This window comes from Ischnura elegans, chromosome 10, assembly GCF_921293095.1.
Source record: "Ischnura elegans chromosome 10, ioIscEleg1.1, whole genome shotgun sequence".
NCBI lineage: Eukaryota > Metazoa > Arthropoda > Insecta > Odonata > Coenagrionidae > Ischnura > Ischnura elegans.
In genome coordinates this window covers 90880103-90994739 of record NC_060255.1, presented here as the reverse complement: position 1 = coordinate 90994739, position 114637 = coordinate 90880103, and the positions used below count along the sequence as shown (strand labels likewise).

The 114637-nt window shown below is 37.9% G+C and overlaps 4 protein-coding genes and 1 long non-coding RNA gene across 7 annotated transcripts; 4 read left to right on the top strand and 1 right to left on the bottom strand.

Annotated features, from left to right (window-relative positions):
* Positions 1-4340: 4340 nt before the first annotated feature.
* On the top strand, positions 4341-36370 carry LOC124166610 (RNA polymerase-associated protein RTF1 homolog). The gene is made up of 15 exons (XM_046544206.1): positions 4341-4523; positions 4658-4907; positions 7201-7507; positions 8103-8302; positions 12090-12170; positions 12278-12285; positions 12341-12549; positions 14270-14453; positions 21459-21541; positions 21700-21895; positions 26027-26121; positions 28694-28856; positions 32109-32267; positions 34429-34612; positions 35999-36370. Exons 1-15 carry the CDS (start codon positions 4446-4448, stop codon positions 36103-36105), a joined length of 2304 nt encoding a protein of 767 aa, XP_046400162.1. The 5' UTR covers positions 4341-4445; the 3' UTR covers positions 36106-36370.
* Positions 14468-17492, top strand: LOC124166611. Its single transcript, XR_006866465.1, has 2 exons — positions 14468-17064; positions 17240-17492. It is a non-coding gene; the product is annotated as an uncharacterized LOC124166611 (long non-coding RNA).
* A 962-nt stretch (positions 36371-37332) lies between the features above and the next one.
* Positions 37333-62696, top strand: LOC124166609 (cofilin/actin-depolymerizing factor homolog). Of its 2 annotated transcripts, XM_046544204.1 has the most exons (6): positions 37405-37510; positions 39317-39429; positions 52415-52538; positions 55838-55956; positions 57535-57666; positions 59500-62696. In XM_046544204.1, exons 2-6 carry the CDS (start codon positions 39424-39426, stop codon positions 59566-59568), a joined length of 450 nt encoding a protein of 149 aa, XP_046400160.1. In that variant the 5' UTR covers positions 37405-37510; positions 39317-39423; the 3' UTR covers positions 59569-62696. The 2 variants fall into 2 exon arrangements, with proteins under 2 accessions (XP_046400161.1, XP_046400160.1); XM_046544205.1 differs by lacking the exon at positions 39317-39429 and having other exon boundaries at positions 37333-37510.
* Positions 62697-67585: 4889 nt separating this feature from the next.
* LOC124167277 (MOB kinase activator-like 3) lies at positions 67586-78355 on the bottom strand. Its single transcript, XM_046545191.1, has 5 exons — positions 77799-78355; positions 77499-77649; positions 77102-77329; positions 73358-73473; positions 67586-72403 (listed from the first exon to the last, which is right to left on the bottom strand). The coding sequence occupies exons 1-5, from the start codon at positions 77880-77882 to the stop codon at positions 72089-72091; spliced, it is 894 nt and encodes a 297-aa protein (XP_046401147.1). The 5' UTR covers positions 77883-78355; the 3' UTR covers positions 67586-72088.
* Positions 78356-78460: 105 nt separating this feature from the next.
* On the top strand, positions 78461-83962 carry LOC124167278 (60S ribosomal protein L32). 2 transcript variants are annotated; one of them, XM_046545192.1, is made up of 4 exons: positions 78461-78581; positions 78762-78872; positions 78955-79107; positions 83756-83962. In XM_046545192.1, the coding sequence occupies exons 2-4, from the start codon at positions 78780-78782 to the stop codon at positions 83912-83914; spliced, it is 405 nt and encodes a 134-aa protein (XP_046401148.1). In that variant the 5' UTR covers positions 78461-78581; positions 78762-78779; the 3' UTR covers positions 83915-83962. The 2 variants fall into 2 exon arrangements, with proteins under 2 accessions (XP_046401148.1, XP_046401149.1); XM_046545193.1 differs by having other exon boundaries at positions 78481-78575.
* Positions 83963-114637: the final 30675 nt, after the last annotated feature.

Sequence of the window (114637 nt, the reverse complement as noted above, 5' to 3'; positions counted from 1 at the left end):
TTACTGTTAGGTATACTCTCATAATGAACAAAATGGCCACAACTAATGATTACGACATAAAGAGGTTCACTACAAAGAGGTTTGTCTATAAATTTACATGTAAATCAGACGGGACCATAGGGGTGGTATGATATGTGGAGGTTTATGATGTAAAGAGGTTCACTACATAGAGGTTTTACTGTATCCACTGAAAAAAATTTTGGTTTCTATGTCTGTAACAGAGTCCTCTCTGGCTAATGAAGTATGGACAAAAATAATTTATTCTCTTTGTATTGATATGAAGACAGCCAGGATTTATAATAGCCCCTGCAAATCCTCTGCCCTCGGTTATATAATTAGTGGGAGTTTTAGGATACCCACTAATAATCATGCTCAATTCTGTGAAGCATATTCAACATTAAATATACCAACCCCTGGATTTTAAAGGGCGTATCCTCCAACTATGCCCATGTTCTTTAATGATAATTTTTAACCTTAACTTCATTTTCTTAGTGGGATATATTTTCTGCAAAAATGGCTGTAATATTTTTCATGAGATAGCATACATAAGTTGTAAACATGGGAAGAGATATTCTTTATATTCAAGCATATAATCATAGAGTAAGTATATACTTTCTCTATGATATAAGAATATACTTACTCTATGATATAATCCACAAAGATCCTTACCTCAGATGAGAGTTCAAGCGTCTTTTTCAAGTTCAAGTCAAGAGGGGATTCCTCTCCTATCACAAACTATTACCAAGTCAAAGTGCACCTACTCCAATGCTTCGACCAGGAGGTTGGGTTGAACAGGTGAGGATAGAGCTCACCCCAGAATAAGTTTATAACAATGTGTGGTTTCGACAAACCCAAGTTAAGGGTCAATTTTTTTCATTGAACTAACTTTTACAAGCCTGATTTTTTTACTCGGAGGGAGGAATGCGTACCCAGTGAGAAATGGGTGGTGGAACCCACGTGGAAATTATGTGGAAATGTAACGTGGATACCACGTGTTTTTGGTCGTGGAATCAACGTGGAATTCACATGGAAATTTGGTGGAAAAATTAAAACAGCAGTAGGTGCTGCCCTGAAACATTTTTATACATTACCATGGCAATGCATAAGAATGTAAAAATGTTCCAAAATAAAAATTTGAAACAGGTTTATACAATTTTTTCATAGGGGATACAATCATTTTCTGCTCCACCATCAGGCTGTCAGTTGAAAAATAAACATATCTAATACAGAAATATTACATTCATGTCATTTATCCTGAATTTTCCCTGTGGGTCCAGTTTGAATATGATTATCTAGAAAATATCTTCTCAAGACATCTTGTAGATATCAGAAAAGGGAACATTCAGAAGCCTACAAAATGTCTGGAAGCTATTACAAAATATTTTATGGATATTTTATGCTATGATGATCCTTTATCTCATCTATGAAATATTGTTAATTTAAAAATGTATGAGATGAACCAAAGCATTGCAATGCACATTTGCTTTCATCATGAAGAACTATCTGCACATGGTTAGGGAAGAATTTAAATTTACTGCTTATTCAGTGGTGGCATTTTGTTTGGAATTGTATAAGGAAGGACATTAGCTGCTAGGTATTCGATTTAGATATAGAGTGGTCGAGGTTTTAATGGTTTCAGGACAGCACCTACTGCTGTTTTAATTTTTCCACCAAAGTTCCATGTGGGTTCCACGACCAAAAACACGTGGTATCCACGTTACATTTCCACCATAATTTCCACGTGGATTCCACCACCCATTTCTCACTGGGTAATGAGGGTTCATTTAGAGGGGGTACTCATAGGACTACATATCTCATTAGGTTAGGGTAAAGGTCTAAATGAAAATTAGAAATATGTAAATCTCCAGGGGCGGATCCAGGATTTCTTTCTGGGAGGGGCACAAGCAAGGCCGCATCCAGGATTTTGTTCAGGGGAGGGCACAAGGATACCTCGTCAAACAAAACGAACGAAATGATAATGGGACCGTATTAAAAATCTAGCATATTTTTAAGGGTCTGGGGGGGGCACATGCCCCCGTGCCCACCCCCCCCCCCCCCCGGATCCGCCTATGATTATCTCCGTTTTTCTTATATCTTTTTCGATGATATTGTATTTAAAGGAACCATTACTGAAGATGAAGATGACTCAGACATTGTGCCAAACGAAGAACCAAGATTAAGCCCTCAAGAGACACTTTCATTAAAAGAAAAGTGTCATAATTCAATGAAAAGTGCAGATTTCAACAGCGAGAAAATCAATGAACTGTTTACAGAAATAAAATATGTGTTGAAAACTGAAATCGCAAAAAAAAAGTGCAAGGACCTAAAGCAAACTTCTTTACGACAGTTTTTTTTCGTCTCAAAGTGATGTTTTCTCCTCAATACTGTGATGTATGTTTAAAGTCATTATTCATAAGAGTGGACGTTATTAATAAATATGTATTTGATTTATGATATAGTTCCTGCGGCTTTGACACTGTTTGTTTTACTTCTCATAGGCTCCAAAGTGAGATTTAACTTCCTTGGCCAGAGTGACAAATATTTTTCTCAAAATTCAGCTTAATACAGCTATATATGTTATGGTATATGCGTATAATATTTAAATTTATATAGTACACATTATAAAAAACAAAGAGGTAATCATCTCTACTGTAGATTATTGCTGTTAATGCAAATGTTCTTGCGCGATATACTACATTACTTTGTAGTGAGAAAATATTTAATATTAATTAAATTACTAAATGTGTAAAATTTATCAGCAATTAAAAACTATCACTGAATAAAACGTGATTTATGTTGCTTAAAGTAAAGCGTGAACTCAGAAGTTACCTATCTTTTTTAAATCTGCTCCCTTGAAATTATGCAGTCAGAAACACACCCGCACCCCCTTTGAACGACCACCCCTCTTAACGACCATTTTTCAGTGGAACCGTCAGTGGTCGCTTAATACAGGTTTCACTGTATTTTCAAACCACAAATAAGCATCGATGCTCGTTTTAACCTAATCCATAATATATATGCAAACTACGGATTTAAAAACTGGATACTTGATGCTGTCACGTCACCCTGAAATCTACCCATCAATTGATGAGACCATCGCTATCGCCATAAATCTTGTATAAAGTCTTTAAAGAATTATTCTTTGATTTACAGAGCTAGGTGGGAGGAAATGACACAAGCACTCACCTCCTCATGGCAGTAACATCCCCACTGGCGGCAGAAAAAAGCAAGTTGACGACACTGAGTCCTTTTGTCTCATAGCGGTGACGTCTTGGGTCCTGCTTGTTGGTGGCGTGCATCAGATTATCATAACGGTGGAAGGTAAACTCCCTTACTATCTCCTACAAGGAAGAATTCATTCACTTATTGGCTTCTTAACAAAAGTTATAGGCATCCATCTATTTTTAAAGGGCAGTGCTCATTACTTTCTGCATCATCTGATCCATTACAAGCAAATGCATAACAAAACAATGATTGCCTAAATAGTCAATGAACTCTGCATCTCTCACGCCTCATCCTAAACAAATTCCTCATATTTCAAACCTTACCCAACTGCACATAATACACTAATTCCCATATTCATCATATTGGTTACAGAAGACTTAAAGGACTTGGTCCATCACTCCCAAAAAATTGGTATTTATGGAGCAAATTAGACCGCATATCATAACTCATAAGCAAAACCAAGGTGGTGGTGATATGATGTGGCTATATGGCAAAGTGATATGGATGCAAATTTTTTTTTCCTTCGCAGTATAATGGATACAAAATTAATCCACAGTGTAAAGGGGAAGAGCTACTGTAGGTTTGGAAGGGTTTATTGTTTTTGCTACTCTTAGGCCAGCACCAACGCGCAAAAACTGATAATTTTAAGAAAAAACATTCTATTAAGTGTCAATTTTACCACTTTTTATATGAAATGAATGAGAGAGAGCAGTGCAACCTTTACAAATGACAAAGTTACTTCCAGTGTTATTTTTTAACGTCACAAATTTTCAAATGTATTCCATGAGGAAACACAACAATGTCACGTCAAAATTGAAAGACTGAGGAAAGAATTTGAACACAGATTTCACACTGTTATATTACTCAAGACGAATTTTTTTTAATTCAAACTCCATCAAATCATGAAAACTTGTCATGTATAATGCCATTTATTCTAATACGATATATTTTGGACGAAGGACTAATAATTAAAACCAATCTAAAAGAATGAACAGCTCCACGGGTTTGAAAATTATCAAACAAAAGTGTCTTGGCTGTTTAAAAGTTTTCCCTCCACAAATTGGTATGCTCGAACTTTGCTCGAATCGAAATAATTGAAGAGCGCAATCCGGTTTGTGAGTCAACGGAAGATGTCACTGCCGTAGTCAAGCTGTAAAGCGTATTTTGGTTTTTGTGAATTGAGGTTTGTTTCTGTCTCTTTTGGGAAGGAAAATTAAGAAATGGTGAAGAGGAAGAACCAGGTATTGATAGACAGCGATAGTGACGGTAGCGCAGACAGCGGATCGGATCTAGATACGGTGAGGAAATAGTTTATTGTTAACTTAGGAATGCTGTTTTGGAAATGACAAGATGCATACAGTCTTGACTTATGGCCAAGTCTCTGAGATGCCGACGCGCAGTTAAGAATTAACAACCTTTTTTGCTGTCGCAGGAGCTTCTTTCCCTTGCCAAGAAGAAAAAGCAGAAGCAGGAAGCGCCGGTTCAAGAGAAAAAGAAGGAAGAAAGTGGATTTTCCGATTCGGATACATCGGATTCAGACGATGACTGGGACGCCCGGGGCAAAGCTAAGAAGAAAAAGAAACCTAAGCCTGCGAAAAAAGCCGGAAAAAGAACTGTGACAAAGTCATCTGGTAGTAGTGACAGCGAGAGTGAAGATGATCAACATTCGGAACCCGAAGAAGGTATCATGCTTTGTTCTTTTTGTTTGAGTCACCGGGTAGTCGTCGTGGAAGTCTTTCTCAATAAAAATATGTACCGGGAACGATTTACGCATTAAAGCAGTGTTATTTTGGAGAATATTATAAAATCTTTGTTCAGAACAGTTGAGCATTTGATCGGCATATATTTGTGAAAAACTGCTAACTGAGCGAAAAGCGGTTTTCTCTTTTCCGTTTCGTTGCGCATTCTTTCCATTTTCACTGCACATGGTGCGATCCCAGAAAAATCCCAGATTCAGTCTTCGTAGTCATCTTTGATTACAGATTTATTCTTGCGATTGTTTTAATAACCAGCTGTAAAATAACTGCCATCGAGGTACTATGTGGTCACAAATGGCTCTACATTTCACCATTCAAACCACTTACAATTTGTGGATCTGAATGTGATATTTTACGCTTAGAAATCCTCTTGCTTGTTAATCCTATTATGGGCTCTGCAATCGTTCTGAGGCTATACTCTGTTGCGGTATGGCTTTTATCACATTCAATTGGATCTATCCTTAATTCGATCCTTCTCATTCTTAATTAATAAGGGAAGTCACTTTTGTAAGACCTACCAGTTGTTTTTAATTACTTTTTTGACGTATTCCTCTCATACTGTTTTTTCTCGTATTTTTGTCATCCATGTAATTAATTGGTCTCTAAGGTTTTCAATATTGATATCTAATTTATTTGAGTCATTTCATTTGTGCACAGTGAAGTGCGAATGGAATAATTGATGTGCCATAAATTTAGTGTTATCTGAGAATTATTCCTGTCAGGGATAATTCATTACCTGAAAGCATCAGAAGTGTTTGATTAAACATTTGAGGGCAGCATTTTATGTGTCAAGAATTTGTTGTTTTGTATGCTGAGGTTTTTGGAAGCATTGGTGATCTGAAATTTGAACAAGTAGGTACTTAGTGAAAAAAATTTATGGGTACATATGACTGCTTGTATAGTATTATTTTTAGATTAACATTTATCCTTAAGCTAGGGCTAATTAGTGCTGCCTAACAGATAGGTATGCTTTTATGGAATATTCAAAGAATATTTCTGCTTAGGTGCATGTATTTTACCATTATATCTAATACAAGCTTCTACATAATTTTTCTTGGCACAAGTTTCCTTGGTGGTACATGTAATAAAATGCGTCTCATTTAGCGAGTTGTGTATTAACAAACAGATTTTTTCTACTTATGCATATAATATGTAGGTACTAAATCAAATGGCTTCTCATTTTGATTACTATAATATGAAATAATGTTGTAATGTCCCATAAAATTTTTATTTCCATGCTAAGGTTTCTTCTATTTGGCCTTCATTTTCATTATGGAAAGAAATCAAGGCGACAGTCACTTTTAAAAGTGACATCTAAAAGTTTTTTGGGCTTCTTTGATTTGGGCATATGTAACTCATAGCTAAGTACAATATCTTAGTGTTATCTTGAGCTATAAGTTTCTCTTGACTGTGGTAGTAAGTCTTGTACGAAGGTAGAACTTACCATTGGCCCATATGGCTGGACGTGCAAGGACAATTTTGAATATGAATGTCATCAATAAATCAATCCTGGTAGAGGGACTCGTTTCATATTGGTCATTGTTTAGGAGTCTCATAAACGTATGTACAATATTTCTATGTGCGTGTACCTATTTGAGTTCTTACAACTGCTGGAGATGTAGAAATTTGGAAGAAAATGTATCATTATGAGAAGGTTTTGCATTGAGAGATGTTTGTTTTGGCTTCATTTCATGCATCACTATATCAGAGATGTTTTTAGTTCTTATGTCTTCATCGTTGTATCTTTAACCTTGCCAACACTGCATAAAATTCACTCTCTCAGTGATTCAACCCAGAATTTGGTTATAATAGAACCTGAAATTTACCACGAAGAATAAAAAAATTGAGCATTAACACTTGATGTATTTAAATAATTATTTTTGATTTTACTCTTTCCCGGCGAACAGAGTAAACTAACTTTTCTCAGGTTTCCACACCGTTAAGATTTTCTAAAAGCACCGACGTTTCGGATTCCGACTCCAAATTGAAACCTGAAATGTTGGCATTCTTAGAATATCTTGCCTGTGCGGAAACCCGAGAAAAGTGTAATTAAGTAATAATTGTTTGTATGGTAATTTATTTGCTGATTAATTTTCCAATATTTCATGTTGGAGATTTGCTTTCTTGGTAATAAGTGATATTTTGAAATAAATTTCTTTCATTCTTATCGGCATTCTTATCATTGTTTTGAGTTGATGTTTGCGCTTTATCTCTTCAGGTGAAGTCTCAGATTCGGATCACAGTGGAGGGGGGTCAGGCAGTGAGCAGAAGGATGTCAGTGGTGAAGCTAAAGTGGAAACTAAGGCTGCCAAGTCTTCTTCGTCATCATCATCCTCCTCCTCTTCGTCTTCATCGTCATCCTCGTCGGAGGAAGATAGTCTCAGTCAAGAAGAGTTCAACGATGGCTATGATGAAAACCTGATGGGAGATGAGGAGGACCAGGCTAGACTGGCACGCATGACGGAAAAAGAGCGTGAGCAGGAGATTTTCAAGAGAATTGAACAGCGAGAAGTAATGAAGACGAGGTGAGTTGGCATGAAATCTTAAATACGAGACCAGGCCTTGGCTTCATCTAGTGTAAATTAACAATCTCTCAATAAAAATACTTGAATAGATAAGGGCATGATGATGTTTTGCTTAGAGAATTTGTCCCAATAGATTTTAGGGAGTTGAGACTCCTAGCAAGGTTTGCAGATGGATGATCCATATTTTTTTATTTATTTTGGCACTTTACTAATATATGAGGAGAGTTTTTACAGCATCTAATATTTCTTGTAATGCTTAATTTTCTTGAAATTGAAAATGTCTTTTTATGAAAGTTTTTTTTTTTAAGGAGCCTTTTTTTCCCCAGTGGATCTTGTTTGAAACGGAATAAATTTCATTAATTACGTGGAATCATTTTACAATTTGTAAAATACAGTATTTACCATATATATTTGCATGATTGTGGTCTTGGTCATCCTGAAATGTTTTTTAGAGAAATATTTTATCATTCCTTATCTTCTTCTATTCTCATATTATCTTCATCTGTTCTCTAAACCTTTCCGTAAATATCAAGAAATTGTAATAATAACTTGTTCATTTTAATCTTTAACTTTTATGTAATTTTTGTGATTTTAGGTTTGAAATTGAGAAGAAATTGCGACTGGCCAAAAAGCAGGAGATCAAGAAGAAGCGAGAGACAGAAAAGATGAAGTCTGATGCCAAAGAGAGGAGCAAGGAGAGAAAGAAGACAGTGGAGGAGAATCGGGGTCGGGTGGACAAGAAAGCGCTTGCGATGAATGCGCTTAAAGCACGAAGGGAAGAGAGAAGGGAAAGAGGTCAGATTACTTCTATTTTGTTCATGCATCATATTTTCTATAGTATATGGCCAGAGTAGAAGGCCTTAGCCAGGATTTTTTTTTCTTGGGAATTTGTGTCATTTGGGGAGAGTTCACTGAGGACAGCCGTGCATAAGTTTTGGAGGGGGTTTGAATCCTTTGTTCTCCTCTGGTGGTTGTGATTTGCCTGAATGAGCATTTTTGTTTCCTAGCCCATGTAAAATTATCCTTTCAAATTGTTGGTCTGCGTTGTATATGTTTGCGTCCCTAAGATAGGGTGGAATGGGCACAGATTAAAGGCTTTTTCTTCCCTCAAGCTGGTCACCATTACTATAAAACTCTATATTGTATATGGTATTGTGTCATGGATGACTTTAACCTTTTATCCATACTCTTCTAAATCTCCAGTGCACTAGATGTTCGACTAGATTGTACGCTGTTTAGTTAAATAACCTCTTTCAAGAGTTATTCATCTGTAAGTCCTCAAATGCGCCCCCCTTAATTTCTCCCATTTTCTACCTTTTCTGGTGTTTGGAAAAAGCCATGGGACTTCCAATCCCTGGTGCTATCATAGACAATGATATCATGAAACAGCCATTTTCCCACCATCTTAAGAGCCATCACTGAAGCGGGTGTAAGTGATGGAAAAAATGATCGAGTAAATATTCAATGTTCATTTTTAAATTGTTGTTGTAGGTCAATTTTCAATAGTCAATTCAAGCTCATTGTGCTGATGTCACAGTTGTCCTCCTCGTGTTAAAGTTCAATTTCCTAATTAATCCCTCCCTTTCTTTTACATGGCCATTAAAATAGGGGCTATGTACATACTCACTTTTTGTGGCCTTTCCTTCCCTCCCCAGACTCTCCCTTGCTCCTCTCTGATCCTCCAGTATTTAAGAAGTTGAATTATGATACAACAGTATCGAAATCATGCTCTGTTTTAGTAAACATTCAGTATTTTCCACAGAGAAAAAAATGATTCCCCTTGACTGGGTTTTAATACATGGATATCCTGATTTACAGGCAAGTGCTTTAGCCAGTTAAGCTACTGAGACATCATTCCCCTCTGTAGAAATTTGTTGTGGCCTTTCCTTTCCCATGCCCTCCTTTATTACTTCACCCTAACCTTCTGTGATGATATAGTATTAAAGAAGATGCATTGTAAGCATTTGTAACCCAATAAGAATATAACTGTATGAAAACCCTGGGGGGTGTTAAAGCTTGAATGGTCAAGGCTAATGATTTTTTTTCTCTGTGGAAATTTTGAATGGTTTGTGCATTGCGGGTAACCCAATAAGCATTGTATGAAACAAGTGGCTTTTACAGTGTCATACACACGGGTGTAAAGTTAAATACACAAACGGTTAAGTTTGACATGAAATAATATTTGGCTTAGCCTGGATTCGAACCCCGATCTTCCAATTGCCAGTCAGGTGTGTTAGCCAGTTACACCACCAAGCCATTTTCTCAGAGTGAACTTTGGGATGGATTTTACCAAACATATGGCGGAGGTTGTGCTTACTAAGCCACTGTTGGAGTGTCTAACTAACAAGCCTGACTGAGAGATCCGGGTCTGAACCACGGCTAACAAGGGGAGCCAACATACCTTGCTCCACCTTTTTTGATGCCGTATTTTTTATGGCATTGGGAATGGCAAACTCATCTCAGAACTGGTTGTGTTTCTATTGAATGGGCTTTAGTTTGGTTGTTATTATTAATTCACATTAGGTACTATTAACGTGCGCTATATAATTCCATAATAGCTCCCTTTTCGTCAGATGAGTTAGTTAGTGTAGTGGTTGGCAATGACCGCAGGGACCAGGGTTTATGGCTCGGGGTGACATTATGTTTTATTTTCTTCATTTTCATCGCACGGCAACAAGGTAAAATTTAATTTTAATTGCAGTGAGAATAGGAAAGAGAGGAGTTTTTTTATCATCGTTATGCCATTTAGGTTTTTAAGCAGTGTTATTTCGAACGCGAAGATAGGAAGACTGCATTTGATAAGTATATATTTTAACTTTCTGTAGAATTCCTCTGTTCACCAGAAAAAATCCAATATGTATTCATAAAACATGTCATGAACACACTAGAACTTAAACAGGAGTATGCAAAGCTGACTTGAGTTCGCTAAACACAAAGGCCTGTTGAAGGAAGGAATGCTGTAATATAGGCATATCTTTGGTGAACCCTGAATAATGTCTCCAAAGCTTCCCCCCTCGACAACATACCGAAAGATCAAAGGGGAGGAATAACAGTGGCTTTTTTTTCCTTGAAGAAATGAAATTTGTAGGTTGTCCTCTTGTTATCAGGAAGGATTTGGAAGGAAAGATTTTGGGAAGCGGCGAGCAGAAGACACATTTGGTGTAATTGTTGACTTTAAATAATCTACTTTTATTTCATCCTATTTTTTAATGGAAATAATATTTCTGAATGATTCTCTTATTATCTAGGGACTTTATGAGCAAACTCCCTTTGCAATAATGAGTATTAAGTGTTGGAGAGTTATAATAATTTATATTGGTTTTGTGTTTTTCTGTATTAAATCTGCATGCATATTGCTGCCCACCGTGAGCCCTAATGCCGTGTGCTCTCGCAAGAAAACCTTTTCATTTTTAATTTGGAAGTTCATCAGTATAAGCATTAACAAATACTTAACATTGTTATTTCGAATGGGAAGATAGGAAGACTACACTAGACAGGGAAATTTCAACTTTCTGCACACACCAACCCTTTCTAGTGTATTCTTCATAACTCCGAGTTCGAATTGATACTTCTTAAATACCTAAATTCCATTATGATGATAGAAAATTCCTCTCCTGCCTATGCCGGCTGCAATTAAAATAAAAGAATACTGTGTCGTCGCACGACGACAATAAAACATTGAGCCGCAAACACTGGCCCCTGCGGTGGGAAGAAACGACACTAACCAGTACACCAACAGACCCATCTATTGCAGGGGGAGTTATTTAGGAATTATATATGGCATGATAAAGTACCGCATGCAAATTAATTAAATACAGCCAAACTAAGGCCCATTCAATGGCACCACTACCAATTCCTAGATGCATTTGGCATGCCGAATGCTATAAAAAAAATATGGCCTTGAAAAAGTCAGTGCAAGGTACATACACCCTTCTCGTAAGTCAAATATTTTTTCATGGCAAACTTCACTGTTGGTGTATTGGACTCAGTAAGATTATCAACGTGGCTAGCCCCAGTGTATGTACTTAAATTTTTCAGCGAAAGATCCACAGAGAAAAAATCATTCGCCTTGACCGGGATTCGAACCCGGATCCCCCGATTTCCGGTCGAGTGGTTCAGCCAGTTAAGCTACCGAGGCGTCATTCTTCCCTGTGGATATTTTCGGACACTACCGGACAAGGTGTTGCTGGACTGCAGAGCATATGATGCCACAAGCAGTCCAAATCGTGCGCACAGCGCCACAGCCGGAGAGCAGGCCTGGACATAGAACACAAAGAGGTGTTCGCTCTAGACTAGTCTAGTCCGGTAGTATCCGAAAATATCCACAAGGAAGAATGACGCCTCGGTAGCTTAACAGGCTAAAAAGCACTCGACCGGAAATCAGGGGATCCGGGTTCGAATCCTGGTCAAGGCGAATGATTTTTTCTCTGTGGATCTTTTGCACGATTGTGCATTGCGGGTGACTCCCGTAAAAGTTATCACCGCAGCTAGTCCCGGTATACTTTGAACTAATAAATTTTTCAGTGTGGAATGCGTAAAGTGACTTTTATTTCCCTTTCACTGTTTGTTTTTGGGATTGCAGAGGAAAAGGAGAAACAGCAGCAGCAGAAGATAGAGCAGGAGAAGCGGAAGGAGGAGGAGGGGGAGGAGGACGAGAAGGAGGGTGGGGAGGACATGGAGGAGGACGAGGAGGAGCGGAGTGGGGGGGCAACCAGGGGCGGAGAGGGGGCGGAAGAGGGGGAGGACGGGGGGGAGGGGGAAGATGAAGAGGGGGGCAAGTCGTCGTCGGCACAGGAGGATCGCAGGGAGAAGGACCACGAGGCGGAGAAGAAGCGCAGGACAAAGCTCAAGGCGTCGGACATCTACTCTGATGACAGTGGGTCTGAGAGCTCGGACGGGACGGCGAAGAAGCCGAGCAGTAGGGAGGTGACCAAGAGCACCTCTGGTGACTCGAGTGCGAACCGAAGGAGACGAAGTAGCAGCAGCAGCAGTAGTAGTAGTGGGGGCTCCCGAAGTTCGAGTGATTCTGAGTCAGATAAAAGGTTAGGGGAACACTTTTATTCACACCTTATTGTTTGCATGTCCATAAAATCAGAAGAACTAAGCATGATCATGGGCGTACCCAGCGGGGGGCACAAGGGGGCAGCTGACCCTCTAGAAGTAAAAATAAATTTATTTCAAATTGAAATTATGGAACAAATTTCCTTTACATCCAAGAAAAGTGGTATTAGTATAAAACGTAATCAAAATAAAAATATTTTTTTTCCGAGCAAATATTTTAAAAACCAATAAAGCAGGTGTTTTAAGGATCTTGAAATTTTGGTTTCATAGCCTTTTCTGTGTTACAACTTGAACCTCCACGGCTAGCCCCCCTCTATACCCTTTTTCTGAACTGACGGCGGCTGAACTTGAGCGTGCTCGAAACCCACCCACTCTTCTAGCCAATCACAGAAGAGCGACAGGAGAAAGTGTGTGGGAGCCTGTAGTCTCTCTCCGAACTCCGTGCAGTGCAGATCGCTCTCCAGCTAGCATTGTTACCTAATTAAATCGCTCAGCGTTTGTCCGAGAATCTTCAGCTGCCCCCAAAAGTACCGTTATTCCCAAGGCTGGCAATGCCGGTCGGACGGATGGAGGGGAACGGAGAGGTGGAAGGGGCAGCACTTCTGATTGGCTACTTGCTATTTTCCACCCAGCCGCCGTCAGTTCGGAAAAAGGGTATAGTTTTGATCCTGAGTACACCCTTGAGCATGATGGAGTGGAATTTTTCCATGTAGAAAGAAAGAAACGCATGCAATTTTCTATGTGTAATCAAGAAAATTGCTTGTGTTTCTTTTTTCAATTTACGTATCCAGTCTATTTTACTTTTCTATGTGCAGAAGCTCCTCATCAAAATATTTTTGTCACCTGTATAAAATATGTGTGGCAATACGTGTGATTTATTCCCTTGTGATTAATTGTAGATTGTTGGTGCTTTATGCTCTTAATTCCAGTGCTACTCAGTGTTAGGCCATGGCATAAGTGTCACACAATCGCTGCACTTCATTTTGGCACCCGATTTTTTATTTAAATTCTCATTTGGTTTTTTTAGGCCTCTATCTAAGAATCTCTGAGAAGAAAGTTAACAATTTTAGTGACTCAGTTTAGGTATTTAAGTTTTTGCCATCTGGGTTTTTGATCCTCGGTTTGGAATCCCATAACAAAATCCCTGTGCACTCACCTACCTTTTGTATCTATGATTTTGTGTGTGAGATGTGTTGAATTTCCATTATTTCCAGATAGAGGTATGGATACCTCAGTAGCTCAATTAGTTGAAGTGCTTGTCATAAAGTTGTGTTATCCTGCATTGTGACTGTGGAAACGTGTTGTATCACACAAATATATTCTAGGCACCCTACCAGTTTCAGCTCCTTCAGGCCATTTACTACGGTGCAGTTTTTCTAATTATTTTTATTGTTGTTATTATTGTACACTAAAAATGGCCTTCAGAGGCTAAAACTAGCTGTGTCTTAAGTAAATTTGTGAATTACAATACTGTGATTTCATTGACATTATGTCATCACAATTCAATGAGTAACTGCATCAAAAATTGATTTTATACTTGTAGGTGACTCAGTCACTCAAATTCACGGATGGATAGTCTGCAATTCTAAAATTATAAAAATGTCATAGTCCCTCTTCAAGTTTTTGTTACCTATCACAGTTCCTTGTTCTGATTCCTATTCTTGTTGAAAATTGTAATCATTTCTTTTTATGCTGTTAAAGGTCTGTAGCCAGTGTCAAAAAGAAGGTGCAGTATGTGACGAAAAAGGAAGACTTGAATAAGATTCGCCTCTCAAGACACAAACTGGAGCGATTTGTGCACCTTCCATTTTTCTCAAGAGTAGTAATTGGCTGCTTTGTAAGGATTGGAATTGGAAACAACACTAATGGGAAGCCTGTGTATAGGGTAGGTATAAATGGCTCACTCAAACATAAGCTGGATCTATTCACTAATATTAAAACATGCTGTAACAGTGCATGTTCTGAGGGGATGAATGATTGGTCATAATTATAGAGTGAGATTTATGTTTCTCACATTCATTTCAAGTACAGTGGCCTCTCTTTGTTAACCCATTCGGGTAAAGAGCCGGCGAATCGCTGGTTGCGTAAAAGGCATATTTTTCTTGCTGTGGCATGAGACCTAAATGACCTAAAGCTATTCTTTTTTTAAGTAGATGTTTATGTATATATTACCACATTTTTTATACGGGTGTCAAATATTTTATTAATACTAAAAGTTAAGCTGTGTCTGTGATTGATGAGGAAACGTACTTTTTTTCGTGACCTACCACCACATCATTTTTGCATTTTCTTGCCGAAGTTGGTATTACTTTGTTGCTTACTATGGTATGTTGTGTGTTCTTTACATATATGCCTTTGTTTTATTTCATACATTTTGTTTTTCTTTGTAACACCTTATTTTGTGAGTGAGCGATCTCCTATCGCTTTGGTGAGCCGGAGTCACCGCTAAACCGCGGATGAATCACGCGGGAGTAGAGCCTATGTAATCAAGTCTCTGTGAATGAAAGCTAAAGCTGGTGATAAGGATATAGTAATTCATCCTATGCGATTAGCTACAAAGTTATAAGACATCTGATCTCCCGTTACTTCCGTGAGCCGGAGTCAGCGCAAAACTGCCGATGATGCACTCGGGAGTAGAGACTATGTTACCAAATAGGAGTGTATGAAAGCAAAGTGCTGGGGATGAAGATAGTGCATTACTTCGTAAACAATTTCTGCAAACAAATAGAATGCGCATTCTACTGAACCACACTACACTACTCAGTTCTTCAGAGATATTTCTGTGGTTTGGACTCACTTAAACCCTTGAAAATGAATAAGGCACGTGGATTATTGGCTGATCGAGATGTGGAGGATCTTCTTCTCGAAAGTGACGAGAGTGACGATAATATTTCTGGTTCTATGGAAGAAGAGTCAAGCAGTGAATGTGAAAGTGAAGATGAGGAGACGTGGTCCGCAGAGCTGAATTTGATGAATGACAATGAAGAATGGAAGTGGTCCAAAAATAGAAGGGGTGTGAGTAATTTCGAATTTACGGCTTCACCTGGGGTGAAATCAACTGTTCTGAGAAAACTGGGATGTGAACCGAGTGAGGTAGATTTTTTTTCTCGATACTTAAGAAGTTGATTTTTGGAATTCAGTGTGTTTGGAAACTAACAGATATGTGGATTACTATTTGAAGTCTCCATCAACTCGCTAAAGTACTTTGACAAAGGAATGGTTCAACACTAGTGCCGACAAATTACAATCCTATTTTGCATTGTGTGTACTGATGGCACAAGTAAGAAACAACAAAACAAAAAAATATTGGAGTCTACGAGTAGTTACGGAAACACCATTTTTTTTAGCAAAGTGATGCCATATAGACGATTTCTACTTCTTTCAAAATTTCTACATTTCGTCGACAATGAAAATTTAGATGAAAATAACAAACTGCAAAAAGTTTCTCCTGTGATTGACTATATGAACAGAAAATTTTCAACAATGTATGGCCAACAGTAAAATCTTGCGGTAGATGAGAGTTTGATGAAATTCCGCGGAAGGTTATCTTATGTGCAGTATAATCCCAGTACACGTGCGCGATTTGGAGTGAAGTTTTATAAAATCTGCGAAAGTGCTTCTGTTTACAGCATGCAATTTTCCATCTATACCGGAGCAAATCCAGCCAGAGCTAATGGAGTACCATGTAGTGAAGCCATAGTCCTCGAACTAATGAAGCCCTATTATCAAATGGGGTACACAGTAGCTTTGGACAATTGATATACATCACTCTTTCATAAATTGATAAATTAAAAAATAAACGCGGTTGGAACGATAAGAATGAATAGGAAGAATATGCCGAATGAGTTCAAATCAATACATTTGAAGAAAGGGGAAATGGAAGTGCTGTACTGCAAAGGAATTGCCGCTTATAAGTGAAAGGACAAAAAAGAGGTGCATATTTTGTCCACGTACCATAAACAACCAAAAATGGTAAAGGTGTCGCTGAAAACTAAAGAGGCTATTGTAAAACCTCGGGTAGTTATCGACTACAATAAGCAGATGAACGCCGTAGACCAGTAGGATCAGCAGTTGGCCTCATTCTCCATCATGCGCCGATATGCAAAAGGTTATCGCAAAATATTTTTCTACGCAATGGACATGGCGTTGTATAATTCATATGTGTTATTTCAAAAAGTGAGAGGCAAAAAACTGCTATTCGATGATTTTAGGGAAAATGTAGTGGAGCAAATCCTAGAGCGAATAAATGTGCCGGAATACAGGCGGTGAGGTCGACGAACATCTGGCCCATCACCGATCAGATTTCGGGCAGCAAACTGGGCTCATTTTCCCAATCGCATTCCTCCCAATCCCATGAAAAAGAATCCATCCAGGATCTGTGAACTTTGTAAGCAGCTGAAGACGAAGAGTGAGAGTAGGTGGGAATGCGAAAAATGCAAAGTCGCATTACACCTTCCAGACTGCTTCAAAAAATATCATTCAAAATAGACATCGAGGTAAGAAATAAAATTACAAGTAAAACATTTTGCTTTTATATAATTATTACAATATCTTTGAAACATATATTTTACATACGTATAATCGCAATAATAAATAAGTAGCGATTTTTAGCTTGAGATGAACGAGAAAACGGCAATGCTAATATATTACATTTCCACCACTCGTTTTCAGGTTGCCTCAACACTGAAATTGCAATAAAGGAAAAATATAAATTTGTATCAATATGAAAACTTCAAGGAGTAACTTCCGCATCATAACGATGAAGATAAAATTGAAGAAATATTTTATGTTTTGATGAAAAAAATTAAGGCATTGTTAATCAAAAGTTGCATTTAAAAAATTTGTTTATAACTAATGCAAAAATATTATGTTTTGCAACATATAACTACATTGATTCCACTACAAATAAAGAAATAAATCTTGTGATTGAATTTCATTCTGATAAGTGCTCGCATTCCTGAGTTATAAGATGATATATAAATTAAAATTTAAAGAAGATTAAATTGGAACTTAAGCCCTGAAAATCCGTGAAAAATTAAGATGCGAATGCGTTATAACCAATGTTATTTAGGAGGGAAGTCATGTTCGCCACTAGAGAGTATAATATAGCCAGGGGCACAGCTAGGAATTAAGGCTGGGGGGGGGGGGGGGGTTTTAGGTGCAAGTAATGTCAGGGTGTGTGGGGGGTATGGTATACCCATCAGGATATGCGGTAGGTGCGAGATTAATAAATTGCGGAATTTTAACACATTGCGTACTGGGGTAAGCTAATGTTTAGAATATAACTTTACCCAGTCAAACGTTATGATGCATCAATTCATTATGAATAACGAACAACAACTGAAAATGTACTAACGAATACGTATTGTACGTTTTAAAATTGTTTAGGTTGACGCGCCTAAATGACGAGAATCTTCGTCATCCGTCCGAAATGTTTGGGAAAAAAATGACGAGAATTCTCGCCTTGCGTACAGATAAATAGTTGAAAATTTTGAGTTTTACGGCTTTCTGAGAGATATTTTATTAATCCTTAAACTATTCTTTTAGTAATATCAATCAAATTAAGTAAAATGGATTAAAATTAAAAATTGCTCTGGAGGGGGGGTTTACCCAAACCCCCCCCCCCCCCCTTGCTGCGCCACTGAATATAGCATATGATAAATGAAATGGTATTATGCAATTTCAATTTTTACAATATTACAATCCTCGTTTCCAGTCCCTGTGGTCAGTAGAAGAACATTATTAAAAAGTTCAGCGGATCATTTCAACTGCACTCATGGGTGCTTACCGTTATAATTTATTAAAAAAATAGCTTTCTCCCTTTCAGAGAATCAATTATGGTTCTTTTGTCTGAAGGAACTATTGGTTAACCTGCTACCTCTTATTGCGGAATAGATGTCTGTTGAGTTGTGGCTGCCTGTTCAGCACTGCATGTAATAGTGAGGCTGTGTACAGAAAGATTTTAACCTTCAATGACGTCATAAAGATAGCTGCACTGCTGCTGCTGAGGACCTAACTCAAGGGCTTTAGGGCAAACATTAGCTTTGTCATTTGTGTAACAACAACATCTTGGTAATAAAAAGAATTCGACAGGTGATGAATTCAGCGGGGCAAAAGTAGGTAAACTGAAAAATGAAATGAAACTGAAAAAATGTTTGAATGAAAATAGTCAAATATTTTCTCTCGAATGGAGAGGTGCTAATAACATCGCTAACATACTATTCTGCAGGGCAAGTATCTATCCGTAAGCGTGCATCTGAGTGGTCCTGTCTGCCATTTTTGCTGCTAAATGATTCAAAATCCCCTGTGCGGCACCCATTCAACTTTTTCCATTCAGGAGGTCTCAGAATATGCAGTGAGGTGGTCTGCTGCCATCGTGAGTGAGAGCTTTGAGTGCTCACTCGATCTGAATGTGTCCAAGGTGTTTTTATTGACATTGCGCGAATTCGTGCCGACTGAAACAGTTTTCGGAATCTGTAACTACCAAACAGCCAATGAGGTGCTCCTGCTACAAAATTAAAAGTACTTCAGTCACATCATAGCTCAAAACTGACCTTATTTTTAGTTATGGTGCCGTACGTTAGTTAACATAATTTTGATGTTTATTTTTAAAAATTTTGGATGTGGACGAAAGGGCTTCTGAAAATAACTTCGGAGATTTTGTGACTTGGTTTAGAATTTTGTCATCAAAACTGGACGTATCTAATGATGATGATCTCTTAGAGTGCAAACATTACGTGGATACATATAGAGGACAATGCTGGGGGGAGGATCAGCCAAGGAAGCTGCAAATATGAAAATGAAGGAGCTGGTAATCCTCTATGAGGGTAGCCTTTTAAGTGTCGGGAATGAAGAAAACTATAAGAGGTACAATAACAAATTTTTTAAATTTGTTTTTCAAAGTACTCTCCACGATAGTCAATGCTCTTTTGCATTCGATGAAACCAGTCGTTATAACATTTATTTCATTCCGAAGTAGGGGTAGTCAAAATGGCTGTTTTGTAGGCATCAACCGCTTCTTCAGACGTCTAGAAGCGTGTTCCTTGTAGCATATTCTTGATTCTGGGAAATGCGAAAAAATCATTGGGGCTTAAGTCCAGGCAGTATGGAGGATGATCAAGAATTTCAATGTTTTGCTGTTCCAAAAATGACTTTGTGACTCGAGCGGTGTGTGAGCTTGCATTGTCATGATGGAGGGTAATGCATTGATTTGGGTTATCTTTCTGAAGTTCGGCGATCACTTCCGGCAAGCAAATGGTCGTATACCATTGAGCATTAACTGTTCTTTGATTTTCAAGAGCAATTGTCGCTACATGCCCTGATTTGGCTATGCGCGATGAGACCATTTTCTTGGAAATGATGCAAGGGTGAACAACTTTAGTCGGTTTGAGCTCACTTTGGAAGACCCATACTGAAGATTGGTGTTTTGATTCAGGCTTGTAGCTATAGATCTTTATTTATCACCTCTTACAATGTTGTGAATGTGCTTTGATGCTCCTGAGTTGAATCGTTGTAGAGTATTTTGACACCATTTGACTCGAGCTGCTTTCTGTTCCTCTGTGAGGAAATGCGATATCCAGTGGGAAACCAATTTTTTAACTCCTAACTCTTCATGTAAGATCTTTTGAACTGAGGTCCCTGAAATTTCCAATGATGCCTGAATCTCATGGTATGTAACATGACGATCTTCCATTATCATGTTAAGTACAGCATCCACGTTTTCTTGAGTGACGGCGGTTTTTGGTCACCCTTCACACGGTTCGTCACTGAGGCTAGATGTCATCGCTGAAACTCTGCATACCAGCGATAAATGGTTGTCTTTGATGGTCCTTCTTCACCAAAACCTACAAAAAGTTCAGCAACGTATTCTTGCTGGGTGAGGCTTCATCGAAATTTAAAGAAAATTATGCTGCGGTACTGTTCATGACTTAATTCCATATCTTACAGCGACTTGGGAACTTTGACGCGCCACCGTTTTAAAACTATATGGCCAATATTATTTAAACTTTGTATGGGCATTAACCAACTTAAAAAGTTGTTTATAAATACCATTTATAGTTGCTAGGTGATAAGGAGCATTCTATTGCCTTTAATTAAAAGGCTACCCTAAGAAAAACAATGCCATGCTCGCTACATAGCTTTCAGATGAGCTATAACTTTGAAGGTGATATCAATTTTCATTTTGCAAATATTGAAGCCATAGTGGAAGAGGCAGTGGAGCCAAGCAAGTTCAAGACAATGTTGAGACTTCTTTGAATGCCAAAGTTTCAAATCAGAGTCAAATACATATATGTGTCATTGGGATAATTGAAAATTTTTATTTGCCAAATTATGTTCTTCTTTAAATGTAAAATATCCGTCTATTACTTCTAATAAATAATGAACTGCTAAATTGGACGATTCAAGCCTACCGACGAGTTTGCATTTTGTAGTCGCACAACCTTCTTTCAAGGATTGTGTTATTGTTTGCAACTGTTTGCCATCTTCAATCCCGTGTTCAACCTCCTCCCATATGTCATTTAACTTCTTTGTTCTTTTGTTAGTGTCTGACCACCATGTAGCTCTACCTGCTTTCCTTAGTTGGTATGAACTGGGGAATGGTCTTGGTTTCTTATATATGTGCACAATTCAATTGTAAATCATAAATACCTATCCAAGGCTATTCTAGAACATGGTTATTTTAATATTAAAGAGTGAAAAAACAAGAAAAGGAGGTGAGGCAGGTATTTCACTATTGTTTGTAAAAGAAATGTTATTTCATAGTTGTTTATGACAAATTTCTTATTATTTGGTCCCATCATCTTCATATTAACGAGAGTCCACGGTAATGGTTTTTATATATAAATTTCTCTTTCTTTCCCCATTGTTAATTTTATTATTCTCTCCCCAGGTGGCTGAAATATCAGACGTCTGTGAAACAGCAAAGATATATCAGCTTGGTACTACAAGAACAAATAAGGGTTTGAGATTAAGGTAAGTAGCTTATGAACTTGGTGAATGATATTTTGTCTCAGCTTATGGTTTCAATAATATGATACCTATCAATATCGACTGTATTTCACCTTTCATTTACCAGTGGTGATTTCTCCATTTTATCTTTCCATGCATACAAAATTGTGGTAATTTTACAGGCATGGTTTGCAGGAGAGGGTATTTAGGTTAGAATATGTAAGTAATCAGGAATTCACTGACAGTGAGTTCTTGAAATGGCGAGAGGCATGTGCTCTTCAAGGGATATCATTGCCTACACACGACGAGTTGGATCAAAAAATGAAAGACATTCAAGAGGCGATGCATTATGAATTTAAAGAGGAAGACATTGAAAAGGTAATTCTTTACTCATTTTTTCCTCTTGATTTAATCTACTTTCATGTCACAGGTAATCCCCAACTTACAAACAGGATATAATCCAAATACTCTTTTTTAAATACTGGTAACTTTGAATGGTCGTGAGAAAAATTTCATAAGCTACTGACCACCAATATTGTTCAGTTTGAAGTGTGCTTAGGAAGTCAGGATTAAACTCTCACAATGTTCATGTATTTGCACTTAACTGCTTTGCTAGTCAGGAGAAAATGTGTTATCTAATTACTATGAATGTTAGAAATAACCTTTAATTGTGAGTGCTTTCATAATGACTCTGCTTATGTTTTCATCTCACTGACTCTGTTGCTTGTGACCTCATAACATCTGTCAATTTAGAAGAGCATGTTTTTGCTACCAAAAATGTATATTCATGTTAAATGATTTCTTAACTATCTTTTGCTTAATTCATGTGCCCTGTTACTTCCACATTAAGTATCTAAAGGCCTGTTTACATGATACATAAACACGTACAAGTTTATGTCTGTTTGCTAGAATGATTTTTGTGGAACGGAACATGTACGAATGCATGAACCAAATTAGAACAGGTTCTATTTTCTATGCATGCATTCACACAAGTTTGGTGGCTATACGGTGCATTTTGACGTTCATTCTCGCGTACATAACATTAACCCGTACGTGTTAATGTACCGTGTAAACAGGCCTTTAAAGCTGGAAGTGAATTCGTTCCATTTTTTTTTCTTTTTTAAGCAATGGAAGAAGTTCTGTCTTTAAACTTCATCACATTTTCCATTCTAAAATTTAACATTAATTATTACGGACTAAGTTATAGCTAATGCCCAAATTTGTGTAGTTAGTGATCCTCTGTACACTTATGCTTTTTCATCAGCTCCATGTATTCTTGATTTTTTCCGTTGTCGTTTTCTCATTTCATCTTTGTATGCTGTTATGTGGTCATTTACTGCAGAGAGAGAGCAGTTGGTGGAGGACATGTGTTTTAGTTTGCCTGCGACTCAAAAAGATGATCTCTCTGGTGCCATAATGTTAAGGCATCCAGTTATTGAACAATGGGTATTTTATTATCGTTTTAGGTTTTGATGCGAATATTTAATGTAATTGGTTTTGCTCTACCCAACAAATTATGATTTTTTGGCTTTCCATAATTTCAAAACTTTTGAAGCAAAGATTCTTAGCGAGGCATTAGCCAATTTAAGAAAAACCTATGTGTGTACCTAGTGACTGAAGTTGCATATTGCTCATTATCATTATGCTCTGGGGAAAAATTGGCAAAACAAGTTAACCTAGTGTCTAACTCACGTTATCATATTGATGACCGTTTTCTTCTCTGTGCTTAAACCAATCTGAGGTTTTATTCAACATTATACCTTAGTAAATTTATTTGTAATTACTTCTCATTTGTTAATGTTTGATCTATCATATTATATAATCGTGGAATTATTCACCCTGTATGCTTTGTTGATGTGCATAGTTTAACTTTCCGTCGGACTCAATGGATTTGACATTCACAGTGCGAATGTTTTTTTCATTTCTCTGTGCGCACGAGGCGGCAAAGACCCTTGGCACTCAAAGTAGCTGTTTTTTTGATATGCTCTATTCTTGCATCCATGCCGAAAGATTATTTAGCATGGTTAAACAAAACAATGACACAATAAAGGAAAATAAAAGCATTATTAGCTAAATAAGTTATCAAAATAAAAAATGCTGGTCTTGTAGAATTCACATGCTAAAATACATTATATGTATATCATAATACTTAATTGCCTAAAGAGCATGTTAGATCGCATCTTGTTTGTTCGTTCCCGGGCCTTAAGGCGATGTGTAAAGGGGTATATGCATAGCAAATACGACATCATTTAAGTGTTCGTTTACGCTAATAATGGTACTTTAAAATTTAAAGGTGTACCACTGAGCCATGTTGAGAGTAAATAATGCTTTTTCACATCTGTGCCTGTCAGGCACATTGCGCCTGACGGAAGGTTAAAGAAAGGGGTGTATTGTTCCACTTTATATTCCTTTGTACTTTGGTTTTAAACCTATGTTGTTACTATCAGGTACAGATCTCTCATCTGACACTTAATCCAAGACAAGACAGGAAAGATTTTTTGGTGGGATAGGGTGGGAGAGAATGGTGGAGGAAAGAATTAATAACTACGTATGCGGAAATGGTTCAGTTACTTTGTGTTGAGTGTTGTGGTGATTTGCGTTAAACTGCCCACAATGTTGTTTTTTTTTTTGGTATTTGCCATTTGACAGATGCCAAGCACGGAAACATATTTGTTTAGGTGTGGAGATTTTAGAGCTTTACTATTTGTCTCTCATGATCAATCATTCTCTCTGTCGAATAGGGTAGTTTCCTTCATCAAAGAAAATGAAAGGCATTGATTGCGATTCGTTACCCACCATTAGGGTATTCATTATATATGTATTATTTGCTTTTAGAAATCATAGTCTAGACAAATGTTAATGGTCAATTTTAACTTCATTTGTAAAAGGCCAGATTGGCAGCCATGCGATGCTGCTCCATGTGACGTCACAGGGACCTATTTTCTATACGAGTAGATAGGAGTTTTACATAGTCTGAGATTACCAATGCATGCATGAGGCACTGAGCTCAGGGAAACATCTCTTAATATTCACCTATTAATATTGCCTATGGTGGGAAAGTTTCCTTAGTTCGATAGGGTATTAATAATCCTTATTTAATACCTGCTAGCAGGATACTCTGCTACATGCTAGCAGCCTGCATCCTATCGGGGCTCATAAGCCTCACACCAAGGTGGCCTCATACGGTGGCAGCCGGAACCAGAGTGACGTCACACGGCTTTTCTCAGCATTCGTACTTAGCTGTCGCATTTACGCACTCATAAAAATTTTCTCTTTTAATTTAATCGCGAAAAACAGATATGTATTGTTATTTAAAAATCTAAAAGCATGAAATAGGTATTCCAGGAGTAATAATCTTTCGATTTAGGCAATTAAAAAAATAGGAAACCACCCTCTTAAGGGTTATTTGGGCTTGAAAATTATTTAATATTAATAATGTTTGGAAGGAAATTTCTTAGTTTTTCTACAAAAACATATTAATAATTAATAATTTATATATGGTCTGCAGTGCAAAGTGGTGGAAATCCCTTGTCTTGTTTTTTTATTACAATGCACAATTTTTTTCAATGAATTTTCTGTTCACAATGCCTTTCGTTGTACTATACTATCGGTATACAGTAATGATACATATTATAAAACGAAGCATATTATGAGCTAATAAATTCAGGGGAAAAAATGTGCTGTGTCTTAATTGAACAATATTTGTTAGATACTATGATGTCCTGCCAGTATCATTCCCCTAGTGAGCATAAGAATGGAGTTAGTACAATTGAGTCCTAGTTCCTGTATCTCACTATCATGTTTTGCCGTGGGTTTCCAAGAGTTAAATGGTTAAAAGTCATATTCATCTTCAAAAATTACACTGAGAAAATGTCATTTGCCTCAAGTAGGATTTGGACATAGATATGTTCCCTGATTTTGCACAGATGCACTTAATAATTAAAATGCTGGAGCATCTTCTACTGTGGAAATTTCTCCCTGGATGTGCACTCGCATAAAACTTCATGAAGTTTTACTATGGAAAAATCTTTAGTACATAATTCCATAAAACTTGTCCATCATACAAAAAATGAATATTGTTAGTAATACATATTGGTTTGCAAATGGGAATGACTGGATGTTTAATAATTCCTTACATGCCTACAATGATGTACACTTAATGAAATTAGATGGTTAGCTTCCACTGTGAGCTAATGGAAGAAATTCTTCGTGCGTTCTCCATGAGGTTGTCTATGGCCAACTTTTGGGTACTCAGCATGGCACTCTGTTGAGTGGATCATCTGCCTTGAAGAGTACCACAATTTTGGACGCAGACAAGTAAGCTTAGTGGGGAACCTCAAGAGCAAGAGACTCAGGTAGTTACTTAATGCTTCATTGAAAAGAAAAGGACACATACATCTTAATTGAGAAATGCGAAAAATAAAATTTATGTGGACCTAACTTGTAAGTGCTACCTCATGCCTATCTTGTATAATTAGAACTATAACCAATTTTCTTGTCCTGTTGTAGATTGTAAGGGAGAAAGAGAGGTTTAAGACAAATCCTTACAACTATGCAATGAAGAAGACTCAGCTTATGAAGGACAGAGATATGGCTGTCCAAAGGTATGGCATTATTATTTTTGTAACATGAAATTGTAGCTAGTTGAAATGGGTCTTTTGCTTGAGTATTTGTACTATCCGGGATTTCATTGGAGGAAGCAGTTGGTGATTGCTTGCTATTTCTGCATAAATAAACTGATGTCTCAGTGTTGAATTTTTCAATTTTAGGCAATTACTCATTGAGAAGAACGAGACTCCCGTTAGACCAAAAATTTAAATTGTATCAGGTGTAAGGCAAGGATTTCTTAAAAAAATCTTAATGGCCTACATTTTCAAGAAATATAAAATTCTAATAGTATTTGTAGCCAAATTACATTTGAAAACATTCCCTGCTTTTTTTTCTAAAACTTCTCCTGATATGTGTGGCTAAATGTGAAAAGAGAGCTAATAGTTTTCTAAGTTACTTGGGCACACTTTACATCATGATTCTTTTAATGTGTGTTTAGAAGATAATGTCTTTTTCTGTTATTTCTGCTGTGAAAAGTGCTCTCAAACAAAAAAATTTGCTTTTATAATGGCTTGCACACCTTCTTTTTTGTAATGATTTGTCATGGGCGATGATGTCTTGGAATTGACTTAATGCAATGAAATGTAAAAACTTTATAATTCCACATAAATTTAATATTGTAGGTTTCAACGGATTCGATGTTTCTGATGATGGATCACCAGATGTTGAGGTGCCACATCGAAACCCAGGTCATACTGTATTAATTTATGTGAAATGGGTTACTTTCCTTCATCAAAGAAAACGAAAGGCATTGATTGCGATTCGTTACGCAACATTAATGTATTCATAATATACAAATTATTTGGTTTTAGAAATCCCAGTTTAGACGAATGTTAATGTTCAATTTTAACCTTATTTGAAAAAGGCCAGATTGGTGTCCATGCGATGCAACTCCACGTGACGTTAAGTTGGAAAGTTTCCTTCGTTTGATAGGGTATTAATAATTCTTCTTTAAGCCAAGTGCTACCTGCTAGCAGCCTGCATCGTAGCTACGCTCATAGCCTTGCATCAAAGTGGCCTCACACGGTGGCAGCTGGAACCAGAATGACGTCACATGGGCTTTTCCCAGCATTCATACTAAGCCGTCTCGTTTTTGCGAGCTTGAAAATTTTCACTTTTCATTTAATCGCAAAAAATAGATATGATCATTTAAAAATCTAAAAGCGTGCAATACATACTCCAGGAGTAATAATCTTTTGATTTAGGCAATAAAAAAATAAAGGAAACCACCCTTTTCTAAAGTTTTTACATTTCATTATCTTTGCACACCTGTGCATTCCATTTCTCATTTCATAGAGGTGTAGCTTCTATAATTTATCATCTTGTAACTGGCCTCGGTGGCTGTGGGGTAAAGTTCTTGCCTCTTCCAAACTGAAGGTCGTAGGTCCTTTCTGTGCTGTTTTTGGGGATAATGGAGATGATTAAAAATAAATAAAAAATATATAAACTCCTTAACCATTCTAATCCTAATCCATAAAACTTGATATAATATAAGAGAAAAATTTTTTTTTTGTTCTGTCTTTATTATTTTTTTTTTTTTTTTAGTTTTTCCATTCTAATGCTGAGTCTTTAGTTGCTTGTCTATCTCAAATGGCATTGTTTGTTATCTTTCTCTGTTGTTATTTTGGATTATGTTGAAAATTCTTTAATTTTGGGGCTTTTGTTTTGTGATACTCTCAGCCAATCAACTCGTGAAATTTGTAAATAAGCTAAGTTTTAAGACTAGCCCTCTGCCTCTTATCATTAGCTTAGTTTAATGAATTCTCTTATGACTTAACTTTGAATTTTAAGTTTAACTGGTGGTGGATATGTATGTAATTTACAGCATAAGCATTTGTAAATTTTTCATATTATCTGTCTGTTGTCAGCCAAGGTATCTTACTATTCCAGCAAAATTTTAGCTGGCCTTGAAAATCCTTGTACCAGGTTTAGTTAGGTATTGCAAAAATTTCATGCACTGGTTATTTAGGAAAGCTCTTTCCTTACATCTTGCCTTAAAATTATATTTAACTAATAAATCCCTAGTGATAATAATTAGAATTTTCCCATGTGCATTGAATTTATACAGCGTTTTGAATGTTCAGCTTTTATTTAATTAGAATTTGATATCCACATTGTTGTCAATAACTGTTTGATAGTTAGAATAACATTAGAAGTACTTTAGAATGTGGGACTTTTCACTCGTGAGCATCTTTTAACTCTATTGATGAGAGTGAATATATTAACTTTGAAGAAGTGTTGTAAAAAATGTAATTTATGTAGGCATGGGAGAATGAAATTTTGGGATAGAACTGCTTTTGAATTGTTTTTATGTGGCTTCTGCAGTGTACATAACATGCTTCTGTAAAACAACATGTTTTGCCTGTTATATTTGTTCTTAAAGTAGTTTGTTGTATTTGTTTCAGTTTGTATAAAAACTTCTATTTTATCGTTAGTAATTGTAAATGTAACAATAATTATGTTTTATTGTTATTATTTCTGCATTAATTCAGCACCAGTTTATGTTTTAAATAATTTTAGTTGTACTCCTATTTCTGGATGAGGTATTAACGCTTTTCAAAATTTCAGGGGGGATGAGGAAGAGGCAACCAGAATTGCGCAAAGGTTAATGGAGTTGGAGGAGCGGGCTGAGGAACTTGATAAAATGCGTACTTCCACAATTTCCAGTATTAGCTACATTAATGACCGAAATAGAAAGAAAAATGTTGAGGAGGCTGAAAAGGCAATTATGGTAAGTTGTATTGCTCTTCTAAAATGTATATTCATGGTATGTGGTATAAGTGACCATTTCAGTCAACTCATTGCATGATGGGTTATTTATATTCGGGAATGAGGCTTCTTCAATACATGAAAATTACCAGTGCCACGTGTATTGTTGGATTGGAATCATTCTGTGATGGAAAGACTAATTTTCTGTTATATAATGTAATAGAAAGTTTCAGTGATGATCTATTTCTGGTGGTGTTTGGTAGCCTGGTGTAAGGAATTGGCCAAGTATCTAATTATGTGAAATGATACTTCTTCCTGATATTTTTCATTGATGATAATGAATATGCTGCTGGGTTTTTATTACAATGTTTAATACATATATCTAATTGAAGAAGACCTCATGAATAAAGTTGGGGTTTTTGCTCCTTAACTTGTAACTACAAGGGAGGTTTTTTTTTCAACCTCTGATCGCTCATCAAAAACACCATACAAGGGACAGGTGGATACTGCTTAGGTAGGGCGATTGCACATCCCCTCCGTACCACACCCTCAAGTAATTTCTGATCATAAGTTGCTATTTCAAGGTTAGTAGCAATCGCATTAACAACACTGCCTCAATTGATTCTCCCGCCAAGTGTGCACTGCGGAGAGACAGCCAGAAAACTCGTCGAATGGCTTCAACATTGACATGTCTTCACCTTTATGCCGATAAAAGAGAATTTTTAAAATGCACTATGGCTAGAGTGTGAAAGTGTTAAACATTATATCCATTCCCATTCAAAATAAAATAAGAAACATGCTGACCTCTGTAAGTGTTCTGATCCATGACAATGCCCATCATCTCAGCGCTTATGCAGCCTGAACTGCACCTTTAACAATTTCAATTGGACACTTCCTATCACCCGCCATGCAATGTTGACATAGCGGTGTGTGACTTCCATCTTAATACTGAAATGAAGAACTGGCTAGGAGGGAAGCGTTTTCAAATGGGTGATTAGCTTCAGGGCAAAGGCAAAATTCGTAGAAAGTCATTGGTGGCAACATCCTATGAAGAAGGTATAGTAAAGCTTGTCTACAGACTCAACCAATTCCTCAATTGCCGAGGTGATTATGTCGAAAGGATACCATAAGTGTGCTCAACATTTAAGCCTTGAAATAAATTTTAATCTATCACTTCGTCTTCTATTCATGACCCATCAAGGTTGGAAAAAAAAACGTTCCTCGTATATTACGACTAAATGTTAAGTGGGTGGAATTTTTTTCACTTGTAATCAAAAGTGTTAAAAAGGTTCTTTATAAAAATCTCTTAGCTTAACTTCTTGCTCAATGATAGATGGGGAAACCATGTCTAGCCTAGACAGAGATACCCTGCGGAAGAAATGACCTAATCATCATAGTCTTTACATACCTCTATGGCAACAGGCACACCTTTTTACATTTCATTGTGCAATATACAAGGTTATAACTGAAATTTAAAAGCTTTATCTTAATAGTTTATAAAAAAATTCACATTCTAGTGGGCTATGCTTGGCACTGATGAGGATAATACCGATCAATTATCCTGACTTGCAGTTGGTTCAGAGTGTTGGCTATTGCATCAGAATTTGTTTGTACTCAAACATTTTCATTCTGAAATTTTTTGTGGGAATGAAATATTTCAAGTAATCCAAATTCTGATCACAGTCGTGACACACAATGTTAAAAAGTGTAGACAGCGTAGCGTAGCGGACGACGCGGCTGGGGCCACTACAGCGCATTCTGCGGGCGTTTTCCGTAAACTAGCACCCTCCCCTACCGTACCCCCTCCCCTCCAGTCCCCATTCCACTTTTATTCTTGCTTTGCGTGTTGCATGCGGTAGGGATACTATGCGGGATATCATTTAAATAAAATCACAACATGTGCAAAGCAAATGCCTATTTATTTTAAAAAGTTCACATAAAAAGTCACTCACCTGCCAAATACAATGATTTGAGTAAATAAATAAACACAATACACAGGATGGCGAAAGCCTGACAAGAATCTCTCTATAAGCCTCACTTGTGTACGCATAAGTCCTCGTACCCACACACACAGCGAACTATAATTCCTTAGTGTCATCACAAATTACGGGATAAGAACACCACAAAGAAAATTCCTTTACCAGTGGCCACTTCACTGCACTGAATATGAGATTGTTGAAAAACAAAAATTCGTAAGCAAAATCAAGATCACCATACAAGCGTTAATGGGCTGAATATACGTGACTTTTTCGAAAATATAACGTTGTCAACCACTTCACACACCACACGCAGGCTTGAAAACTTGATGTAGAGAGAATTAAGTTAAAATATAATCAACAACTATATACAAACAACGCCTAAAAACCGTACATCGCGAGAACACAAGATCTAACCGGTCCACAGTAAGTAGATGTTTTCCTAACGATCAAAACTTTCGAAATGAGTAGACGAAATTTCATTGGCCGATTCATGATTGGTCAATGGGTGAGACAGAGGAAGCACACATATTTCATATTTCCTATTTATTATTAAAGATACCAACTGAGCGACATTACACAAGTTATGAAATAATTTTTTACGCAATAATATTTATTAATCAAAACTATCTTACGAAACGATAGCGTTAGTTCAGGAAAACGCCCGTCAGACTGTTGTGTCGCACGCTGTCAACAGTTCGCCCGCCCTGTGCCAAAGCCCTGATTCTGATCCCATAGCCAACCACTTTGAATGAACTGCTCTTGATGACAACCAATTGTACCTAATAATGCTCATTAGTTTCAGGCGCTCCCTCTGATGAAAAGTAAAAGAAATAATGCTGTACAAAACTTTTCCTTTTTTATATATGTATATTTCGTTAAGGGTTGAGAGAGTCAAATTATTTTTCTAATGACTGACATCGTTGCAGGCAGAAACTTGACAAGCCCATGTAAGAAGTGAAAATACCTCATGCATACATAGGTATTACTTTTTCATTTGCCATTTCAATTGCATTTGTTTTCCCAATTTCCTTTACAATATTTACCTCTCCAATTAGTAAAAATTTCATAACTCAACTCAATTCAATAAGGTGCAGCTTTCCTCTATCTATGAATTATTTCGATCGTAGGCGTTGAGAAAAGTTTGTACCTGATTCAAAATAATTAGAAACCTTTTCATATCATAATACAATTGGAATTTAAAAAAATTGTTTCCTTATCCTTTTGTATCTCTTCTGATAAAGCTTAGGCTTATTATACTTATGCTAAAAGTGAGATTTCATTATTTTAATCTACAGGAAGAAGTAAGAGCAAATAAGGGAAAGAAAATTGACGATCCATTCACTAGGAGAAGCACTAAGCCTCGAATGGTGTTTAAAGTTCATGGAGATGAAAATGAAGAAGCTGCTAATGCAGTTGCTGCAAACAACAGTGCCAGTGGAAATGCAAGTTTGCAGGTAAGCAACTTTGGTATTAGTTTTTGTATTTTTTTTTGTCAAGAGTGAATTAGCTATCTATCAAGGTTAATTATAATGGGATATTCCCTTTAAAAACATGCAGTAGACTTGTTATAGCAAACAATGTTACAGTATAATGTAAAATTTTAGGTTTTCCCGGCGTATAGATTGATGAAAAATTTCTCTGGATTCCCACCGGGTGTGGTATTGGGTTAATTCTCCCAACGTTTCAATGGCTGAGTCTGCCATCGTCTTCAGGGGTTTACTCTTAATGGTTCTTTTTATGGTACTTATTTATTTATTTATACATATCCCTGGTTGCCGTTATTGTGTTCGGATGTAACGATTAATTATGGCATTCCAGGCACTGCTCAGTTCGAAGCTTTTATCTTTGTTTAAGCTCTTCTCCTCAAGGCTAATAGCAATTGCCTCCTTTACAATATATAATTATTTATGCATTTATTCTGTTACTTTAAGCATGCTTCCCAGACTCATTGAGAGCTTTCTTTGCCAGTTCGCGATCTTTTTAAACATGGATGTACTCGTATTATTAATGCTCCATGGAAGGCCTGCTTTCGAAAACCACACATCTTGGCTGTGCGATCATGGATACAGAAAAGTGGTTTGCACGAATGCTTCAAAACCACAGCTCGATGTTGGAAACTACACTGTCAGGCACCACGCCAGGTAGCTGCGTTTCGCACAAATTGCCCAGGTTGCAACTGCTGTGCGGCATGTATCAAGGAGAGCAGTCGCACACTGCGAGACTTGGAAAACAGGAACATGGTGCTTCCATGTATGCAGCTAGCACGTGATCGTTTCCGTTATACGAAGGGGATTATAACGGAAATAATAAGCCTATTGTATCCTAGCATTAATGCTGTAAATCCGATGATTTTGCGTCCGATTTTTTTGTAAAGATCGCAGAAAAAATTGAGCTAGATAGAAAATCATGCACGGATAATCCGCAACCAGGATAAACCCCAACCGGATGATCGCGAGTCTGCTATATATGTAAAAAAATAAGTATCCTGAGCCTCAGTCTCAGCGGTACCAAATTAATGTTCTTATTATGAATTTCACAGCAAACAATTGATGTTTCACAAAATTAAGAGCTAGGTTTTTGGCTCCCTATGGATTAGGATTGAAAAGGAGAGGAAGTGCCCAAGGTCTTAGGGGTGAATTATAAAATGAAAATCAGGATGGGCCATTACATACTTCTTTCGGATGTATTCGAAATGATTTGACACAGCTGAAGTGTAATAGCCAAGGACAATGTGGGTTACTTACTCTTCATTCTCCCAGAATGAACTGTAAGTAACCCAAAAAGACTAGAGATGGAAGGGAATTCCCCTTGGCTAGATGAGCCCCTGTTATTGAGATTAATTATTGTATATGTATTTGCAATCAAGACAAAGGGTACAATGTTTATGCATGGGTAATAAATTATCTCTAGGAAGTTTCCTACTCTCGGATTGCTATCAATGAATTTTTCTTTATCCCCGGGCCCATTATTTTTTCTGGTAATTGGGTCTTAATCGGTCACTTTTTTCATTTTGAGGGAGCGGGATCTTTCTCTTGGTTTCTTCTTTCTTTAGTTTCAGTTTTACTGGTTCTCTGTCGTATAAGCCACTGCTGTTATTCCCTTCATTTAGTTGAAACATGTCCATGCTTCAAGTAATTTCCACATGGCGTAGCTTTCTACATCCTAAATATCAATTCCTGCTCTGTAAAAATGTGTAACACTGCTCTCAGTGTATGGCTGATATGGCAAAACATTCTATAATTCATGATGATGTGCTGAAAATTAGGTCTGTAATAAATGATAAAAGAATCTAACCTACTCTTGAGATTAAAGATTGGACATTAGATCATTCTTAGAACTACTTGAGCAAATCCTCATGTGTCTCTAACTACACCATTTAATGGGTATTCTGTGCTTGGAAGTACATGGGGCCAGGAAGAATTATTCTTTCTTGGTGGCCTGGAAGTAGAAATCATCACAGAGAACATCAGTTTATAGGAAGGTTTCAAGTTATACTCAAATTGGTTAAATTTTCATGTTACATTTTATTCCTTTTCTATGTCTTACGTAAAAGAGTCAAGAAATTGTGATGGGTACGAGAATGTTATCTACATTTTAAATGCATTATCACTTCAGGGAGACAGTGATGGAAAAGGATCAAATGCTTCTCCAGCTATTGGTGATATATCTCTTGAAAGTAATGGTGACCGCAGTAAAGACAAAAGGGATTCCTCTGGAAGTGGTGTAAGGAATAAAACAGATGATCTCTTCTCTGCCCACGACTTTGATATAAAAATTGACTTAGAAGTACCTTTACCAAGTAAGTATATTTAATTGCAACAACATTCCTATCGCTTGATGTTGTTTTCTTGACCACTTTATTACATGTATATTTATTTTCAGTTTGGTCTGTAAATAAGAGTCAGTTTGGTCTGAAAATACTTACCGAACTCTGATAATAGATGAAGGGATAAAAAAGCAAATATTCCTAAGATTTTTTTAGTATGCATTTCAAGTTGTGTAACTATTTATTGTATACATCTCAATTGATATTCATGGTAGCAAAATTTGTGAATCTGCGTGCTTGTAAAATCCAATTTTAAATGAATAGACTTTTATAAAAAACAATAAAATGGGAAATTTTGTGTTTTCATAATTTTTCCTGGGGTTTCAAACAATTTTGGAGGGAGTCGTCATAAAACTTTTTGTCACATTTCTTCTTGTTCACTCCATGCATTTTTATGAGTGAATGGTCGTAACTGGGCTTTTTAGTATATAGATAGGTACCCCCATAAGAAAGGTGTGTTGTCCTGTGTAAAATTTTCTGCGGGGAGTGCCCCAACTTGTCTCTTTTTGGGAATAGCCATGCATTTACATCTTTTTAATACATTTGGTAACATTAATTCTTTTATTTTTCATTGGTATTGCTACAGTTATAGCAGGGGCCAATTCAGGTTATTGTTTTGTGGGTGTTCTCTGGGCACCATGGGGTTATGCAATATCTATCAACGATTATGCTTCTGCTTAATTTACTTTTAGATATTCTCCGATCATCTCTTAAAATTGTTCTCCGAGCTACTTGCATTAGAGAGCCACCACAATGATTACCTACCATATTTTCTATTTTTAAAGGGATTGTAGGAACCCTTTGTGGCCTTTTTCAGGGATAGCTTCAGTAATAAGGATTCGCCTCCAAGGGCTTTTTTCATCGCCGACCAAGTTCCTTTTTATGTTCCTGAAAACCTTTATGCAATCACACTGGGTTGTAGCCAGAAATGTTTCAGGGGGATTATTTATTGGGAGGAATTGCATTTTTGGCTGTAAATTGGTGGACTCACACTTAAGACTGTGTCTTACAAACATTTGTTGGGGTTGAACTCAACAGCCATGAGTATTACAAATAAGGTTTTATCCAGTCTGCCACCAATTGTGCTGTCAACCACTGAATTTAAATTGTTTCAACTAGCATCGCTACAAATTTCTCGGAGAAGTGAGCAATAATTAGGGCTGCAAACCGAAGTTTACATTTACTATGATATGGTGATATCTTGTTATGGTTTCACTCTAATATCATGTTTGACTTATTTAAGTTCATCCATCTCATGTATTCAATTTGTTTAAAGAGCAAATGAGAGTTTTCTAGAAAATAGGACAAAAATTGCACGGACTTACAGAGTGAGAGATCTAATCCTGGTGTTTCTTTCAGATAACCCTGTCAGTGTTACTCCCAAGCCTATGAATCCAGTGAAAGACACAGGCCCTAGAAGATCATTGAATCTGGAAGATTATAAAAAAAAGAGAGGTCTTATTTGATTTTCCTGCATATAATTATGTTCACATTAGATCTTCATCGGTACGATGTATGTAATATACATCTTCATTTCATGTGAAATTTCGCGTTTGTGAATTTTCTTCCACTTCATTTATTGTACAGTCATTTGTCACCTGCTAAACTTAATGAAATACTCACATTTGGAGTTTTCTTGTGGAGTGCAGGAATTATGTATTCCATGTTTTCTATCATTGTGTGATTTTTTAAATAAATGCTCTAGGCTAATTACAACTGCCCATGGGCTTACGAGGTTGTTTTATTTTACCATAATAACTGATTTATCTCGCATTTCCACCTGTTAGCATTGTCCTCCGCAATTAGACATATACGGATCTAGTATGTGTCCTTCGCTTAATTATAAATATACCGGCCTCCCTCCTAAGAATTTGTCAAGATTCATTTCTTCAAGCCGAACATGACCACCATAAGAAATAAACATTTCATGGGAGGAAAATGTAGTGCTTAGTTTTCACACGAGAAACTACGTAGATGACATTCGTTAAACCCTCGGGTGCTCAAACCCACATTAAGAAGGATCCATTTCAAGATGCTGAATCCTACCGATAATATACCGGTACGCCCAACACGCACTCATGATAAATTTCATAAATGTGTGGCGGAGTTGAAATAATTCTTCAAATCCTTACACTGGTCACTCCATTCATCCCAGCACAAAACCAATAAAATATTGGTGTCGGTACGCCAGTAGTTTTCGAAGAATCACAACTCCTAGAGATCTCTCCTCCGTGATTCACAAAAATCATTTACGCAAAAATAAGATCCATCACTACTGCATACCATAAAAGGCAATATCCCTCGGGGCTTGGAGTTGATTGGCTCTTGGATTGCTCATCGGCAATGGAAATTAAAACTTAAAATATTGCTTCAACATCTGAATCGAGGGGTAAATAATTTTTTAGCTTATTTATTTGTAAATATATGTAATTTTTCAGATGGAACTTGTGAGAGGAAATGGTAACTAAACGATCCTATACGACGTGGAATGAAAATTACAACAAATTAGTTCCACCCGATGGAACAAAAAACTTTATTATTTCTCTTTAAGATCGTGATTCAGGAAGTTATATTTTTAGCCACTGTTACGATTAATGAACACTGCTTTGCAATGACAGAGATAAATTCTTAAAATTCAACTTTGAAGGAAATTCGTAGCTCATTGGAAAATTGCCGGCACTCATCTGTTCGCTGAGTTTCGACCAATAGCTGAGTACGTTACATCATGCTTCAGCTGTGCGCATTAATACAAAAATCTCCGTTTCCCCCCTTCACAGTAGTGAAACACCCTACTCACCGCAGGAATAAGTGCTGTTTGTGAAGGAAAGTGGTGTAAGGAATACAACAAAGGCACTAAGCTCAGGGGATATGGTCAGTGAAACTCTTTTATCTTTCACCTATTAACTCTTCTTGTTATTTTTTTCATTCTGATAAAATTTATATTGGTTAATTTGAGTGTTTTGTGATCCCTCCGGCGATGAACGTTGCCGGCAGCCGCCATTTTATCAAACCTTATAAATTGTGCCAAATGTAAACATGAATTTTGATTATTATTAAGAGTATTAGACAACCTCAACTGCCTCAGTGCATCGTCATCGGTCACATGGAGTGGCAGTGATTGGAGAACGTGTATTAGTTGTGGTTAACTTATGTACTACCGAATGTTCATAAGTATCCGGTTTCCTCGTATTAAGTGGTTATGATGATCCGCAGTCCTATTAAGAAGTGCTGTGGTCACGTTTTGGCTCATTTCACGTACCCTTAGTGCCTCCCACGTTTGGAAGTGCCTTATTCATCAAGACAACCGAATCCGGCATTGGATGCTGTATGTTGTTTTCATCAGTGTACACCCGTCAGTATATCTACTATCGTTATAGCATTGTGTTAAAGAGTTGGAGATGTGATGTATCTGAGTAATGGTTATTTAATCTCAATATTTGATGTCCTCGTCAGGTGACTTCGCAAATGTGAGCAGGGGTGGGGCAGGCAGGATATGACGTCATATTAGGCACCCTCGATGGAGTTTAAAACTGCAACTTTCCACCAACTGTCGGTGTTCTAAACGGAGCTTTCATTGTGCTTTATTTTAGTTTAATTTCGCCTGTAGAATCTTGCTTTCTTGTTCATTCTTTATTGAGTCGATCCAGTATTTAATATTTTCTCGCTAAATTCCAGCATAAGTTCTTGCTTTTTGTTACAGGTATTCGGTTCATTATGAGTTAACTTATCCCTTATTTGCGTTTAATCATCCGTGTTTATTTCAATTTGTCACGTTGGGAGTTGCTCTTTATTAATAAAGTTGGCGGAGTAACGTCATCGTGTGCGGCGAGAGAGTCAAGATGCTGGGCGTATATTTCGTGTGACAGGCCACGTATTTCAGCGATTATTTGCTGTCAGGGTGGCATGATGCTTTCGCTTCCCTCAATATTTGCAAGCCACGTAGTCTACAATTTTCATGTCGGAGGAACTGGGAACAGCGATGTGGCGTTGAATCAACCGACGCTTTAATTTCGCGCAGTCAATCGGAGTTTGCGACCAAAGGCTGTGCCGTTTAGATCAATACGGCGTCCAACACGGACTTGCCGATTAATTTTGCTATTGCTTGTAATTGCTACAGTGTTTTCAAGTTTAATCGTTTGAAAGCATTTGGTTCCTTGAATGGTTGTATAGGGTCGGCGTTTTTGTAGGGAGTGGACTGTACCAAAATAGCATTAGGTGGTCTCCCAACTCGCGTCACTTTCCCCGTCCCACGGAATACGCTATAAGCGCTCCCGTCTAGAATGACTGCCCGCATTGCCTATATGGCGGACTTGCTTGCGGCATCATCATGCTTCGACATTAATGGAATTAAGCACATTTTCGCAGCCTGTGGCGTTTTCCTCTCTTGGCTAGACATTTTTGCGGCGACAGTTAAAATATTATCTGTGGCTTATTTAGTACGCGTTCGGCATTGCTTTGTAACTGCACCCTTCTATGGCTCAGCAGCCTAGTTACGCCCTAGTTCTCAAAAGGGCAAATGCCATAGTTAATTCTCCGATTTTCAATTTTTTTAAAGAATCTACCTATCATTCCCAGTACACGGTGCCATATGGCTTAACGAAATATTTTTTGGCACACTGTTTGAGTAACCGTAAATAAGTGTCTTTTCGTATACATTTCGGTTGATTTTCCTTGCAGCTGGCGGCAAATGTGTGGACGACTCGTTTTATATGATGAAGTTTGGATGCGTGCCACTTGAGGATAGAACCGCTTCTTTTATAAGCTTCTTCGAAACGCATTGAGCAATGCCGGTAACTGGCAAAAAAATGCATGGTTTGTTTTTGTTTGATTTCCGTGCTCCGTTTTATCCCCATGTAAATTTTTATTTAGGTAGATTGTGTGTACTCATAACTTTTCGTTAAGTGTCATTAGCTCGTCCGGAAAACTTTGTGGGAATGAGGCACGGGTTTGGAGTCGATAATTGGCCTTTGCTCGTTCGCTTACCCGAGTTGACCACATTTTTAATTAATTTCCCCAATTGAGGTACCCTATTGAAGAGGCATGCTTTACATTATGGCATGTAATTTTGGGTGTAATAAAGTAAGGGTTGTTGACTCCGAGGCATGGTCCACGCGCATGCTCCGACCGGCTGCCCCCCACCAAATAACGCTTTCGTCGACGAATAGGAGGGGGTGGTGAGTGAGCGTATTTCAATGAGCCGGGTGTGTTTGTGTGTGTATGTTAGGAGTGAAAGTGACTGGGGGTTTTCTCGCTCCTTTGACTATATTTGGTAATGCCTTGTCTGCCATAATGCGGTGTCAAGGTGGTCGTAAAAACCAGAGGCTGAGCAGACGTAGAATCCTAGCCCTATAAATGCTTTCTTGTTCTTGATATGAGTGATGGATCCGCGTTCGTTAATTCTTTCCATCGAGATTAGATTTCTTCATCTCACTGTACAACTTGAGTGCGATCTTGCGATATAATTATTGGGAAAGTGCTCAAAACTCGCGTTGATGAATCACCGATGGCAATTTCCACCATGGGGTGAGAGCTATAAGTCACGCAGCTGTGAATTCATGCCCCCTGAAGAATTCAATGCTAATGTTCGTCTGGGACGCGTCAGACATTCTAAGTAAGGACGTTGTCGCTGTTGCATTCCATTATAATAGCTTATTATGTCGATTCCGGGGTATTTCGAGTATAGGTGTCTATCTAAGGTGCAGAGGCATGTATTACCCCCATTAAGTATTCATGGTGTCCGGCTTGGCAGCTACCCCGAAATCATCGTGTGGGTAGGTTTAAAATGACTCGAGTAATCGGGAAGATGGGCCTAGGCGTCGCCTCATCTCCGATAGATTCTATTTATTCATTCATGACTGTGGAAACAGTTTTCGGCGTCGTCTAGTGTTGTTCTTCAAGTTTGTCAACTTGGAGTAAAACTGGAGTTTGAAGTGTATTATTAAATTACATAATATTAACTGTAAAACTTAATTAATGAAGTACATAATTAACATTTGTTATAATGATTATTTATTATCATCGGCTAACGCGTTAGCTGGTTTTACGTTCTCATCAATCTCAAGAACGTTCACTAAGATGCCGTTTTGGCGGTATAATTTACCCTATATCCTCAACGCAAGTGGATATGCTTAGAAATACACTTGAGTGCAGCGGCCGCAAGGACCTTAGCGATATCATTTGTCATGTACTTATTCAGGTCTCTGGATTGTTTGGCGGAGGTTGTCTCCCCCGATATACACCATCTGTTTCACATTTGTTTTGAGAACCATGGTGGAGCACGTGCACTGTTAGCGTGACTTTAATCAAGTATGTACTAGGAGCTGCCGAATCAATATATTTTAACTTGATACAAACCAGTTCATTATAAACGAAATCCCATTACAATCACAACATCATAATTAAACGTTCAACCAGGAAGAATTGACTTAATAAAGTAAAAGCCACTGTTCAATTGGTTTATCAAGTAATTAATATAACATTTCTAAATACATCTACATAATACCCTGCGAGCCACCTCTAGGGTGTTTGGCAGGGGGGAAATACTCATTGGGCGTGATATTTCTAGTGACCTGTGCTCCTCTGACTCATTTCGTGAATGAGGGGCGTGGCTGCTGGAGTACACCTTTTTTGTTAGCATGAATGTATGATGAAAATCAGGCAAGTTCCTGTTACTATATAGATCTAGCGATGCCCTAATGGCCGCGAAGGTAATTGATATACTCCAGCGGCAGATGTAAGTCGTTACCGGCGCGTTCATACTATGTCGTCATAATTTCGGGTTTTGAGGAGTTAGCTATAATACTTGGAACATGTTAATCACATTTATTGCTCATGTCGAGTTCACGGCTTCGAGCTCGTTATCCCTCCGAGAGTCGCAATGGGTTGACGGCCCTCTCTTCGTGAGAAGGTAAATTGTGATGGCTAAATTACGATTTTTTTACGAGAATGTAATTAATGGAGGCTCCTAGCTTTTATCTCTTGATACTGTCGTATCTCCCAGCACTTCCGTACCGTCTAGTATTGGAAATTTAGGTGACACATCTCGAGAGATTGATTGCGGAAACGAAGGAAATCCATTTCTGTACAGATCAGTCTTATCATTTTACGAGTTTATTTAAATCTATAATTGCTCGCCTTAAATGCAATCGGGGTCCATTTATGCTATGCCCTGCTTGTCCCCTTTGAGTAGAAAATCAACTACACAACTCCACAATCGACTAATGCAAAGAATCGTGATTCTTTTGCGATCACATCGTTCCCGCGATTCGAGAAATTTACATCTCTAATTTTATTTCCACATTTTTATATTAATAATCGAAGTATCGTCTGGCAGAATGTTCTCGGCGATATCCGTAAATATTTCTTATCGTCTATGTTTAAAAGATCGAAGCGGCAATAAGGCAGTAGCGTGCTCACTTAAACTTTTTGGTGTCGTGAAAAATTTAGTTTCTATTGCCCTGATGAGGATTTTGGGGAAATAAAAGTTTGTTCACTATATTATATTCGCTTTCCCTTGCTTCAGAAGTGAGGGCTAAACCTTTATCGGATGGATTTTTGTGCATGTTTGAAATTCCCGCTTTTTCATAATTTTGATTAATACTAAAAATCATTTCAGACGACATGGCATTATCCTTTTGTAAATTTTGTTTTGCTTGCCCTGATTCATTCGTGAACGTGTTTTTTGATGTGGGGATGGATGCAAGTGGCTCTAGATTTACCTGAGTTGAACACAACCAATTATTCTGTCTGTTTCCTGTGTACTCGCTCACGTCGCAGGAAAATTCTCTCGCACTGGAATTCGGAGATTCGGTCATCGATAGCGCCAGCAAGTGACTCACTCCACAATGACTGTGCGGGTTCTCAGGAAAACGGCAGATAGAGCCTTGCATTAAGCCGGTTGCTGATAATAGTTGCTTTAAGCAGACACTTGCCTTTTTTTTAAACTGACTTATGTTACGCTGAATGTACTGTTCCCTAGTTTTTCCTCTAATTTTTTGCCTGCTCCAGCTTCATTGGAGTAGTATTAAGTGGCTTATGGACCTAAATATATACTTAATTCTGAAGTATGCCTAAGGAATTTAAGATTCTCTATTTTTCCTTCATTTAATCGATCGTAATATGTAACCCCCTGCCAAGCACCCTAGAGGTGGCTCGCGAGGTATTATGTAGATGTACTAGTATTCTTGATAGTAACGCTTAGTCATGCGTTTGTTCTCTAGTTTAATATTAAAACGGAACCAAGTAAAAAAAGTTCCCAACTTCAGCGTAAAAAATGTACAATTCAGAATCATTGTAGTAGCTATGTCTGTTTTCGCCCGCTAAGAAATTATATAAGCAGTCGTAATTCCCTAATTGAAAGAAATAAGCGGTACGGCTATAGATATACTTGATATTTACTTTTATAAAAAAAGGAAAGGTCGACTTTCCGGTCAACAGCTCTGATGGAGAAATATTAAATTGCATATAGTTGTGATTAAATAACCATGTCTGTGTTTAGACTTAATTACTTATATTTCCTCATTTCCTTAAGTTCATTAGCTGCGACTGGTAGGACGATTTTTCTTCAATGGTTACATGTGTTAAAGCCTCCGTCGTTTAAGAATTTTCGGAAGACGTCTAAGCACCCATGGGTTCGACTCGCTTATGAGCAAAGGTGCACTGTTCAAGCACTGGAGAGACGACCAAAAAGAAAGATGACCCCGTTCAATCGGCAGGCAGTTTCCTTACCGTAGATGGAGGTATGCCCTATCCAGTCGGAATGAAGTGCTCAACACAACCTCATTGCTCCGAATATCCCACTTCCCTTCAGCGGGCTGTAGAACTCGTTTCCCGTTGATTGATAATTCTTACTCCGAGCTGGAGCTGCTTTCATTTCTTTGATCGATGAGTCCTCTTCGGCATATGACAAATTATCACCTAATTTTTAATAGTATTCTACCAATTAAGGTAGGTTTCCATGGAGTATGCAAGAATTGATCTGGGAGCCTCCCTTTCCTTCCAGCACTGCCTTCTCTAACTCACAGTAAGGCCTACTCTCTTTCAATATATCTAAATTAGTGGTCGAATATTTTTTGACTTGATTTCCAGTCTATGGTCAGCGTAAGACCTCTGAAATCACTTCGTCGCCTTTTTCGGGAACTCTTATTAGCATCACCCCGCTCTGTGGCCATTGTGATATTTTTGTTTATCCCTCACCTCTCTGACATGCAAAGTTGTAATGTATACGCATTAAGAAATTCTAGTAGATACATCTGTTATAGTAATAATTGGTGAATTTATTTTGTTAGAATTTACTGGTTTTTTCCTTTAGAATGTTAAACTTGAAAATAATTTGTTAGACGATATTGTAATAGTTATGAACCAAGGACCCCTTTAGTTGGGGGACAATACGCATCCGTTTCGATAAGTAGTTGCCCCCGGTTTGCTCTTTTTTTCTCGTCGTTTGCTGCCATTTCTGTCTTAATTTTCAATGATTACTGGTGACTTTTGTTTTTGGATTGTAAAATTACGAACATCATGTGGTAAAGAATCCTGACAGCCTTCCTGCTTCTCTTACGCGTCAGTGCTATCGTGTTATCGCCTGGTAGCCATTAAATGTTAACTTCACCGCATCCTTGTTGGTTAGGCCGAGTTTATTTCCCGCAGTTTCCTTCCTTCCTTTCAGGCTTCAGACTACGTTCAGTGGTTTCTTTCTGCTCTTATTGACTAACAGCACATGCCAACCCATTGAATTTTGGTTAATCTGAGGTCTACTCAGCTAATGACCGAGCTGTCGTTGAGTGATTTATGAAATGAACTCTCAATTTTATAAATCACTGAAGAGGGTATGCAATAACATGTTGGTGCAGGAGTTTTCGTAAATTTGGAATTAAGCCTCGAAACTTATCATTTGACTGTGCTATCTAGTTCTTACTAAAGCAAATGAAGCGCGCCAGCCCAGACCTCCGGAAGTTGGTTCACTTAGGCGGCGGAGTTCCGTTACCGATATTCCTGATAGGCGTTCAAACATGACGCATATATGACCTCCACTCGTTCGCCTTTCTACCGTTCGCCGGTGCATGCCAACGGAGCAAAAGAATGCGGCCATTTCAAACCGCATTCGCTATTTATTAGCCCTCTTCTTCCTCTTTCGTTGGATTCAAATAGAAGTTGTCGCAGTAGAATTACGCTCTAGAAAATGTAGTCACCTGGAAAAATATATTGAGTATCCTGACCCGAGCATGGAGAAATGTATTTCGACTGAAGGATCCCGATTTCAAATCTTGAGTCAAGCATTCGGTCATCAGTAGGCGAATATCCCTGAAGTGCCCCTCACAAAATAACTTACCTCCTACCTTGTATGCGTGTCATTAGCTTAGTAAAGGTGAGCTATACCCTCACCTCCCCAAACCGATCTTCGTTTTGAAACACTGATTCAAGGTAGATCTGTGTGGTAAGTGGCCTGAATTTGGTTTTTAACATGGAAGGACATCATATACAAAGTTGATTTTTCGGAACAATGTAACCGAATATTTGAGTGGCGAAAAAGTTTGAATTGAGTAATGGGAGACCTTCGTAACTCGCCGTCCATGAAGTCTGTGATAGATCTCCATTTGGATGGCTAATCTTGCCACAAATGTCTTTGTAACCACAAGCCTACGTAACACTTGCCTGTGAGCCACTGGTACTCCAGCGTTATGAGGTCGTAGCGCGTTTAGTTCCACTTTTCCTAGTGAAGCATAAGTTAGTTGTCGTTTTGTCATGCTTTCCGTTACATATGAGATAATTGAACTTACGTAATGGTGTTTCGTCGACTATTTTCCTGAGCTAGCAAATCTTGTTGGAATTAGGGGATGTATCACGTATTCAGACACATTGTAATCAAGCCCCTTTTTACCCTACGCTTAAGGTTATTCGGCATTAGGATGCATGTTACCTAGCCTTGATTTAGCCTTTTTAAACGAAGCTCTTGAAATTCATGGGTTTTCATACACCAGCATAATATTCGAATACTCTCTCTACTTTTATACCTGTCAAAGGCCTGAATAACTTTTTGTAGCGGCGACTTACCAATGTGGTTCGTGCCTAAATTTGGACTTATTATGGCTGTGATGATGTAATAAAGAGGAAGATTTCGCTCGTATAAATGAAATTTCTCATTTGGAAGTTCATTAAGTATGACTTATCACTCCAAAATCAAATGGAAAGGGTAGAGAAAAGTTATTTTATATTCCAGTTAAAAATGCTTTCCCTCACTTGACGTTGAAAATGGTTCGTATATGCCGGGGAGGGATTTAGACGCTAAGTACTTTTTCGCTATTGGCTGTGAAATATAATGTATCTCGTGGAAAATAATTGTTTTTTGTCTACTTTTGTCGTCGCTTGTGGACTTGGCTTGGTTCAATGGTATTCCTTTCACCGCTTGTATTTAATGGATCTATTTGTGGATTGCTGCGCGTGTATTTCGCGAAGTATGTTATGATGAGTTACGGTTTCGGGAGTTCCTCCGTATTTTGCTCGTAATTGGGTTGTACTACAGTTAATTGACTTAGTGAGAATATTTTTCTGGCATGGTCCTGATTGAGTATCCTCAAACTCTTCGACTTTGATACGTCACGCCCGCCAAAATTTCCCGGCGAGGCCACATAACATTCGTAATGATTACGGCCCCATTTGCCCTAGTCGTAACGTTAAGTATTGGATTGAAATAGTGCCTTTGCATTAGCAATTTAAAAACGCGCTTGTCTCGGAGTGGACGCCGAATTAATTCCATTGTATTGAGTGTTTTTTCCCGCGTCAACGTAATTTCTCATGGAAATGAAGACATGTCTTGTGCGCGGAATTCTGTGAAGAGAATTTCTGCACTTAAACGTGTCGCGGTTTTTTTTATACAAGGCAACGTCTCGGGTGCCGTCGGTAAGGATACGGCTAGACACCCCGCTGCGTGTCGCTAACCCGCGGCGATGAAACTAGACGATCGGCCTTCTTTCATGTACTCGGCAAGCAGCTTCCTTGACGGAAGTCGAGGTCGTCCTTGATACGCAAGGTTGCCCTGTCGTACGCATCCAATGTTCTTAGTCATCTTTAGGCGAAAGATTCAAGTCGCCACCGGCTCATTATTTCGAAGTATTCATTCTCATATGCAAGACTCCTCTTATACGCTAGAAGCTTGTTTGCCACCTCGTTATCTTACTTTTTCGAAAAGGAAAGTGTTTTTCATTTTGAAATCATTGATTTTTTTATGTCATTTGCATTTTTTTCAAAATGCAATCTCGAGGGATGTATTTCCTTCAAATTTACCTAAATCACATTCTTAATTTAGCAATTCTTATCTCGTGGACTCCAGTGCTTTCTGCTTGTGAGTCATTGTTATATTAAATGAATTGATGATTGTTCATTTGAAGCCCTCCATTGTGAGCATCTTATAAATTGGTATATTATTATGTACTTTCATTTGTGTGAGCTGCACATGGCATGAGATGAATTATTCTGGAGTTTCCCATTAGATACGGCTGCAGAGGATCTGACCCAGCTGTAAACCTGTGAGGAAAATATCTTATTTGATCGCTGGGAAAGATCTTTATGAACACATCATTTGTGTGCGTTCAGTGCAATGCTATTACATTTTTATTATGGCTAAGCATAGTTAAGTTAACTATTTGTTGCTGTGCAACAGGTGTGAAATACTGATTTAATGCTAGGGGAAAGATGAACTCACCCTCCCCCCCCCCCCCCCAAGTCCCCATTGTGCTACAGACCATAGAGACCAGGCAGACCTTAGCATCAACGAACCACGTCAAAGTGTTCTACAATAACTGTGAACCCTCATTATTCCCATCTCGTACAGTAAGATCATTAAAATGGACGTCATGTAATATAGTTAATGAAGCTCTTGAAATATTCTTTTTAATGTATAAATTGATTATCGCTTGAACTCTTTCTTGAAAACTGAGAGCCACATACAATATTATACTCAGATTTGTTAAATCTTGACGTTAATGTGAAAAGTATAGGTATTAATCTTTGTAAAAGAGGGCCGAGACACTGCAAGAGTTACAGGATTAATTAGTGAAAATTTCTTTCATTGTTTCTTTATACATCCATTTCCTGTACTTATTCTGGCACTACTATTCTCTTTCCTTTTTGAAATTCTTTTACAAAAAGGGTGTTAAACCCACATGTTGCCCGCCGGTTAATTTCTTGAGGCCCCTAAAGGCTAAAGGAAATATAGAATTGTGGACCACAATATAATATATATCGAAACACTCGTCAAAGATGAAAAATATAAAAAATCACATTGATTGATTGAACTTTTTAACCAATCAAGATTATTGCACATTGAATTAAAAAAAATGTAATGTTAAAGTAACATGGAGCATTGTGGCCCTCCTGAAAATGTGAAATTGATTTTTGGCCTTTTCATTAAATCAATGTTGAAGACCCCTGTTGGGAAACTGGGTGGTTGGTGTTTTTTTTAATAAAGTTAGAAACACATGGGGAAAAGTGCAGGTATTAGTAAGGAATGAGTTAAATAAGTAATTAATTTAAAAAAATTCTTTAGCTAATTAAACTCATAAAAAATTTCTATGATTATGAATACTTTCCATTATTTTCTCATTAAGTAATTAATAAAGTAGACTGGGGAAATGAATGAAATGTCCTCAAGTGCCAATTTTTTACTCTCGTAAGGCCAAAATACTCGTGCAGATCCCTGTTTTGTACCTTGGTGTTACTATTTCGTTATGTCAATGTAAAAAATTGTTTCTTGATTTTGTAAAAAAAATTTGATAGTTTTTCGAGAAAAATAATCCATCCATTCAAATTTTATAAATCAAGTATTGCATAATGCTCAGTCATCTTTTAGGAAGATAGTCAATATATTGAAAAGTTGAAGTTCCCGAGAATAAGTTACCGGTGCTTCACTAATTTAGCAATGCAATTGTTACTTATCTTACACTTCAAGCTCTGAATCTCTCAAGCTCTTAAATTGGTTCATGGTAAGAAACCAAAATTGCTAACGGACAAAATTGGAAATAATGTATTCAAAGGAGCACTAAGGGTGCGATTGCAGTTCCCATGAATTAATGGCTGCTTTCGTGAAAAAAACAATGTGAAACTTTGGCTTTTGCAGTTTCATTAATATTAATTTTCGTGTGTTTGATAAAATTATAACCTCCATCACAGCAAAAATTTTCCCTCGTAATCCCTGATTCACTGATTATTTAAAGTAATTGTATATGGCAGATTAACTTGTTCTACTCAGCCTTTGCTTGCAGTGAAATCTTCATTTGCTACAAGTTTTCCTACTATCAATTCTTTCTGCAATCTTCTTGCCTGGACTCTTTAGATGAGTCTTTATCTCATTCTTTAATAGTTCATATCTACATACTACCCAGCAAACTGCCTCAATAGGCGTGTGTCAAGGGTAGGTAGGATACTAGTTGTTAACACATAAAAAGGAAATGCTCAATATGAGTTCTGCAAAACTTAAACCCTTTCCACTCAACTAGTTCATTCCCCTGTATTCATTTTTGGTCAATTTTTGTGTTGGAAGTATCCTGTGAAAAAGGATTTATGCTGAAATTGTCACAAGCCAGTATCAACCTGTGTTGGAACTCTTTTAATTGCTGAACTAAGTGACAGAGTAAGACTCAAAATTTTTCGAAATTATTGAGTTCAATTGTATTGATTGATGATGCATTTCTACGGCCTTTGTGTTAATGGTCTCTTACTTTTGTAAGTTTCTATTAACTATTCAGTCAGAATATCAGCATAGAGTAAGTCTTAAAAGTTGCAATTTGAGAAGTTATGGCCTTTGAAGAAGCTAGCAATGCCAGAATACTATAGCATGTGTCGGTAATAACCATAGCCTTGGATCACCTCAGCATACCTTTATATAGCTATATATGAAGAACTTATGTTGAGAAACACTTAGGATGGGAAAGAGCATTGAGAAGGTATAATACCAACTTGATTAAATAGTATTAGGTGCGCAACTAAGTTCCCACTGTTTGTTAACAGATGACTCTAGCAGTGATTGCAGGTCGATTTCGACTTATCGGAAACATCATGAACCAAGCTTAGACGTTTGATAAACAAACCGCTTCACAACAATGGTGAGTTTGTGTTGGCATCAAATCCTTATTGTTGCCTGAAAATGTCTGAGTTATTGCCAAGTGACCATCATTTGTGGGAAGAGTTGATTTTCTTCTTTAAATCGAATGAAACTGGTCGAAGCGCATCGAGGGCTCCAAAAAGTTTTTGGAGATGCTGTTATAAGTTAAAGAACGTGCCATCGCTTCAAAGACTGTCATTGTAACGTTGACGACATTCGGCATAAAGGAAGACAAAAGCTTTTGAAGACTCTGAAATGTAAGCATTGCTCTATGAAGATCCATGCCAAACTCAAGAAGAGCTTGCTTCAGCATTAGGAGTTATTCGCCTAGCCATTTCCAAGTGGTTGCATGTGATAGGAATGATTCAAAAGTAAGGGTTCCTTATGATTTGAAGCCAAGGGATGATGAGCTGTGTTTTGTCACCTATGAAAAACAGCTCCATCATCAAGAAAATGAGAAAGGTTTTCTTCATTGCATCATGACTAGTGATGAAAAATGGATTTATTACAGAAACTTAAAGAGAAGAAAGTCTTCGGGACTGCGTAGTCATAGCTCTATGTCATCGGCTCAGCCGATATTCACACTGCGAAGGTTATGCTGTGTGTTTATACCATTTTTCCGAACTGACGGCGGCTGGGTGGAAAAAGATGAGAAGCGCTGCCCCTTCCACCTCTCCGTTCCCCTCCATCCCCTTCCCTTTCCCCTCTGCCCGGCCGACCGGCGTTGCCATCCTTGGGAATAACGGTACTTTCGGGGGCGACAGAACGAGCGCTGTACGATCTCCAAAGATTCGGCTTGGCAACACTGCTAGCTGGAGAGCGATGTGCACTGCTCGGAGTTCGCAGAGAGACTGCGAGCTCTATCACACTTTCTCCTGTCGCTCTTCTGTGATTGGCTGGAAGAGTGGGTGGGTTTCGAGCACACTCGAGGTCAGCCGCCGTCAGTTCAGAAAAATGGTATAGTGGGACCAGGTCGGTATTATTTGCTATGAACTGTTGAAACGAAACAAAAGCATTACTGGGGAATGTAATGGACTCTAATTGATATGGTTGAGCTGAGTACCATGCGAAAAATGGCCACAATACGAGCAGAGGCATGACAAAGTGATTCCACAGCATGACAACGTGATTCCACAGCATGACAACGCTCGACCTCATGTTGCCAAACGCGGTAAAACCTATCTGGAAAAACTCAAATGGGAAGTCTTAAACCACCCGCTATATTTATCAGATTTTGTGCTGTCCGATTATCCCTTGTTCAGTTTGATAGCACATGGACAGGCTGATTAGCAGTTTCACTCACATGAAGACTTAAAAAAATGGCTTGATTAGTGGATAGCCTCATAAGGTGAACTCCTTTTCCTGTAACGGTATTCAAGCTCTGCTAGAAAGATTGGAAAAATTTGTAGCTAGCTATAGAAAACTTGAAAATAATTCATTTGTAGCTATTTAAAAAAATAAAGTTGTGATTTCATTAATAAAACGGCGAGAACTTAGTTGCACACCTAATAATATATTATTATAACTGTTGTTTTCAATCAGTTTCATCTACTAAATGTTTTTCTATTTGTAGTTGTGAAACTCATTTAATTTGAAACATAATTTTGACTTTATTAGTGTCTTGTTTTGGGCTAGTCAAGCCTCGTGATGGTTCCAGGTCTCAAGTATAAATATTTGATCGCCTGTTGCTATTTTATTTTGAACAATTTCTCTAACCTGTCTATACTCAAGGAATGTAGATTATTGCTACTCATTTTTATGGTCTTGAAAGATGTTCTTCAGTCTCGTTTAAGAATGGTGAAACAAATACTAGTATACCTATCTTCTTATGCTGATGGCCCAAGTATTTGATGAGTTATTACATTATTCACTTAAATCAGTCATGCAATTGTTGACACTGTTGGAATCAGTGGCATTTATAGTGTGATCTTGGTGAATGTGCAAGATTCTTTTTCTAATAAGAAGTTTTCTCCTCTTGGCATGCGGAGCATTTAATATTATGTGTACCTAGTAGGCAGTGGTGGTGGATACTAATCGATCACTGGTTCACTGAACTGGTATAGTGTAAGCATTGATTCAACACTCACTCATTTTTTAAGTTCTACTTCTCTGTACGGTAGTTCTTCGTGAGCTTTTCTGTAAATTCAAAAATTGCTCAAATTTAGACATCTATCATCTTTTAAACAATTTAGGTATGACCCTCATTAAAATGCTAGTGGCAAATTTTATGGATCAAACCACGTTTTTTTAATCACATGCCACTGCTGACATTGAGAGTGGTAGCTAGGCGATTCAAGTTTGCACCAATTTAGTGTTTCCTACAGTTAACCTTTTCAAGATTTCATTTGAAAAGTGTTTCATGTGTGACATTGAGGTTTGAGGAATGTTCATCCCGTCTGCTCTGTAACGAAATGAATTTAAACTCTGGTTTGCCTGGATGAAACTGTTTGATTGGTCCCACTGTATTTTGCATCTAGTTCTGTCACCCTATGACATTTGTCTTTTGGCATTTTACTCCTGAATTAATCTGCATTACACTGTTGTTGTATGTCTGCCAATTAAAGAACTGGTTATTTGTTGATTTTGTCCAAACCTTGTACCGTTGTAATTTACATTGTAACATATTTATAAAATAATTGTACTCTATGTATCGTAGCTAATACTTATAATTTTTTCCATAGGCTTCGGGAGTAACAGTGTCTGATGTGTGCAAGACCACATATGAAGAGATAAAGAAGGACAAGAAGCATCGATATGTGATATTCTTCATTAGGGATGAAAAACAGATTGATGTTGAAGTTATAGGTGAGATCAAAGATTCTTCCTATAGAACTTTTATTTGGCAGCCGTCGTTCGGGTGAAACATAGTGTTGTTGACTGTTGATGATAAAAATTATTTTTGTGGAGCCAGATGTAATTTCATAGGCTGTCTAAACAAGTGCATTGATCCATTTTCTAATTATGATGGTCAATTCTGTTATCTGCCTTATGATTTTCTAACTTTCAATTCTCGCAAATTGATGTGATATTTGTGTGGGGCATTGTTTCTTTGGTCATTGTCTTGTCATTGAAGTATTCAGTCTAAATATTGCATTGGTGTTGCATTTCAGAAGAGGAAATCATAATAAAACTGAAATTTGGGCACTTTGTTACAGGGTTTCTGGTGTCTCATTGCCTTTAAGCCTAATTTACCACTTCTTTAATGGAGATGGGTTGTTTGAACAAACATTTGAAAGAAACATGAGACTTGTATATAGTGATAATATATTGAAATTATTAGCCCTTTGATATCTCTCATTCATTGCACCAAAAGACCCCAATTTTGTATTGTGCGCTTACATATTATATATTTAGTCCATTTTAGTTGTGTTAGTTATTTTGTTATGGCATTTGTCGTCACTAAGCTTAGATTTAATCATTTAGAGCTAACTGTGGAATGTTTTACTTCGATTGTGTGCCCTTTATAAATATCTTTTGCAAGCTTAAACTTTGATTGTGTAAGTTTTATGGATTTTTTTTCATTTGCTGACTTATTGCCATAAAGTAGAAATTTGGATTGGGTTATTGAACTGCCCACTTCTTTAAAATTGATGAATGTCAGTATCGGGTAATTTCCTCGAGGCATCATTGCCGATATTTAGCAGTGCATTGAAGTGCAACTACCATCTGTAATTCTTGAAGAAACTTCATTACTTCAAAAATAGAGTCATGCAGCGGAGTTTAATGGAAAATTCTGTGCAGTGATTGAACCATTTGAATCCCTTGCCACTGGCAATGTCCTTATGTTTGGCTGACAAAAGTAAAATTGCGCATTAATTCTAAATTGCTAGAGATTTTGGCTCTTTGTTATTAGTTATGGTTGTTTACCCTTCGGATTCAAATGTATCTGCTGCCAATGCTCAGCTCGTAGTTCTGACCCCGTGTGCGTAGCTAAGAAAATGCTTCATATAGCCTTCTTTTGTACCTCATGAACTTGGGAGTGTAAGTAGTGAATCTTCCCATGTTACATTTACTTCTTGATGAAAAGTGTATAATTTTTAAAGTAATTTATCGGTTTTTTCTTTGATTTCTATGGAAGAAAATTACCAGTTTTTGTGAGAAGCAGGAAAAAATATTAAAGACTGTTGTTATCTAGTTAATATATAGAAACAAAATTTAATAAATGGTCAGTCTATAAAAAATAGAAATTCATCACCGAGATCTTTGTTGCTGACTCCTTTCACTCATTGCTGTTCCTCCAGATTTTGGTGTCTTTGGACTGTCTGTTGTCCTTATCAATTAAAGTTTTCAGAAAAATGACATCATGACAATATCTTTTCAATGCCCACAACATTTGAGGATTCCCTTCCAATTCTAGGCTACAATATTTCCTGGTGTTCTTCTGGAATGGAATAGATTTATTTTGGAAACCATATAAATACTCCACTATTTTTAGGTTATTTGTATTTTTTGTCAAGCAATTTTGGTATAATTCTTCCCTTCTATTTTTTTAACTAAACCATTTTGCATGTAGGGTTGGTACATCTGGCACTTGGTTAGTACCTTGGTTATTTAAAAAAAAACAATATGATACTGTAATGGAAGGTAAAGGTTTTATTATGATGTAAATTTTCATTTTCTGTCAAAGGTAGTATTTCATTTGTTTTTGTTCATGTTTCAAAAATTTCAGTTCAAGTTTGTTTGATTTGAGTGAGATCTTGCAATTGAACATTCAAATTTGGTAATTGGGGATTGTGTGCCAGACTGCCATACATAATGGTAACATTTTTTTGGAACTGCTTTCTCATCCCTCCAATTGTATACTCAAATTTACATCATTCAAGCTTTTCAAAATGGAACAAAAAGAAGCTGATGGCAATTATTAAGGTGTTCTCCAGCCTCAAAGTGTTGGCCTTGAGTTAAGTCATTAGAAAGGTTGAATAGTTTGTGCAGTGTGTCAAAATTTGTTACCCATGAGGGATATTAGGGCCATCAGGGAAAGGTCAGAGGACTTGAAATGGGAAAGGTCTGGGAAAATGTATTTAATGATTCATGAAGCAAAATACCACCACACTGTTGGCTGGCTGAGAGTTGGTGTGTCTATAGCATGACACAGGGCCGGCCTTAGGGTGGGGCGACCGCCCCGGGCCCCGCACTTTCGGGGGCCCTGCGTTCGTGAAAAAATAAATTAAAATGTACGATAGTTTTGAAAACGCAATTTCAACTATTACTGTATTGTTAAGTCCTTGCCAGACAAAAAATAATATTATGAAAAAGGAATAGTAATGCAGCAATTTTTATTGTGCAATTGCGTTTGTCAGTACAGTACTGTGTCGTGTGAGTGATAACGAGTGATAGAACTTGACATGAGTGAAAGCGGGCACGGCTAGGTAGTTGAAGGCGTAGTGTGGCGAGGGGAGGAGTGATGATTCATCGCAAAGTTTATTTTTATTGATTTATTACCATTTTGCCCGACATGTGAAATTAAAACTATCTTTTTTCATTTTACAGTAATTGATTTAGGCTTACAACTAATTAACTTTCATAATCTAACTTATAGAAATACGTACCTATTGAAAAATCGCGCTTTTTATGTTTATTTTACGCTATAATGTTATGAATAAATATAATAATAAATTTTATTTGTATTATACTATTTTGAACTCAAATGCGTGATGGTATCATAATGGCATAATTACGAAGTCTGAATTTGGGAGGGGAACACATGCTTAGCCAGTGAGTGGTAGGGATTCAAAATGCTCGAGTTTGTAGATGGGGTATAGAGTTTAATATTTTAAGTGAAGGGCCCCGCACTGAAGATTCGCCCCTAGCCCCGCACCTGCTAGGGTCGGCCCTGGCATGACATATAAAAATGTGGTCAATTTTTCCTCTGAACATATGTTAACATCCTTTAGAAATGAACAATTTTAAGTTATTTTTAAATATGCTTCTTTTTTCGTGGGCTTGTACAAAAATATTCTGTATTGATCGAAAGATAAGTGTGAATGAGTTTCTGGAAGATTTATGTCTGGGAAAAGTTTGGGAACAGTCTGGGAGATAAAATTTAGTAACCTTATAACCACCTTGTTGTGTAATCTGTTCCTTAATGTTTCTTCATTGAACAGGGGACAGAAATGCATCCTATGACCAATTCTTAGAAGACCTCCAGAAGGGTGGTACTGGTGAATGTCGATATGGCCTTTTTGACTTTGAGTACACTCATCAGTGTCAAGGAACATCCGAGGTAAGTTGAATTTCTTTGTGGATATCATTGTCTCTCTTGGAATTAAGGCATCAAAATTTTGGAATCCCTTAATATTTGTTATCTTAATTATGAAGCTACCAAAGCGTAAAAATCTTTTAAACCAAGTTGTCAACCTTAATAAGTTTGATGGCTTTTGTGCCTATTACAATCAGGCTCCATGAAACTGCTTCACCAAGTTTTTGGAGTGTTATGAGTGACATCTCATTGCACAGAATCAGGAGATAAGTTGCTGCGAACAGTAGCAGGAAGTTAATCGGCAGTTAGCCTAATTTGATTGCACTGTGGAACACATTTTGATAACATTTGGCTGAGTGAATTTGGTGAATGAAGCTAGACTTCATTTAAAGGCTAAAACTTCTAGCATAGTTGGTATCTTGCATTCATGACAATATGGGAGGAGGACTTAATCCATGAGTTGTGCAGTACTTGGTACTCCCCTTATTCATGAAATATTCCTCCCCACCTCCACTTATTTTGCGACAAATATCCAATAGCTCCTCATAATGTGATAAGAATGCAAGATATTTACTCTTCTCAAAGTTTTAGTTTATCTGATGACGTGAAAATATCATCAGAGCTGGTCACAATAATTATGTGGAAAGTTATTTTGGTTTGTCTTTCAACATATCATGATTCTTTATGTTTACTGCATAGTTTGTATGGCCTTCCATTTAGTAAGTATGACATGAATTATACTAGAATTTAAAGTGTCATATAAACATCATTAATGCGAAAAATCCACAGGGAAAAAATCATTCGCCTTGACTGGGATTCGAACCCGGATCCCTCGATTTTCCGGCCGAGTGCTTTAGCCAGTTAAGCTACCGAGGCGTCATTCTCCCCTGTGGAAATTTGTGGACTATACTGGACATGGTGGTATGGACTGCCGAACATCGAGGGATCCGGGTTCGAATCCCGGTCAAGGCGAATGATTTTTTCCCTGTGGATTTTTCGCACAATTGTGCATTGCGGGTGACTCCCGTAAAGTTATCACCGTGGCTAGTTCCGGTATACTTAAAACATCATTAATGTTCAGCATTTTCACTCTTGCAATTTCCCTGTGAATCAAGTCCACAAATTTCCACAAGGGAGAATGACGCCTCGGTAGCTTAACTGGCTAAAGCACTCGGCCGGAAATCGAGGGATCCGGGTTCGAATCCCGGTCAAGGCGAATGATTTTTTTCTCTGTGGATTTTTCGCACAGTATTTTCTAATGTTGGAAATAGAAAAAATGTTGTAGTTAAAATTGGCGAAGAAAAATTTTAATTCAATATAATAATGATATGGGTTTTTCTTAATGTATTGGGATAAAATTTTTAAATGAATATTTTAGCAGTAAATAAATAAAATTGTGTCTTTAATCAATTTGTCATCTGTTTAAAAAATCAATATTTTGTCGAAAACGTACTCTGAAATTACAGTTAAAGTATCTCTGAAAATATTTGAGTGCAAATTGGATACTGAATCACGGAGAGGCAATAAAAGAATTGGTAATAATGCTTTGTTTACTGGTATCAAGATTGAAAACTCTCCTAATTGGTTTTCACTTGTTTACAGGCTTCTAAGAAGCAGAAATTGTTCTTGATGTCCTGGTGCCCAGATACTGCCAAAGTTAAGAAGAAGATGCTTTACTCATCCAGCTTTGATGCCTTGAAGAAGTCATTGGTTGGTGTTCAGAAATATATACAGGTGGGTACCGACCTTATATTAGAAATTCCATGCTTTTATTTTAAACCTCTTGAATTTTCCAGCCTATGATGAAGTCATGAAGAAATACTGTCGATCTCTTGGGAAATTCTTTGTTCTATATAAAATAGTATTTTGCCTCTGAATTGTTTCGAATTCCAGGCCATAGTGTATATTTGAACCTGGAATTCTTCTCTTAATGTTAATTAGATTTTAAGGATGGACCCACACTTATATGAAGTGTCTCTGAAATGAACCTGGGGAATGATATGGAATTAAAAAATTTCCAATCGTAAAGTGCTTCTCAATTAGAATCCATGGAAGCAAGAGAAAAAAATGGAAAACTTTGGGCTTTCCTGTGCTGGAAGTAAATTTAGTATTCTTAGATTCAGTTTGGAGGTTAGAGTATCATCTCTTGCCCCACCTTACACCAAGGATTTTTTGTGGATTGTTGTTAGGCTTAACTGTGGATTTAAATCTAAGACACTTGGACCATTACCCAATGCTCGACCCACTGGGCCAACACACTGCACCATTATGTTTGGAACGAAGTAGTATTGGTATTGGTCTCTCTCAATTATATTAAAGTAAGGTTTAGTAAATTCACTTGTGGCAGTCTGGGGTGTGTCCGCTAATTACACTGCTAGATATCCTGCTATGGGCTTAAAGTTTGAAAAAAAGATTATCAGGTTACTTAACACCTAGTAAAAGCTGATGTTTTATGAAACTATTAAGTTTTTAATTTTTTTATCAATGTTATTTCCAGTATTTTTTGTCTTTGATGAATCATTGTTTAAAGTATGGGTGGGATGTTTTTAACAGCCTCTATTGGGGATAGTTGTTGGTGAAGTATTTGGATAAGCTTGTGAGTAGGGAGTATGAAGAATTGTGTGGGTATTTACACATATTTTGTTTGCCAATGCTTGGGAGAAATGACTTAAAAGAGATAGTTTGTGTGTAGTTTCCCTTACATTTCTTATTACATAGATTCTTATGACATTCAGTTGATGAGTAAAGATAGAATATGTGCTAGGGAAAAGTAATTCAGATCTCATTGATTTTACTAAGGGATTTGGTTGCAGTGTAAGGTTGAGTTACTGTGAAATACATAATTTAAATATTTATTTGTCAAGCATTTTTAATGGTCCTGCAGGTGGGGTGGGAACTTGAGATCTTAAACCTTGCTCTGTAAACTCAGTATGAAGTTTGCCTTGGTGGAAGGTGGGTTGGTATTGTAACTGGTTGCAAACAGGTTGCTGATTTACGAAAAATATTGGGGGGGCCAAACCAGTGATCTATCCCCGGAAAATTTTATAAGTAGTGAGTTTTAAGTTTTTAAAGCATTTTAGAAGAGCCATATGAACAACATTTGAACCTCGACTTAACTCGAATCTCGATATCTGTACACTCAGGGAAAATCGACAAGCCTGACATTTTTTCCTCACATTCATTATGAATTTTTGAGGGGGCTCGGGCCCCATGGAGTCGGCGCCACTGGTTACGAAGCTGAGTGCCATCAAGAAATTTGGGTCTGAATCCCTGCTGAGCCAAATGATATTTTCATTGCAAATATCACTTGGCTATTTAAATTGCTTGACTTGTAAATGGCTAAGATTTCCCATCCTCCTTGTTACCTTTGCTGCATTTCCATCTACAGTAATCGTGTAAGATTAACCTTGAATTTTGTAAAATTTCCCTGGAGAACCTGGAATTGTGAATGAATTTTTCTGCTTCGATTGGCTGGACTAATTTGCTGGATGGCAATGTAATCAACAGGTTGGCCCCTTGCGAGGACGCTAGTGCAAATTTTAATCAATTGTCGTGTTCTTCTTTCAGGCTACGGACTTGGCAGAAGCATCTCAAGAGGCGGTGGAAGAGAAGCTGAGAGCAACTGACCGACAGTAATTGGAAAGAGGGGCTTATAATAAAATTAACATTAAAGAAAGAAAAAAGCCAAAAAAAGTCCTGCTTCAGCCTTGATGCATCATAGTGTGTGTGTCATCTACTTGTCCAAGTTGGAACGGTGAGGAGCTGGGTGGGGGGCTCGAGTGAACAAAGAAAGAAACGAACTCCGCAGCATTCTCCCTCTTTATATTATCCCTCTCTCTCTCTCATACTCCACTGTGAAGAGGTGAAGCTGTGGAACGACTCAATTTTAAAGAAATACGAAAAAGTCAAGCCATCTAATCCTGCCTGGTAACGCCTCCCACCCCATGAAAGCACCCCCTGTTCGACTGGGAAGTGAATCGTGTTTTTCAGAAGTCTGATTATAGATGGCTATAATTGTTCAGGAGTTGAATTTCTTTGATTCTTGTGTCATAATGTAAAAGAGAGGCGGAAAATTTTTTTGCATTATCGATGATTGGATAGAATGCTCTGGTAAATCATTTTAAGAAATGTTTATTCATCCTGATGTGAAAATTTTTGTATTTTGTTCTGTAGAAGTATTGTCACAGGCTGGATATGTATTAAATTCATTTCTATGAAAGTATCCGAATTCTTCATCATATTTAAAACTTATGACTGTTAAAGAACCTTACTTTTCCGTATTCCATTGCTGAAATGATGTTTAAGCCTCTTATCAAGTATTTTATGCCTGCAGTTGTGGGATCTTTCCATTGGATTTCAGTATTCAGTTTCGTGCATGAATTACAAGATGGTGGATATGGAAATGAATGGATTGTGATTGTCTGATAAATTTATTATCGTAATGCACAAGAAGTGATTGAATCTTGGTTTGTTTGGCTGGAATCTACAAATCTACAATTTTTTTGTTTCCTCTCGAAATTGCATTGCTATAAATCCCTTAAGCTGTAATGAAATTTACTAACTTTTGAGGCCCTTATTTTAAAGTAAATACGTGCATTTTTCATTCATTATCATCTCTTAAGATTACGTACTTGTCATTATTGCAAAGTTGACTGGTCTTGTGTATGTGGTCTTATTGCCACTTTAATGCGTGAAAAGTGTGCTGCAAATATCTTGAGGGGTGCTTCATTGTGGTTAATTTTCCATGATTATAATTTAGAATATCTATTTTGGATTCCAGACCTGGAAGTTCATGCATGAGGAAACAAATATGAAAGGCCACATGTTATTTTATCTGTATATCCTGGCTATTTTTTAATGCTAACATTTTTGTTATGGAAAATGCCAGTCATTAAAAGCAATAGTCATGGACCAAGACAAGGAACGTACATATGATAGACGTTTCTTTCTACAATATCAGGAATGGATAACATTAAGTCCATGTCATAGAGTGGTGTCAAATCATTGGCTGAACGATCACGGTTGATGGAGGTATTTGAAAGGATTGATATTCTGTCAGTGCTCTCTCTCTCCAATTTTTAGATGCCCTGATTTCCAGTTTCAAAACATAACTTAAGCAGTTATTACTTTCAGCAAAGTATGAATTCAGGTATGAGGTTGTAAAAAATGTATAACATTTACGTTAGCCTGTCATTTTAGCCCTGGAATTGCGAGCATTCTCTAATATTTTGTTTTTGTAAGTGGGTTGGTGCCGTTATTTTTTATGAATTCAGTGAAGCTTAGATGAAGTTTGTGTTTCTGTTGGAAATGAGATTAATGTGATAGGAATAAGTATTTTTCTTTGAAACGCACAGTCAAAAGGATCTGTATTGGTTATTGCAGTTGTGTAGAAGTATTTACTGCGGTGGACTTAAACAGATGAATAATAACTTAAAATAAGAGCCAATAAGATGAGAGGATATTTTATCATTTTCATCCTAAATCCTTGTAAATGGCTTAAAAATAATATTGCTCAAAGTTGATCTTCCTTTCTCATATTCAGTGCATATTTATTGTGTTTTGCATTTAACTGTGTAAAAAAAAGAACATTCAAAACTTAGTAATGTATAAAGCATGAATTGTGTTCCCTTTTTGAAGTATTATCCTTGCAGCCCTGTGCTATGGTTTTATTTCTACTAAATGCCTTATAAAGTTTAATTTACAACAGAAATTCATAATTGAATGAGTGCTCCAAATTAAATTTTTTAGTGAAAATGTCTATTCATTTCATTAATAAGGAAGTGACAAGCAGTAGTGTTGGTTTGGAAATGTGTGAATATGATCTTATATTTGGTGGTATATAAAGATGCACAGACTAAAGGCATGGAGTTCTTATTCCTGGGAACTTAAATAGGATTATTATTTAACTGAAATATTCAAGAGACTTCATGCAGGGTCCCTTCAGTTAATGGTAGTTGCATTTCTTGAGTGATGCAGTTGGAATCTGTGTACATGGAATTTAGTGTGTTTATATCATCCTTTGTATTGCTTACCTAGTAATTGAGGAATCAATTGTCACATGAGCGAGAGGTGCTTGCAAATAGCGATCATTAGTAGTAAAATTAAATGTAGGATTTTTTGGACTTGAATCATGTAAACTATTCAATCCTGTTCTATGAGCGTGCAAGACTTTAAATTTCTTAGTAAGCGTTGGCCTTCAAGTATTTATTTTATATTTTTTGTTTAATCTCTCTGATTCTCTTTTAATTTATTCTATCTATTACCTTCATTATGCAATCTTTCATGTATTTAAGTTGTTCTCTCCCTTCTCAATTCTCTAATTTAATCTTTTCTTGTTGCCCTATTGTTTTTCTTTTATCGTTCTTCTACTTTAGCCTCCCATGTATCTTTGACTCAGCTTAACTTTTGTCATCACTACAAATACAATTTTATTATTTTGTCTACACTCGTAATTCATTCCCCTGGTTGTATAGGATCCAAATGAATGAAAAATTATCAGAAATCATGTCAGTTCTCAGATTGGGAGTCTTTAGTTCTCAAATCTTTTTATAGCCTACTTTTTTTTTGCTTGCTGTCGTTCTCTTTTCGTCATCGATACGATTTTTTTCTATTAATGAAAGGCTCTGTGACACTATAATGAACATGTTGTGATACTTCTTCGTTTGTGTTTCTCATTGTCCAGGTTCTTTTTTTCCAACTATCATTTATCTCCAGCCTACTGTAAACCATTGATTAATAAAATGCTAAATGCTGTGACTCCTGAATGCAGTTATTAATTAAAAATAAACACCTCCCTTTCTTGAGTCCTGTTTTTCCCTAGCTTCTTACATAATTATTTTTATGAATTTGGATTAGGCAAAGTCTGCCGATAAGGTTTTTTCCTATCTTGAGAAGTTCCCTCTGATTTTGCAATTTCTAATGAAAGTGTTCTTGTAGCAAAGATTGTATTTTTTATTCTCTGCCCAGTTGTAGATCTTCTGAGAATTCTTCCTGATAGCTAAGTAGCAAACTGTATGTTAGTCTGCCATCACTGAGAGAATCAATTGCTTCTTCAGGCAGAAATCCTTCCACTAATTGTAAATTAGTCAATTTTTCCAATCTTGTACTGGGCTACCAATGAAATTAATCCATACTATCAAGGTTTAGGCTTTCCTTCCATCTAAAGTACTTAAATTTGAGGTGTGTATTTCAAAATTGTACATTAGAGGCACTACTGACCATAGATGATAGATATGTACACCGTCCATAACAGCTTAGAAATGTGAATGATTAACTGTGGCAGGTGGAGAATTAGTTTGAATTGGTGAGGTTGAAGACGTCTGAAGGAAGGGAGAAGGTGCAGTAATGGTGGATGAAGTAACTGGTGGAAGATCTTCATTATAATTGCAATAGGCACAAAATATTGGGCCTAAGGTTCTGTACTCAGAAAAGAAGGATTCCAAATTCTGAAGGCTAGTAAGAAAGTGTAGGGGTTGCTGAAGAGTTTTCGAAGTATTGGTTGGTGGCTGTTGATTTAATTCATTGCAAGTACAGAAATGAATAAATGTATGGGTGGTAGAGTTTTTGGTGTACCCTCTTTGCATGAACAACCCATAACCCTGAAGTGCATTCCCCCATCATGCTATAAACATACTTTTAAAAATTTTATACCCTGGCGGTGATTTAATGTTTATAATTTTCATCTCCATGTCATTAAATGCGTATGAATGTTGTCTATGAGAGCAGTGACAGCTCACATAATCAGTTTTCCCAGGAATAGATTGGGAAGGGAAGATGTACGAAGAGTTGTCTAGGGAACTGGAAAACTTAGAAATTGATAGATAATAGGGTAGTTTCCTTCATCAAAGAAAACGAAAGGCATTGATTGAGATTCGTTACCCACCATTAGTGTATTCATAATATACAAATTATTTCGTTTTAGAAATACCAGTTTAGACGAATTTCAATAGTCCATTTTTATCCTCATTTGAAAACGGCCAGATTGGCGCTCACGCGATGCCACTCCTCGTGACGTCACAGGGACCTAGTTTCTATATGAGTAGATAGGAGTTATACATCGTCTGGGATTACCAATGCATGCATGAGGCGCAGAGCTCAGGGAAACATATCTTAATAATCACTTATTAAAACTGGCCAAGGTATGAAAGATTTCTTTGTTTGATAAGGTATTAATAATCCTTATTTAAGCCAAGCGCTTCCTGCTAGCAGGGTATTCTGCTACCTCAGCCTGCGTCGTATCAGCGCTCAAGCCTCCCTCAAGGTCACCTCGCAGGGCGGCAGCGGGAACGAGAAATACGGCAGACGGAGAGATTTCCCGGCATTCATACTTACCCGTCGTATTTTCGCGCGCTTGAAATTTTTCACTTTTCATTTAATCGCAAAAAATAGATATAGTCATTTAAAAATCTACATGCGTGAAATACGTAATCCTGCAGTAATAATCTTTCGATTTAGGCAATAAAAAAATAATAGGAAACCACCCTATCCTGCAGATGGTTAATATAACTACTGACAATCATTGCCCTAATTCATTTTCGAAATGAATCCTTTTTTCACTTATCGCAATGAAATTTCAAACTTGAGTTCTAGCGTAAATATCTGTGGAGTTGAGTTCCAAATCAGTTGATATGGAATAGAAATATACTAAATCCATCAATATGAACATAATAACTTTGAGATATGAAGTGGAACACTTTTCACTTTCCACATAAAAATTATTAAACTACAGTCGACATGTTTCGCTGATGTCTTGATTATGCAGCAGTGCAGTGAAACATGTTGACCGTACTTTAATAAATTTTTATGTGGAAAGTGAAAAGTGTTTCACTTCATATCTCATAATGGATCTCCACCAAGTATCTACCTCATCCATTCGATTTATTCTTAGAACTTTGGTTAAAATTTCCTCGTGCTCAGATGAACGTGGAATTCATTTGATGTATTCAAAAGTTGCTACTATTTCAGCAGCTACTATATTTGATAAATAGCTATTTCATTCAGTTGACCGTGGATTTGTGCTGTGAAGGAGTCAGTGAATCCTTGTAGGGTCTCGAACAGTGGCTGAGGAAAGGGATTGATGTCCTGAGTTGGGTGCTAGCTACCCTCCGTCAACAAGAGAGAGCTTCCTACAGGAGTGTGCCAATAATTTTCATGGGACTTGTAAGGGTGAAGAATTTCCCTACGATGGGGCTCTGGCATGAAAGGGTTGATGGGTGGAAGTGCTGCAGTGGTGGTTACTTGGTGATGTTGATTGTCGGAGTGGGCAGGTACAATGTGGTATCTGCTCGATCCTGATGGAACTGGTAATGGTCATAGTGGTATACTTGGTAAATATGTAGACTATATTTTGTACCCACATGTAGGCCTCTGGCTAGCAAGTATGTTTGGGAAAAAGTAAGATGGAATGGTTATGGGGCCATCATCAGGTGCCCACATGCCAAAGACTTCTTGATCCACTGCAGCAACTACCTACATCTTAGCATGGATTTGACAGGAGATTTTGGGTTTTTTGTTAGGAGCCAACATAGTCTTCACTTTCTCTCAAGAGCTGATTTGACAAAGTGGAAGGCCCTTGGTCTAAGAAGAAGTGTTGAGAAAAAAATTGTCGAGGATGCTAGTTTAACCTGAAGCTTTAATCTAAGAACTAATTTTTTCCCATACGAGACCAATTATCATTTACATAAGCTGTGCTTATCAATGAATGGGAAAGTAATAGCTTGATAGTCATCATTAACTATCACATGATCATTTGTCTTGCAATATGGTAATTTTATTTCCAAACTCTCAATTCTAAGTGCTAATTATTTTGAGTAGTAGACTGCTTTCTGGCTGCATTAGAGATAAACCAAAAGAATTTCTCTGATTATGGAAGTTAATATCATAAAATCTGTGTACCATCTAAGCACAGGCCTTAATGAATGAAAACTGATACCCACTGTCCTCTCACATCAGTGGAAAATGTCTTTCTTTAGCAATGATTGTACCTTAATCAGTTATTTTTCATGGGCAGACTCACATCCAGCATGCTCAAATGAAGAATAAATTTGAAACTTTTTTTCTTCATGCACCTCATGAATTCCTGGAGTTGTACTCCATGTGCTCATGTTTTATTGATATACTCTTCATTGGAAGAAATTGATCCGTTAAAGATCCCTATAGGAACACTTTCGTTGATGATCTGGCTTGATTAAGATTTTCCTGTCTAAGCCACTAGGATAAATCTGGTGATTTTATTGACCTAATGAAATGTTCTGGAAATTTTATCTGACGTTCCAGAAACAATTATAGTGTGTACCTTGACTTGCATCTAACACCCCTCTTGCAAGTACTTGTCTAGAATTATTCTCCCATCACCATGTCCAATTATTTGTCTTCTATATTTCGAAGCCCTTCTGTCACTACAGCCGTAATGTGTGTGTTATTGGTGTCAGCTTATTATGTAATGGGTAAAATGTGGAATTATTACATGGTGATCCCCTTAGGGTGCAAATTATTTTTATTCATTGGTGTACCTCTAACTATAGTTTACACTTTCGTTGGGGATATGGAGGAAAAATATCACCGAATTAAGCTTTCTCTAGGTCACGGACGTCCTCATACTGGCATGAGACATAGTGCTGAATTTGGAAAGACCACTTACATTATCTTGATGCTTGCAGCATTCTAAGCCCACATTGGAAATAAAGAAATAAAACTAGGTTCACTATTATTTTAATATGGGCGCGACTCTGGCTTCGTAATGTGGTTCCATCGTCAGGGCTGACCTGACAATGTAACCACGTTACGAAACTCGGGTCGTGCCCATATTAAAATAATTGTGAACCTAGTTTTATTTTTTATTTCCAGTATGAAGAGGTTTCACAAAGTAAAGCCTGGAGTTATCAGTTACAGCAGACCCCTGATTATCCTGCTGCAGTTTATCCGGGTTGCAGATTATCCGTGCATGATTTTCACTCTCGCTCAATTTTTTCTGCGATCTTTATTTAAAAAAACTGATGCAAAATCATCAGAATTACGACATTAATGTTAGGATACACGGTACTTATTATTTCCGTTGGAATCCCCTTCGTAAAACAGAAGCTATCACGCGATAGCTGCATTCACGGGAGCGCCATGTTCCTGGTTTCCAAGCCTCGCAGTGCACGACAGGGCTCCGTGATCACGGATACACGTCCCGCAGCAGTTGCAACCTGGGCAACTTGTGTGAGACGCGACTATGTGGTGTGGTGCCTGGTGTAGTTTCTGATGCCGAGCAGTGGTTTTGAAGCATTCGTGCAAACCACTTATCTGTATCCGTGATCACACAGCCACAGATGTGTGGTTTTCGAAACCAGGCCTTACATAGAGCATTAATAATACGAGTGCAACAGTGTTATCACCGTTAAAAAGATCGAGAACTGTTGAAGAAAGCTCGCAATGAGCCCGGTAAGCACTCTTAAATAACAGAATAACTGCATAAATAATAATATGTACATATATTGTTTGTTTTACGTAAATTATGAACATTACAAGACATTTAAATGAAAGTTTGCATTATCCGTGCTTTCCGATTATTCGTGCTCTCTCTCCCCATCATTAGCCCGGATAATCGGGAGTGTACTGTATTTCTCAGCTCACATAATTACACAAATGGAAACAAAATAAGAAAAGAAAATTGAATTGCAAATGGCAAAGATTTTATTCCACAAGCTATCATTTGAATTACTTGCAATTAGCACAATCACTTATCTACACATACAAAACAGCAAGATGCTGTTAAGCTTATAAATTTTGTACAATTGGCCATGCTTTTCTGGCAGATATGACACATGTTTTCATGAAAACCAAAAATTCAAGTCAAATGAAATTTCATTCCAGAGGCTACTGCCATGTATCCGACAAAAGTTTCGTCACCTCTGGTTTCTATCAATTTCACATCATCACAGAATCAGCATGATTCCTTTCAAAATAATGTTTTTTTTTTCGGTATCAGAGAAAACTATGGTTCAAATTTACATACAAGGCAAGCATTGACCAGCTACGTTTGAACAGGTGATTTGAGACAAACTAGCTAGTGGCTACTAAACTTTATACTTGAAGTTAAAATTCAGCAGATATCTAATATTAATCTTCACCAAACTTATTATACACATCACTGGGCACATGAAGTTGACCATAGAGGTTTAATGGACCACAATTAACAATATTTCGTTTATAACTGAAGTGCAGTTTGGCAAAAATAAACAAATGCAATTGAACTCAACCCTTGGAGCAAATCTAACAGGAACACATTTCTATGGCAAAATATAACAAATTTTATCACAAAATAATTATGGCCAGCTGATAATCTTGCTTTTCAAAATGTCATAAAAATGGCCTCAATAATACACAGGAAGGTAGTCAGAAGTGTTACTTGGCTAATTAAAATGAACTAACGCATGACCTAACCCCATCAACAAAGCATCAAAATGTGCTTCCATTAAAAATCACAGCAACAGCTCTAAGAAATCATACAGTATAAGCATATAGTTACTCCATCTATTCCAGTGGAGGAAGCACAAGTTTCACAGCTTTTTTGGATAATTACCTCCATCAATGTTATACACTTGGGATTTGCAGAATTGAGGAGGATGCAGCATTTTAATTTCCATTCAACTTTCTCTTGAGGCACGTTGGAATAGCGTGGAAAATCAACTATGCAGAAATTTCCCCTGACAAATGTGCAAGCAGTAAATGGAGAGGGAGTGTTATCAAATGGCTCTCTAGTAACTGTTAAAGAGATGCTTCTCAAACACAATGACATAATTTTCCTTCAAAAGATACCTTTTCTTGCATACAAATCAGGCAAAAATGACGGCAACAAATACAAGCAAGGCAAAAATTCTTTTTTTCCAAAATATAGCAAAACCTACCTTCAGTTCTTATTAACTAGGTACTTAAATACTAGATTGACTAGGTAATATTTATGAGGGCATCATTGATATGGAAACATCAACTTCATTGAGACTAAATTCTGATAAAAGGAGGCAAACTTCATCCAATGTCAGTATTATCCAATCATAGCCTTTTGAATTCAATATAAATTCACCAATGCACCCCTTGACTTTCACTATGCATTTGAATGAGGTCACATGATATATATCGATAAATTTAAGCCATCCAAAAACTGAATGATGCAAAAAAAATATTATTAACTACATACATAATTGGCAAAAAATACAGCATTGTCATAAAATTTGGATTTTAAGGAATAATTGGGTAATTTTTCCATTCACACCTGGTGTGAATACAGATTTGAGTTTCAATCCAAGACTAGGCAAATGATTTTTCCTCTGTGAAATTTTTGCACATTTGATATGAAGGCAGATGTTGAATGATCGATGGCTTGATATGTTTGGTGTCAAAGCTTAAGGATAAACAGAGACGCTATGAATATCCTAATTAATTGAATGTGACGATAACCATTCTTACCAGCAAAAGATGCTGGAGAACGTTGAGAGAAATACATCAGGAAACTGAGCATTTCCAGGCAGAGAGAGCTTCATGATTCAATTTTAACCTCCTAATTTTGCCGTCCCTCATGAGCCTTTAACCGTACAATGAAAACATCAGTTTTTCTCTGAATCAGATCGAACCTGCCTTAGGAAGATGCATTCTTCCGATTTAACTGATCCTTTATGGTGAAAAATAACTTGATTAAAAACTAGCGCTATCCTCTGGAAATTACCAGGATTTAAAAAATAGACTCCATGGCCACCATTTGCCTGTATCTCAAAATTGAAAATTTTACCTAGGTATTTTCCTAGATACAAAATTGTTTTCCTCATGAAACAGAAAAATGTGTACAAGGGTCCACAATATATATGTAATATATGTAAATTTCAAGAAGATAGCCACAGTGTTAAAGAATTAATGGCTCACCTATAGACAAAAATTGTTATTGTTTGAGTGGGAAGGGATTCATCTTCTTAATCCTAGGATTACAATAAGATTCTATCTTGGTACAAGCACATCGCCATCGAGGATGCTTTTTATATTAGGGGGTGTTTTAGGTGCAACTATTACTGGCGGATCTGGAGGGTATAGAAAACCCACCAAGGTCAGCGAGAGGTGCCGGGGCCCTCCCCAGAATCCTTTTTTGATAAATGGTTCAAAACGGTGAGTTTTACAGCTGTGTGAATAGTTAGGTATGTTTTGTTTGTGAGTCATCCTAGAGTCATTTAATACGAATGCTGCTTCCCGGGGGCTTTTCCGAAATGATTTTGAGCATTAGTCAAGTGTTGCAAGTTTCCCTGTGAACGGGCCAAGTTAACGCAACAGACTTAGAGCTAAAAACATTTTTTTAACAGTTAATAACACAAATAGGCAACGACTGAATGCTTATAATTTTGACTACATTAACTGCTATACAAAACCACAATGTCCAACATTTCTGACGTTAAAACGTCAAAATTAGAAAAGTCATTGAAAAAAATCCACGTAAACATGCTCCGATAAACCCTATGTAGATTCATTAAGAAAATGTCTTTCCGTCAAGCAATTTTGATACTTACTTACGCAGTTATGTTGAATTTGTTTCCTTATTTTATTATAATAAGTCAAATATGATTGAAAACAGTACAGCTGCTCTTGATTTATAAATGGTGTAACTTAACTCTTCATCGGCTGTAAGGCGGTACGAAGTTCGCCGGGTCAGCTAGTATATATACATATATATAACAGCATATGCATTTCCATACAACTGCATCTTAGTGCATAGGTGCATTTCATGCTCTCAAAGCCCATAGTGCTACTTGTGGTGGTGTCAGACGCATCGTTTGTGTCATTTTTCTCATTACCGATCGTTATTTCAAGTCATATAACTTCAGTGATTCAACATCCTGAGGGGTAGGCACACCTCTTAACACGCTCAAAGGGCAAAGGATTCTACACTTAACTATTAATCCTCCTCGTGCAAACTTTTTTGCTGGGGTATACGCTCATATGACGTTTTTGGTCTGTGCACAATGGGACACAACGATCAATGCTTTGGTCAGCTAGTTTGATTATATTTTTGGTTTTCTGACACCAGGGAAGTGAAAAAAAATAATACCGGTACAAAAAGGCAACCCACATTTCACCAAAGAACCAAGAAACAAATTTCCCCAAGAAGCAAATTTCTGGCCACGTGCCAATCTTGATCCCTTCTACATGGTTTTGATTTCAGGCAAGGTATGCTCTTAATTCTAGGAAAAATTGATGTGAAAAAGATAATATTAAATCAAAAAAATTGAAAGGACCAGAATGACTACAATTTGCATCAAACAGCATATGGATGGCTCAATTCAATACCTACTACTCACAGAGACATACATGAAATCATTATCACTGCAAGATCCGGACAAACAGATAAGAGGCTAAAAATCCTTGTGACTTCAATCAATATCAGTGATATTTTCACCCTTGTAGAGAGACCTTAATCTTTGTTTTAAGTGGCAAGTTTTTACCACCAAATCATAAATTTAAGGCCTCGAGATATTACTCTATTTTTCCTGGTATAACACCAACCAAAAAACCTTGACCCCCTTCCAAAAAATGAGGTTCACACCTTCTTGACAACTACATGGCCTTGAGACACTCTCACAGACATACCCCATGAAATAATATTACTACACTCTGGCAATTATACACATACAACACATGCAAAGTGACTGTTACAAGCGGAAGAACAAGAAAAATACAAATAAATTACAATCTTTTCGATTCACTCCTCCTCCAATATGTTTCCCAATGCAAACACATGAGTATTTAACACACTTAAGTACATTATCAAAACACCTCATGGTAAGAAAATTCACATCACAGTGTTAGCAATTAGAATTTAAAAAATCTGTGTCACCATAAAGAAATAATCAATATTTTCAACAATCTGCATTTGATGCACACTTAAAAATTTACTGGGATCACAATCCACATGAAGAAAGGATAACATTCATGCAAAACATTGAAAAATTGGGGAGGTGGGGAAATGATCACTATGTGACTACTGCAGAAGGATTAAAAGGACAGGGGTGGTGGCGTTAAAGGTTAAGGATGTGAAGAATTTTTTCCGAGTAGTTTCCAAATATCAGCGGGTGGGCCTGCGGAGAACCTCACTGGGAGCGCCCAGTGCAGAGGCAAAGTGGGGATTATTTCCACATCACCTCAACCCCCGGGAAGACGCAGCGACGGGAACGGACGAGGGCTCGCACAGGGGGTGGTCCGAGGTGGGGACGAAGGGTGTGGTCGCAGGATGGGCAGGCAGGGGCAAAGGGGGTCTCTGCTCGGAGGCATTCGGCTTGGATGACGAGGAAGCCCCTGAGGTGGAGGGCCCGCCCTTCTGCGGAGGCGGCTGAGTATCGCGGCAGATCCGGGACGTCATCTCAGCGAGGGGCTCTAGCTCCTTAGGACTCACCAAATCGAACTCCCTCACAAAGTAGTAGTAGTGCTTGTAGCATGTGTTCACATGGGCTTCCTACGATAACAATAAATAGAAGTAAAAATGAGATAAGTTTTTACCCAAATGATTCCCACAAACCTCTAGCCTATAGCTGGAGCCATTGTAGAGTGCAGCCAAGCATTTATTTTGAACTGTTTCTTATTTATACATTCGGTCCAAAATAGGATATAAGCAAAAGATTATAAAAACATGATGTTTCTTTTCTTGACCAGTACCATTACTTTTACTTCATTATCAGAGGTTTAGTGGAGATTGTTTGAATTGCTCTCAATTGATTGTAGCATGGAATGATACTGAACACTTACTTACTGATACTTAATTCTTTGACGAGTCTTTGATAAGTTCTGGAATTAATCTTGAATGATTCAAGCATGCCTCCCTTTATCATACAATTTTTTATAAGTTAAATATTTATCTTTCTGTCATTTTCATTTTATTAGTACCCTGAAGCCTAAAGAAACTTTTTATACCATCAGTGACTTTAATGTATGTATTCCAAAGTGGAGTAGCTGTTGAGCGTTTACACATTAGAGAATGAACGTAAGGGATGGATACATGGAAGAACTTTATCAAGAAATGGAACCTAGAACTCAGACACAGAACCAAGCTTGCCATATAATGTCACAACGTATATAAATAGTTTACCCCAAAAAAATCCGGGCTTATCAGAAAATAGCAATTCCATGAGTTTTTTTAGAACTAAAGATTTCTAATTAAAGTATTCTGAGACTAGCCACGGAGCTAACTTTCAGGAGTCACCAGCAATGCATAAATTGTGCAAAAAATACACTGAGGAAAAAATCATTTGCCTTGCCCGGGATTTGAACCTATATCCCGGGTAAAGGTGAATGATTTGTTGGCAGAGGATTTTTGCACTAAAAATTTCTCTTAATTTTTCATGCCCTAAGTGTATCTGGATACAAGCCTACGTTGTGAAGAGGAAAAAAATGGACATTTAAAAATACTTACTGCTCCAATTGCCACAATCCGGTCAAAATGATGGATGTAAACATGAACAAACACCCTGAATAGCCGAGTCAGAATCTTTCTGCAATGGCTCACAAAAGACTTGGGAAAAGGCACATCTGAAATAAAACAAGTAAAACATCTCTTACTTTAAGGTCACAATAAACCTCTAGCCTAGAGCTGGAGCCATTGTAGACTGCAGCCAAGCAGTTATTTTCAACTGTTTCTTATTTTGTATCATCGGTCCTAAATAGCTGATTGGCAATCTCCTTCTTTTGATAATCCTTCCAGCTCCTTAGAAACTATTCCAGACTGTTTGAACTACCTGCATACCTAAGAGCCCCAGTTTATTTAGTCTCAATTATGTCTCCTCTTCTAAGTCATCTTAGCCTTACATAACCTTCCCTAAGGTGTAACTTAAATTTTACAAACATCCATCCCAACAACCTCTGACTACTCCCTGCCTCATGCTAAAACATGAGAGGAATGATGAACTACGACAAGAGATCAACTAACTGGGCCACCTTTTGTGTGAGACTGAATTTTCAAACTCCCGAGGACATTCGTGATTGAAGAAATACTGTTTCAATGTTGAAATGATCTTCATGCCACCAAAAGTGAGGGCATGAAAGTAAAATAAGTGTTGTTTGAATAAACAAAGTTGGCACATAAAATATATTGTCTAAATCAGTGGATGGGAATAGTAAGTAAGAGAAATAATTTGATGAAAAACCTCTCTGTTAACATTTTCAAAGTCAACTGCATTCAGGAAAATATCTTCCACGATTAGACTTAAAGCTTTCCTGGCATACAATTGGGTTAAGCTTCCTCAGTTACACTACCAGGTGCACTGTTAAGATGTAGATGATGCTTCAATGATCAACTGTAACATCATCTTTAAGGCATTAACACTCGAAAGAATTATTCATCGCAACATACACCAACACATGGTGGCATTACCGAAAAAACTTCATCCATCTTCTTGATTTTTAGATGTGTGGAGAAGAATAAGCATAATTCTGTTGGTGGGGAAAAATAAGAAGGAACTGAAATATTTTTTTCTAAACAGCTGCTTTTTCAGGATGACTTAGGAGTCCATATTAGTGCTGTGCGAGTGTGTCGTCTCAGCGGTCGAGATGAGAACTTCATTTCTCAGCATTGTCGGGACGTGACTCTCGGCACGGCAAGAGTCTCGCCTGGGTCGAGATTCTTGATGAGACTCGAAAAATCTCGACCAATCAAGAATTCTCAACACCTGTCAAGACTCTCGGGTCGGGTCTAGTGCCTGGATCCAGTTCAGTGCAACTACTATTATTGCCACAAATACACAATTCCCTCATAGGTTTTTTTTCTTCATTCTACACATGAACGTAGTCATTAATTCCTTTTTTCTTCTTTCCCTAACATGCTTGCTACACATGTTTGTCTACATCACAATTTGGTTTTAAACAACCCCTCTCAACTTAGTACCCATTCCATCTATACTCTGTCTCCTCATCTCAAGCAGTTGGCATTCCTTTCCCACCATGTCTATCAACTATCAGTTCCCTTTGGCACTTAAGATTCCATAACATTCACATCAGGTAAGATTTTCCAAATCTCCTTCCAACATTCAAACGAGCGACATGTCCACTGCCCTTAGAGATTCAGGAATCCAAACAAAATACAGGATTATAATTTGGATTCCTGTATCCTTCAGGACAATAGGCAAGTCCCTCATCAACAACAACATTGTATCTCTGTTCCTTTTTCTCTCCATCCATCCAAACACCTCCACTCCATTCTCATCTACTCAACAACTTCTACACATGAACATGCCGCCGTTAATGTTAATACCTCCTTGGTATTCACATTAAAGGAGGTTCACAACAGCAATCAAAAATATATATTGTGTATGCCGCTAAAAAATGATATAATAGAAAAGACCAAGCAAGGCCAAAAAGCAAATGGGGCACGTACAATGTGGATAATTCAATCCTTAAGCCATGTTTACACGATGCTTTTACCCATCCAAATATGAGGCTGGAAAAATGCTGGCATAGGTGCATGAAATGAAAAAGGGATTATTTCCTGGACATGCTTTTAGCATTTACGTTATTTTTGGAGTTAACATGCAATTTTGATGGTGAATGTGTTTACACATCTAACCCCATAAATGATTGTATTGTGTAAACAGGCCTTTGTATATTCAACTCACTTCTTTTTCCAACTATTTGAGCCAACCACTGCAACAAGTTTATGAAACTGATCTGATTTGACTTCAGCTTTATGACAGTGATTTCTATATTTTGTTTTTTTTTATCTTAGTTTGTATGGTATAATGAACATTATATGAGGAAATTTTGTCCAAATGACTAAGTATACATGATAGCTGTAGTTAATAATTTTCATACACTGAAATAAGTATTGCCGTAGGAGCCTACACTAAAAAGTGGATATTCAAAGTCCTAAAGGTCTGGCAAATAGATTCATCTACCCATACGAGTTAATGTGTTAATGTATGAATGATCAATGAATATAAAATGCTCTGGGTTATCACCCAACTTGTGTTAATGCATGAACAGAAAATAGAATTTGATTCTTCCTATTTGATTAATGCATATGTATATGTTACGGTCCACCAAAATCGTTTATTCATTTGCACATTAACATGCAAGTGGTGATTTGTCATGTAACTATGTATTTATATTTTTTAACTGAGTATTTTGATACTACATATTTATAATAATGAGCTGTTGATGAGAAAAAAACACTTGAACTTGTTTGAGACTGATTATATACCTACGAATACAAAATTAGAAATAATGCTGCCTTGGGTAAGTCCCTATCATAAACTACATATTTGAAATTGTTGAATCATTAAATTTTCTAACTCTAACATAAGATTTTGTGATTTCTTGGCAAATTATAATAATAAATAATGCTCGGGTTTCTATTAGAGTGAGAAAAATTTTGGCTAACGTTTTATTGGATCACTCTTCTATCGTCCTCAGAGCAGTAATTACTGTTCCATTGTCTTTGGAACAGTCCACAGAACAGTAATTACTGCTCTGAGGACGTGGATGGAGGAGTGTCCCATAGAAACATCTACTAAACCCTAAAATACCTAGTTACATGACACATCACTGCTTACATGTTAATGTGCAAATGAAGAAGAGATTTTGGTGGACCGTAACACATAAATATGCATGACTCAAACAGGAAGAAATTCTATTTTCTGTTCATGCATTAACGCAAGTTGGGTGATAACCCAGAGCATTTTATATTCATTCATTATTCATAAATTTACATATTAACTTGCATGGGTAGATGAATCTATTTACCAGACCTCGAAGACCTCATCGCCCAAAGCATATCATGGGTGGGAAGGATTCCTTGAGCCCCTTCACTCCTCTGCCACCCCAAGCTCACTTTGGCTTTGAGTATTATAGCTTAGCAAATACATTTTAAAACATATACACATTGACAATTAACTACTGCAGTATGCTACAAAAAAACGTTCAAACCACGATATCTCTTGCCCACAAGCACCATTAAAAACTTGTTATTATCTATAGAATTAGCACCACTTACACGTAATTCCAATTGGAAATCTATCAATAAAATAGTACTCCACAAAAACGGTTGAAATACGGCATATGTCAATCAGGTGAACTAAATACTACCTATCCATTGACCAGGCTTCCTTTATAACTCTGATACTTACAATTCCCAAGATATTTAACTAGCAATACGAAATGGACTAACCAGTTGATACAGGAAAGAGACTGTCATCGTTAATCTGGCCCTCCGCCCAGTCCATAAGCAGGGAGACGTATTGAGGTGCAGGTAGTGCAGTTGGCTTGCGGTATCGCACCCCGTCTGCCCAAAGGTATTCAAATCTTGGTCCTCCACTCATAGTTGGACAAGATGTTTCCGTGCAATAATCACACACGGTACCGTATATCAAATTGATACGATTGAAGAAGTCAACAACTGTAAGGCAAATAAGAAATTAAAATTCAATCTACTCGAACTGAAAACTTCTACACCTAGCAATAACAAATACAGATCTGGGCACATACACATTGTGTAGCCGATAATTGAAAACCTACGGTAACATTTATGATAAAAGGAATACACAAAATGCCCTTTAAGTACACACCATGTACGGCGATCCAGTCATTAAGATCTTCTCCAGGAGGCAACTGAACAACAGTTCTTAGATTAATACCTGAGCTAAGCGACGCTTGGGCATGTTTATGCAGAGAATATCTCAGCGTACCAGGCTCGAACTTTTTCTTGGGCCTGAAGGTCTGTTGCGGTCCAAAATTAAAGGATTTTAGAGACTTCATTCTCTCTTTGTGAATTGTTTTGAAGCAACAACTTGACACCAATGATTGCCAACAATGGGTTAAGATCACATAATACCAACAACTACTTCTCAATTACGACAAATGCTTACTTTGCCTTTTTGAAAAAACTCCACAAACCCACTCAATGCCATAACAAAAGGCCTTTCCGTATACCGGTTACGACATTGACTCATTTAGAATTACATGGGACCTTCAATTCCGATAAACTCAATGGCGGCGTTGCCTAATCACTCATTGTGCGCAGAAGAATAGCGATATTTTAATGGCATTGGCGCCAGCTGATTGTTTGTGCTGTATTCTGCCGGTATATTGAATTGATGTGCGATTACTTAATAACTTAACGATAAAGCGCTATTAAATAGAGTTATGGCCAGGCTTTGAAATTTAGGGAATGGAACCTAATACCTTGGGATGACGTTAGTGATACAACTTCGGTTTTTGTCAGTTTTTAATGATTCATTTCCCTAAATTCGAGCAGTGCACAACTAATGCCTCAAGCAAGGATTTATTTCTTGGAGCCCAGATAGCCACTATCATAAAATCTCAATTGTTCAAATTGGATATTTTTTAATTTCCATGCAATTAACAGCACCAAAGTTCTCGAGGGATGATTCAAGGACCAACCATGTGCTCTTGCATATCATTAAATCCATGAAAAAATCCTCGCACGTTCCTTAATAACGATTTATGCAGTCTAAACTGAAGAAATCATCTTATAATTGCTTTGGCAACACCGGGATTAAAGCGGAAGTTGTGCGGTTTCCTTCGTGTCGGCCATTTCCGGTTAGCAAAAGGAACCACACAACTCGTCGGTAGATGTCTCTGGAGTCGGCCGGTTAAAATCTTCTGGGCTGCACGTTTTCGTGGTACGTGTAAGTATCATGTGTGAATTTTAAATCTTTGCTGAAATGTGGCATCCATCCACTTATAACCACTCTTTACGTTTAAATGTGTATATTATGTTATAAGTCGATTATATATCTGTGTAATTTTAAGTTTTAATTTGTGTAAGTTGTATTCACGGTGATTAATAGTTGACGTATTTTCACTAGGCATTACATTAGGATAAAATGGCTATAACCCCGGTTTATAAACCTAAAATTGTGAAGAAGAGGACGAAGAAGTTCATTCGCCATCAAAGTGACCGATATGTGAAGCTAAGGGTGAGTAAAATCTTTCATTACTCTACCTTATGTGATGTAACGTGGTGTGCTTTGGTTCATGTGTTTATGCATTGGTTTACAGAGGAACTGGAGAAAGCCCAAGGGTATTGACAACCGTGTGAGGAGGAGGTTTAAGGGACAATATTTAATGCCATCAATTGGTTACGGTAGCTGTAAGAAAACGAAGCACATGCTGCCGAATGGTTTCCGCAAAGTTCTTGTCCACAACGTTAAGGTTAGTATTTTTTTAAATTTGGAGCTCGTGGATTTTAATATGTTCTTTGTGTCTAACCCTGGTTCTATCGCAGGGTCACAATGATAATTTAGTGGAATTAGTGGTGCAGGCTGGTTAAGAGCTGCTTCATTTGTGTACTTGTTTTAGTCTCATTTCATTTGTTTAGTGCTCAGACCTTCGAACGAGCATAACAGGTGAAAGTAATGACACTTAGAAGTGCGTATTCGTGTGGTTTGATGGGTATTGTGAAGAACTCACATGGATAATATCATAGCTGTCGCCATTCAATAGTCTAAACATTATCGCCGTCGTATGCTACTTCCGCTGAACTTAAAGACTTAAGTTTACAGATTTCTGACGAATGTCTCGTATCACTCGGAAACGTCTGTCTGCCACTTTTTCTTACCACACTCTTCTATTCGTTTAGTTATTTACACCTTTATTGTTACGTGAGAAATTGGGTTAATCGCCTTAGAGCTAATTTTTTATGGGGAGCGTTTTTCATGTACAAATTTTTACAATACTTGCGCAGGTTTTGCCCCCTATACAAGGTTTATGGCTGCAAGTAGTCGTGTATTCTCTCTACAATATCCACGATTCACAACCATTAGTATAATCCATACAGTTATCTTCTGTTTGTGATATATGAGATTGTATACCTATAGGTTGACCTTTCTATGTTGAGATCGTCTGATCAGGTTATTCCCTCATCCAGCATTCGTTGTTCTCGTGTATGCGTTTGTAGCATGATCCTAAGTAGCAGACTTCTGAACTGAGTCATGTGTATATAGTTTCCTGACGCATCCTTAACGTAAGTGCTTTTGTTCAACTCATCATACTCAGTCTCTTTTTATTTTTGTTCATTCTCTATTCTTCTGTAATCGGTGATAATAGGGTCTTGTACCAAAATTCTACCAGAAGTGAGCAACTGAGTAAAGATGGTGCATGAGTTGGGAAATTTTTATCACCCATAATATTACTTCATTTCGAAATTAATTGAGAAATATTTTGGTGTAATTATTTAAATAACTGCAAGCATGTAATAAATAAACTAAATTTGTTGTGCAAAGATTTTAATTATTCAAGGAAATGCATGTAATGGCCGAATGGTAGAGACAAGGTAATGGTGGTGACCCATTCGTAATCTGTTTTCAAGAATTTAACTCATTGGCTTGTACATTTCCTGTGACAATGTTGGTGGTTTTTATTCATGAACGTAATATTGAGTCGTGCCACTTAGAAAAGAAAGTGTTTCATAATTGTATTTCACTCTTTTTTAAAGGCATTCAGCCTTGGTGACTTCTTCAGTCAAGATTCGTGCTGAATCAATCTCTCTTGGTGTCCATTGCCCCAAGAAATCCCCCTGAACTCAGTTCCTCTGTGGTCGGTCACAGTGACCCTCTACAATGACCCAGGAAGCTACATTTCCAGTCATCATGACCAATGGTGGTCAATCTTTATCTCATGATTTGGATTCTTGGTTGGCTACATAGATTCTCTATCATGACAAATCATTTAAGCAGTGCTAGTGTCTTGACCATCCTAATTTGTTACTTAAAATTTTAAACCTACTGCCAATATAATACTCTACGAGCGTGATGCGCCCGCTCCCAGTGGGCTTCCTCCGCTCTTTTCAATGCAGGTCCACAGAGGGATAGGTGCGTTTCTAAATTAAAAATTAGAAAAAAAGGCAGGGTTTTACGTACAAATTTAATGGAATGTTCATGTACAAATTGAGGTTAGAAGACCTCTTTAAACACAACATTGGAAGTAATTACACTATCCTCTGTTAAACGCACATGATGACTCATAATTATGTATCATCAGGAGACTTGAATGTGGAATCAGTCGCATTTGGATAAAAGTTATTTAAGGAATGTGAGATATTGTTAAAAATGAACAAATGTATCAGTTTGTGCGCAGTTAACGTCAGGAATATTTACCGGGTTTTGTTTTTTTTTCTTTTTTTTATTATTTTAAAACCAGTTTTAGGAAACAATAGCAATATTTAGGTAGTAAGATATGCCGTCGCATGTTCTCTGATAAATTCTGCGCATTTTGGTATCTCATTTGTAGAGTTTGGTTGCGTATAAGTTGAGAAAAAGGTATCTATACAGAAGAAATAATATTGAAAATTGTGTAGGGTTTTCAGTTGTGGAAAGTGTCTTGTATCACCTGTGGCTGAGTGGGCTGGGTAGTTAGTTTTTCATGACTTTGTGAATGGAAGTATAGATATAAGCTTGAATTGTAACAGCTTTGAAGCATAAACTGAAGACACTCTAAATACAATTCATGACAAGAGTATGTAAAAGTGCATTTGTCTGCATGATTAAAAATAATAATTGTTGGCATATAATGATTTTCCAGAAACTTAGTGTTAATATCAGGTGACATCTTTTAAAATGGCCAAGGAAATAAAATTTTAATCATTATAATTTTTAATGACTTGTTTCCTGGGAAAATAATTTATGGCTGTTGAACATAATTATATTTCAGAAGTCTCCTTAGGCTGTCTGGCCAGTGTTGTGTTTTCAGTCTTTTCGTTTGAGTTGTTGCTTAGCTGTAAAATAAACTTTCGGAGTGAAGGTATAATTTTCAAAACTCCACTGTAAATTGTCTTGAATTGGTTGTGTTTGTGAACGAGTGAATAGGTCTCCTCTATTCAGAATCTTAATGTGTTCCGTTTGTTTTTATTAAGAAGGGTGGTTTGGGAAAGCTCATGAAATATCATTTGTAATAAGACCACTTGCTAATTAGGAACCTAATACATAAGTGTGAGTAATGTGGTGAGGCGTACATTTCAACTGTCAGAAACTGCTTTCAATCGTTTTAAATGCAATTTTTTTTAGTAAGATTAGGCTATACATTACTCTAAATGTTTACCTTATTTAGCCAATATATACTCCATTATTTCCTGAAATTGTGCAAATACGTTTTTACTTCAATAAATTGTCAAAATATGACAATCCGTTTAATTATGATGAACTTATTTTTCCTAATTATTGTTTTTAATTGTATTTACTCATAAAAATCATATACATTAGCTTCTTCTTGTGGTTCTAGTCAGATAGAAGCAATAATCTTGGAATAAATGAATACCTATGAGAAATGGGAAGATCTGGTTCATGTATGTCTTCAGTTGGGGAGGATTGGGTAGGGGTAGGACAGTAGAGATTTCACTTTTCGGATAATATATTTCTATTTTGTATTTTCATTACAATTTGGGTATCAATAGCTTCACAACCCAGAATAAAAGTATTTTATCCATGGCATTGAAAGCAAATGATACACAGTGTATGATTTTGTGCAAAGAAAAGTTTATGATACTAATCCAAAAATATTTACTTCAAACATTTTGGGAACTTTTCATATGTGACTTTCCATCTTCTATATTATTTCTACAGTATAGATACCTTTTTCTCAACTTATACGCAACCAAACTCTACAAAGATCTGCTGATTGGTCTGGGGTGACCCCAAGGTAGTTTTTGGGTTTAACACTTCATCTAGGGTGAATGGGTGCATTAAACCCCACTGCTCAGTGGTCACATTATTATGACATTATAACCACTCGCTGAGAGCCCACTCCTTGCAATGGTAATCAGCATAGCTATCACTTGCTTTCATCCATTAAATTCAATGTAATTATTCCCTTGAAAAAGTGACCAGCAGTCGGTCGCGAAACGTCGGGGCTATCTCCTTTACGACTTGTGCCATACACCCGTGAGTTATGTTTAATCAAAGATTTCCTTGATCATTAAACCAGTGAACGATTAGTATTTTGGCGTCACCCTGCTCACTGATTATAGGTAATATTCCGGTGCAACTGAATGCTCCCAGTGATTCCTGCTAAAATTTAAATATTTTGAAGATCTAGAACAGTATCTATTAGGAAGTGACCAGGGTCGCATTTCTGTGCATTTCCCCACTGCTCAATATCAGGGTTCACACTCAACCTTGAAAACCTTAAAACCGTGAGTAAGCCGTGGATTTCGTATACCGTGAAAAAAACCTGGAAAAAGCCGTGAATTTCGTCATAAAGCCTTAAAAATCTCTCAATCTTGATTTTACGATCGTGGAACTATGAATGACAGATAAAAAGAAAATTGGATATTTCGATCATATTTCAAGGTCAGTCACACGCAGACATGGCCAGGGGTTTATCTGGACACGTATATTTGAAGCACAATTATTGGTCCGTGTGTCATAATGACACGTTGACCTTAAGCCAGAACCAAAGCCGGAAAACTGGTAACCAAAGTGTTCATTAACACTTGAGAAAATTCAGACATTTCTTAATTTCCCTGGCACCCTGGTACCTCCATTTTCCTGCTCTCAACCTTTAGCGGGAGCTGAATTTTGCAAACTATATGTCACGCCAGGAGAGATAGCACTTTCATTGCTGCGTTTGCATTCACTGTCTGTCACGTTTGTTAAATTTTAAGTTAACGTGCGGCCGATGATTGTTACTATTTCTGTCTAAAATGGTTTATCTATAAACCGTGAATTTGAAGGCATTTAGACCGTGAAAACCTGGAAAAAACTGTGAATTTTATAATTTAGATTGAGTGGGAGCCCTGAAAATGACAAGCTATTAGTATTGGCAATTTGTGAAATTTTGTTTCATGGTTTCATTTTTTCTATTGCAGGAGTTAGAAATTTTGATGATGCAGAATCGCAAGTATTGTGCAGAAATTGCTCATGCAGTCTCGTCAAAGAAGAGGAAATCTATTGTTGAAAGAGCCCAGCAGCTATCCATAAGAGTGACAAACGCTAATGCTAGGCTACGTTCTGAGGAAAATGAGTAAACTTAAAATTGTAACGATTCAAAGAAAAATAAATTTATAAAAATTTGATTTCTTTGTGAGTTATCCTTTTTCTTGTTTGATCTTCATTGACTCACTTTCATGTGAAAGACATGGTTACATTATAGTGGACTAATTTCCTAGATTATCTTTAATCTTTCATAGCATATAGTGGTAACTTAAATTTTATAAACCCACTGGTAGAATTGAATAAATAGTGCCATCACTGAATGTCTGCCTGCTTAACTGTGTAAAGGAAAGACAAGCGCTTCTCCCTGAAGTAGATTTCTATGTACTGACAGTATGCTTAGCTGAAGTAAGCATCATTTGAAGTTGATTCCTTAACGGTGTAAATTTGTTATGACAAACTTTCATGGAATTATCAAAGGCATTTATTCAGATGTTAGAAATAATTTAAGAGATAAGTTCTTATCAGTCTTCAGTTATGTTCAAACATTTTTTTTATTTTTTCATATTGCTTTACTCCTAAATTATTGGGTCCATTGACAACTTCCGAAGGTTTTTGTTCTCACACCAATTATTATCCAATTTAGGGTCCAGTGATTTTACTTCACCATTTTGAAGAAAATATTGTTTAAATGAAGTTAAAAGTTTTCAGGGGATGTTTCAGGTGAAAGGCAGCTTTCACCTAACATGACGGCGAGGAGTTAATTATCCCTTATTGCATTTCATACTACTTGGATATTTTGATGATAATTGGGGTCAGTTGTGTCAAATACCATAGCGTGAACCGTACAAATCTCGCTCACTGAACAGTCTGACTCTCGTGTCATCAAAACAGTTACTTTTGGCTTCCATCATTTATGCAGAAGGAATTACCTGTGAGTGCCTGAGGAACACCTATTGATGGCATTTTACAACTTGTGTACTGGTTGCTGCCTTGTCGTATACATTGTACAGTATCAATGATACCATAAAAAATACATTATTCTACAACATTAGTGCAAATTCAGCAATGTTGATATTTCTTATGGGATCATAGCCGGAAGAAAGATTTCGTGCTTTCCCGGCGGATGGACTTAGTGAAGAGTTCTCGGGATCGCCACCGGGTCAGAAACTCCATATCTGCCGACTTTTCGATGTCCGACTCGGTCATCGTCCTCCGGGCTGTGAACTTCAAGTTCCTACCTTCAAGTCGCTAAGGTAGAACTTCCTTTATGAAAGTAGTTTCGGAACTATCCACACCTTGTATTGAGATTGGAAATGTCATTCAACCATTGCGACCTCTTCCTTCATTAGGCAAAGATGGCAGATAATAGTTTTCATTAATTCAGTATATGTAATGAAAGCTAAACTACATATAGTTCCTCAAGGTCCTTCAAGTACATCTGTGGATGCTAGGAAGGTAATTGGAGAAAAAGGGGCCCAAATCGTAGCCATATAGGAGACAGCTATAGTAGTGTCACATTATCATGCTGTCCATTTCTATGTTATCATGATTTTATCCAATGAAACTCACAAAAACATGTTTTGAGGTGCTACTGGGTTCCTTAACATTTATTTTAACAATCCAGGAGGCTAGCTTTTATTTGGCATAATATTCTTTTTCTGCATCTATTAATGTTTGCTAGTTACAAATTTTTCCTTGCGCTATGCCGAACTACATCAGATGTCAACTAACTTATATGTAAATATACTTTTTGTATAAAATTTTCACTACTTAAAAATTTTATGAACGGAAAGGCCAATTGGTCAATGACTGTTGGTGGTCTTGATAGGCATGTGGCTTACCCCAATCATATGTTTTCAATGCTGGCGCTCTGTGAAAAAGAAAAATATCGCATTATATACTTAAATTTTCATAATGTATGATTCGAATGTTTCACATAGTTTTGTAGGTCTAAGTGAGGCAGCGGTCTATTGAGTTACCTCTTCTTGTCTGACTCGCTTTTCTCATATGACCTTAACCTCAAGTAGTAGTAATACTACTAATGACATATGTGAAATGTTTTGGTCAGCAATTGATTTGAAACTTTTTTGCCCCATGTCACATCAGCATCTACATTGGTGTCTTCAGTTAAAAGCAATTAGAGGTCTTGCTTCTAAATTAATTGCTGGCTAATTTTTTTCTTCAAGTAATTAATGAGATAAAGAGCTGTTACTAGACTGCTAAAAGTAGTTGTTCCAAAAATTGCTGTCAGTTTTTTGTCATTCATTTGATATTCAAGGCAACCATAGGAAATCCTACGTAATCTCTCTGTGATCCTAAGTTATTCACTATTTTTGGACAGCTGGATTTGTTGATTCAAAAATCACTTCTGAAATTAATTACTTCAGGTAAGTGGTCTACAATGATGCATTTTCATCTCTATGTAGCCAAAATCATTGTTCTAGGGGTTTATTTTCACCAACATCCTTGTGTGCAGAATATTTAAAGATCCTTGAAAATGATGATTAATCACTTTCTTTAAATGCACAATCACTGGAAGGAAATACTTAGTTGTAGTACCCATGCTTTGTAGAAGCTATGAACATCTTATGTTCAAGGTGTGGTGTAATCCATGTGATATTTGTTAATTTGGTGAAATTAAATAGATCTCAAATGAAATGCACATTTGACATTAAAGTGGTTGAGAAATCACATTTGGTTGTACAGAAGTGTTGTGTTTTGGAAGTATTTAAAAGTTAATCTTTCAGAACCTAGTGTAATGTAGGAATTATTAAACATTTTGTGGACAACTCAATAATATGCAATTTATGCAACGTGGCACTATTCTTTTAACATTAATGTGGCTGGCTACTGCTGATCCATCTTAAAAGGTGTGTGCCTTAGGCAGCAAAACACTGATTGCCTTTAGTAAGCTGTTGTAAATGTATGCAGATGAAAGAGTTTCTGGAGGAAGACTGAAAACTGAATGCAAGGTAAAGGAGCCGTGTGTAAACGTGGGAACTTGAAGGGAAATGGTTTGGTACAGCGAGAATGTTTTCGTGGTTCCCTCATATATGAAGTACCATTTTATTGATAGTGACAGTTGAAGGTGCACTTCATGTACCAATCTGCAATTAATGGGTTCATCTCTCACTAATTTGTATTGACAGTTCACTCTTGTGTTATGCTGGGCTATTATGTCTCATTAGACGCTTCACTGGATAACCAAGTGAGGTTTGGTGTCCCTACGGGTAGGGAAAAAGAGTATACCCGTAGTATCCCTGCTTGTCGTAAGAGGCGACTAAAAGGGTCTAGAACTTATTTCCTTGATGTCCTGTTGCATTCTACCTTGAGGCATGCCACTGATAATGCCAGTTGTGCAGAGCCTCAGTGAGTACCAATCCAGTTGATGGCCTCATGAGCAAAAAAAATCAGCTTCATTTCTGTGGTGTGAATGCCAATTTTTGAATAATTTTGAGGGCAAGAGTGTAGTATACTAGTGATTCTTCCGATCAATGCCCCCATTGATGAAAAGGGGAGCTAGGCTCCTAGGGCATTTAGATCTGAGGGTCCATTGTGCCCACTACCAATAGTTCATCACCCATACAGGCCAATGTCTCGGATGGAAATGCAAGCTTGACAAACGTGTGGAGATGTGCTCATTTCCAATCCCAGAAAATTAATTATAAATATAAGCCATTTTCATCCCTGCTTACGTTCAATGGATTGAAAATATGAGGAGGAGAAGCAAAGTGCAGATATTAAGATAAAATTCCTTAATCAACGAGGGCAACTATGCAGGAATAAAATTAAATGTAGGGTAACCTGCCCAGTAATGGTCACCCTTAGGGAAATTTTAACTTAATTTTTTTGCAGGTCCCCTTTTATCATTAAAAAAATTTTGATAATCGATATTGATAACTAATGACTTTTCTCGTTAAGTCTGCATATCTTGTTTTTCAGGCAGATTCATATTTTTTCTGTATTTGCATATTTGTAAAATTATCTCAGTATTGCCAGTAATGGACAGAGCGAAACAAGTGGTGGACAGCCCAAAATTTGGACACTGGTTAGGAGAATAAGAGAGGGTTTTGATAGAAGAAATAGTAGCTTTATTAACTCTCAATTCCACTGATATGACACAAGAAAAAGAAACTATCAACCTTGAAGTCCTCTGATTTTAAGTACATACATAATGAACATGTTAACTTTAAAGTCATATTTTATTGATACTGAATTCCTCAGAAGTAGTGCCGACCTCTAACAATCTGATATGGTTGAATAATTTGTAAAATTCGACTAAACTTCATACGTTGAACATCTTCAACGTTTGGAAAAACGTAAACATTGTCAACCTTGGTGGACTTAATCAAAAATTTTGCTGTCACTAGACCTGCTTTTATATCCATCACCTATCCAATGAACACTTTCTTGGTTTCTCTTTTTGTTTTTTCATTGAATAAAAATTCAGCAACGATAAAATTGCCTTTCTCTTCCTGTCCATTAAAGGGTTTAGAAGATGCCGCTTCATCTTCTTCTGTAGTCCAAAGCTTGGAAATATCAGATACGTCATGTACTGAAAAAGATTCATCTTCGTCACTCTCTTCAATCATCATTTTCTTCTCTTCCTTAAATTTAACTGCCTTTCTATTTTCTCTTTCCTGCCTTCTCATCAGTGTTTCTATTTCCCTTTCCTCTTTTTCTTGTCTTTTCTTCTCTAGAAAAATCTTGAATTAATCTGATATAACTACGGAAGGAAGGTTTGGGCTCAGTCTCCTTCTAACCTTTCTTTCTTCAATTTTAGGGTAGAAAAAGCATTTCTTAAACTGAGAGGGAGTTCCAATGGCTTTGAATTTTTGTAATTCCTCTGATTCACTCATTGTAGTTTCCCACATAGCACAAAATATCTTCTAGATGTCTAGAATATATCTAGAATGTCTTCAGCTTATGTCTAGAAGATATCTTGTAATATCTTCTAGATATTTTGTAGATATCTGAATGTCCGCTTTTCTGATATCTACAAGATATCTTCTCAAAGATATCTTGTAGATATCTTGAAAGAGGACATTCAGGTATCTACTAAATATCTAGAAGATATCTACAAGATATCTTCTCAAAGCTTAACATGTTAACTTTAAACTGCCCCCTTGCCCCCCATAGAGTGCCCCCCCCAGATGGTTCAAAATTAGGCAAGAATTTCAATGCAGTTTATCATTATGGTTGTTTTATTTTGTGTATTACAGAGCCTCAATCAGTGGAATAGCGAGTGGGTGGGTCTGGGGGGTCCGGTTCCCCCACAATTTCCCCCCCCCCAAATTAAAAACACAATTACTTCGCATCATTAAAGAAAACAAATTATTGAAAAATCATTAACTTGCAAGATTCCTTTGAAAAATGAAATATTTTCCATTATAAAAGTGTTAAAATTATTGTAACCCTTGAGTGCGGGAACATTTCCATATGTTTTGCACGCTGATAGCGGCATTTTCCCACAATTTTTATTCCTGTATATGTGATGTATGAGTGCTTCAAAAGTTCCTCACGGTGTATGTGTATATTACAAATTGGGAATCTGAATACTCATATACATAGAATACACTTATGTATGCGATGGAATACGCGATAGTATAATGTCTGAATACGTGACATAATGGAGCTTAGTTAGTCCCTTAATTATGATGAAGTACATGTGCCTATTACATATTGTAAATCTGAAAACCTGTACCTATATGAAACGAGGTGTGAAGCAAAGGTATATACACGTGATTTTTTTTCTCAACAGTCAGGAGCGGAAATGAGGTAAAGAAAATAAGTAAGATCAACTAGATATCTATCAGTGCATATGAAGTTCCACTCAATATCCCCATATCATGGAGTCCTTAAGGCAAAATTGCATCCGTACTGTTCCATTTTTACGGCTGAGCTCACTGCCATTAGGATTGCTCTCCGATCCATTAAAAACAGTGTTGCGTCATTTATGATCTGTACAGATTCTTACAGTGCTCTCCAATCCATATCTCTTTATTCTCCTTGTCACCCCATTGTTCAGGACATACAAAGCACTCTGTTATCCCTGAGTAAAAAAGGGACCACTATAAGCTTCGCTTGGGTCCCTGGACATGTGGGCATACCAGGGAATGAGAAAGCAGACTCGGCAGCCAAAGATGCGCTCAGGTCTCCGGATACAGATTTTCAGTTAATGCCAGCGGAAGATTTAGGGAATGCCATGAGGGGTATGATTAGACAAAATTGGAAGACGCAATGGCTCGAAATCCAAAATAACAAACTTCGGGAAATAAAGCCCGTAATAACTGCGTGGCAGACCTCTATAAGAAATGTCCGCAGGGAGGAAGTGGTTTTAACACGCTTAAGAATTGGTCACTGCTTATTAACCCATTCATACCTCTTCACCGAAGAGAGAATACAGCCCCAATGCTTAAATTGCGATTGTCCACTAACAGTGCGACATATCCTGACGGACTGTGCAAGATATCGTACTGCACGGGTGAATCACAACCTCGGAGTCAACCTAGCTGAGGTACTAGGAGACACTCCCGAAAACATTTCCCGACTGATAGCATTCCTACACTCAACTCGACTTTTCAATAAAATATAAATGATACTCTTGTAAATTATTGACACGTTAATTTCAGAACGGGCCTAATCCCCTTTATCAATACCAGTCAGTGAGTGGTGCAAAATGGCCTTAGCCGCCGACGCACCCTATAAAATAAACACTACTACTACTACTCAATGTCAGCACAGAACAGAGACACACTCGAATCTCTTGGCCGAAAAGATTTTGTTAGTTCATTCTATAAATTTTTTTATACCTAACTCTGCTCGGAAAAAATCACTTGTACCTCTTGGCTTCCCACCCCCTCAAATATACAGTGTATCTTCAGGACGTTAAACATGTTAAATATATATTAATTTTATAGCCCATGTCCATTTAATATGCATGTTCACAATTAAGTACACCTATGCAAAGTTTTAGAAGTTAAAATATTTAATTTTTAAATTTAGAGGGAATTTGCTGTTAAAATTGATCTAAATTTTCATGCATCTCAGAAATAGGCATATAAAATTATGTCATTTGCCCTTAGATTCAGCATCAGAAGGAATGTATAACACGTCTATTTGGTATCTGTTCAATTTGCTTAAAAGCATCTTTAGCTAAAAAAACGGCACAGCACAATTAAAAGCACTGCCTGAAAAAGCATGGTATTTGATGCTGACAGAAATGGGATACAAACTCAATTGCATTGACAATATGGAAGAATAAAGAGATGAAAACTAGAACATATTGATAGTAAAACATTTATTTTAGTAGGAAAAATAAAATCATTTGTATAAGCATAATTTATGTTTCTGCTGACAGACCTAAATATCATACATTGTGCAACAAGGAATAAGCAATATGGCCATGGTGCCCTTTCAGGTAATGTGGAATGCAGCAATACTTGGAGATTACTTCACTTAATGGCCATGCTTTTGTGCTAGACATTTTTCTTACAAAATATACCCCTGAGCTGCTAGATAGACATGGGTTTGAAAATACATTGCTCTTCCTTAAAAACTCTCTTCCAATCACATAGACAATCTGATCAGTGCTGGAGATTATATTCTCAACTTTAATCATTTCACCACTCTGTAAACCAAATACACTATCTCCCTTTTTAGTGACATCCAGTTTATACACCCCATTTATGTATGCTTTTCTGTACTGATAACAAACTAAGAGATCAAGAATAGGCCCATTGGAATGTTCACAGTTTTTAATGACACTGCTTTTAACTGACCTAATTAAACCTGTTTGCTTCATTCCAATATTTTCAGCATACCTTCTACTTAGCTGCTGCAGAGGTTTATCACTTTTCCTAATTTTTTTAAGATATGTGAATGGTTCTCAAATTTAAATCCACTGAAACTGTCCAAATTGCCGTGATTATGCACATCTTCTGCAAGGTGTAACATTCCATGAATATTATGTGACATATAGTGGGTGCCATATATTATTTTAAAAGTTTTCACAAAATATTCTAAAAGGGAGTTTGAATATTTTAGTAGAGAAGGTTCTATACTACTGCTGCACAGGATTCTTATATAGCACCTTGAAGACTAAGGACATTTTTTAAGATTCTGGAATCAACCACGTTGAACAAAACTACATAGCCTGTGTACAACAAAAACTGTCTGAATTCAGTGGCCTTCCATAATTTCACATATCGAAGTGATCTTGGTTGCCTTGAAAACTCACTAGGAGTATATTTCTTCAGACTTTCTAATGTCTGAGACATCTCTTCAATTTTTCGTGAGGGGAGGCGAAATTTCAAATCTCCTGATATCCACAGCATTAATAGTTTTTTCATGACACCTAAGCAGACTAAATGCATATAATCAAATGGTATGTTAAGAACCATATCAAAATTAGGAAGGGACGTTAATATACTCTGCCCAGGCAGGTGGTATTCATCATCTACTTGTTCCCTGAAATCCTCATCAGTTCTTTTACCGTCTATTACTTTTTCATCAGGAAAACATACCCTGCCATTTAAATATGAACCGACAATTTTGCACCGAGGACAGCTGGAATAACCTGAATGACCTTTTATATTTAACACAAAAGCTTTAGCCGGTGCATCACAAATAATATTTTTTATTCTCAGGGTGAAATGCTTTCCATTATAGTCTATTCCCTTATGAAACAAGTCCAAGAATTCAGTCACGAAAGGGCGTAGAAATTCATTAACATCCTGAGGTTTAGTACACCCATAAAATGCACCAATTACAAAAACTTCATCATGATTAACCAATGAACAAAGGATAGGCCATAATGAACAACCTGATGATTTGGTTAGTGGTAAACCATCAATATTCACACTAAGATCAATTTGAGTATTAATCTGATATGATCCATAGAATTCAAGCAAAGGGAGCAGTCCATTACAGATGCCGAAATGTGCATAGTGACCTGGTGATACAGGAATAGTAACGGTGGATCTGGGTGTGTGTAGTAACGAACGACTATCACTAGGCAAATTAGAAAAACACTCAAGTTTCTTCAATTTTTTCAACAATTTGGTACACTGAATATGAGTAATACCACACTCAATTGCCCATTCTGCTAATTCAGTCCTAATATCAAAAGTAATGGAACTGCTATCTTCATCACACTTTTACACATCCGTTACTTTCGTTGCACAATGAACTTGCATCAAAAGAAATGATGTCAATATCACTTTCACTACTAGAACTAGACTTTGTCTCTTCATCAAAATTTTCTGGATCTTTAGCATCGATTGTAGAAACATGATCACCTTCACTGACAATTGCATTCTGGGGCTTTGTGGATGCCTCTGCATTAATTTCCATGGATATCAACCTACGCAAATGTCTGCCTCTAACTTCCACAATTCTTTTCCGCTTCAGCATGCTGGAATTCAGAGAGGCCTAAACATTACCCTTATATGCATTTTGGTTCTCAATTGTGATTTTGATGAAATGGAATGTACTACTGAGAATTATGCAATCAAATTTTCTGCGACACTTCTATTGGTTGGAGCAATTATTGGAGTGGGATCAAATCTCTTGGAGTTAGTGGGGTGGACAGTAAATTTAACAGCAAAAACAGTCTCAGTGTTCTCTAAAAGCATTGTGGAAAAGGCAGAACATCAGAAGTGGCACAGCAAGGGAGGGGTTTTGGGGGATAACCCCCCCCCCCCAAGAGCTTAGAGAAATTTTTAAGGTTAATCCTTTTTTCTTAATTAGATTTACTTAATAATATTACCCACAGAATAGTTCAAAGATTAATAAAATATTCCTGTGAAAGCCGTAAAACTCATCATTTCGAACCATTTATCTAAAAATATTTTCAGGGGGAGGTCCCCAGACCTCCCAGTATTAGTTGCACCTAAACCCCCCCTAGCCTTAATTGTTCCTAGCTGCGCCCCTAAATGTCAGTAATTGTAAACCTCTGCGTGCCGACAGTGTCACGAAAAAAAATGAAATCCACGATATCGAGGAAAGGTTAAGTTCACGACTCATGAGGCTTACAGGGTCTCTGCTCTGTCATATTAACAAGTTTTGAGGTGATTAAAGGCCTTCAATGAGGGCCGGGAAGACGTTCACGTCCAAAAAGGCAAGAATAAGCAAATAAATGAAATCAATGCTCATTGACTTTTTCGACAGCAAAGAAGTGGTCCCTAAGGCATTTTCTTATCAAGGACAGGCCAACAGATTTGGCAGGGGGCGACAATTTATTCACAATAAGGGTATATAATAGCGTACACCTACCTTTAAAACTTTCGGCGAAATCTGGCGGAGGAGTCCAGCAAATGCGTCACACAGGATGAACTGTAGTGACAGCAGTAAAATTCACTCGCGAAAAACGAAGTGAAAATCACTCACGAAAAACGAATGTGAAAATCACATACAGCAATTCACGAAAGTGAAAACGAGATTATACAAATGATACGTGACGGATGGCAACGATCTAATTGCAGATGGAAGTGGAATGAAATGGAAGGTGAAAAACACGAATGGTGATAATGGTGATAAGTGGCGAAACAGGTGAGGATGTATTGTAATATAACCACACTGCCTTACTCTGATAAATATAGTTTTGTCGCACTAGCCTCAACTGACACTCGCAAAGACACTAGTTTCGAAAAACGTGGTCACCCAGATGTCAAGTCAAAAGTAAAACCAGTAAAACTGAGAAAAAATTCGCAGTTTTATTTGTCCGCACCCACTTTTAGCACCCCCCCGAAATCCGAAGTATGAAAACACATTCACTTTACCTCATAAAGGATAACTTTTTTAAACCATCAATTTTTATATTTCGGGGGGTTCCAGTGAGACCGGGTCCCCTCCCCCCGAAATATATAAAAACGCATTTCTTGCCTATTATTATAACAGAGATATTTAAATTAAAGTATCCAAGACATTGAAGATATCTTCTAGACATCTAGCAGATATCTAAAATATCCAAGACATTGAAGATATTTTCTAGATATCTAGAAGATGTTTTGTGCTATGTGGGTTGAGTACTGGTCCCAAAAGTACAATCATTGGAAGAAGAAACTGAGACTTCCTTTTTCCCATCAGTCTCAGAAGCACTCTCACCCATTTGTTGTTTGCTGTCCACTTTTTTTAATCTCCAGAGGTTGTACAGTAACATTGCATCTTCCTTCCCTTGCCAATTGTTTGGAAACACTCATTGTATCTACATAACAATTCATTGTCGATACTTTTCTCTAATTCTGTCGAGAAATAAACACCCAATTGCTCTTCTACCACTTGATCCTGGACACTGTCTTCACGGCATCGAACTTCAAGGCATTTTGGTGTAGTCCATTGCATTGGCATCAAATGGACAAAGTTCACATTTCCTAAATCCATTAATAATGTTTTCCTTAGCGGTTATTTTGGAAAACCGTGGACAAAAGATGAGTAAAAGTGTGTCTGGTAACTTCTTGAGGGAAATTGACATACTTCCATTCCTTCACAACCTTTGACCAGCCTGCCTTGAGAGGTTGGAATACACTTAAATCAGCAGGTTGCACAATGTGGGTGCTGTTTGGGTAGAGACTCACAAGAGTTACTCCCAAGTTTCGGCACAGTTCACTAGTGTGTAGTGTTGAATGTGAATGGTGTCCATCAATGATGAGGACAGGAAACATAACGCCTTCTTTTTTCAAAGAGGGTACAAAGTGATTCCCGAGGTACTCATAGAAAATCTCCCCTGTCATCCAACCGGATGGAGTGGCACCAATACCCCAAGCTGGTGGATGATTATGGGCAATGGTATTGGGGATCCGCACATATGGGAACCGCACCATTGGTGGAACAATCCAACCAGCAGCTGAAAAAGCAGCCATTACTGTAAACTGTTCCTTGATGTTGTTTTGCACTCCACACTCCAAAAATCACCTTTACCTTTAGGTCCAATAACTTTTCCATTCTTTGGACAAAGTAGAAACCCAGACTCATCCGCATTGGAGACACGACTAGGGTCCTCTAAAATATGAGGTTGGCCTTCTTCTTTTTAGTAAGATTCAAGGTCATTGAACCAACTTCATATACCTGCCTCTGTGACCTCGGCTCGCGAGCCTGCAAGGGCTTCCGCAGTTTTATCTTTTAACTCATTGTGCCGAGACATGAACAACTTCCACCACTTATCACCAGGCATGTTCAGCCAATCCATATGTGCCGGATGTTACATTTTCACTATAAAACTGCAAATATTGTCTTCAAATATTATCAGTAATACATTTTAAGACTTTCAGGGGGTAAATAAGATTCACTTTGATTATCAGTGCAAGTTTGGTCACAATTCATAAATTAATGAACGAGTTATAAATTGTTTTGGCGTGTAACGGATGTTACACAAAGGGGAACAGCCTACTTTAGTTCATGGATATCTAACTAAAATTCAGCCCACCTAAGATACCAGTGGAAATATTAAATATTTGTTAGCTTTATATAATGTATATACTTTACTTTGAGCTACAAATTACAACTCTTAAAATATTAGAAATAACTAATAAAAATTATTTTCCTTTGTAACGGATGTTACATCGATTTTGTAACGGATGTTACATCGATTTTGTAACGGATGTTACATCGATTTTGTAACGGATGTTACACAATTTTCCCCCTTGGTAAAATAGCCTATAAAATGAACCCCTTTGAAAATTTTCAGATTTAAAACACAAATTAAGGTATATAATAAAGAATGCAGATGATTTTTATGAAATAAATTATTTATTTATTGATTTGTCATCATATAAAATTCACTTACTCTTACATAAATAAAGTTAAATCATACGTTGAACCACATTAGGCTTATTATTTTTTTATACAAACTGAATAACTCAAGTATAGCCTATATAACATCTCATAAACTTAAATTACTTACTTTTACAAACATTAAACCAAAATATCAAAGCAATATTATAAAATAACATCAATGAAATCTAGACTTAAATTATTTTTCTTTAGGCTTTACGCTATTTATTTATAGTCTTCTTATACAAATTGTATAAGTTAGGTATAGAGCCTATAATTCCTCTCCTGAAATTTCATTAGTTAATTGACAAACTTAAATCAAAATATCAAAGCAATACTATAATGCAACTCCATTTAAAACTGTTCCTCTAAAGAATTATCGTTCTAGCTCATGTTTTAACATACCTACGATAAGTTACTTATTTACAAGGATTGGGTATGGATACTTATAATGTACCCTGTCCTGCACACGTTATATCAGGGTTTGGTAGAATTTTTACTATTTGTTCAAAATCAACATACTTTTCACCATCTTCATTGATTTTAAAAAGACAGCCTTCGTTACCAACTGCAGTAAGAAACAAAACACCAACTTCTCCATCATCACAAACCGGAGTTTGACACACTGCCGCATATGTAAAACTGTTTCTACTCGTATTGTACTTCACCAGCACATGTGTGTCAGGGACGATTTGACTTTCTTCAATTACTTGTTCTTCTGCACACTCATCTCCAACAAGTTCATTCTCCAGTTGCCAAAGAGCCCCAACTCCGCTGATACAAGAACTGACTGATTCGCTGGATTCCGAGTCACCGGAATATACATCGGAATATCGAAGGGGGGTTTGCTTCGTCTTCTTTTTTTTCTCCCCAGGACTGACAACAACTTGATGTTTATTCATCGAAGATCGGTTGGTGAAAGCAGCAAGAATATGCTTTTCATCAAACTTTTTAAAGTGATGATACTTTTGGATTCCTATAACTTCTGCTGCGTTCTCCCATCGTTGTTGTAGCATTTTTCCAGTCTCGACTACATCTTGTTTTGGAACGAACAATACTTGGACAGATTCACAGGTTTTCTCACAGACATCAAAAAACTCCTGTGCTGTGTTTATTATCACAGAGCGGGATTTGATCTTAATCCAGATCTGTCGCTTGAGTTGGCCTCCGATTGCATCGACAGCACCTTTCCCATGACCAGGTGCAAATGAGCTCCATTCAACATTCTCTACATTCAAATCGTTAGCAAGGAAACAGATATTTGAAGTAGTGAATTTGCTCTTAAATTGAGCAGAACAGTTGTCTGAGAATATTAGCAGGTTTGTCAAATCCTCATAACAAAATGCCTTGAAATGGCTGATAATAGTTTTCAAGAAAACCCAGCTTGATTCTTTAGAATGAGTTAAATCATCACTTACTACAACATAGGACTTAACTCCATTCTCATACCAAATACAAGCTGTAAATAAAGTTACTTGTCTGTGGCCCCAGTGTCCACTCTGTATCTCATCTTGAGGCGTAAGAGAAACGTTTTCAGCATAGTCGATTTGTATGATAGCTGTACCCTTGTTGATCTTACTCTTAACATGATCAAAGTATGCTGATTGCACCTTCTGGACAAAACAATGGAATTTAAAACTTGGTAGCATTTCATTAATTTCTTTAACAACTGTTTGTAATGCAGTTGTTTTTTCAACTACTTGGTATTTACCTTCAATTTTCTGCCAAGTTTTCCACTTTGTAATTGCTGACAAATCAATGTTTTCCTTCAACACAGTTTTGATATCTTGAGTACAAGTTTTGCATTTATTAGTCATGCAACTTTCGCTCATAGTGTTGCAGCACACTAAGTCCAACAAGCTGCGATGGTTAAAATTTGATCCTAAACCAGCAGCAGTCTTTAACCCCTCTACCAAGAAAGCAAAATTTGCATGTTTCACACACACACAAACATTGTGTGGTGTGTTAGCCACTGGTAGAACATGTTTAGGTCTCAAATCAAAAAACTTTGATCTGGATACAGAAACATTGTATTTTTCCTGAAACAATTCTCTTGCTTCGTCTATAGTCATGACTAAAAATCTTTTTTGTTTTTGAATTTTCTTCTGTGTTTCAGGATCATATATTTTACACAGTCCCTTTTCCCCGGGGCTTGCCAGCTGATATCATCGGTTTCGTACCATTTTATAACTTGTTCGTTCATTTCCTCACAAAACTTTTTTCTAGGTATGGTGTTTTGTTTTAGTTGGACTAAGTCTGAATCAGTTAACTTCTCAACTTTCAATAATTGCCGGATGACAGCTTTTTTCTTTTTAGGGCTGAAAGGCAGCGACTTCCGCACTTTAAACACCGCCTTCTTAAGAGTGCTTTCTTTCTTGTAAGAGCCTAAAACTTTAGTAGGAGTAGACTCACTATGGTGCGTTTGAGCAGGTCTTTGCTTTGCCCGCCAAGCTTTTACTCTTAAGCGGGTCTCTTCTTTTTTCTTTAATTTTTGTTCATCAGTCATTTCTTCTTTTGCTTTATTCCGGTTACCTTTGTTCCTTTTTGCGTCCTTTTCGAGATGTTCTTTCCATTTCTGTTCATTTTTTTTCTTGTTATACCGATATTTTGCCATCCTATTCTTAAACACAGGTGGGTTTTCAGAAGCATCTTCGTGACTTGCCATTGACAGGTCCTGTAACAAAACCACTCTTTGTAGCCAAACAAACTAAGACTCAAATTGGTTGTACAAAGTTATACAAATTAATGGCAAATTTGTATCAACTTAAATCTTTACTTTTATTTGTTAATCAGGCCTAGGCCTAATTAAAATAGTAGACACAAACAATTTAGGCCAACATTTCTTTTGAAATTTGTATAAATAAAAACGGTCGGGATGTAGGCTAAAATAAAGCTATTTATATTAATTAATAGGTATTAATGATTAAATACCATTCAGAAGTATTTGGTAACTTGTTCAAATCCTAAACAGTGAAAATAGTGATAGTAAAGATAAAAATATGTGTGGTAAATGTTGTAAATAAGGTTATAACTAATAGGTTGATGCTTGTAACATCCGTTACGTAACGGATGTTACAAGATTTAAAACTGTTATAAAAGTGTAATTTGACATTAATATGTAAATTTAAAGGGATATACCAACAGATGCATACCTTAACCTTACTTTTGGAAACTTTCATTGTTTTCCTTAAAACCATTCATATAAATAAATAACTTTTTCATGTTTTTGTGTAACGGATGTTACATGCAACCTTCTTTTGTATAACATTTAAAAAATGCATAAAGAATCTTACCTGATCTTTCATTTTTGTGATGTCACTTGAACATAACCTCTTCTTCAATCTAATCACAGTTTAGTGAATTGTGCCTCCACCACAGAGCTCAAAACTTAAACATTTTTACACAGAGCAATCCGGACCTTAAATGATGCAACTTCAAATCATTCAAAAAAGTGGGAAAAAATAAAAATATTAAAATTTACTCTTTTGATTCATTAAATTAAACTTATACTTTACAGTTGAACATAAATTATTTATTTCTCGTATTAAATCTAATTTTTTTCTCAAATTCCCCTTTTATGTGGATTGGCTGTAAAACTCATCATTTTGAACCATTTATCTAAAAATATTTTCAGGGGGAGGGCCCCAGACCTCCCAGTATTAGTTGCACCTAAACCCCCCCTAGCCTTAATTGTTCCTAGCTGCGCCCCTAATGTCAGTAATTGTAAACCTCTGCGTGCCGACTGTCACGAAAAAAAATGAAATCCACGATATCGAGGAAAGGATAAGTTCACGACTCATGAGGCTCTGCTCTGTCACATTAACAAGTTTTGAGGTGATTAAAGGACTTCAATGAGGGCCGGGAAGACGTTCACGTCCAAAAAGGCAAGAATAAGCAAATAAAAAATGAAATAAATGCTCATTGACTTTTTCGACAGCAAAGAAGTGGTCCCTAAGGCATTTTCTTATCAAGGACAGGCCAACAGATTTGGCAGGAGGCGACAATTTATTCACAATAAGGGTATATAATAGCGTACACTTACCTTTAAAAACTTCCGGCGAAATCTGGTGGAGGAGTCCAGCAAATGCGTCACACAGAATGAACTGTAGTGACAGCAGTAAAATTCACTCGCGAAAAACGAAGTGAAAATCACTCACGAAAAACGAATGTGAAAATCACATACAGCAATTCACGAAAGTGAAAACGAGATTATACAAATGATACGTGACGGATGGCAACGATCTAATTGCAGATGGAAGTGGAATGAAATGGAAGGTGAAAAACACGAATGGTGATAATGGTGATAAGTGGCGAAACAGGTGAGGTTGTATTGTAATATAACCACACTGCCTTACTCTGATAAATATAGTTTTGTCGCACTAGCCTCAACTGACACTCGCAAAGACACTAGTTTCGAAAAACGTGGTCACCCAGATGTCAAGTCAAAAGTAAAACCAGTAAAACTGCGAAAAAATTCGCAGTTTTACTGGTCCGCACCCACTTTTAGCCCCCCCCCCTCCCCCCCCGAAATCCGAAGTATGAAAACACATTCACTTTACCTCATAAAAGGATAAATTTTTTAAACCATCTATTTTAATTTTTTTTTTATTCATATAGACGGCAATACACCTTTTTACAATTTGAAGATGATACAATAATACCAAATGACGGATAAACTATTTCAAGCACAAAATATCAATAATATAACGAGAATCTACAACCATCAAAATGTAAGCTAAATAACAGCAAATGCAACTAATCAATAAATCAATTGGAGACAAGTATATAAAGCAGAGCAAAACCCTGAGTCAGTCAAACATAAACCCCTCTAAGAAGCAGTTTAAGACATTCCCTCTTGTAGGCTTCGTAGCTGGTCCCGAAGATCTCGATCTCAACGCGCACCCTGTTTCCAGTCCTCATCAGGCGAGGTATTGCACTGTGGTAGGAGTAGTTTGTCAGGCAGTGTTGTCTGGAAAACAGCTGAGGATAACGAACTCCACGAGGCACGTTCAGGTATATCTTGTGCAGAATGTCCGGGCAATCTATCATACCGTTCATTATTTTATATAGGAACATCAGGTCAAACAAAGTTCTTCTAGCTTGCAGGGGGGGAAGGCGTAGGAGCAGCTCCATCTCTTTTATGTCAACTTCCAGTTATGGATGACCTAGTTTCACACCAACCATTCGCAGTAAACGCTTCTGTATGTTGTCTAGAGCCGTGCAATGTCCGACCTGATACGGGGACCAGGCCGAGACAGAGAATTCCAACAACGGACGGACCAGGGCAACGTAAAGGGTTCTGATGGACCAGATGGAAAGTCCAAGACGACTAGTACGGCTAACGAGCCTCAGAATCCTGGAGGCCCTGTTGCAGATCTTTTGAATATGATCTCCAGGGTCAAGGTTAGATGTCAGTTGAACTCCAAGGTCACGCACATTATCGACTCTCCTAAGGGAATGTCCATGAAGCAAGCATTGGTGTTGTATAACCTTTTGTTTTTTTGCAAAAGAGATCACTAAACACTTATTAGGGTTGAGGTCCATCTGGTTGACTAAACACCATTCTTCCACACGCTTCAGGTCTTCTTGCAGCTCCAAAGAATGATGCAGTGAGGATACCCTCCTAAACACCTTTACATCATCGGCGAAGATCAGAAAGCGTCCGCTTATATATTCCTTTATATCGTTTATGAACAAGGTGAAGAGGAAAGGGCCGAGATGGGAGATATTTCGGGGGGTTCCAGTGAGACCGGGTCCCCTCCCCCCGAAATGTATAAAAACACATTTCTTGCCTATTATTATAATAGAGATATTTAAATTAAAGTATCCAAGACAATGAAGATATTTTCTAGATATCTAGAAGATATTTTGTGCTATGTGGGTGGAGTACTGGTCCCAAAAGTGCAATCATTGGAAGAAGAAACTGAGACTTCCTTTTTCCCATCAGTCTCAGAAGCACTCTCACCCATTTGTTGTTTGCTGTCCACTTTTTTTAATCTCCAGAGGTTGTATAGTAACATTGCATCTTCCTTCCCTTGCCAATTGTTTGGAAAACACTCATTGTATCTACATAACAATTCATTGTTGATACTTTTCTCTAGTTCTGTCAAGAAATAAACACCCAATTGCTCTTCTACCACTTGATCCTGGACAATGTCTTCACGGCATCGAACTTCAAGGCATTTGGTGTAGTCCATTGCATTGGCATCATATGGACAAAGTTCACATTTCCTAAATCCATTAATAATGCTTTCCTTAGCGGTTTTTTTGGAGAACCGTGGACAAAAGATGAGTAAAAGTGTCTGGTAACTTCTTGAGGGAAATTGACATACTTCCATTCCTTCACAACCTTTGACCAGCCTGCCTTGAGAGGTTGGAATACACTTAAATCAGCAGGTTGCAGAATGTGGGTGCTTTTTGGGTAGAGACTCACAAGAGTTACTCCCAAGTTTCGGCACAGTTCACTAGTGTGTAGTGTTGAATGTAAATGGTGTCCATCAATGAAGAGGACAGGAAACATAACGCCATCTTTTTTCAAAGAGGGTATCCCTTACAGAAAATTAATACTGGTGGCCAGTATTTTTAATACTGAAATACAGTATTAAAAATACTGGATTCCGTGATTTTCAGTATTAAAATCACTGAGAGCCAGTATTTTTAATACTAGTTCCCTGTATTAAAAATACTGGCTGTAGTGTTTGTCAGTATTAAAATCACTGACAACCAGTATTTTCAATACTGGAAGAGTGGCTTTAATAGTGGATCTCGGTATTGAAAAAACTGGCATCAATGATTTTAGGGAAATTTATTATTAGGCAAGTGACTTCACTGCTGGCCACCATTTAGCATTAAAAATTTTGGAATCTGGGGTGCTAAGGAAAAAAATGCTGCCTCCATTTTTGTCACAAAAAACTTTTATCTCAACTGGATCATGCATTTCATGTCATATACTGTAAAATGTTTCGTGATGTGTCATAAATTAGATTACCCACTTGTATGAAGAGAGGTGTATCACCAAAACTGGATGCATAAGTTATTGAAAACAATGACATTATTTATTGACCATTTTAAGTACTTTTCGTCCCTTTCCAAAGAGTTAACCAGAGGAAATATACACAATTTATTCTCAAATGGAATCAAAACACACTTGTTGCACAACATTTCTGGAAATACAGCAATACATTCAGGAGTTAATTCAGAAATATATGGGAAGGCATTGGAAGTAATACCAATTGATTTTTCTCGGAAAAGTGTTTCATTGGTTTGGTGTAGCTTCACTCCTAAAATAATGCATGTCATTTTATTGGAGCTCACAGTTTTAACTTTGAGAGCATGCGTAATAAAAATCAATTGCTTATTTTGGAGCTGCACGACAATTAACTCGTTTCGTCATACGTGTATAGCTTTGAACGTGAAAGAGAACATTTTTATAAATAAATCTCTGGAATGAAATTGCATTGTTCCAATATACTTCCTCACCAACTAAATTTTCAGCCGTCACTTTCTGAGCCAAAGTCAAGGATACAATGTCTGGAGCACCAAACAATCTCACATAATCACTATGATTTTTGCATAAACTTGATCTATGCTTAGCATAAGTAAGCTTCCCATATAATAACTTTGCACAGTTGGATTGAGATGTTTCCATAATTTCAGAGGCCTTTTCCCTAAGTGCCTGTAACCTTAAATACGACTTGCATATTTGATGTGGTACTGCTTGTGAGCTTTGGAACATTCGGGCCAGGACCCCATTGTTGTGCTCATAAGGGAAGGCTGATACTCCCCACAGAGATCCAAAATTTTGTACACTTTTTGGGATGTGCAATAACAAGTGACAATTAAATTTCAATAATTGTGGGGTATTGTAAACATCCTCCATTGATAGCACAAACTTCCTCAGACCTTTCTCAGCCAAAGAGAACTCTTTCGGGCTGATATGTTCTTGAAGGAATATTTTAATGCTATACACCAAAAGGGACCAATGGTCAAGGTATTTCATTGGAAAATTAACAGCTTTTAAAGAAATTACAGAATAGTACAACAAAAAATTTTTCCACTCTGATGCCTTCCATAATTTTATGTCACTTAATGAGCGAGGTGTTCTAGTGATTTCACTTGGTGGTTTCACAGACTGAAGGACATTATCAATTATTTTACCTTTTTTATTGCTACCGATGTAAAAGGGCTGACTTTGATTCATGGGAGAAAGCCACCAACACACCAGAGTCTTCACTACACCAAGTAGCACACAGTGCATGTATTCTGGGACGAAGGACACAATGATATTGAAAACTTTCAGAAGCAAAAGCACCGAGGGTCCTTTAATTCCATTTATGCTCTTCCCCGTCCTTTGCACCTCTCGTGTGTCACGCAGGTGCTGTTCCTGCGTTCTCGGAAGTCCTACATCTCCCCTGTACATTCGTGCTTGGCCACAAAGTGATTCCCGAGGCACTCATAGAAAATTTCCCATGTCATCCAACCGGATGGAGTGGCACCAATACCCCAAGCTGGTGGATGATTTTGGGCAATGGTATTGGGGATCCGCACATATGGGTACAATACCATTGGTGGAACAATCCAACCAGCAGCTGAAAAAGCAGCCATTACTGTAAACTGTTCCTTGATGTTGTTTTGCACTCCACACTCTAAAAATCACCTTTACCTTTAGGTCCAATAACTTTTCCATTCTTTGGACAAAGTAGAAACCCAAACTCATCCGCATTGGAAACACACTAAAATACGGAGTTGGCCTTCTTCTTTTTAGTAAGATTCAAGGTCATATAACCAACTTCATATAGCTGCCTCTGTGACCTCGGCTCGCGAGCCTGCAAGGGCTTCCGCAGTTTTATCTTTTTACTCATTGTGCCGAGACATGAACAACTTCTGTCGCGACCCGGCCCCGGATAAGCCGGGACTCGAATCCGAACTAGTTTTACGTGGGCTCTTGCCCTTGGCGTCGGGTATCAATGATAGCACATGGATTGCATTTAAATAAATGAAAAAAAATAACTCTACCTTTGGTTTCGGCTGGCACGAATCACCCCTGGGAGGCAGGAGAAGGCTAGCGTACGCGGCGACGGCGATCGACGGACTGGCAAATACTGGCCTAGCAACGGATAATGCGCGAGGAATTTCCCAAGTTCCCAGAGGGGGAAGGGAATATGAATTCGGAATTTCGCAATCAGCGGAAGTTACAGCTAATGTCACCCACAAGAGAGGGCCCAAAAGCAAGGAACGCAAAGAGTGAAAATAAAAGCCAACAGTGCCCGGGAAGCGGGTATTTGACGAGCCAAGTAGGCGCGAGACAAGAGTTGACGGTAATCAAGACGGGCACAATCACGCCCTTCGCGATTAAAACTTCACCCCGAAGTAGTGGAAGACTCGAAGTAGGAGGCCCGAAGTATATGCCAGTTTACCTTTATATAGTGTCTCTCGAATGACGTAGAGACGTTCAAAAATCCCAGTTGGGGGTATTCCGCGACAACATATCTTTTAAACTAACCCCCCCCCCCACCTACGTAAAGCTAGAACCCGTGAGCGTTCCATTAATGGTGTTTATTCCTATTTGCCAGTCTTTCGGTCATCGCCTTTCCTTCTCTATGCTTCTGGATCTCCCATTTTATGACAAACAGGGCTGTTTGTGCATTGTCCTCTGCCTCGCAAACAGCCCTGTCCTTCGCGAAATATTTTGCAAATGGCCCCCGAATTTCGGGCCATTACACTTCCACCACTGATCACCAGGCATGTTGTCCTTGAACAATTGTTTAGGGGAATGAGGAAGTTATTTCTCCTTGAAATATGATTTTATGCTTTCCTGGCGAATAATGTGGGTAAACTTTTCTCGGGATTCCCACCGGGTTAATGTTTTTTAACGGCCATCCTTGTCATTCAGAAGGGATTTCAAATTTCCTCCTGGCCTCTTTCTTTGACATTCCATTTCTCAGTGCTTCTACGGCTCTGTTCATGTTTTTCTCCGTAAAGCGAAAGAAAACCCTTTTTGCTTGATTTTTATCCATTTTTTCTGAAGTAAAACTAAAAACAGAAGGTTATTAACAGAATGAAAAGGTTTTCCAAGGGTGACCATTGCTGGAATTCCAGTTAAACTAGGCTGCCAGTAGTGGACACCCCCATAAAGTGCTTCAAATTCACAACTTTGGAAATGTGAATCAAACAGAACAGCAAGCCCTTCACGCGGTGACGGCCATGTTTAATATTTTTGGTCACATTTGTGCCAACTTAACTTAATAAAATTCTATCATTTTACAAACCGCATGTATCGCAGTATATCTTGGCGCAAAATTCAAACCAAAAGCAGTAAAACTAGTGATTTTTGTGAGCCGTTTTGTCCCCCTGTGTCCATTACTGGCTGGGTGCCCATTACTGGCTGGGTGCCCATTACTGGCTGGGTGCCCATTACTGGGCAGGTTGCCTTATATGGCATGAATCGTTAATCCAAAAAAGAGCACTTAAGTCGTCTATGACCAGAGCGTGTCTTGTGATACACACGTTTTGTTATAAAGCACTCGCTGTATAGTTAATGAATAGAGATGAAAATGCCTTCCTTCTTAGTTAGCTTCTAGTCTGCTAGATCGATAGGGTTTTGTCAACAGCGGTCTGACGGCGGTCGACCAAGGACTGGGTTGACTTTTACTCTCAGGTTATTCGAGAAGAAATCCTCGGCCATCTTCAGTCAGTCTTCCCGGTCATCCTCCTTAACGTCATAAATCAACACGCAGTTCCTTCTTGAGTACTGCTTCAGAGCATCAAGGCGATCATTAAAGTCATCAGACTTCTCCAATGCCCCATGATCCTGGCAGCTTTTTGCTTGGTATCTCACCGCCAGTCCTGCCAACCCTGCCAATACATATTCCTCTGATATTGTCAAAAAAAGACTAAAGACAATGCTATTAGATTAGTGTAAGCACAATATTACCTAAGCCCACTTTTCTGCTGTTTTCGTTGCTCCACTGGAGCAGGCGTTCAGCCTTGACGTTAGTTGTGCCCACAGCTGCTGCTTCTGGGCAGCAGCTTGCGGGCCAATTATTTTATTGGTGGCTAACCCCGGGTGCTCCACCATAAAATTAAAGAGCTCCTCTTTCTGCTCCTATGACACCCTGGGTGTCACCCGCGCTGCTGTAAGGCTTTCGCCAGTATCTATTGTGAATTTGGATAACTTCAGTTATAGCAAAAATATGATATTACAAATATACAGGATTTAAATTAGCTTAGGTCACCAGGAAATATCCATCAACATATTAAAACTATCAAGGAAAAAACCGTTAGTGAAAGTAGTCTTGTGCAGTATCGTATGTGAAAGTTTTATTAGTTTGCAGCAACTTAGCTTTGCATTGTAAGGAACAATGTTACAATAATTAACAATCGTAAGAAATAATTGATCACCTGTAAATACGCCGTATCAATGTCGCAGTGAGAATAACTGGCATTTAGTTAAGCTTTGGATTTTATTATTGTTTATGTTTACCATCGATATTTACGCTTACTTGTCAGTATTTAAAAGTGAAATTACCCTAGGTATACCAACGTAAAATTAGGCGATTTCGCTACTCACGAATAAAACCGATGCTGTGAGAATTGTTCAGTATAGTTACCCGCGACCTAAAACAATAATATTTATTAAAAATTAACATATTTTCACTTACCTCTTCCACGTTCCATATTCAAAGGTATGATAAACAATTGCCGGACGATAATCAGCCATTGGCTCCGAGAAGATACGTCATTCAATGTGTGACGAAGCTCTTAGTAACTTCGGTAATCTCCGCCTCTTCTGCCCAACAAGGGGGGAGGGAGGGGAATATATTCCGAGAAGCATAGTGGTTAGCATAACAACGCTTCCGAGTGAACGAAACTGAATCGGAGACGGAAAGTTCGATTCCGAAATCACGGAAACGAGGAGACTAAGTTACTGAATAGGGCTCCAGTGGGCTGGCCTTTAAAGCAAAGGAGATGCCTCTGACGCCAAGAGATCGGCGCAGAGGCAGTAAGCAATTGGAGTTCTGTTTATTTTCGAAAATTAATTTCCTTAGACTAAATTGCTGGACTTAAAAAAATTTCGAAAAATTTTCGAAACGCACGCTCCGAGCCGGTGCGATACTGCATACGCGTAGGGTGATTTCCGATCTTTCAGTTCAAGTTCAGTTCAAAATACGTTTTTTTATGAGATTGATACTGGCCCGGCATTTGCCCTAAGGAGGTGGGAAACCCGTAAAACCACCGTCGGGCCACCACAGATTATTAACCTATAAACAATAAACTGAAAAACAGTAGTCACCAACGTGCCAAGGTAAGTTACGTTGGTAACTTAACAATATCTAGACTGAATAATCTCTACAACAGTACTATATACTCTGAATAAATATATAAATATCGCTGGATTGGTCTGAGACCCGTCACTGGATGTAACTGCTTCAGTTCAAGAATGTTTATTTCGCGAGATTAACAATATATAAAAAATAAAATACAACTGGTAACAGGATACCAATCTATATATCTCGCGAAGCTGCTTATGCTTGCACCTCTTCAGCACTACTGGGGTTGAACACTGCTACGGCAGTGGTATTGGCCTGTCATTTACCGTAAGGACGACGGGAAACCTGTTAAACCGCCGTCAGGCCACCACGGTACAATAAACTAACGTATTAACGTGAAATATTAACGTGCCACGGATAAAATACGTTAATATAATTACAAGTACAGACACATTCACAAATAAATAGTCTGTGCCCCTTCACTGGTATTGAGTCTATGACTGGGGGTTGGGGGGTTACTAGGACGCTGTCGTCCTCAGTGGGTTGGGGTGGGGATTCAATGATTTGTTCCGTTTCTGCCTTTGGTATTTCCGTCTTAGCGGGAGTCCCGGGGTGACGGTCATCCACGGGGGGGGGGGGGGGGGGTTGGAGGAGAGCGGGAATCACTGGTCCGATCGATGACGTCGGAGGCAGTTTCATGTTGGGGTGGAACAGGTGTAGGTGGTCGCCGATGAATCCGGGGGGTGGAGTAAAGCTTCCTTTTGATGGATCTGGTGATGACTCCGTTCCCAGGAAGCATGATGTCATTGAAAAGCCGCGGGTTGTGCTCTGCGATCCTCGCTGCGGCGTTGCTCCGTAGCCGGAATAATCTGTGGAGGAGAGGCTCAACATTAGTAATGTGGTATACTTTCTTTCTGTTGGTGCGAGGTTGCAACATGAAGGTTTGTCTTTCAAACGAGGCGTATCGTTCAAGGGAGTTGTTGTACGGGAGCACAGTAAGTGCCGCGTACTCCATGACCCGCCTATTTAAAGACCTGTATAGGAGCAGGCCGCACCTCTCTGACACCCCGCGCCCTCTAGCTCTAACGGCGCCAATGAGGTTACTCCTTCTGTTGCACCTCGCCATGATATTTGCGACATGCTTCCTGAAAGTTAAATTTTGGTCTATTGGAACCCCCAGGTAGGTCGCCGTGGTGGACTGGTGCACCCTTTTGTTCCATTGGGTCACTTGCTGCTGCTGGAAGTGCTTCCCAAGAAGATTCATGGCGATAAGTTGAGTCTTCGGGTTTGGTCGTACTCTCCAGTCCTTGAACCATCTCTCCAGGCGCGACAGCAAGTTCTGGATGTTGTCCACCGCCTTCCTCGGGGTGAGGGCTGTGCTCCAGAGGGCAGTGTCATCAGCGTATTGGATTACTTCCATGGACCTTTTCGTCTTGGTGTCCGTGAGTATGTCGTGGCAGTGCAACTACTAGTCACCGGACTCTGCCCAGGGTCAATGAACTCCCTCTCCACCCCCTTCCCAATAGGGTGAATGACCCCTCTCTTTCTCTTTTTGGCACTTCAGAACCCGCCCCACTATACCTCCCCCCTTCTCACTCCCCCCTCCCATTTTCCTTTGAAATGATTACTAACTATTTTGCTCTTCAGATTTTATAATGTCCACATAGTCATGAATTAGTTTGCATAAAAAGCCGCTCGTACAATTTTCACATGTGTGATATGTACAGGAGGTGTTACTTGTGTTGTTTTCAAGTTTATTCTTGCACTCTTCACACGTGTTGCATGTGCAGCGTTCACTTGAATCTGACACCGAGAGTTCGATCGACAGCAAGAGACTTCATTGGCTGCCGGACAGTAGTACAGTAGTTGGGGGAGGTCTGTGACCCTTACGCCATTGGGACTTAAGAACGAGGGGGTGAGGAGCAGGGGGAAGGGGGTGAGACTGATTGTCGCCCAGACTAGAACCGGGGGGACGAGGGAGAATACCTCACCTGTGCTATGGAGACGAAGTGGGATGTCCTAGGGGGTGGGGACCCCCGCCTCCCCCTTGTTCTATGGAACCGAGATGGTGTTTTCGCCCTCTTAAGTGATTTTGGAGCCGGGGGGTGGTTGAGGGGAATTTATTGCCCTCTAAGCAAGTGTCACTTCTAGGTGCTATTCGGTAATCGGTCGTTATTTTCCCGTTGGAAGAGTATGGGAAAACTGTCGAAGGGTGTATGGGAGTTGGGTACGATGGTGTTGAGAAACAAACACAGAAAGCAGAGTTCTTTTCACAGAACTTTATTTTGCTTTTATTACAACTCAGCTAATTCCTCGTAATTAGCTATTATATCTGTGAAAATTTCGGCGCTACATCTGTCGCAAAGAGTGCACGCGCAAGTACGGGTGATGCTAACACTCTATACTGTAAAAGCGCAGGCTTGGCTATCGGTTGAAAGTTGCGGGTATCTTTCGTGGAAGGAAAGGGAAGTGAGGAGAGGTGAGGTGAGATTCGGGCTTCCCGGCCACGTGGCCCGATGACGTCCACCCGTCCGCCCCTTCTCCTTGGCGTGGGGGGTGGACGGTGACGCAGGGGAGGTTAGTGGGGGGGGGGTCCACGTGGTCGTCCTTAGTGCCGGGAGATTTGAATTTCTTGGCGCGGGCTTTGGCCATGTTGGTGGCGCACATCAGGTTCGACATTAGTGATATGATATACTTGCTTCCTGTTGGTGCGAGGGTACAACATGAAGTTCTGTCGTAGGACGTCTTTCAAACGAGGCGTATCTCTCAAGGGAGTCGTTGTAGGGAGCACAGCAAGTGCGGCGTACTCCATGACCGGTCTAATGAAAGACTTGTATAGGAGTAGGCCGCACCTCTCTGATACCCCGCGCCCTCTTGCTCTGACGGGAGAGGGCCGCCTTTTTATTTCCAAAGTTGAGAAAATATATACAAACAAGGTAATATATACAGGTCGCCAGAGGCGATTGATCCCCTCCATAGTTTGGAGGGGATATTCCCTAAGTGTCTCTTATAAAAATAGAATATCACAAATGATGTCACACACTGTTCCACAAATCCACAAAGTTCGACTTGGTAAGAAATACTACATCACAAATATTGTCACTACTTACACTGCCCTCTTTACACTATTCCACAAATCCATAAAGGTCCTCTCAGAAAAAACACATCACTGAGAAAAAGAAATCTTGATATGGAAAAACATTATTACAACTATTTAACATAAAGTTCGACTTGGTTAGGAGTACAACATCACACTTATTGTCACGTTGTCCCCCCTACCTCAGTGTGCCTATTGGACTACTTGCCCGCAGATAAGCAGAATAGCCCAACGAGTGTGTGTGTGCCCCATGGCTGGAGAACTCACCGCACGTTACGTGAATGCCGTTATTGTTTGTGTTTGGGAGTTTCCTTCGGATGCAAACGAGTACGTTAGCGTGCAATGTCCAAAAAAGTACTCGATAAGCAAGGAGAATAACCGCCGACGATGCCTTCGCGGCTGCCCTCAGCAGCGCAGGCGCTGCCTGCGGATGTCCTCCTTGTGTGGCGCTGTCTCCGGCAGTTGGTTGTCCTCTCTTTGGCTTCAAAGGCTGCTACTCCTCGATGGTGGCTTCGGCGGTGTCCTCCGTGAGGCCCTGATAAGGGCTTAGTTGCCAAGCAGAGGAGGCTTCGTCCTGAGAAGGACTAAGCGTAAGCACGGAGAAGAGAAGCAAAAGCCCTAATAAGGACTGTTGCTTTAAGTCCAAAAAGGACTCGATAAGCAAGGAGAATAACCGCCGACGATGCCTTCGCGGCTGCCCTCAGCAGCGCAGGCGCTGCCTGCGGATGTCCTCCTTGTGTGGCGCTGTCTCCGGCAGTTGGTTGTCCTCTCTTTGGCTTCAAAGGCTGCTACTCCTCGATGGTGGTTTCGGCGGTGTCCTCCGGTGCGTGGCGGCGCTGTCTCCGGCTGTTGGTTGTCCTCCCTTTGGCGTCAACGGCTGCTACTCCTCGATGGTGGCTGCTGTCCCCTGCGGAAAAAAGGATGCGAGTCTTGCCCTGAGAAGGGCGGTGTTCTCGCTAAGGCCCTGGAAAGGGCTTAGTCCCAAGCAAAGGAGGCGGTGGTCAGCTGTCCTCTGTGGAAAAAATAAAGGCGCGAGCCCTTAGAAGGACTCGAGCACAGCACGGAGAGATCTCAGGCTGTGCCCAGGCGGATGCCCTCGGTCGCGCAAGCGCTTCCTTCGGTGTCCTCCTTGGCGCGTCGGTGTCTCCGATGATCCGCAAGTCCTCTCGGCGGTGTCGGCGTCTGCTCCTCGGCGGCTGCTGCACTCCAATGATCCTCTGGTAGAAGTCCCTCGATACACACTTTCGGCATAACCATCAGTCACATTAGTTGGCGCGCCGAAGGCGCGTAATACCCGTTCCGGCAAAGCCATGTTTACCCCTACCAGCCAGTGTACAATTCAATTATGTTTAGCGCATATGAATATGTTGTCAGGGTAGTGTGTTGTTTATGATAGCAGAAACTTGCATACCAAACATTAGAGAATACACAGAAAAAGATATACATATATTTTTTTAATTTGCATAAGAATTAAAACAATATTTCGTCCACTTTTGTTTGATAGTCTCTTTTTTTATTTGTTGTTATTGCTTATATTTCCTTATTTTTTAAATTCTTTTGGATCTCTTTTTTTATTGTTTATGGATTTTTTTTCTATTTTTTTCATATTACCAGCAATAACTATATTCATATTTTATTTTTTTATTGGTTTTTGTTTTTTTCTCTTTTTTTGTGGACAATTGGCAAAAAATAAATGACATTGAAATACTTAAATCTAGAAGAAGGAAAGACAGGAAAGACTCATAGAAAAGTAGCTTGATGAGGTAGTCTGTATGTTGTTGGAATAGTAGGATCATAATTCCAAATGTCTGTAAGTAGAGCGTTGTTTGTTCCCCTGATCCTGAACTTAAAGTTTTTCACAAGTTTATTGATAAATTCATTAATGGACGGAATTCGGTGAGCGCAGCGTACGTCTTTTATTTTGGTGAGTCGGGAGAGGTTAAGGAGAAGGCGAATGGATTTATTTTGGAAGGATTCTAATTCATTTCTGGTGGATTTGTTATTTGCGAAAATTTCGCAGCAATAGAGAAGTGAAGGACGGACTATTACAATATACAGTCGGATTCTAGAGGAGTGCGGCAGCGGGGAGGAAGGGGAACAAAGAGAATAAACAGCCTGCCGTGCTTTTATGGCTTTATCGGAACAATATTTCAAGTGGGGGAGGAAAGTTAGCTTATTGTCCAGATAGACGCCGAGGAATTTGTGTGATCGGGCTCTTGGTATACGAATTTTGTTAATGTATGGGTATGTTTGTGGGTTGAATTTTTGTCTGCATGAGAAGTGTGTGTGTGTGTACTTTAAGAGGCGTTAATGTGTATTTTCCAAATATTTGTCCATTTGTGAATTAGTCTAAGATGAGCGTTGAGTTTGCCGATGTTTGTCTCTCCCTTCCTTGATGTGGAAGCTATTGCAGTGGTGAAAGCATGCAATATTGCAGTCGAAAAAACCTGAGTGGCGGAGTTCGAGTTTTACATGTGAAAGGCAAGACTAAGGAGATACTTGAAAATCGTAACATGCAATTAAATGACCAAATCTCAGAAGTTACTGAAATTATTATTGATTTAAAGTTCAAGTTTAATATTGGTGTGAATCTTCATTCCTCAAAATTAGAAATTTGTATAGTTATTATTCAACTTTAGTGAATTTAAATTGGAGTTAAGGTTTTCTGCTTAATTTGC

Bases quoted from the DNA above. Each gene is read 5' to 3' on its own strand.
- LOC124167277 (XM_046545191.1), bottom strand. From the start codon at position 77,882: ATGAGTCAATGTCGTAACCGGTATACGGAAAGGCCTTTTGTTATGGCA. The intron at 77,330-77,498 runs GTGTGTACTTAA...TTTGCCTTACAG, and splicing joins TGACTGGATCGCCGTACATG to TTGTTGACTTCTTCAATCGT. The intron at 72,404-73,357 runs GTAAGTATTTTT...TTGTTATCGTAG, and splicing joins GGATTGTGGCAATTGGAGCA to GAAGCCCATGTGAACACATG.
- LOC124166609 (XM_046544204.1), top strand. The intron at 52,539-55,837 runs GTGAGATCAAAG...TTCATTGAACAG, and splicing joins GATTGATGTTGAAGTTATAG to GGGACAGAAATGCATCCTAT. The intron at 55,957-57,534 runs GTAAGTTGAATT...ACTTGTTTACAG, and splicing joins AGTGTCAAGGAACATCCGAG to GCTTCTAAGAAGCAGAAATT.
- LOC124166610 (XM_046544206.1), top strand. From the start codon at position 4,446: ATGGTGAAGAGGAAGAACCAGGTATTGATAGACAGCGATAGTGACGGT. The intron at 21,542-21,699 runs GTAAGTAGCTTA...GTAATTTTACAG, and splicing joins AATAAGGGTTTGAGATTAAG to GCATGGTTTGCAGGAGAGGG. The intron at 32,268-34,428 runs GTAAGCAACTTT...TTATCACTTCAG, and splicing joins GTGGAAATGCAAGTTTGCAG to GGAGACAGTGATGGAAAAGG.
- LOC124167278 (XM_046545192.1), top strand. From the start codon at position 78,780: ATGGCTATAACCCCGGTTTATAAACCTAAAATTGTGAAGAAGAGGACG. The intron at 78,873-78,954 runs GTGAGTAAAATC...ATTGGTTTACAG, and splicing joins ACCGATATGTGAAGCTAAGG to AGGAACTGGAGAAAGCCCAA. The intron at 79,108-83,755 runs GTTAGTATTTTT...TTTCTATTGCAG, and splicing joins TTCTTGTCCACAACGTTAAG to GAGTTAGAAATTTTGATGAT.